The 144,179-nt window shown below is 45.8% G+C and overlaps 1 protein-coding gene across 1 annotated transcript; it reads right to left on the bottom strand.

Annotated features, from left to right (window-relative positions):
- Window positions 1-23,539: 23,539 nt before the first annotated feature.
- On the bottom strand, window positions 23,540-88,361 carry IGFBP3 (insulin like growth factor binding protein 3). Its single transcript, XM_075316566.1, has 5 exons — window positions 88,120-88,361; window positions 87,628-88,042; window positions 49,454-49,671; window positions 38,967-39,086; window positions 23,540-23,900 (listed from the first exon to the last, which is right to left on the bottom strand). The coding sequence occupies exons 2-5, from the start codon at window positions 87,971-87,973 to the stop codon at window positions 23,775-23,777; spliced, it is 810 nt and encodes a 269-aa protein (XP_075172681.1). The 5' UTR covers window positions 87,974-88,042; window positions 88,120-88,361; the 3' UTR covers window positions 23,540-23,774.
- Between the last annotated feature and the right edge of the window lie 55,818 nt (window positions 88,362-144,179).

Consider the following 144,179-nt stretch of genomic DNA (forward strand, 5'->3'; position numbering starts at 1 on the left):
AGCCGTAATTTCCTGAAGTATGCGCAGGCGGTAGAGCAGTTACTTGCAGCACTCACCATTTCCCAAAGGGCAGCCATAGTCAAAGTATCGGCACATGCACGGGAACAAACTCCCCTTGCAGTAGGGAATGCACTGGCCGATAAGCTGGCTAAAGAAGCAGCAAGACTACCTCTGACAGGAATACTGGCCATAACAGACATAGCCCTCTAAGGGAGCTTAGTGACCGAGAGTGCGGGGCGCCACCTTTCAGCAAAGGAGGCTGGCACCGTACCGGCCCCAGTGGCCGTTGATCGTGAACTGTTTCAGGTCTTCCAGACCCAGGCCCCCTCAAACGAACAGAATGCAATGCGCTGTACGGTCAGAGTCAGTGGTATGGCAGGTAAACACCCGGATTTGCCTCCCTCGCTGCCTGTTCCCCATGATGGCTGCCCTGGCACATTCCCCGGTGCAAAGGTGTGACGTGTGCGGTAGTGCTGCAAAACTGATGTGCCCCAGGGGTCCCGAATATGGCTGCAAAGTATGTCTTGTTTGTGCAAAACACAGCCCTGGTAGGCCTATTTGAGTTCTGCAGAAATTCAGCACCAAAACCAGATTACTCATTTCAGAGACTGCAGGTGGACTACATACTGCTGCCTAAGGTGGGTACTTATGAATATGTCCTGGTATGTCTGAAGCTTAGACCGTGATGAAAGATAATACAAAGACCACAATTACCATCAAGAAAGTAATAAGTAAGGTGGTTTGCAGATATGGGTTTCCCAAAACTACAGAAAGTAACAGAGGTGCTTACTTCAATGGAGAATTAAATGAAACAGATCATGGCTACTTTGGGATTAGAACATGCTTTCCACGTTCCCTTTGACCCACAAAGTAGTGGGAAGGTGGAACGCTTTAACGGTACTCTTAAATTAAAGTGCATGGAGGAAACACACTTGTCCTGGGTAGATTGCTTGCCCATCGCATTGCTTTCAGTGAGAACTGCCCGAAGAGGTATAAAGAAGCTGTCCCCATATGAATTAATGTTTGGTAGTATTCCTGAGACAGAATTATATTTCCCACAGCAATTGCAGGCCTCGTATGCTTTTCTCACTGAATATGTCGCTGAGTTGCACAAACATCTGACTGTTACTCATAACTGTGTTCTTTCCTCCATCCCAGACCCCATGTTTATAAGCGGCACACACACACCGGCACCAGGCGACTGGGTCGTGGTCAAGAGACACATAAGGAGACCATTGGAGCCTAGATCCAGGGAGCCATTCTAAGTGATGCTAACCACTGCCACTTCTGTCAAGATCCAAGGCAAAGATACAAAGATAACCACTCTGCCTTTTGGATTATGCTGATGGCAACTGTACCTCTTGTCCTATCAATGAGGCACTAAAAGAGGACTGTGATAACAAACTGATAAAGCATCACCAAGTTCTGTTCCAAGATATGGACTCTGTATAGAACTGTGGAAAAAGAAGCGCAAATAGGGTATTACCCCAATAATATGGGGTGAAGGAGGGGGAGTGAATACTCACCAGATGGAGTTGTGCAAGTCACAACCCCTTTGACAGCATGTGAATCATTAATCCAGGCAGCAGCCACCCGACGGCAGATAACAGAGAATAGTAGAGATAGGTGATAATGCCGCGCCACAGATCACTTCTGGAACAGTAAGATTAACGTATCTTTATTGGCATAGGTCTACGCGTTTCAGGAGCACCGCTCCCTTCCTCAGGACCATGAAGAACCAAGAGACATCAAATCACAATACATTTACAATACATTACACAATAATCACATGATTTGATGTCTCTTGGTTCTTCACGGTCCTGAGGAAGGGAGCGGTGCTCCTGAAACGCGTAGACCTATGCCAATAAAGATACGTTAATCTTACTGTTCCAGAAGTGATCTGTGGCGCGGCATTATCACCTATCTCTACTATTCTCTGTTAAGATATGGACTCTAAAGCACTAAGAACTGTTGGATATGCACTCCGAGCCCAATATCTTCTAATTCTATGCCATATCTTGCAGATCCCCTGACCCTATATGAGGACTATAAGTTACGCCTGTGATGCTCACACTCATAGGACTGGAAAAACTGTGAGAGTACTTCAATTACTCGTGATTATTTGTAATGATAGTTGTTTCCAGAAAAGTGACCATGGATGTTTTGAGCAATAGTGAACTGTGGTTTACACATTCTGTGTAGACTTGTGAACAACTTTACCAATTTAACTAACATTTTGAGTCTAAGACATTCTGAAGGAATGAGGTCTGTCTCAAAAACTGCTGAAATTGGTGTACCAAACCTTCAAAGCAAAGGACGTTTGACTGATATGTGTTGTGTTGGGAGAACCACTGACATAATACACTGCATAATTTCTAAGGATTTATATCTAGTATGTGGTCACCAGGCCTATAAATGACTTTCCTGGGGCGCAGAGGGGATCGACACCTCTGCACGCCTTATGCCGCTACCTTTATATTTCCTCATGGTGTTCTAGATATAAGTGCTTTACCCAAACATTCCCTATATAACCGAGCTGCAGACAAATGTCATCGACAATTTGGTTCTCAGGTATCACTGGGTGGCTAGTGGGCATTCTACAGATGGGAATGTTGGTACTATTAGTGTATGTAGCTGCTAGAATTGGTATATTTGTAATGACAACACTATGAAAAGAGACATGTAAGATCAAGTATCACAGGCCGTCAGTTACCACATGTGAAAAATACCTCAGTGCTCCCTTAGTAAATATATATGATGAAATTTACAAACAAGATATCTATCGGTGAACGGGGTTGGCCCCTTCATGCTGTCACAGCATGGGGATATAGCTGGTGGATAAATTGTCTGTAAATAATAAAAAGGGAGGAATTGTTATGGTTAATATTTTATATTAACCCCTTCAGCCCCGGGGCACTTTCCGTTTTTGCGTTTTTGTTTTTTGCTCCCCTTCTTCCGAGAGCCGTAACTTTTTTATTTTTCCGTCAATCTTGCCATATGAGGGCTTGTTTTTTGCGGGACAAGTTGTACTTTTAAATGAAACCATAAGTTTTACCATATGGTGTACTGGAAAGCAGCAAAAAAATTCCAAGTGTGGAAAAATTGCAAAAAAAGTGTGATGGCACAATAGTTTTTGGGATGTTTTATTCACGGTGTTCACTATATGGTAAAACTGATGTGTGGGTATGATACCTGAGGTCGGTGCGAGTTTGTAGACACCAAACATGTATAGGTTTACTTGTATCTAAGGGGTTAAAAAAAATTCACAAGTTTGTCCAATAAAAGTGGCGCACGTTTTGCGCCATTTTCCAAAACACGTAGCGTTCTTATTTTTTGGGATCTATGGCTCAGTGACGGCTTATTTTTTGCGTCTTGAGCTGATGTTTCTAATGGTAGCATTTTTGCGCAGATGCTACGTTTTGATCGCCTGTTATTGCATTTTGCGTAAAACTTGCGGCGACCAAAAAACGTAATTTTGGCGTTTGGAATTTTTTTGCCACTACGCCGTTTACCAATCAGATTAATTGATTTTATATTTTGATAGATCGGGCATTTCTGAACGCGGCGATACCAAATATGTGTATATTTATTTATTTTTTAACCCTTTAATTTTCAATGGGGGGAAAGGGGGGTGATTTGAACTTTTAGGTTTTTTGTTTTTTTTTTAATTTTTTAAAACTTTTTTTTTACTTTTTTTATTTTATTTTACTAGTCCCCCTAGGGGGCTATAGCGATCAGCAATCCGATTGCTGATCGCTATCTGCTGATCACAGCTATACCGCTGTAATCAGCAGATTCAGTCACTTTCTTTCTTCCTCTGCTCCGTGCCGAGGAAGAATGAAAGTGAAACTTCTTAGCACCAGGCGTCATCACATGACCCTGTGCTACGATGGCAACCCCCGAACGTCACGTGATCACTCACGTGACGTCCGGAGGGGGCGGCGGTAAGAAAAAAAGATGGCCGCGCGCATATAGATCTCGCTGCCAGACTTTGGCAGCGAGATCTAAGGGGTTAATGTTCCGGGTGGAATGCGATTCCACTCGGAACATGTAGGCACACATGTCAGCTGTTGAAAACAGCTGATATGTGTGCCGATCCACGCCGCCTGCCCGCGGCAGGGGGCGGGGATTACCGGGACACGATCCATGACGGAAAGATCCGTCCATGGTCGTGAAGGGGTTAAGTTTGATTATCATTTAAGCAATTTATATATCTATATATCTTTGATAATTTTGTACTTTTATATTAGCTTCATAAGTGTTATTCATAAAAGCAATAACACAGGGTGTACTCTTTGTTATAAAGATGCTTTTGTCTCAAATGTCTTTGTTAATGAAGGTCCAGAAAACTGGACAGAACTAGATTTTTAGGAATGCAGCAGGATCCATAATTTACGATTTTGTTATTTCCAACTTTCATTCCATTTTTGGTCATGTACTAAGCCGTCCCCTTTTCTTTTGTGGTTGTAATAAACTACTGTTTGGGCATCTGAGATTCAGACAAAGCCTGGTACACGGATTGACTGTGTGTTCTTGTGTTTGTCTCCGATGCATCGCTATTAATTGGACCAACATTGGCAGATCTGGAGATCCCTTGCATCTCACCCTAAATTAGCTCTCCCAAGAAAGGGGTTTCCACGACAAGACAAAGACAGGGAAAGAGACAAAGACAGGGAAAGAGACAAAGACAGGGAAAGAGACAAAGACAGGGAAAGAGACAAAGACAGGGAATGAGACAAAGACAGGGAAAGAGACAAAGACAGGGAAAGAGACAAACACAGGGAAAGAGACAAAGACAGGGAAAGAGACAAAGACAGGGAAAGAGACAAAGACAGGGAAAGAGACAAAGACAGGGAAAGAGACAAAGACAGTGAATGAGACAAAGACAGTGAATGAGACAAAGACCGGGAATGAGACAAAGACCGGGAATGAGACAAAGACAGGGAAAGAGACAAAGACCGGGAATGAGACAAAGACCGGGAATGAGACAAAGACAGGGAATGAGACAAAGACAGGGAAAGAGACAAAGACAGGGAAAGAGACAAAGACAGGGAAAGAGACAAAGACAGGGAAAGAGACAAAGACAGGGAAAGAGACAAAGACCGGGAAAGAGACAAAGACAGGGAAAGAGACAAAGACAGGGAAAGAGACAAAGACAGGGAAAGAGACAAAGACAGGGAAAGAGACAAAGACAGGGAAAGAGACAAAGACAGGGAAAGAGACAAAGACAGGGAAAGAGACAAAGACAGGGAAAGAGACAAAGACAGGGAAAGAGACAAAGACAGGGAAAGAGACAAAGACAGGGAAAGAGACAAAGACAGGGAAAGAGACAAAGACAGTGAATGAGACAAAGACAGTGAATGAGACAAAGACAGGGAAAGAGACAAAGACAGGGAAAGAGACAAAGACAGGGAAAGAGACAAAGACAGGGAAAGAGACAAAGACAGGGAAAGAGACAAAGACAGGGAAAGAGACAAAGACAGGGAAAGAGACAAAGACCGGGAAAGAAACAGAGACAAAGAAAGAGGGAAAGAGACAGACAAGTAAAGAGACAGGGAAAGAGACAGAGACAAGGAAAGAGAAAAGGAAAGACAGTGAAAGAGACAGGGAAAGAGACAGACAGGGAAAGAGAGACATACGGGGAAAGAGACAGACAGAAAGAGACATAGTTACATAGTTACATAGGTTGAAAAAAGACCTATGTCCATCTAGTTCAACCTTCCTCCACCAATTATATATTTTGTCCCTAAAGGGGGCTTTACACGCTACGACATCGCTAATGCGAAGTCGTTGGGGTCACGGAATTGGTGACGCACATCCGGCCGCATTAGCGATGCCGTTGCGTGTGACACCTATGAGCGATTTTGCATCGTCGCAAAAACGTGCAAAATCGCTCATCAGTGACATGGGGTCCACTCTCAAATATCGTTACTGCAGCAGTAACAAAGTTGTTCCTCGTTCCTGCGGCAGCACACATCGGTACGTGTGACACTGCAGGAACGAGGAAGCTCTCCTTACCTGCCTCCCGGCTGCTATGCGGAAGGAAGGAGGTGGGTGGGATGTTATGTCCCGCTCATCTCCGCCCCTCCGCTTCTATTGGGCGGCGGTTCCGTGACGCAGCTGTGACGTCGCTGTGACGCTGAACGAACCGCCCCCTTAGAAAGGAGGCTGTTCGCCGGTCACAGCTACGTCGCCGGGCAGCTAAGTACGTGTGACGGGTCTGGGCGATGTTGTGCGGCACAGGCAGCGATTTACCCGTGTCGCAAAACAGATGGGGGCAGGTACCCATGCTAGCGATATCGGTACCGATATCGCAGCGTGTAAAGCCCGCTTTAGTCACTTATAACCAACAATGTTGTGTGTACTGAGGAAATCATCCAGCCCTTTTTTAAAAGCTGTTATAGTGTCTGCCATTACTACATCTTGTGGTAGGGCATTCCACAGTCTGACTGCTCTAAAGGGGGCTTTACACACTACAATACCATTAATGTTTTATCGTCGGGGTCACGTCGTTAGTGATGCACATCCGGCGTCATTCACGATATCGCAGCGTGTGACACTTATGTGCGACCTAAAACAATCGCAAAAGCGGCCAAAACCGTTTGCAGCGGAGAGGTCGTCCTAAAACAAAAAATCGTTTACCTCTCATTAGCGATGTTGTTCCTCGTTCCTGCGGCAGCACACATCGTTGTGTGTGACACCGCAGGAGCGACGAACATCTCCTTACCTGCCTCCACCGCCAATGCGGAAGGAAGGAGGTGGGCGGGATGACAAACTGGGAAAGAGACAGAGACAGACGGGGAAAGAGACAGAGACAGACGGGGAAAGAGAGACGGGGAAAGAGACAGAGACAGACGAGGAAAGAGACTGACTGACAGACGGGGAAAGAGAAAGAGACATCTGGTTCATAATATGCCCCCATCCGGCTCATAATATGCCCCCATCCGGCTCATAATATGCCCCCATCTGGCTCATAATATTTCCCTCATCCTGCTATATACCATAATCCTGCCATATGGCCGCATCCTGCTATATACTGGCATGTGGCCGCATCCTGCTATATAACCCATCATGGCATATGGCCCCATCTGGCTCATAATATGCCCCCATCTGGTTCATAATATGCCCCCATCTGGTTCATAATATGCCCCCATCTGGTTCATAATATGCCCCCATCTGGCTCATAATATGCCCCCATCTGTATCATAATATGCCCCCATCCGGCTCATATGCCCCCATCCTGGTGTATGGCCGCATCCTGTGGCATAAAAAAAAATTAACGTTCATACTCACCTCACTTTACCTCACTCCCTGCAGAATCGCTCGTCCTCCCGTCTGTGTCAGTGGCAGCGCCGCTGATTGGAGCCGTCCCCATTACCCTGCTGGATCGTGATCATCTCCTGTGTCTGTGCCAGTGTCCCGGCGGCTGCGTGTGGACACGTGCGCACAGCGATGACGTCATCGCTGTGCGCGCCGCTAGTCTCCACTCAGCCGCCGGCACAAACACAGGAGATGATCGCGATCCAGCAGGGTAATGGGGTGGCACCAATCAGCGGCACTGCCGCTGACACAGACGGGAGGACGAGCGATGCTGCAGGGGAACCGTGAGTACTGTACACTGATTCACTGCTCCCCGCGCTGATGATGATGCACGGGGGGCAGTGAAAACAGGCGCACATGATCACTCCAGGCCGTAGTTGCCAGGAGTGATCTCATGCGAGCCGGCTGTTTATCCCCCGCCCATCATCCCGCCCACCTGTCAGCGCCGGCTTCAGCGCTGAGGGATGATGGGCGGGGGATGGGCGTGCATATTAAATGAGCGGGTCCACGTGGTCACGGCAGGCTGCTACAGCCTGCTCGTGGCCCCGATAACCCGCTCCACCACAGCACCTACATTCCCCACAGCCACATTCAGACCATAAGACGCACCCCCCACTTTCCCCCAACATTTGGGGGAAAAAAAGTGCGTCTTATGGTCCGAAAAATACGGTATACACTCCCTGACAGAAGTTCTGTCGCTTATGCATTTAATGTAAATAAAAGCTTATAACCTGTCTTTAAATTCATCCATTGGTTTTATAAATTTCTCTTTTGAAAGCTGAAATCCTCCCAAATTTGCTTTAGGTTATGAAAATAGTTGCTGCAAAACTGAAATATGGATCATTTAATGAACACAGAAAGGTCAGATTTTGGCAAGACAAAAGTTTTGTCGCCCACAGAAAGTAATGTGAAATTCAAACAAATAATTAACTTCTAATACAAAGATATGTTGCATAACATTGGTGAATGAAGTTGTGGTGCTATTAGAGCCATATTTAATATTTTGTGTGACTTCCATGAGCTTGATGGACTGCATCCATGGGGTTTAACAATGATTCATACAATTTATTGATGAAGTCATCAGGAATAGCAAAGAATGCAGTCTTACATGCCTCCCAGAGTTCATCTAGATTCTTTGGTTTTGTCTTCCAAGCTTCCTCTTTCATCCTACCCCAAACATGCTCAATCATGTTCATGTCTGGTGACTGGGCTGGCCAGTCCTTGAGCACCTTGATCTTCTCTGCCAGGAGGAATTTTGTTGTAGAGATGGATGTATGAGATGGGGAACCATCCTGCTGCAGAATTTGACCCCTTTTATGACTGGGAATGTAAGCGGCAGCTAATACTTCTTGATATTTTAGGCTATTTATATTGCCTTCCAACTTGGAAATGTTTCGAACACTCCCATACTGAATGTAACCCCAGACCACGATCTTTCCAAACTTAACTGTTTTCTGGGTGTATTTTGGATCCATATGGGCTCCAGTACGTATCCTGCATTATTTGCGGCAGCTGTGGTGTAATTCAACTGAAGATTCATCAGAGAAATCCACCTTCTGCCACTTTTACAGCGTCCATCTGTTTGGCAGGCTTTGGGGCTTGGCAAATGCCACACTTTTTTAATTGCCTTTTGTATAGTGCTGGCTTCTGGGTACTGATTCGGCTATGGAGGCCATTTCGAGACAGAATCCTACAAACTGTTCTAGTTGAGAGAGGGACTTGAGGTGACCAGGTCTTTTGGAGCTCTGCTGCAGGGGAAGAGGGTCTGCCTTTGGATTTTCTAACCAACAAACGTTTTTCCTGAGCAGTTGTCTTGCGGGGTCTGCCGGACCTGGGCTTGTCAAAAACATCTCCAGTCTCGTCAAATCTTTTTTTTTTTAATTCTTTGTACTTGACGATGAGACACATTAAAGGTGCCAGCCACCTCTGCAGTAGATCTGGTCTTCAGCCTCTTGATAATCAAGGCTTTGGTCGCAGGGTGGATTTTTGGCATGTTGTCAGTGGTCAAGTTGCAGTTCAAGTAAAGGTCTGGGGTGTTGTGTTTTTTTTTTTTTTTTAATACACACCCACTAATTAACTGATCATTTAGTGAGCACAGGTGAGGATGTAAACTAGGATTGGGTGCTTTATATGACAAGGTGACAAAACTTTTGTCTTGCCAAAATCTGACCTGTGTTCATTAAATGATCAATATTTCAGCTCTGCAGCAACTTTATTTTCATAACCTAAATCAAATTTGGGAGGGTTTCAGCTTTCAAAAGAGTAATTTTAAAACCAATGACTGAATTTAAAGTCAGGTTATAAGCTTTTATTTACATCACATGGATAAGCGACAGAACTTCTGTCAGGGAGTGTATTTTTCAATAATTCCATTTACACTAATTGTAAATATTTATGAGGGAAGAAATTTCACAGACTTGTTGCAATGTTTCCATTCTTTCACAAATGTAAGGAAAGGCAGACTCCATGGTTAGGGGCTGGATTGTATACATCTGTGGAATGGGACTGAATGAAAGCCATGAATTCAATGAGCAACCCCTTTACAACAGCCTTACAGAAAAAAATGGCGGCAAGAAAGGGTACTTATTCAGCAACAATAGAGTGAATAGCATCCTTCAGCGTCTGAAAATCTCTGGGGTTTACAGTAAATGGCGGTGCCGGTAAAAGATTTTGTGTCCCACCTAGCATGACCAAATATGTCAGATGGGAGATAAATCTCCTCCCACGGTCCCCTCCCTCTCTCGATCATCTAAAATGGCATCCGTAAGAGTGGCGTGTGCGCACACTGCATCCATCCTCCTCCTCTGATTTCTGTTGCATGTGACAGGTCAGATGCGACAGATAAGTCCTCCCCAGGTTCAGTCAGGTCACCCCTTGGTACCTCCTGCAGCGCCGATCCCCCGCGATTCCTACTCCTACTTCTCAAAAGATGTCAGCCACATGCGCAGAGCGGCTGTCAGCTAGCATCTTGCACGCAGAGATACTGAGCTTAGTGTGGGCTGCATTGCTAACCGTTGGGCTTGATGCCAGGTGACATGACAGCTGGTATCAACCTCATATATTACCCCGTTAACCACTGCACAGGACAATAGATGAGCCAGGGCGAAACGCCAGGGTTAGCGCACTTAATGGATGTAACACCTCTGGGGTGGCTGCAGTCTGCTATTTTTAGGCTGGGAATGGCCAAATAACCATGGCTTTTCCCACCCTGAGAATACCAGACCACAGCTGTCCAAATTACCTTGACTGGTATTCCAATTTGGGGGGACTCCACGTAATTTTTTTAAATTATTTATTTTTTTTGGCTAAATACAAGGCTAAGCATCCTTTAGTGCCACGTGAAAGTCACTAAAGGATGCCAGCTTAGAATATGCAGGGGGGTGGGGGGGCATTATATATGTGTTTGACATATATCCATCCTAGCTTTTTTGGCTATATGCCCACAATCTGGGTTTGCAGCATTTAGGATGCAGACTGTTTTCACTGCGTCCATAACGCTGCGTTGTGCAGTGGAAGGTTTTTTTAGAACTCTCTTGCCAACTGTGCGTCTTTTCTCTGCAGCATAAACTGACCTGCGGCGTGGCTTCCAGAGCCTCAGCATGTCAATTTATGCTGCATAGTCAAGAGTATTCTCTGCAGGAAGAATAGAGCTAAAGTCCGCAGCAGCCTGAACCTGGATTGTGAGCACAGGCAGCTACGTTCTCCCATGGCGAACACTCGCATTTCCGCAGCAGGGCTGACACTGTGTACTAGACGCAGTGTCACCGGATTGTGGACGCACAGCCCAAAAGTGACAAATTTGGTGCTACAGTAACATTTTTGTGAAGTACCTGTGGATTCAAAATGCTCACTATACCCCTGAATAAAATCCTTGAGTCTAGTTTACAAAATGGGGTCATTTGTGGGGAGTTTCTGCTGTATAGGTACCCTGCAAAGATGACATGGTGCCCGCAATTTATTTCAACTTTTCCCAAATTCAAAATGGTACTCCTTGCTTTCTGATCCTTCCTGTTTATCCAAACAGAGGTTTTTGGACACGTGGGGTATCCCTGCGCTCATAAGAAATTGGATAACAAACTGTGGGTCCACTTCTTGGTGTTTCCTCTTGAAAAAGTGAGAAATTGGGTGCTAAAGCAACATTTTTGTGAAAAAATAAAAAATGAAACTTTTCAATAGGATGACGAATTTATCAAATTCTATGAAGTACCTTTGTGTTCAAAATGCTCACTATACCCCTGTATAAAATCCTTGAGGGCTCTAGTTTCCAGAATGGGGTCACTTGTGGGGGAGCTCCCCTGTTTAGGCACCTCAGGAGCTCTCCAAACGCAACATGACATTCGCTAATGATTCCAGCCAATATTGCAGTCAAATGGCGCTCCTTCCCTTCCAAGCCCTGCCGTGCGCCCCAACAGTTAATTTCCAGCACATATTAGGTATTGGCAAACTCAGAAGAAATTGCACAATAAATTTTATGGTGCATTTTTTCCTGTTACCCTTGTGAAAACATAAAAAAAAATACCTCGTTAAAGTAACAATTTTGTGGTAAAAATGTATTTTTTTTTTTTGTTTTCACAGCTCAACTTAACATTCTGTGAAGCCCCCGGGGGTTCAAAGTTCTCACCAAACATCTATATAAATTCCTTTAAAGGTATAGTTTCCAAAATACATGTTGGGGAGCTCCATTGATCAGGCACCTTAGGGGCTCTCCAAGCACAACATGGCGTTTGATAATTATTCTAGACAATTTTACAGTCAAATGGCACTCCTTCCCTTTCAAGCCTTGATAAGCATGCAAACACTTAATTTCCACCATATTTGGGGTATCAGCATATTCAGGAGAAATTGCAAAATAAATTTTATGGTGCATTTTTTTCTTGTGGAAGAAAAAAAAAAACTCTGGTTGAAGAAAAATTGTGCTAAAAATTAGGGATGATCGAATACTTCGATTATTCGGCTTCGCGAATATTTTCCGAATAGCACGCCACTATTCCATTTTCGATGCGCAACGTAAGTCTATGGGAAACCCGAACAACAACTATTTGGTACTATTGTGGCTTCCCATAGACTTACATAGCGCATCGAATAGCCGAATAAAGGCGAGGTATTCGAATAATATTCTCGAAGCCGAATATTTGAGGTATTCGATCATCCCTAGTAAAAATGTATTTTTTTTTATTTTCACAGCTCAACATTATAAACTTCTGTGAAGCTTCCAGGGGTTCAAGATACTCACCAAACATCTATATAAATTCCTTGATGGGTCTAGTTATCAAAAAACGGGATCACACGTGGGAGTTCCTACTGTTTAGGTACCTTAGGGGCCCGGTGAATGCAAGATGGTGTCTGCAATCTAATTTCAGCAAAATTTGCTTTCGAAAATTCAAATATTGCTCCTTTTGTTCCAGGCCCTCCTATTTGTCCAAAAAGAGGTATCTGACCACATGTGGGGTATCAGCGCACTCAGAGGAAATTGGGTAACAAATGTTGGGTTCAATTTTTTTGTGTTGTTATTTCTTCTAAAGCGAGTGAGTTAGCCCTCCTTCTAACCTTTCCACTCTTACACATGTGTTATCATGTGTCATGGGCTTACATCTGGGTGGGATTCCGTAATGCCAGACATGTTTGCACATATGTATACTTTTATATGTGTATGACATGTTGTTTTTACACACAGGTGTCACTTCATGGTCAACCCACTTTGTGATAGTGAATAGCCTGTGTGTACTTAATTGTACATATGTGATATATTCTAAACTACGTGCTTGGTTAGGGTTGGACAATTCACATTTGCACTATATGCTGTCCTGCTTTTTGTGGTCCTGTTGATTTAAGAATGAAACATGATATATTTAACATCATACATAATAATAATTTTGTGCTTGTATCTATGTCAGGCTGATGATGATTTTTTTCACCACCAGGTTCCCCTGTCCCCCTACACCCCCCCCTTCCCTCCCTCCCCTCCCTCATCTCCCTACTCTCCGTTCCTCACATATATATATGTGGTCGCTCTATATTGTAGCCGGAGCCTTTTGATTTTTTGGCTCCGATCACTGTTACTATTTACAGAACTATACTGCCGTCCGCGCATGCTCATTCCGAGCTCTAACACTGTCTTTGCAAATGCCTTACTATTTTGAGCCCCTTGTTCCTCCGTACTGGCTTCGGCGCATGCGCATATGTCTAGGGATATATTACTATTCCTAAGCTCGGCTTGTACGCTCTGCGCTTGCGTGCACGCCTGCGCCTTTTCAACTATGGTCCGGACCGCGCGCCAGCGACAACTCAGCTGATTGTGAGTAACCCTCACTTGTTTCCCTATATAGGAGCCTGTGCCGCAGTGCATTGTACCTTCCCTGACGAAGCCGCAGCGGCGGCGATACGCGTGGGGTGATCCTTGTAACCCGGGTATGTGCCCTTGCCACATTGAGGATTTTCTCTTTATTGGACCCTGCAGTGTTGTCCCTTTTACATCTCCTTGCCGCCCTATAGGGCACTCACTGCCTCTTTACAACCGTTTCCCCTCACCTTATTTTAGGTGTGCTGTCCTCCCTCACTCAGAATCGATCATACTCCTGGACTGCCAGGCATTCAGTGGAGGTTGTATCCCTTGTTGTCCAGCAGGGTTATGATGTCCCTAGGAGTATATAGTGACTTACATTGCGTGTTTGTTATGTGTTACATAGTACATTACTATGATTTTTCTGGTCCTTTTATAGAGCTCCTTTAATTGCTCAGTGCCTGGTTACTGCCCTCCAGTTGTTTATCATTGCCATTGGTTATGCACTTTTCATATGTGACATCTTTTTGTGCTTTGCATAGGGTATACTGGGCTGCAATATATTCTCCCCTTGTGGCGAGGCTATATGACTGTATTACTGCAATGAAGGGAATTTTGTTACTTACCGTAAATTCCTTTTCTTCTAGCTCCTATTGGGAGACCCAGCCGATTGGGTGTATAGTACTGCCTCCGGAGGCCACACAAAGCATTACACTAAAAAGGGTAAGGCCCCTCCCCTTCTGGCTATACACCCCCAGTGGGATCACTGGCTCACCAGTTTTAGTGCAAAAGCAAGAAGGAGGAAAGCCAATAACTGGTTTAAACAAATTCACTCCGAAGTAACAGCGGAGAACTGAAAACCATTCAACATGAACAACATGTGTACCCGAAAAACAACCAAAAATCCCGAAGGACAACAGGGCGGGTGCTGGGTCTCCCAATAGGAGCTAGAAGAAAAGGAATTTACGGTAAGTAACAAAATTCCCTTCTTCTTCGGCGCTCCATTGGGAGACCCAGACGATTGGGACGTCCAAAAGCTGTCCCTGGGCGGGTAAAGAAATACCTCATGTTAGAGCTGCAAAGACAGCCCTCCCCTACGGGGAGGCAACTGCCGCCTGCAGGACTCTTCTACCTAGGCTGGCGTCCGCCGAAGCATAGGTATGCACCTGATAATGTTTGGTGAAAGTGTGCAGACTCGACCAGGTAGCTGCCTGGCACACCTGTTGAGCCGTAGCCTGGTGTCGTAATGCCCAGGACGCACCCACGGCTCTGGTAGAATGGGCCTTCAGCCCTGATGGAACCGGAAGCCCAGCAGAACGGTAGGCTTCAAGAATTGGTTCTTTGATCCATCGAGCCAGGGTGGCTTTGGAAGCCTGCGACCCTTTGCGCTTACCAGCGACAAGGACAAAGAGTGCATCCGAGCGGCGCAGGGGCGCCGTGCGGGAAATGTAGATTCTGAGTGCTCTCACCAGATCCAACAAATGTAAATCCTTTTCATACCGATGAACTGCATGCGGATAAAAGGAAGGCAAGGAGATATCCTGATTAAGATGAAAAGAGGATACCACCTTAAGGAGAAACTCCTGAATGGGGCGCAGCACTACCTTGTCCTGGTGGAACACCAGGAAAGGAGCTTTGGATGACAACGCTGCTAGTTCAGACACTCGCCGAAGAGACGTGACCGCTACCAGAAAGGCCACTTTCTGTGAGAGTCGAGAAAGTGACACATCCCTCAGAGGCTCGAAGGGCGGCTTCTGGAGAGCAACAAGGACCTTGTTTAGATCCCACGGATCTAACGGCCGCCTGTACGGAGGTACGATATGACAAACCCCCTGCAGGAACGTGCGCACCTGAGAAAGTCGTGCTAGACGCTTCTGAAAAAACACGGATAGTGCCGAGACTTGCCCTTTAAGGGAGCCGAGCGACAAGCCCTTTTCCAACCCAGATTGCAGGAAGGAAAGAACGACAGGTAACGCGAATGGCCAGGGAGATACTCCTTGTGCAGAGCACCAGGATAAGAAAATCTTCCACGTTCTGTGGTAGATCTTAGCAGAAGTGGACTTCCTAGCCTGTCTCATGGTGGCCACGACCCCTTGGGGTAATCCTGAAGACGCTAGGATCCAGGACTCAATGGCCACACAGTCAGGTTCAGGGCCGCAGAATTCCGATGGAAAAACAGCCCTTGGGACAGTAAGTCTGGACGGTCTGGTAGTGCCCACGGTTGGCCGACCGTGAGATGCCACAGATCCGGGTACCACGACCTCCTCGGCCAGTCTGGGGCGACGAGTATGACGCGGCCGCAATCTGATCTGATCTTGCGTAACACTCTGGGCAAGAGTGCCAGAGGTGGAAACACATAAGGGAGCCGGAACTGCGACCAATCTTGCACTAAGGCGTCTGCCGCCAGAGCTCTTTGATCGCGAGACCGCGCTATGAAGGTCGGGACCTTGTTGTTGTGCCGAGACGCCATTAGGTCGACGTCCGGCACCCCCCAGCGGCGGCAGATTTCCTGAAACACGTCCGGGTGAAGGGACCATTCCCCTGCGTCCATGCCCTGGCGACTGAGGAAGTCTGCTTCCCAGTTTTCTACGCCCGGGATGTGAACTGCTGATATGGTGGATGCTCTTTCCTCCACCCACATCAGAATCCGCCTGACTTCCTGGAAGGCTTGCCGACTGCGTGTCCCTCCTTGGTGGTTGATGTATGCCACCGCTGTGGAGTTGTCCGACTGAATTCGGATCTGCTTTCCTTCCAGCCACTGCTGGAAGGCTAATAGGGCAAGATACACTGCCCTGATTTCCAGAACATTGATCTGAAGGGTGGACTCCTGCTGAGTCCACGTCCCTTGAGCCCTGTGGTGGAGAAAAACTGCTCCCCACCCTGACAGACTCGCGTCTGTCGTGACCACTGCCCAGGATGGGGGCAGGAATGATCTTCCCTGTGATAATGAGGTGGGAAGAAGCCACCATTGCAGAGAGTCCTTGGCCGTCTGAGAAAGGGAGACTTTCCTGTCTAGGGAAGTAGTCTTCCCGTCCCATTGGCGGAGAATGTCCCATTGAAGTGGGCGCAGATGAAACTGCGCGAACGGGACTGCCTCCATTGCTGCCACCATCTTCCCTAGGAAGTGCATGAGGCGCCTTAAGGGGTGCGACCGACCCTGAAGTAGAGACTGCACCCCTGTCTGTAGTGACCGCTGCTTGTCCAGCGGAAGCTTCACTATCGCTGAGAGAGTATGAAACTCCATGCCAAGATACGTTAGTGATCGAGTCGGTGCCAGGTTTGACTTTGAAAAGTTGATGATCCACCCGAAAGTCTGGAGAGTCTCCAGCGCAACATTCAGGCTGCGTTGGCATGCCTCTTGAGAGGGTGCTTTGACAAGTAGATCGTCTAAGTAAGGGATCACCGAATGTCCCTGAGAATGCAAGACTGCTACCACTGCCGCCATGACCTTGGTGAAAACCCGTGGGGCTGTCGCCAGACCAAATGGCAGAGCTACGAACTGGAGATGGTCGTCTCCTATCACGAAACGTAGAAAACGTTGGTGCTCTGTAGCAATCGGCACGTGGAGATAAGCATCTTTGATGTCTATTGATGCAAGGAAATCTCCTTGAGACATTGAGGCAATGACGGAGCGGAGGGATTCCATCCGGAACCGCCTGGCGTTCACATGCTTGTTGAGCAGCTTTAGGTCCAGAACAGGACGAAACGAGCCGTCCTTTTTTGGAACCACAAGGAGATTGGAGTAAAAACCTTGCCCTTGTTCCTGCTGAGGAACAGGGATCACCACTCCTTCTGCTTTTAGTGAGCACACCGCCTGCAGAAGGGCATCTGCTCGGTCGGGATGTGGGGAGGTTCTGAAGAACCGAGGCGGAGGACGAGAACTGAACTCTATCCTGTACCCGTGAGACAAAATGTCTGTTACCCACCGGTCTTTGACCTGTGGCAGCCAAATGTCGCAAAAGCGGGAGAGCCTGCCACCGACCGAGGATGCGGAGGGATGAGGCCGAAAGTCATGAGGCAGCCGCCTTGGAAGCGGTTCCTCCGGTTGCTTTCTTGGGGCGTGAGTGAGCCCGCCAGGAATCTGAGCTCCTTTGCTCCTTCTGAGTCCCTTTGGACGAGGAGAATTGGGTCTTGCCGGAGCCTCGAAAGGACCGAAACCTCGACTGCCACTTCCTCTGTTGAGGTTTGCTTGATCTGGGCTGGGGTAAGGAGGAGTCTTTACCCTTGGATTGTTTAATGATTTCAGCCAATTGTTCACCAAACAGTCTATCTACAGATAGTGGCAAGCTGGTTAAACATTTTTTGGAAGCAGAATCCGCTTTCCATTCCTTTAACCACAAGGCTCTGCGCAAAACCACAGAGTTGGCAGACGCCATTGAGGTACGGCTTGTAGAGTCCAGGACAGCGTTGATAGCGTAAGTCGCAAACGCAGACATTTGCGAGGTTAGAGACGCTACTCGCGGCACTGCTGGACGTATGATAGAGTCCACCTGTGCCAGACCAGCTGAAATAGCTTGGAGTGCCCACACGGCCGCGAATGCTGGAGCAAACGACGCGCCGATAGCTTCATAGACAGACTTTAACCAAAGGTCCATCTGTCTGTCATTGGCATCTTTAAGTGAAGCCCCATCCTCCACTGCAACTATGGATCTAGCCGCAAGCCTGGAGATTGGGGGGTCCACCTTTGGACACTGGGTCCAGCGTTTGACCACGTCAGGGGGAAAGGGATAACGTGTATCCTTAAGACGTTTGGAGAAACGCTTGTCTGGGTAAGCATGGTGTTTCTGGACTGATTCTCTGAAGTCAGCGTGGTCCAGAAAAGTACTCAGTTTACGCTTGGGATACCTGAAATGGAACTTCTCCTGCTGTGCAGCTGCCTCCTCTGCAGAAGGGGCAGGGGGAGAAATTTCCAATAGACTATTGATGGCCGCTATAAGGTCATTTACCATGGCGTCACCATCAGGAGTATCCAGATTGAGAGCGGTTTCAGGATTAGACTCCTGATCACCCTCCTCTGTCTCATCATGTAGAGACTCTTCTCGCTGAGACCCTGATCCACGTGATGACGTGGAGGGTTTCTCCCAGCGAGCACGCTTAGGCTGCCTGGGACTGTCATCTGAATCAGAGCCGTCAGGCTGAGATGCCTGGGACCCCCTTGAATCACGGATTAACTCCAACTGAGGGGGACCGGGGAACGTTGCCGCAGCAGTGTCCATGGTCTGAGTAACTGGCCTGGCCTGCAAGGTCTCTAGTATCTTTGTCATAGTGACAGACATCTTGTCAGCAAAAACTGCAAACTCTGTCCCCGTCACCGGGACAGGGTTCACCGGCGACTCTGCCTGGGCCACTACCACCATAGACTCCGGCTGACGAAGTGGCACAGGGACCGAACATTGCACACAATGGGGGTCATTGTAACCTGCCGGTAGATCAGCCCCACAAGCAGCGCTTACAGCCTGTGTCTTGGCACCCTTGCGTTTTGCGGATGACATGTTGTCGTCTCCTCAGAGCAAGATAGGGTATACAGCCAAGAAGCGACCTTACAGTGCAATATATATATACCTATATATATGGTATAGAGAAAAAAGGTACACCAAAATAACACTGTGGCACTAGTGGGGCCAGCACTAAAGTGCTGCTTACCGCCCGCTTAACGCGGGTGTGTGGTCGCCAGAAATCCCTTGTCTGGGTCTCCCAGAGTCTGTGTCCGTTCTCCAGCCAGACTGCATGTAGGAATGGCTGCCGGCGTCCTATGGAGAGGGGCGGGCCCTGGGCGTGTGCAGACAAAGAGCGGGAAACCTGCGTCCCCCTGTGCTCAGTGAGAGGGCTGGAGCATGTAAATAAGACTCCAGCCCTCGGCGCTGAGTAATCGTACAGCGTCTCTCCCTTGCCCTGATTGACAGGGTGGGGGCGGGAACGAAGCGGAGCTAGGCCGCAGAAGCCGGGGACTAAATTTATAAGCGACGCCGTCGTAAAAGCACGGTCGGCGCTAAGTCCTCGGCGCACTACAAGTCGCAGCCGCGCCGCCGCTCCAGGGGCGGCCGGCGCGGCAGTCCCCAACACATAAAGTCACTCAGAAAAACTGTAGTGACTGTAACCCCAGCGCGCAGCGCTACTGTCCCCGGCGCACTAGCACACCCAGCAAGTCTGGAATGTGCGCGGCCTGTTTGGGACACAGAGTACCTGAATGTCGCAGGGCCTTGTCCCTGAACGGTACCCAGCTCCGTATCCAGCAGGTTCCATGGGTCTGTGGATGGAGCCCGGCCTCAGGGCTTGGGGGCCGGTAAGATCCCACTTCCTCAGAGCCCCTCAGGGGGATGGGGAAGGAAAACAGCATGTGGGCTCCAGCCTCCGTACCCACAATGGGTACCTCAACCTTAACAAACACCGCCGACATAAAGTGGGGTGAGAAGGGAGCATGCTGGGGGCCCTAGTATGGGCCCTCTTTTCTTCCATCCGACATAGTCAGCAGCTGCTGCTGACTAAACAGTGGAGCTATGCGTGGATGTCTGACCTCCTTCGCACAAAGCAGAAAACTGGTGAGCCAGTGATCCCACTGGGAGTGTATAGCCGGAAGGGGAGGGGCCTTACACTTTTTAGTGTAATGCTTTGTGTGGCCTCCGGAGGCAGTACTATACACCCAATCGGCTGGGTCTCCCAATGGAGCGCCGAAGAAATTGTATTATTATCAATTATTATTACTTGTGGGTACAGGATCTTGTCCATATCACATGTTTTAACTGGTTTTAAATTCTATTTGTGCACTGTTAATAAAGGTTCGTTTTTCATATTATACTATGGGTTGTGCGATATATGCAGTGTCTTTTCTCCTTTCTTAACTCCTTACGTGCTCCATTGCATTTCAGCACCCCTTTGTTTGGTATAATTGGCTATTGTGGTGCATTCTCTCTCTCCCCTTGCTATTTCTTCTAAATGTGAAATTGGGACTAGAGCAAAATTTTTAGTAAAATGATCATTTTTGCTTTTTTCATTTCACATCGCTTTAGTTACTGTGGAGCACCTAAAGGGTTAATAAACTTCTTAGATGTGATTTTGAGTACTTTGAGGGGTGCAGCGTTTAGAATGGTGTCAGTTTTGGTTATTTTCTGTCACCTAGGCCTCTCAAAGTCACTTCAAATGTGATGTGGTCCCTACCTGTAAAAATGGTTTTGTAAATTTTGTTGAAAAAAAAAAAAAATGGGAAATTGCTGATTAACTTTGAACCCTTCTAACTTCCTAACGAAAAAGACAGAAAAAAAAAATTGTTTCAAAAATTGCCTGATGTAAAGTAGACATGTGGGAAATGTTATTTATTAACTATTTTGTGTGACAGAACTCTAATGTAGTGTAAGGGCATAAAAATTAAATGTTTGAATATTGCAAACTTTCGGCTCTTTTTTTTTATCACAAATAAAAGCAAAAAAAAATCATCCTAAATTTATAAACTATCCTGAACTACAATAAGTCATGAAAAAAACAGTGTCAGAATCACTGGGATCCGTTGAAGTGTTTTGGAGTTAACATCTGTGAAAGTGACACCACAGGTCGGAATTGCAAAAAATGGCCCGGTCATTAAGTACAAAATTGGCTTCGTCCTTAAGGGGTTACGAGATGTGCCACAATATTTGTCTATACAGTGTAAACAGGCACTATTACCTAGTACACACATTACATAGCCATGTATGAAAGTGACAGAAAATAAAAAGTTGCGGCAAACCTTCAAATCTTTGATCATTTTGTCCACTTTGTAAAATCCTACAATGAAGTTACACATTTGAATGCATATTAAGCTTTACTCAGTTTTTATAGTCAAATATTATATTTATATTATATAATTTTTATATAGCGCTGAATCAGATTAATGCGGTTATCCACTACGTTTACATTGGCACATCCTTGGAATAGGTAATCGATGTCTGATCTGCCAGGGTCTGACACCAGACACCCCTGCCGATCAGCTGTTCTCAGTGTCGGCGGTAGCAGGTAGCCAGAAATGCTCAGTTCTGGAGCTACTCTGTCTTCTGATAGTGGCTGCAGCAAGGCACTACACATCTACCTCCCATTCAAATCAAAAAGGGAGGTAGATGTGCAGTCCCTGGCCGCTATCAAAAGTTGGAGCAGCTCTGGAATTGAGCATTTCCAGCTGCCACAGAGAACAGCTGATCGGCGGGGAAGTGTCGGATCCCGGCTGATCAGACATCGATGACCTATCCTAATTATAGGCCGTCAATGTTAAAGTAGTGGATAACCTCTAAGTTCCACTAGGACAGGGGTGGGGAACATGCAGCCCGCGATGACATTTTCGGCGGGCCCCGGGCACATTCCAGGCAACCCCTGTGCTCGAGCGGCACTAGCGCTTTTGCCGGCCGCCGGCCCTTTAAATCCCAGTGCGTTCTGAGTAGATGCTAGAATGTATGGGCTTTTTGCAGATCCTGATTGCAGCAAGTATTAGAATGTACAGGCTCTTTCCGGGACCTGACTACAGCCCGTACATTCTAAACTGAACCCAGGACTGTGCCGACATTCTCAGGGTTTACCTTGTGGGCGAGGTAAGCAGCGCCCTGGCTCCAGTCACAGAAGAAGAGGTGCAGCAGATGCTTCCCTGTTGTACATGCCTCCCGTACCCGTGCTGTGTGACTCCTCCTCCCCAAGAACTGTGAGTATGCAACCCATCGCTGCCCCCCCATACAGGTGCTGTGTACCCCCTAGTACTGTGTGTAGCCCCTCAGTGCTGTGTAGCCCCTAGTACTGTGTGTACCCCCTCAGTGCTGTGTGTAGCCCCAAGTGCTGTGGGTACCCCAAGTACTGTGTGTACCCCCTCAGTGCTGTGTACCCCCTAGTACTGTGTGTAACCCCTCAGTGCTGTGTAATCCGTGCAGCCTCCTAGTGCTGTCAGTGCTGCCACATAGTGCTTTCCCTGCTGCCTCCTAGTGCTGTCACCTAATGCTCTCCGTGCTGCCTCCTAGTGCTGTCAGTTCTTTGTGCTGCCACCCGACGCTCTTTGTGCTGCCACCCGGCGCTCTCTGTGCTGCCAACTGGCGCGCTCTGTGCTGCCGCCTAGTGTTGTCCGTTGTGCCTAGTGCTGTTCGTGCTGCCACCTAGTGCTGTCTGTTCCCACCAGCAGTGCTGTCCATTCTCAGCATCTCCTGTGTTGTATACGCCCCTCTTGTAATATATACGCCCCAGTCCCTCCTGTGATGTATACGCTCCTCCTGGGATGTATATGCCCCAGCCTCTCCTGGGATGTATATGCCCCAGCCTCTCCTGGGATGTATATGCCCCAGCCTCTCCTGGGATGTATATGCCCCAGCCTCTCCTGGGATGTATATGCCCCAGCCTCTCCTGGGATATATATGCCCCCAGCCTTTCCAGACCAAGACAAACCTGGAAAAGCAGGTGTGAGAAACAAAATGATCAATATCACCGAACATCACAGCCACCACATTAGGGGGGAGTTAATTAATTGTTTAACCAAATATAGCCTGGTCGTTTTCAAGTTCATAATTTGGTGTGGCCCCCGAAGGTTGGTAGAAAATTCCAAATGGCTCCCGGCAGTAAAAAGGTTCCCCACCCCTGCACTAGGACTATAAATAAAGAGGCTGAGAGGGTCAATAAAGTATAATTTATGTTTAAATAAAAGGTTTATATAAAAATATATTAAATACAGACTAACAATATTCTTAATATATTTAAAAAGAAAATAGTAAGTCCTCAAAAAGAAAAAAAAAATACCCGTGCAGATAAATGTCACAAAAGATCTGCTGAAAGAACGAAAAAAAAAAAAATTATAAAATAAAAAAAACAAACAAAAAAAACAAAAACAAAACAACAATTTAATCCAGGAGAAGTAATGATTGCTTGATCTCTTGCAAAACTCAATAGGTCACAGCAGTCTATTCCCTTAATCCATTGTGAAGTTCTCCCACCCACCCATCCCCCAAGGTCACTTTTTTGAGTCAATAGTGCAGAATACATAAAAATTCAGAGCTAAAGCTGCAAGATTATCAGTGGCAGGTTTCAGCTGTGATGTCCACAATATAGTAAAATATTCAACCTTGATGTTAAGTGTACTTTGCAGCCTCAGTTCAAGTAATGTTTTGCAATTCTCTTATTTTCCTTCCAATAGCTTTTTTAAATCAATCCTTGTCACCAACAATGGACCAATCGGTTAAACTCATTTGCTTTCCAAGTTATAGCAGTTGGCATCTCCCTTGTTATTCACATCGTATCCTGGAAGAGGTTGTCCATATTTATCCACACACCAGCAATTTCCTCTTTTTCTGCCTTTTGATGGACGACACTGAAAAGGTACAAGAATCCACGTTATAACTTCTTTGTGTTCATAATTCTAACTTTTGAAAAGAAAAACAAAATAACAAAAAACAGCTATCATAGTAGCTTCAATCGAATGCTCTTTTCACAATTTGTTCCCCACAGTCTTTTCTTGTTATTTTAGACAGGAACATGTTTTTGTATATAGTAATTCTAAAATACATTTTCTACCGACAAACCATAATTTCAAGCATCTTAAAATATTTCTGGCAGTTTGATATAGAAAGAGGTGCTAGAACTTACCAACCTAAGCAGACCTTAGAGGGAATTTATCAGCATGTTATTCCAGTGTAATCTGAGGACAGCATGAGGTATGGGCTGAGACACGGATTTCAGGGATGTGGCACTTATTAGGCTGTGTGCTGGTTCAACCCAATGAATATTTTATCAGCAGGAAGTGATCACAGCTGGACTAGGTGCTATTGTCCATTCTGGTGCAACTCACACCCCCAGCACTGATTAGCAGCTCACTGTCAATATACAATGTACAATGTGGTGTGGGTGGGGTTAGCTTTCTGAGCTCTACTACAAGTTACATCTAAAAAAAAAAAAAAAAAAAAACTCTGTAGCACAACTGCTGCACCCAGAAAACTAAGTTAAATGTCACAGGAATGAGGGTCTTTTATCCTGCATTATGTTGCTCTCAGATGACTTAGCTTTAGAATACCCCTGTCACCATATTTTTGCTATTAAATTGCTTTAGTTAAAGGGACAACATGCATATAAGTTAGAAAAAGCAAGTAAATTGTAATCTGCTATCATTCTTTTGCAATGAGAGCTTTTATCTTTCCTAGTTTACAGCTCATTTTCCTGGAACTCAGCCACAAGTGCCTCCCCAAACCCTGGTCAAGAGTGTGCAGTAGTTACATTTCAGGAGTGGAGTTAAGAAAAACAAACAGCAGGATTTTCATATATAAAGTAAAGTCAGTAGGATGCTGAATTTTAAGCATAGCTTTTGTTCTGAGATTGGAGGTTTTATTTCAGAAATACGTGCAAGTTACAGAAATGCACTGATATTTGATTGATAGCAGCTACAGTATATCTGATATGTGGGTGGGGTTTTGCTATCTATTCCTGCTCCTGTCTGCTGCCTGGCCTTGGTAGACGTTAGAATATATGGGCTCCTTCCAAGTATGAGTAATTTCTGTCACATGATAGGGGCATTTTTGAAATGCAGCCCATACAATCTAGGTGGATCGGGTTTTGCTATCTATTCCTGCCACTCTGTCTGCAGGGCCTTGGTAGAAGTTAGATTGTATGGGATGCATTTAGAACATGCCCCTATCACGTGACAGAAGTTACATCATACCTGGAAGGAGCCCATATATTCTAAAATCTACCAAGGCCAGGCAGCGAACAAGAGTGGGAATAGATTGCAAAACCCCACCCACATATTAGATATTCTGTAGCTGATAATCAAATAGCCATACATTTCTGTAACTTTACTTGCACATATTTCTGAAATAAAACCTCCAATTTCAGAACAAAAGGTATGTTTAGATTCAGCTCCTAGCGCCAGTATAGCACTGGCTTTACTTTATATATGAAAATCCTGATGGTTAGTTCTCTTTAACTCAAACCGTAGAAGTCAGCTCTCTACAGCACATTGATTTCTATAGAGTGCTTAGCTCCTGACAAGATGCTGCAAAATCACCAGCCCGCAGCATCAGCTGCTTTTCAAGCAGGTCTCCCATTCACAGCTTTGCTATGTAATCTGAAGTTCAATGATATCTGTTATCAAGGTCCATTGTGTTTACTTGAAATGTTTGTTTTAGCATCTGGAGAGTCATTGCTGGGACTAGCTGGCTCATGGGGACTTGTCTGACTCCACCCCCTTCTGTGATAAGCAGATTACTGTTTCTATAGAAAATGTCAATAGAGCCAGGTGTAGCTCTTGCTAAATTTAAAAACTCAGTTTACTGGGGGCAGCAGTAGTAAAACAAAGTGATAAATCATTTGATTCAGAGTCTCTTTGCCTTAATCATTATGCTCTCAGATAAGGTAGCAAAAAAAAAAAAAAAAAAGCTGACAAATTCCCTTTAAGTCAGGAGGTTTTCTGGATTTCCAAATTACCTAATGCATCATTATTAAGGAACTTGAACCATTACTAGATAGCTATTTATTGTTTGTTTATGTACAGATTTTTAGAATGTATTTTTCCTGTAATAAGCAGTTATTTTTAGTAAAAAGGCTTACATGGCAACCAGATAAGCAATTGTGGTTCAGTATTGTTTCCTAGACAGCTATGAATAAGGAAATGTCATTTCCAAAACGCATCAGTATCTGCACGTTTGTTTTTATCATTCATGAAAAATCTGAGTGTTTTTAGAATTAAGATGGAGTGCGAGTCTCAGTAGATTTACTGTCTCTGCCTGGCACAGAGCACCAGTGGATGAAGGCTTGCGGGAGTGGTGAGCTGTAATTTATTTTTTCCACGCCCTTTAAAGTTACCATGTTTTAGCACAGGTATACCACTGTAACTGTAAAATACTACTGACATTAGTGGAAGCATACCAGATATTTAAAATAGCAATGATTTCATGGTTACATTTATTGCCAACAATTTTTGTCAAGAGGAAAATAGCACATATTGTCCATGCTAAGTAAACTTATACCCAAGTTAGATGCCAAGCATGCAGCCAAAAAGGTCAGTATGTCTCTAGGATTTAAAATGCAATGTCTGTTTTAGTGAGGAAAAAAAAGGTTTATACAAGTCAATAAATGTTAAAATATATAGTCTGTCACAAATTACCTCAGGTATGCACAGCTCAATGGACCTCACAAAGTAAATGCTGCAGAATCTGCAACATTTCCACAACAAACAAGGCATGCTGCAGAAGTGTAAATCCACAGTATGCCTAGAATGCTTTGCTGTCATTTCATTGGGTTTGCCAAAACTGTATTCACTTACATTGTGCTGTAACAAACACGCAACGCATGAACTCAGACTAACACGCTTGAAAGACCAGGGATGCCCACCTATAGTCATTTTTCAGTAATCTGGAAGATAACCATTTTGTAGTTTATACAAAGTTTCTCATTGTAATTTGGATACACCAATGATCAATATAAGATCATTGGTGAACAATTTCTTTCTCTTCTGTTGATACTTAGCCAAGACAAAGTCAGGTTCATCAACCTTTTCACTTTATTTTGTACTGTATATCATGGAAGGGGATTTTCCACAACAGATCTGATAACTCTGCTCACGAGGGCTCCTACAGCATGGCCTCCCACAGATCATTAGAAGGGGGATCTTAAGACCACCGATTCCTCCTCACTGTGACCACAACGGTGAGAACTTGGATTACAGTGGCATTGCTTATGCTCTGCTGCAGCTCCATTGAAAGACTATAGGATTAACAGACAATCATGTGCCTGCTACATGAGGTGAGTCTCCAGAAACAGTTGAGTGTGGATGCCCTATGCTGTGTCTGCAGCGCCTATAGAAATTAAAGTGAATTATATATGCAGGGTAGACAGCTCAGATGTTCTCATAACCACTCAAATATCCAGCACTTGGTCACTGTTGTTCCTGAATAATGGCTCAGATGATAGTGGGAAAATAGAGTTATAGGTTTCAGAATGAGGCAATGCAAAAAACATTTTTTTTTGTAAAACTGAACTTCGTGTCTAAATGCAGAAAAAAACCTCATATATTCCATCACTGGTGGTACTGACTCAAAGAACAAAAACTGTCATTAGATTTTAGTACATAGGGGATGGCTTGTAGTTAAAAAAAAAAAAAAAAAAAAAATATATATTGTAGTTTTTTGGACAAGAAGATGCACCATATTTATAGTCTGGATGTACATGGCTCACTGGTGGAGGGGGAATTATGGGGGTGGGGAGGAGTGAATTTTCATTTATTTTTATTTTTTAATAGCAAGCTCACGTGTTCACCGCAGCTGCTGGCTTCCAGAAGAGGCTGAGGCAGTGATGTGTCCGCTATTAAAGAAAAACTAAGATTCACTGCTCCCATAGTCCGGCATAACGGGAGAAATATATAATCAGAATGGGCCCATGATGGGGGAACACACACACACAGATGGGGGACATACAGTGGGAAAAATAAATATTTGATATTCTGACAATTTTGCAAGTTTTCCCAACTACAAAGAATGGAGAGATCTGTAATTTATCATAGGTACACTTCTACTGTGACAGACAAAAAAAAAAACACACCACACCACAGAAAAATTGCATTATATGATTTTTAAAAAATTCATTTGCATTTTTTTTTGCATAAAATAATTGTCATGATGGAAGACCCAGCCATGACCCATCTTCAATGCTCCTACTGTGGGAAGGAGGCTATTGGTCGAAATATCACGTTACCTAACCCCATCCATCCTCCCTTCAATACAGTGCATTTGTCAGCTTCCCTTTGCAGAAAAGCATGTGCAAAGTATGATATTTCCACCCCGATGCTTCATGGTTGGGACAGTATTTTGGGGATTGTACTAATACTGCTTTCTCCAAACACAGAGTTGATACCAAAACGTTCTGTTTTGATCTTATCTGACCACATGACCTTCTCCTATGCCTCCTCTGAATCATCCAGATGGTCGTTGGTAAAATCACACAGGCCTGGATATCTTCTGGCATGAGCAGAGGAACCTGCAGAATTTTAATCCATGATGGCATAGTGTGTTACTAACAAGAATCTTTAAGACTATAGTCCCAGCTTTCTTCAGGTGATTGATGAGGTTCTCTAGTGTAAATTTGGGCTGATTCATGACCTCTCGCAGAATCATCCTAACCCCATGAGGCGAGATCTTGCATGGAGCCCCAAACAGAGTAAGGGCGGCTTTGCACACTACGACATCGCCGGTGCGATGTCGGTGGGGTCAAATTGAAAGTGACGCACATCCGGCATCGCATGTGACATCGTACTGTGTAAAGCCTAGATGATACGATTAACGAGCGCAAAATCGTCGTAATCGTATCATCGGTGCAGCGTCGGCGTAATCCATAATTACGCTGATGCAACGGTCCGATTTTGTTCCTCGCTCCTGCGGCAGCACACATCGCTGTGTGTGAAGCCGCAGGAGCGAGGAACATGTCCTACTGAAGTCACTGCGGCTTCCGTAGGATATGCGGAAGGAAGGAGCTGGGCAGGATGTTTACATCCTGCTCATCTCCGCCCCTCCGTCGCTATTGGCCGGCTGCCGTGTGACGTCGCTATGACGCCGCACGACCCGCCCCCTTAGGAAGGAGGCGGGTCGCCGGCCAGAGTGACGGTCGCAGGGCGGGTGAGTGCGTGTGAAGCTGGCGTAGCGATAATGTTCGCTACGCCAGCTATCACACGATATCGTACCTGCGACGGGGGCGGGCACTATCGCGTGCAACATCGCAGCATCGGCTTGCGATGTCGCAACGTGCAAAGCCCGCCTAAGGCTGACAGTCTTGTGTTTCTTCCATTTTCTAATAATTGCACCAACAGTTGTTGCCTTCTCACCAAGCTGCTTGTCTTATTGTCCTGTAGTCAATCACATCTTTGTGCAGGTCTACAATTTTGTCTCTGGTGTCCTTAGACAGCTCTTTGGTCTTGGCAATGGTGGAGAGGTTGGAGTGTGATTAATTGTGTGTTATACAAGTAACGAGTTCAAGCAGGTACAATTAATACATGTAATGAGTGCAGAGTAGGAGGGCTTCTTACAGAAAAAGTAACAGGTCTGTGAGAGCCAGAATTCTTAAAGGTTGGTCGGTGATTAATTATAAAAAAAAAAAAAAAAAAAGTAAAATATACATTTTCTGGATTTTTTTTTTTCTGCAAATGGTTTTAAAATAAATTTTCCTTCTCTAAAACTTAGGTCTAGTCCACTGCATCTTATAGTATGAAAAAAATAGAATGGATAGACAAACAATTGATTTTTTGTTTTGTTCACTCTGCCGCACAAAAATCACTATCCAATTTTTATTGGTTTCTATGGACTCTAAAAATCGTACCAATAAAACCAAACTCATTCTGTAAAAAAAACAAGCCCTCACATGACTGTCAGCAGAAAAATCTTAATTACTTACCGGTAATGGGATTTTCAGAAGCCCATGACAGCATCAGAGAGATAGGTTCCGCCCACATCAGGACATGAAACCCACTGATAAAAAGGCGGTACCTGTCCTCCACATCAGTAGGTTTACAAAGCCAAAGAGGACCAGCAAAACACAAACAAAAATGTTAATCACACCACCACCAAAGGAATACACCATTAACTCTAACACTCCCCAAAGGGTGCCCATAACCAGTGAATAGGGGGGGGGAACTAAGGGTGCTGTCATGGGCTTCTGAAAATCCGATTACCGGTAAGTAATTAAGATTTTTCCCTTTCGCCCATGACAGCACCACCTGAGAGATTCTAGAGACCAATCACCTTAGGGAGGGACCACCGCCTGTAATACCCGTCTACCAAGAAGGGTCGGCCGTGGAGGACAAGTCAAGTCTATAGTGACAGAAAAAGGTAGAGGAAGAGGACCAAGTGGCGGCCCTGCATATATGATCAATAGACACCTCTGCCCGCTCAGCCCAAGTAGTAGAAAGTGACCCAGTGGAAAGGCCCTAATCTGAAGGAGAACTGGCACCCCCTTAGGTGAGTAGGTCAGCGGCATAGCATCCCGGGCCCACCTAGCCAAGGTGCTTGTAGATACGTTCTAGGGAAAGTCCGGGGGCTGTAAAATAACAAAAACAGGGCCTGAGATTCTCACAATTCCCTGGTCCTATCTAAGTAGGTTATAAGGGCAAGTCTTACATCCAAGCTATGGAGCCTGTTCACTTTGTCATTGGAAGGAGGGTCACAATGGAAGGCAGTATACATTTCTGGGACCTGTGAAGGGCTTGACCACTTTAGGCTATGAGGGATCTGTACGCAATACCACCTTATCGACCAAAATTTGGGTATATGGATGGACAATGGAGAGCGCCTGTAGGTCACCCACCCGTCTAGCAATGAGTAGTACCACCTTCAGGGTCTTGGAGGGAACATCTGAAAGGGGCTCAATGGGGTGTCTATAAGGGCATCAAGGACAAGATTTAATCCCAGGGAGGCATGCGAGGAGAAGGGACAGGAGTCACTAGCACAGGATTTAATGAACCTGCTAATCCATCTATTCTCTGAGGTTATGTTTATAGAGGGCTCCTAGGGCCAAAACTTGTACCTTCAAGGTGCTAGTGGATAAGTTCAATCCAACCCTTACTGAAGGATTTCCAGGATGGCCGGGAAGAGAGGGGGACCCTCGATCTGTGCTCAGGAAACTTGCTGGATTTTTCACCAGACCCATCCCTAAATACCAGTGGCGACCGGCTTCCTACTTTTAAGGAGAGTTTTACTAAATTCTCAGGAGAATCCCTGTGCTAGGAGCAGCCGCCTTTCAAATGCCACGCTGTCAAGTGGAGGGTAGGAGCCTTGGGTTGGCACATTGGTCCCTGGACTAGTAGGTCTGTCCTGTCCGGCAGTATCCAAGGGTCTGATATTGCCAGTCTTTGGAGCCAACAGAACCAGGCTCTTTTTGGCCAGAAGTGAGCTATGAGGATAATGAGGGCCTCTTCTTCCCGAACCTTCCTGAGCACCGCCGGAAGAAGAACCAGGGGTGGAAAGGCATATAGAAGACCCTGTGACCAGGGGATCGGCATTGCATTTATTGCCATGGGATGATCCCTGGCTGATTTTATTGCAGTTAGTTCACTGAAGTTTGAGGACCGAGTCCTCACATGATCGTCCCATAGTCCTTGTAACAGGTGAGTGCTCAGGTAAGCTCCCAAGTCTAAGTGACCTGCATCTGTTGGGATGATATCCGTGATGTTGGGACACCCGGACACCCCTGCGGACAATAGAGTTAAGTCCTGCCACCAGGACAGAGAAAGCAACACCTTTGGATCTAAGCGGAGTCTCATATCCAAGAAGCCTCCTGACTGTTGCTGTCAGACCAGGACCTCCATCTGAAGGGATCTCATATCTATCTGAGCCCAAGGAACCGTAGGGATGCAGGATGTGAGGGTCCCCACAAGAGACATAGCCTGTCTGAGGGTCATGACTGGTTTTTTCATTGCCAAGGTGACCAGGGATTGTGACTTCAGTATCTGCTCCTCCAGGAGAAAAGACTTCTGAGCGACTGAATCCAGGATCAGCCCCAAGAAAGACAGACACTGTTGAGGTTTGTGTTCTAGATTTTTCCTGATTTATGATCCACCCTAAGTGCTCTAGGATGGAGACCACTATGCTTTTCTCTCCCTGTCATATAGATGTTACAATAAAATACCCCCGAGGGGGCGACTCCAGTTGTAATGTCAGCCCTTTTGCAATGATCTGTAGAATCCACGGACTGGAGGAAACAGTCTCAAGGAAGAGGGAGAGCCTCCCCCCCACTGGGATGGTGGAGTCATTGAAGGCCTCGTGGCTTGGTAGAGGATGATGGATCAAACATAATCCTGAGGACCTCTTCTGTCTATCCTTCCAGGAGTTCTGGTCTCTGGGAGGCTCCTTATGGAAAATTGCTTCCTCCGAAACGGACGGCTACGAGGGAATGGAGTTCTTACAGCTGGAAATCCTTGTTTATTGTTTGCCGCTTTGGACAGAAGGTCATCCAGTTGTGATCCAAAAAAAAAAAAAAAAAGTCTCCTTCACAAGGTATCCTGCATAGTATGTTCCTGGACTGTACGTCTCCCTTCCAGCATTTCAACTATAGGGCCCTTCTGGCTGAATTGGAAAGAGCTGCTACCTTTGCAGATAATTTGAGCGAGTCGATGGAAGCATCCGCTAGAAGTCTGATGCCCCCTGTATACGTGGAAATGAGGAAAATAATGTCCTTACTAGACATGGTACCCTTAAGTTAGTCTTCTAATTGTTGGACCCAGACCATTATGGACCTTGTTACACATGTACCTGCCACCGCCGGGCAAAGATCTGCTGCTGCAGCCTTCCAGGTACCATGGACCTGCATTCCAGGCCTCCAACATGGGGTCTTGTGTGGATTCAGGATCTTTATCATCCACCAGCCCCATAGTGGAGTGGACAGCTTCCACTAGGGGTGTCACCTCAGAGGATGGGAAGCCTAGTCTGCCGTCCACGTCTGAGGAAGATGAGGAATCCAAGGCTGAGGAAGAGGCAGGTGAAAATTTTCTGGAACCCCGTTCAGAGCCGCCTGATTTATCTGAAGTTCCTCCATCTTTCCTAGTGGATTGTTTATGTGTTTCCCTGACTTCAGCACGGATAATATCTCTCAACTCAGCCTTGAGGCTTGGTGATTCCATACATAAGCCAAAACCAAAGAGTAAAGGCTACTTTACACACTGCGATATCGGTCCCGATATCGCTAGTGTGGGTACCCGCCCCCATCTGTTGCGCGACACGGGCAAATCGCTGCCCGTGCCGCACAACAGCCGTCACACTACTTACCTGTCCGTCGACGTCGCTGTGACGGGCGAACGGCCTCCTTTCTAAGGGGGCGGTCCGTGCGGCGTCACAGCGACGTCACTGAAGCGTCACTGAACCGCCGCCCAATAGCAGCGGAGGGGCGGAGATGAGCGGGACGTAACATCCCGCCCACCTCCTTCCTTCCTCATAGCGGCCGGGAGGCAGGTAAGGGGAGCTTCCTCGTTCCTGCGGCGTCACACGCAGCGATGTGTGCTGCCGCAGGAACGAGGAACAACTTCGTTACTGCTGCAGTAACGATTTTTAAGAATGGAACCCCATGTCGCAGATTAGCGATTTTGCATGTTTTTGCAACGATGCAAAATCGCTTATCGGTGTCACACGCAACGGCATCGCTAATGCGGCCGGATGTGCGTCACAAAATCCGTGACCCCAACGACTCCGCATTAGCGATGTCGCAGCGTGTAAAGCCCGCTTAAGAGATGCAGTTTCCTTCTACTAAAATTACCTCCTTTTTTTTTTTTCTGTTTCCCAGCTTGTATGGCTGAGAACAGAGAACAATAGATGTTAGTTTCCATATTACAATAGTTTCTTACCTAGCCTGTTAAGGTTGACAATAGAGAATAGTGGATGTGGTTCCCCCATATTATAACAGCCTTTTCTTGGTTAGCAATAGTTGACAACGGAGAATAAAAGCAGTAGTTCTCCCACATTATAACAGTTATTCTATGACTTGTAAGATTGACAACAAGGGATAATAGTTGCAGCCTCTCTAAACCAATAACAGTTGTGTATAAAGGCTGACAACAGAGAACAATAGAAGCAGTCTTTTCTGGTGCTGAGGGATTCGCTTATTTACACTTTACAACATCTGGAATGATATAATTATAAACTATGTATCTTTGATCACACCTAGAGTGTCAAAAATTTTATATTAGGCTTTTTGTGGTAACATTGTGTGTTTTGTTTTGTTTTTGTTTGTTTTTTTAACAGTGCTTTGATTTGCTTTGGGATTTTTTGGCCAGGCACAACCCTTCCTCAGTCATCAGAGGACAGTAACCACCTGATCCACATAGCACAATCTGGACCAGACCTGAGAATCACAAGTGATACAACAGTCCAAGCCTCCCAATATAGCTAGGGTTACAGGCGCACCACAACACTCAGCAGCCTCTTTTTTTTTGTTCATTTAAGACAAGACAGGGAGCAATCAGTCTACAACAGATGTTTTCACTTGGACACTGATTCACTGAGACAAGTTCATGTTTCCTCTTATAAATTCAGCATACATATTTGTCCATGTTACCTAAGAATAAGGACCCTGTTCTAGGGTCCGAAACAGGTCAGGATTTGGTCACGTTGTTTCATTTTGTATGTAATTTCAACATTATGATCTAAATAAAACAGAAGAACTCTCCGAGACAGGTGGGACAAGGCCCCCTTGGTAATCTCAGGATAGACTGTCCTTGTAAACCCCACAATTCCTATGATTCCTTTTAGAGGTACTTCCTGAAGAAAGAAGGGAACATAGGGGAGACTTTTAAACAATGAAATGCTGCAGCAGACACTCACCCTTCAAGATGGCGGATCTTATTTGGATTTCTCAGATCCCCTGGAATGTCGACTTGCCGGACTGGAGGTACTAGCCCTGCCGGAGGAGCGCTTCCCTTGCTGCCCTGGGAATCTGTATGCTGTTCCAGCACATCCTGCTCTGGAGGAGAGTTGTCTTCCATCCTGAATAGGGGAAAAGTCATACTCACCAGAATGCAGCGAAGGTGACTCCTCATACCTCCCTGGTTCAAATTTCCCACCCGAAATCCGTTCACTGGGCGCCGCCATCTTGGAACACCTTGCACATGCACAGGTGATGAACTTCCGGGTGCCGCATCACTTCCTCTTCACCCCGGCGTTCCGTCAGCAGGGCGCCCGTCTCGCGGGCTCCGTGTGAGGATCACAGCCTGGGGCGACACAGAGCCGAGCTCCCGCGCCCCACCACCGCAGACAGCCGAAGCCCTGTGGAGGTGCATCTAGGTCCGAATGCCGGCTTTTGGTAAGAAACCAAACTTCCACACCGGGTCAGACCTGGGAGAATCCGTGGGTTGTCCCATCAGGACAGGTAACCAAAACTGATGTGGAGGAGAGGTACCGCCTTTTTATCCGTGGGTTTCCTGTCCTGATGTGGGCGGAACCTATCTCAGGTGGTGCTGTCATGGGCGAAAGGGAAAACAGAAAAGTTTCTCAAAAACATGGCAAAGCATTTGTTTTTATTTAGTGTGTTCTCTGGTATCACTAAATCAGACAGATCTGTATAATAAAAGCTGTCTTATCACTTATACCGCACAGTAAACTATGGAAAAAAAAAAAAATTAATAAAGACAATTTTTCAACTGCTGTTGATTTGTTTATTCTGCCTCACAAAAATCACAATAATGCTTGGTTCAGATTTACCCTGAAAACACACAGATTCCAGTCCACAGGCATGAATTTTGAAGTTGGTAAAGTAAGAATTGTGGTGTGGCAGGGGGCCGTAGTTGTACACAGAGGTGAGCCCCTGCTTTTGGCTGCACTCCTGCCACCTCCACAGTGCACAAGGAACACCACAATTCCCAATTCCTAAGGATTAATTCAGAGAGAGTGCAGGATAACAGTAAACATAACTTTACTGAAGGATTCACACAGCTTCTCTGGAGCACATCCGCTGCGGGCACACAGCTTGAACACTACAGGCATATTACATCCGCTGCGGGCACACAGCTTGAACACTACAGGCATGTTACATCTGCTGCGGGCACACAGCTGAACATTACAGGCATGTTACATCCGCTGCGGGCACACAGCTGAACATTACAGGCATGTTCCATCCGCTGCGGGCACACAGCTTGAACATTACAGGCATGTTACATCCGCTGCGGGCACACAGCTTGAACATTACAGGCACATTATAGTTTGGTTTCTTTACACAGTTTCCTGCACACTGCTCCCTCCTGCACATCTCTCCACCTACTATAGGACGGTCTGTTTCCCCCAGCAACACCACAGTGGCAGCTAGTAAATACATGGAGTCCCAGATGGCTCTAGTCGTGTCCCCTCCCACAGGGATGTAATAACAAGGAATAATATATATATATATATATATATATATATATATATATATATATATATATATATATATATATATATATATTTTATTTCTTTTATTATATATAGTGACTCTTCTCTTCAGAGTCTTGTTTTGTGTCTAGTGGCTTCAGACCACAATGTACTAATGAGAGACACAACAACTAAGTCTCCATTTTCTCCTTTTACCTTGTGAAAATGAAAAATTTGGGGCGAAAGTAAGATTTTTAGTTAGGAAAATTAGAATTTTTTTCCACTTTGCATTAATTTCTGTGTCGCACCTGAAGGTTTGACAAATGTTCTTAATGTGGTTTTGAATACTTTGAGGGATTTACTTTTTAAAATGGGGATTGCCTGTGGATTTTATAACATATAAGCACCCCAAGTCTCTTAAAAAGCAAAGTGGTTCCTAAAAAGACAGCCACACACGTTGCTGCTAAGCTGCAATGCCTGGATTGACCGCAGGTTTCCATATCGGCTTATGATGCTGCAGAGTTTGGGTCAGGAGACGGATCCCAGATGATTGCAATGACGTAAATTTACAGAATTTTGCGGGAATCCCTTCCCAACCATGATGTAAACTTACTTCACATGTTGTGAAGGGGTTAACTAGTGTGTGGTATCTGTTTTTAGGGACATATAAATAAAAAAATGAAACTGAATTTCTCCAAATTTTAGGTATTTTGAGAAATGAACATAAGTCATATTGACCTAAATTTACCACTAACATTGTACAATATGTCCCCCACCAGACCAAAAAAAAACAAAACCACTCCAAACTGAAAATCACTGGGATATGTTAAAGCATTCAAGAGTTATTTCCACATTAACTGATAGGTGAAAACAGGCTTCAACAGTATTCGCATCCAAGATTTCTCCCATGCCTCCCCCATACTCTGGAATGCTCTGCCTCAACACATCAGACTCTCGCCTACCTTGACAAGCTTCAAAAGGAATCTGAAGACCCACCTCTTCCGACAAGCCTACAACCTCCAATAACCCTCAGTCTGATACAGCGCCGCACAATCATCTCTATCCTAACCTACTGTATCCTCACCTATCCCTTGTAGACTGTGAGCCTTCACGGGCAGGGACCTCTATCCTCCTGTACCTGTCTGTGTCTTGTATTTTTTATGAATATTGTACTTGTCCCTATTATGTATACCCCTTTCACATGTAAAGAGCCATGGAATTGATGGCGCTATAATAATAATAAATAATAAGGTTAAACTATTTAAAATACCGTATTTTTTGGACCATAAGACGCACGTTTTCCCCCCCAAATGTTGGGGGAAATTTGGGGGTGCGTCTTATGGTCTGTATGTGGCTGCGGGGAATGAGGGTGATGCGGTGGAGCGGGTCATCGGGGGCACGAGCAGGCTGTAGCTGCCTGCCGTGACCTCGTGGGCCCACGCATTACATATGCACAAATCCTCCCAGGTGGGCGGGAGGTGCGCGCATAATTAACAGCCAGCCTGCATGATCACCCCTGGCAACTAAAGCCTGGAGTGATCATGTGCGGCTATATTCACTGCCCCCAGCGCATAATCATCAGCGCGGGGTGCAGTGAATCAGTACACTCACCCGTCACAGTGTGTGGAGCCGTCCCCCTGCAGCATCGCAATGTCTTCCTGTCTGTGCCGGTCAGCTGATCTGTGTGGACACTAGCGGCGCGCACAGCGATGTCGTCATCACTGTGTGCGCCGCTAGTGTCCACACAGATCAGCTGACCGGCACAGACAGGAAGACATCGCGAAGCTGCAGGGGGACGGCTCCACACACGGTGACAGCTCCACCAGCGGCGCTGCAGCTGAGACAGAGAGGAAGATGATCGGTGCTGCAGGGAGTGTGGAAGGGTGAGTATAAACGTTTATTTTTTTTTCTGTGCCATAGGATACAGGCCATATACCAGGATGGGGGTATTTTATGAGCAGGATGGATGGGGGTATATGAGCAGGATGGATGGGGGTATATGAGCAGGATGGATAGTGGCATATGAACAGGATCATCTACAAGTCAGGAGGATCGTTACCAGAATCGGGTACCTTAGTAGAGAATTTGGGGACATTACCCCCATAACAGTCTCAGCAGCAGATCCTCGCCTCATAACAGTGTGTCATGACCACATTATTTGGTTAAAATTTTATTTTCCTATGTTCCTCTTCTAAAACCAGGGTGTGTCTTATGATCAGGTGCGTCTTATAGTCCGAAAAATACGGTGTGATTATATATATATATATTATATAAAATTAATGGCTTGCTCGTTTCTGTTGGTAGTAATACACTCCGGTCCTACGAGGGACTGGCAAACTGCTAGTTATAATTTTCAGAACTGTCACTGTCCTATGGTGAACACAACATTTAGCCTCCTGGTTCTTTATACATGCCTTTTTTGAATAAAGATTAGTTTTAACATTCGTGCCAGAAATGAATGATGAGGTGTTATCAGACTTTGCTTCATAAATGCTTTATTACATTTAGAATGACAAAATAAAAAAAAAAAAAAAAAAAAAGGATCAGACTCTCCTCATTCCTGTTCTGTAACTTACTTGTTTTTTCTTGTAAAATCCTTTCTTATCACAGTTTGGAATATGAAATCCTCTAGGACTCAAGACGTTCATTATCTTTAAATGATTTAATATGCTTTCCATTTCTCTTCTACATGGACCCTGTGAAGACAATATGGAGTATGGATTAATAAAATGGCTGGTACACGCAGCCCATGCAGGGCTTGATAAATCCCTGAGAATAAGTGTGCCTAGAAATGTGCTGTTGGAGCTTAAGATTTTTTTTCTTACACCTTATTACTGTTTTGTTTTGTTTTTTTTAAAACAAAACCATGGAGTTAGCTTTTAGCTTACAAAAAACAAAAACAAAAAAAAAAAAAAACTTTTATGAATGTTTCATGCTTACTTCACACGAAGATCCAGACCTTACAACGTGTCATCACTAGTGATGGGCGGACCCGGACTGATAGTCCGAATCCGCATGGGTTCAAAAGTACCCATGCATAAAACCCAAGCCTGGAGTTCTCAGGGAGCTCCAGGTAACTATCCAGAAACGGCAACTCGGGTAATTAAAAAAAAAAAATAAAATAAAGGCAAAATAAAAAGGAAAAGCAGGCATGTTATACTCACCAGTCTCCTGCACGGCTATAACATTATCCTTCATAAATACGCACCGCTTTCCCTGCCCACCGACAATCCCAGCGTCTGATTGGTTGCAGTCAGACACCAACTCCAACCTGTGTGACAGCGTTGTTTTAATGCCCGCTTGGATCCACAGACTCAGACGGGCTGTAATGGACAGGCTAGAGGGAAGCCACTCACCAAGCAGGACCCCTAGAAACCTGAAACCCTTTCACCCCTATACTGGGATTTGGAATTACACAGGGCCCTGGAAATCACCATCTGTGAAGGCTGCAGTTCGATGAGAGTAGTAATCAGGCAGGGTCAAACCAGGAAATGTAAAACAGGGACAGAATCGGCAGGGAAGGACGTAATCAGAAAACAAAGAGGTCAAATCCGGATCGGGCAGCGAGGTACATAAACAGCAGGCAGGAGGGTAGTCCGAAAACAAGCAGAAGTCAGAACACCAGAATCACTAAATAGAACAGGGCGGGACAGGAACCAGGAATACAGAACTCTCTCTGGCAGTGGTAAGCAGACAGGAGGGGGAATAAGAAGGGTGTGATGTCTTCCCATTGGTTGTAGCTGAATGATGGTAACTTCAGCTGGAAGACACGCCACCTACAGTTAGCCAGTGGTACTGCATATCCCAAGGAAACCCAGCCCAGTGGATGAGCGGAGCCTGCGCCCACCAGCGCAGCTGGCATAGACTCTTCTCCCATCACCATCACCAGCACCATCTACGGCAGGAATACGGCGTTGCCTAGTGATCGAAGTAGAAGCGGACTCCAGTGGGGACGTAACAGTTGTCTGACTGCTTGCAATAATACATGCTGTCTGTATATGTATGTTGGTGTAAAATAAATAAAAATTGGCATAGCGTCCCCTCATATTATGATAGTCAGCACAGATAAAAGCATACAGCTACAGGCTGCAACCCCCAACCGTGTACTTATCTTGGCTGTGTATCAAAATAAGAGGAACCCTATGCGGCTTTAAAAAAAAAAGAAAACAATCATTTTAAAAAACGGTGTGCAGTCCCTCCCAATTTTGATACCCAGCTGGGGGCTGGTATTCTCAGGCTGGAGAGGCCCATGGTTATTAATCCCCCCAGCCTAAAATAGCAGCTTACAGCTGGTGAGTGAGTGTGACAAATCGGGGTAATAAGGGGTTAATGACAGCTCACCGCTGCCACCAAGCCCTAGATTAATAATGGGAGGAGTCTGAGACCTCCCATTCCTAATCTGTAAGTGGAAAAAAAAAAAAAAAAAAAAATATAATATAACCAACCACCAAAAAAATCCTTTAGATAAAAAAAAAAACAAACCCCACACATCCCCTCTTTCTCCCCTTCATTAACCCCCAAAACACCCAGTTCCGGCGTACCATGAAGTACCAACCCTGCAACATATTTATATATATATATTTGCATCACTATCATAACAAAACTGCATCGTGTTTTGATACATTTTTTTGCCAGAATATACAGATTAGGTGCAGGAATATAGTGTATAAATTTCAGTATCAAATGTGAAGCTCCTGGCAAAAAGAGGCATCAAAACTGCATTGTGGCAACTGTGAGGCCCGGAATCCTTAAAGGAGCCTTTAGGTTTCTTGAAGTTACCAACTGTTGGGACATATGGTGTATGAATGTCAACATCAAATTTGCATCTCTTGGCAAAAAAAACAAAAAAATTAAAATGCAGTTTTCTGCCAGGAGATGCAGGTCTGAGGTCTCACCTGAGGTTGCTGAGCTTAATGAGGTCATCTGAGGTCAATTTACCTGTGGTCAAAGCTAAGGTATTGTGAGAACCACTAGCTGCCTGTGACTGCAAATGAACTAAATCGCTGCGGCTCATTCATTCTTTCCCTGAAGCCCACAGAGTGTGGACATGTTCTCTGCCCATGCACTGTGCCTTCAGTATATAGGAGAGCTGGAATCATCATGGGACCTTGTGTGGATTAAGTCAGAACTGGGTGTTTTGGGGGTTAATAAAGGAGTGAAAAAAGGGTTTTTGTTTGTATTTTCTTTCAAATAAAGGATTTTTTTTCGTGTGTGTTTGTGTTTACTTCTTTACACTAACAGATAACAATGGGGTGGGGTCTCCTAGATCTTCATTACTAAACTGGGGCTTAGTGGCAACTGTAAGCTGTTATTAACTCATTACCCTGACTCATAGACGCCTCATTACTAACATAGGGCTTAGTGGCAGCTGAGAGCTGTTATTAACCCCTTATTACTCAGATTGCCACTGCACCAGGGCAATCCGGATGAGCCAGGTAAAGTTCCGGGATTGTGACATCTCATGGATGCAACAATTCTGCGTGGCTGCAATCTGCTATTTTTAGACTGGGGGGGGGGGTGGCAATAACTAAGGGCCTCCCCAGCCTACAAATACCAGCCCTCAGTTGTCGGCTTTATCATGGCGGACTATCAGGGGCGGGGAAGTTGGCGCACGCCGGTTTTTCGAATTGAAAATGTAAATAATTAAAAAAAAAAAAATTAAGTCTCATAGGGTCTCTCTTTTGATACACAGGCAAGATAAGCACACGGCTTGGCGCTGCAGTCTATAGCCGTATGCTTTTTTTATCTGTGCTGGGTATCATAATATGGAGGGAACATATGCCAAATATTTTATTTATTTTTACACTTTGATATGTGCACACACAGTGTCTGTAATTGCAAGCAGTCAGACACGCTGTTACATAGGGTGGGGGTGCGGTCTGACTGCAACCAATCTACTGGTGGGTGAGGGAAGCAGTGCATATGCATGAGGTTAATAAGAGTCTCTGGAAGTAGCATAAGGCTATGTGCCCACGGGACTCTGTACCCGTGGATATATCCGCAGGTACGTCGGCAGGTTTCCCGCAGCAGCTCCCCGGAATTCCAGCGAAATATCTGTGGTAAGCCTGCGGACATTCATGTGACTTACCTGTGGAAGTCCCGGCCTCTATCTCCATAGTGGAGGGCCGGGAATTCCACAGGTATTTCCGCAGGAATAATTGACATGCAATTCTGTGCGGCTGCGGGACATCCGCAGCATATTCCACAGCCGCACATACCTTAGCATGGAAACAGACACTCCCCATGTCCCATAGGATAACATGGGGGGGGGTGTCTGTACTTGCTAAAACCTGTGGATTTATCTAGAAAATCCAGATAAATCCGCAGGTTTTCCGCAGCAAAATCCAAGGGTACAGAATCCTGTGGGCACATAGCCTTACAGCTGTGCGGGAGACTGGTAAGTATAATGCATTTGCTCTAATCCCCCTATCCATTTTTACCACCATTTTAAAGCGCCGGATTAGGGTAGATAAATATATATTGGGGTAGAAATAGACAAATATGGGGACAGTTTTTTTTTTAAACCTGGTTGATATCAGGTCTTTGCAGGTCCTTCCAATGCTAGTCTTCATCTAATAGGATGGTAGAGAAGTGCAAGGCTAAAGACAATGTACTACTAACTATAATAACTGTTTACGTCTTCATTATACAGAAAAAAAAAAAAAAAAAAGTAGTGTTTACCCTAATTGTTACAAGTAACTAGTCAAACATTTCCTATGAAATAAAGCTGACTAAAGGCCGCTTTACACGCTGAGATCTTGCTAGCGAGATCGCTAGCATGCGTACCCGGCCACATCGTTTGTGCATCACGGGCAAATCGCTGCCCGTGGCGCACAAAATCGCGCGGACCCGTCACACTACTTACCTGCCTAGTAACGTCGCTGTGACTGGCGAACCGCCTCCTTTCTAAGGCCGGCGTCACAGCAATCTCACTAAGCGGCCGCCCAATCAAAGCGGAGGGGCGGAGATGAGCGGGACGAACATCCCGCCCACCTCCTTCCTTCCTTATTGCCGGCGGCCGCAGGTAAGGTGAGGTTCCTCGTTCCTGTGGTGTCACACATAGCAATGTGTGCTGCCGCAGGAACGACGAACATCGTACCTGCAGCAGCAACGATAATTGGGAATAGAGGGGCATGTCACCAATTAGCGTATTTGCGACGATTCAAAAATCGCTCATAGGTGTCACACGCAACGACATCGCTAACTAGGCCGGATGTGCGCCACAAATTCCGTGACCCCAACGACATCGCTTTAGCGATGTCATAGCATGTAAAGCGGCTTTTAGACTGTTGACACGCACATTGGGGACTGGTGCCATCGCTAAGCTCAGGATATTGTGCATATGCTTGTGTTTTGCTAAGGCAATCCTCAATTATTTAGCATTTCTGCAGCTTTTAGTGTTTTCTAGTACTTCTCTTTTATACTATATTCCTATGAGATACATCATTTATTATAGTAGCTATATTACTTGTCGGTTTTGTATAGATTATATGTTGTAGTGCATCATATATTAGCAGTATCTAGGCAATTTTTCTCTGGCTATTTCCTTGTCTACATACATTATGAGAGGTCGGTGCTCCTATTACCTACACTGGCATTCTTTGCCGGCCGTTACTTCCACTACATTCTATTTTATGTCCTGCCCTCTGCTGATGACATTTTTTTGCTTATTTGGTAATTTTGTTTTAAATTTTAGTATAATGTATGGAACAAAAAAACCTTTTTTTTTTTTTACAATAACCTAGTGATTTAATGTTTAATTGTCCTTTATAGTTGTAATATAGAGCAGCATTTCCCAGACTCCAGTCCGCACGGCCCCTAACAGGTCAGGTCTTCAGGATTTCCTTAGTATTGATGATGATGGAATCATTATCAAGGCATCAGAAATTTCCACAGGTTCCATTACCTGTGTAATACTAAGGAAATCCTGAAGACAAGACCTGGTGGGTGTCAGGAGGACTGGAGTTCGGGAAACACTGAGGACATGCAGCTTATTCCGAACAGATATTGCTTTTGTTCACTGAATGTGGTTCAGGTATGAAAACCCCTTAATAACCTAGGACAGGGATGGCGAACCTATGGCACGCGTGCCACCAGGGGCACGCAGAGCCCATTCTGCTGGCACGCGTGCTATCGCCTGATCCTGCCGCATTGATCTGCTGGTGCAGTCGCGCCGGCAGATCAAAGCTGTATTGGAGCGGAGGAGACATTTCTCCTTGCTCTGACACTCCTCCTCTCCCAGGCTGCAGGTGTGTTGCCTAGGAGACGGAGGAGCGTCAGCGAGCGGCGCTGGCGTAATGAGGTCTTCTGGTCACATGGGAACTGAGGACCCAGCGGCGCGCAGCGGGGGAGCGAGTGCAGGAAAGTAAGTTGTGTGTTGCTTTTTTTTTTTTTTTTAATAACTTGTGTGCGGCTGTGCCAAGGTGGGGATGGGGGGGGGGGGGGGCAGTGCCAGCACCAGCATGGGGTGGGGGAGAACACATGCCAGCATGGGGTGGGGGTGGGAGAATTCACATGCCAGCATGGGGGGGGAACACACATGCCAGCATAGGGGGAGGGGGACATGCATGCCAGGATGGGGAACAATGCATGCCAGGATGGAGGAAACATGCATGCCAGAATAGCGGAAACATGCATGCCAGGATGGGGAAAACATGCATGCCAGGATGGGGAAAACATGCATGCCAGGATGGAGGAAACATGCCACGATAGGGTACATTTACCAGAAATGGGAACATGCTAGGAAGGGGGACATTTACCTGGATGGGGGTACATGCCGGGATGGGGGAACATTTACAAGGATGGGCAATATGTCAGGATGTGGTACATTTACCAGCATGGGGGAACATGCCAGAATGGGGTACATTTACCAGGATGGAGGACATTTACCAGGATGGGGCCATGATGGGGACAAATATACCAGAATGTAGTAAATATATATCAGGATGGGGGACATGATTACCAGGAAGTGGCCCAGGAAGGGTGACATAACTACAGAATGAAAGGGGAGGGGAGCAACTCGTACGTCTTTATGGGATTTCAAGATGTTCAAACTTTGAAATGTAGACTGGGATTACAGGGTGACATCTGATTGCATTCCATGCGAAAATCTCTGTCTAATATGCTGCAATTTTTTCCAGAAAGATCAACTGCTGTGTCTGGAAAGGGCAGGGGCTCAGCATCAATGTGTGGTAAGCATGCATGAGCGTGATGCCCCCTGCTGAAGAGAAGACTGCAAAGGTAAGGTTACAATCAATTATTTACATAATAGGATTGGTTGGCACTTCGGAAAAAAAATTGGGTTTAGGGCTACAGTTTGGGCACTCGGCCTGTAAAAGGTTCGCCATGACTGACCTAGGACATACATTTGTCACAGGGTTGCATGAGGGGTGTATAGAGCTGAGACAGGAGATAGCTATATACTGGGCTGAACAGAAAGGAATAACTCCGGCACACTGTATGTTTCCCAAAGAGAAAAAGATGGACACAAGAAAGTTGATTTCAAATCCTTTTTCTTTTATTCAATGTGAAAAAGTGAAAAAGTGCTGTACAAAACAAATGGTCCGCCAGGAACAACGTTTCGGCCAAGAGGCCTTCCTCAGGTCGGACAGACTGGATGTAGTGTTATATACAATAAAACAAAACAAAAAGGAAATCCATCAATATGAATATACGGATAATGTTGACATAATACTGAGGAGGGAACAGCAGAAAATCATAGGATCACAACATCAAGATTCTCTGCTGTTCCCTCCTCAGGATTCACTTATGCATTTTGTACTGTATTATGGTATTATGTAAACATTATCCGTATATTCATATTGATGGATTTCCTTTTGTTTTGTTTTATTTTATATAACACTACATCCAGTCTGTCCGACCTGAGTAAGGCCTCTTGGCCGAAACGTTGTTCCTGGCGGACCATTTGTTTTGTACAGCACTTTTTCACATCGAATAAAAGAAAAAGGATTTGAAATCAACTTTCTTGTGTCCATCTTTTTCTCTTTGGGAAACATACAGTGTGCCGGAGTTATTCCTTTCTGTATTGCTTTTTCTCCTGAGCACCTGTGCAAGGTGATGCGAGGTCTTACTCTCCTTTTTATATACTGGTGCCGCAGGCTGTAAAAGACAGGCATCTGCCTTTAACAACAGATGCTTGCTCAGATTGTTATTTAGTCATATAAAGCCTTCGGATTCTGATTTACCAATTTACCATGGTAGCAGTGAGCCGGCTGAAGACCCCGTAGCTGCCAAAGTTGCCCCCCTTTAAAGCACAGTCTCAGAGTATGTTTCAAAGGAGACTGTCAGTTACACTGAATGTGGCAATACTGTGGTACTGCAGTAAATAGTATGAGCAAACAATCGTAGGTTCAAGTCTTGGGGGTATTTAAAAAAAAAAATGAAGTAAAAATTACAAAATTTTGTAAAAAAAAAACAAAACAAAAAAAAAAAAAAAAAAAACACAGAAAATAAGTTCAAATCACCCATTGGTCAAAAATAATTTAAAAAATATGAATATTGCAACATCTATGAAACTGAGATCAAAACACAACAATTAAAACGTATATTAAATGCAAAATAGAAATTAACCCCTTAAAAGAGCCTGGCGATTTTTCCTCTTTGCTCTCTCATTTTTTTTCTCCCTTATTCTAAGAGCCATAACTTTTTTTTTTCTCTAAAAATACTGTATATATAGCCATGTGAGGGCTTGTTTTTTTCAGGATAAGTTTTTCTCTCCAATAACACCATTCATTTTATCATATGATATGGTAATCTAGAAAAAATTCCAAGTGTGGCAAAAAAGTAATTGCAGTAGGATTCTCCAAATTAGTATGAATATGTTGATAACAAACATGTACAGTTTTATTTGAGTTAAGCATAAAAAAAAAAAAACCACACAACTTGCGTCACGACTTTCCGAGAGCCGTGACGTTTTCAGTTTTGGGATACAGAGCAGTGTCTGGAGGCTTGGCTCCTGAGACAATATTTTTATTGATATAATATTGCGGTACATACAATATTTTGATTACCTGTCATTTTTTTCTTTTTGTTTTTTTTTTTTTTTTAAATTTGGAAAAGGGTGGTGATTTGAGCTTTGTATATTTAAAATATTCATTTTTAACTGTAGAAGTGCATCGCAATAAATTAGAAAATCATCAAAATTAAAATTTATTTCAGTAATTCAATACAAAAAGGGAAACACAAGTTATATAGAGTCATTACACACAGAGTGATCTATTTCACATGTTTATTTCTGTTAATGTTGATGATTATGGCTTACAGCCAATGAAAACCAAAAAGTCATGTCAGAAAATTAGATTATATAAGACCAACTGAAAAAATTATTTTACACTCAGAAATGTTGGCGCCTACTGAAAAGTCTGTACAGTACATGCACTCCTTTTGCAAAAATTACTGCATCAATGCAGCGTGGCATGGAGGGGATCAGCTTGTGGCACTGCTGAGGTGTTATTGATAGCAGCCTTCAGCTCATCTGCATTGTTGGGTCTGGTGTCTCATCTTCCTCTTGACAATACCCAATAGATTCTGTATGGGGTTTAGGTCAGGTGAGTTTGCTGGCCAATCAAGCACAGTGATACTGTGGTTATTAAACCAGGTATTGGTACTTTTGGCAGCGTGGACAGGTGCCAAGTCACGAGTGGCTTGACATAAGGAATGCAACACTTGTAACCCATGCTCTGGATACGTCTGTGTGTGGTGGCTCTTCAAGCACTGACTCCAGCAGCAGTCTACTCCTTGTGAATCTCCTCCAAATTTTGGAATGGCCTATTCTTAATCCTATCAAGGCTGCGGTTATCCCAGTTGCTTGTGCATCTTTTTCTACCACACTTTTTCTTCCACTCAACTTGACTTTCTATTAATATGCTTGGATACAGCCTTCTGAACAGCCAGCTTCTTTAGCAATGACCTTTTGTGGCTTACCCTCCTTGTGGAGTTTGTCAATCACTGCCTTCTGTACATCTGTCAAGTCAGCAGTCTTCCCCATGATTGTGTAGCCTACTAAACCAGAGTAGGGGACCATTTTAAACACTTGGGAAGCCTTTGCAGGATTTTTGTGTTGATTATTCTAATTTTCTGAGATAATGACTTTTGGGTTTTCATTGGCTGTAAGCCATAATCATCAACATTAACAGAAATAAACACTTGGAATACATCACTGTGTGTAGTGACAATATATGCATTTCTATTTTTGTATTGAATTACTGAAAAACGTTTTGATGATAGTCTAATTTATTAGGATGCACCTGTATATTTGTTAGTCCCCTTTGGGGCCTTGAACCTGCAATCATTCGATCGCTTTTACTATACAGAGCAATATTACAGTATTGCCATGAATGGAAATGTCATGGTCTTCCATGAACGCTAGCTACAGGTCAGCTTTCCCAAGAGTATCATCATGACAGGCATGGGTATCTTCAACAGACCCGCGGTGTCACAGGTGTGCCTAGATCGACTCGACCCCTACCAGGATACATTAATTGCTGCCACCACAGATTAACAGGCATTTAACAGGTTAACAGCTGCAAGTGGAGCTCTGCCCGCAGCTATTAGAGGCAGATGAATAGCCAAATATCACAGCCATCATCTGCCAGGAAAAGTGTGGGCTAGATTAAGATTCCAGCAATGTGCCACTTGCTTTACTGGCTGCTACAGTTATTATAAAAAATGGATTTATCTGCTGCACATCTAGCAGTTCTCCAAATGCTGAACTCTGTATAGCCCTGCCAATACCACTGATTGGCAGCTTTCTGTGAATAGGTGAAAAGGTGCAAATCAGTGCTGGCCACTTGGTTGGACTACCTGGCAGCACACCAAGTAACCCCTCTAGTGAGAATATCCTGCTGATAAAACAATGATTTTATTAAAACTAAACTAAGCATCCCAGTAAGTGACACATTGCTAGAATCAGGATCTGTCTCTAGATTATGGTGCTCTTGGACTAGCAAAAAACCTGGTCACAGATTCCCTTTAAATATTATAAAAGTTTAATTATTCAAATTTCCTCTACGAAGTCAAAAGAACACTTAAATCATATACTTACGTATTCCATATCCTGTTTGGATTCAGTAAAGTAATTTAAGGTGTCTGTGCTTTGTGGATCATAGTCTACTTTATATCGCTGAGTATTTTTGGCTTGTTCCTTCCTGATGATTTCTATTTTGGTCTGAGGATTACTATACAACATTCTCTGTGTGTTAGATGGTGCTAGAGTGTCAGTGCTGTCAGGAAGCATGTCCTCATCGGATCTGCTGAAATTGCCTATCAATACAAAAAAAAAATAGAAAAAACAAACAAACAACAAACATGCATGTAAATATATAAATACAACATAAACTTATCTGCCTGAGCTTTAAAAATGATCAATGTACAAAGCAAATCAATATCACAGCGCCACCTTGGACGCAGGCTTTTAACCAGTGCATAGGATATTAGTGACAAATGAAGCAACATAGGCATGCCAGTAGAGTATCAATCTTATTGACTTACACTACATTAAAAACACAAATTTATTACAGCTCATGTTGTTAAAGTAACCTACCTTTTCTGAATAATAGTTTATTTGAAAGTTACTCTAAAAGGACATTATACAGACCAGAGAAAATGGGGGTCCACTAGTGAGGCCAAATAATCACAAGGAGTGAAAACCTCTTATAATAACCACAAAAAGTCTTTATTCATGGAAATTTACAGCCATAAGAGGAAATAATTTAAATTACATATTAATAACAGTATAATGGGGATCAGGTAAGAAACCGGAAAAAACGATACCAGTCACACCAAGCAGTCAGAGAATGGGGTAGTAGAGCAAAATGAATTCTCACAATGCCCAAATAGGTATATGAAGGAGATGAGTAGTAAGCCTGACAAAACCCACACAAATGCTGTAAATAGGGGTGCTGACAGTAAAGAAAATATATGTAAATATAATAGGGTTGCACAAATTAGTCACAAAGCATCAAACGGTTAATGCTATGCTTATGCAAAGCAAGCAATAATCAGAAAGGCAAACCCACTCAATTGTCAGCAATCCGAGACACACCAAAGGGGGTTAAAACAGGTTCAGCAGGAGAAGTTATTTAATAGAAAGACAGGACCTAAGATAACAGGTACGAATGATGCAACAATGTTAGTGCTCCTCAGTCTCCAGCCCAACACAAAAGGGCAGTATGGAAGAAAAAGTGAGGAGCCCAAATCACTTACCCACTGCACCTGACTGCTCAGCATGGCGTGCTCCGACGCGCACGTTTCGTGACCTTCCTCGGGGAGCTGCGCTACAGCTGTGCAGTGCAGGGGGGTTTTTAAAACAGCCGCCATAACCTGTGATTGGCGCACGTGGGGCGGGACCACAATAAGCGGTCCACGTCATCGGGCACTCCCAGGGATGACGAGGGTGTGAGTCATGTCGTCACATGACACACCCACGTGACCTGTACGGAGGCCGTCTGAGATGCACATTAGTTGTGGGACCACCGCGCGTGCGCACAGTATAGCGGCCATCTTCTCTACTGGCAAAGAAGAGGGCAACCCTGAGCAGGTGAGATGAAAGAGAAATACAGCCTCAGCATAGATAGAAATTGAAGGCTGACAGAGTCCTATATGACACCGGGGTCCAAGGATACATAATCAATAGAATATTTTATATAAACACAGATATAAACCAGTGCACAGCATTAATGTATAGGAATTCATAAAAGTTCATAGAAAAAGACACCATCAGATGAATACATTAAAAAAATGACAAGATGACAAACGGTAAATAAAAAAATGCAGAAAATACAAAATATTCCACAGATTAGAAGGTACATCTATACTGGGACTTCCAGAATACTTGAAGAACATATTCTCCCATTTTAATGTAGGGGTAACATCATATAGGATATCCGATGTGTAAAATAGCCAGAAAAAGCCCGCTTCAAAGGGTGACCACTCATATATATATTATATATATATATATATATATATATATATATGTATATATGTAGAGAATTTAACATGTATTGCTGAATAAAAACAAGAGAAGAAAAAAATCAGATTTAAAACCAACACGAACACAAATTAAAATAACAGAGACAGCAGCATTACTATCTTATAGTCCAACCAGAGGACAAGGAAATAGTGGAAAAGGGGGTTTCTATATAACGTGTGCACACGTGCAAAAGCACATATAGACACGTATACCCACATTAAATGCAAACAATTATAAGAAAGGGGCGAACGACAATTTCTCATTTAAACCACTTGGCGACATTGTGCCCAAAGTGACAATCCACCTGCATTCCAGGCGTGCCAAGGCTTGTTTAAAATTACCGCCTCTGGAGCCCATGTGGAGTTTGGCAATACCTCTGACACGTAAAGAGGTTGCATTGCAGTTGTGAAATAAGGGCCAGGGCCACACCCAGAACTGATCTTCTTTCAGCAACCAGAAAAAAAACAGTACCACCAAACCTGCTATCAGGTTTATCTCTACATTCAATAACCAGTGGGAGGACATTAGGCGCATTCTAACTAAGCATTGGCCCATCTTGACCACTGAACCAACTCTTAGAAGAGCCCTGTCGGAACGCCCATTGATGACTGCGAGGAGGGGGGAGAACCTCAAAGACTTGTTGGTTCACAGCCACTACACTTGTAAAAGCACCCTTCCATTTTATACGGGTAGACCTAGATGGGGGTGTTTTCCATGCGGTTCTTGCCTCTCCTGCAGAAACATCGAGAGAGCGACATCCTTTATGTTTGCAGATGGTCTGAGGGAGTTTGAGATCAGGAAATACATCTCCTGCAGCACTGACTATGTGGTATATTTGGCTAAATGCGGATGTGGCTTAGCCTATGTCGGTTTAACATCTAGACAGTTGCGCATCCGTGTACGCGAACATGTCAGGGATATAGCTGCTGCAGTGGATGTGGATGACCTCGACTCCCTCAGGACCATCCCCCGACACTTTAAATTATTTCACAACTGCAATGCAACCTCTTTACGTGTCAGAGGTATTGACAAACTCCACATGGGCTCAAGAGGCGGTAATTTTAAACAAGCCTTGGCACGCCTGGAATGCAGGTGGATTGTCACTTTGGGCACAATGTCGCCAAGTGGTTTAAATGAGAAATTGTCGTTCGCCCCTTTCTTATAATTGTTTGCATTTAATGTGGGTATACGTGTCTATATGTGCTTTTGCACGTGTGCACACGTTATATAGAAACCCCCTTTTCCACTATTTCCTTGTCCTCTGGTTGGACTATCAGATAGTAATGCTGCTGTCTCTGTTATTTTAATTTGTGTTAGTGTTGGTTTTAAATCTGATTTTTTTCTTCTCTTGTTTTTATTCAGCAATACATGTTAAATTCTCTACATATATATATATATATATATATATATATATATATATATATATATATATATATATATATATATATATATATATTAATATTGAGTGATCACCCTTTGAAGCGGGCTTTTTCTGGCTATTTTACACATCGGATATCCTATATGATGTTACCCCTACATTAAGATGGGAGAATATGTTCTTCAAGTATTCTGGAAGTCCCAGTATAGATGTACCTTCTAATCTGTGGAATATTTTGTATTTTCTGCATTTTTTTATTTACCGTTTGTCATCTTGTCATTTTTTTAATGTATTCATCTGATGGTGTCTTTTTCTATGAACTTTTATGAATTCCTATACATTAATGCTGTGCACTGGTTTATATCTGTGTTTATATAAAATATTCTATTGATTATGTATCCTTGGACCCCGGTGTCATATAGGACTCTGTCAGCCTTCTATTTCTATCTATGCTGAGGCTGTATTTCTCTTTCATCTCACCTGCTCAAGGTTGCCCTCTTCTTTGCCAGTAGAGAAGATGGCCGCTATACTGTGCGCACGCGCGGTGGTCCCACAACTAATGTGCATCTCAGACGGCCTCCGTACAGGTCACGTGGGTGTGTCATGTGACGACATGACTCACACCCTCGTCATCCCTGGGAGTGCCCGATGACGTGGACCGCTTATTGTGGTCCCGCCCCACGTGCGCCAATCACAGGTTATGGCGGCTGTTTTAAAAACCCCCCTGCACTGCACAGCTGTAGCGCGGCTCCCCGAGGAAGGTCACGAAACGTGCGCGTCGGACCACGCCACGCTGAGCAGTCAGGTGCAATGGGTAAGTGATTTGGGCTCCTCACTTTTTCTTCCATACTGCCCTTTTGTGTTGGGCTGGAGACTGAGGAGCACTAACATTGTTGCATCATTCGTACCTGTTATCTTAGGTCCTGTCTTTCTATTATATAACTTCTCCTGCTGAACCTGTTTTAACCCCCTTTGGTGTGTCTCGGATTGCTGACAATTGAGTGGGTTTGCCTTTCTGATTATTGCTTGCTTTGCATAAGCATAGCATTAACCGTTTGATGCTTTGTGACTAATTTGTGCAACCCTATTATAGTTACATATATTATCTTTACTGTCAGCACCCCTATTTACAGCATTTGTGTGGGTTTTGTCAGGCTTACTACTCATCTCCTTCATATACCTATTTGGGCCTTGTGAGATAATTAATTTTGCTGTACTACCCCATTCTCTGACTGCTTGGTGTGACTGGTATCGTTTTTTTCCGGTTTCTTACCTGATCCCCATTATACTGTTATTAATATGTAATTTAAAATTATTTCCTCTTATGGCTGTAAATTTCCATTAATAAAGACTTTTTGTGGTTATTATAAGAGGTTTTCACTCCTTGTGATTATTTGCCCACATTTTGGCCTCACTAGTGGACCCCCATTTTCTCTGGTCTGTATATTGTGCATTATGGGGTCTAGTGATATTGGATAAATCAATTATGATAGGTTCTAGTGTTCCACCCTGTGTCTTAATTTTCTATAAGGACATTGTAGCCCTTCACTTGATTTGCTCTAAGAACAAGTTTGAAAGTGTCAACAATCTTCTAAAAAATATTGTGCCTTCGGTCAAGACATGAAGGCACCTGGATGTACACAATCTCAATACGTCCACTTAGATTTCCCTTATTGGCATTATTGGCAGGTTACACTAGAGCTGGAACCAGGTTGTTGCATTATATGCTAATAGTGCCGCAGAGTCCAGAAGGCCAGATGGGAACTAACAAGCCCCCTCACATTTTCCCCTTTATCGGGATCTCTTGCTCCTCTCTTATCAGCACGTTCTCAGATGGAGCAGCTATTTACTCTATTTTTGCCTTACATTATTTCTGACCTTTTATGAACTGTACATCCTCACGTTTCTATCTGAAAGTGGAGTTTATTCTGTGGCAACATTGTTGAGAACTCCTGCTAAGATGATGTGAGGAGCAGTAGCAGAATACTATGGTTGTTTAGCTGCATGATGTCCCTCTTTCCATCTGTTAAAAGTTGGGATATATATATGGAATGTAAAACACCAAGGTCACAATTTGTCCCTGCATGTCTGCTGGTCTGTTTTAGCATGGAAACCTCTCATTTCGTACCTTTTTGATTTGCGACAAATTTCCAGTTATCTTATGATTCAGTTTGGTTTCTGATCTGGAAAAGCCACATAAATGTAGTAAACAGATGTCACGGTCGTCTCTCTGCTATATGAGACTTTTGACAGAGCTTAAATTTGAGAGTCATTTCCATTCGACTCAATATTAAACGTCTTATTTTCTTTAGGCAGTCATAGGGTTAATCTCAGTTTGCTTTCCAGCAGCTTCTGACTCCTCAGGTGTTTCTGGTTTGGGACCACTCCCAGTCCCTTTATATACCCTCTGCTACCAGTAGAGGGTGCTGGTTATTCTCTTTGCCATTAGATACTAGCCGTGGAGGTGTAAGGAGCTGCTGAAAACCCTCTATTGAAATTGCTGTGGTGGCTGCAGTTTTGGTGCTCACTGCAGCAGTCTGTTTTACTTCCCTGGTGTGTTGTTTCAGTGTAGTGGTGGGGCTTGCGTCCTTCACCTGCCCACTCCCTAGCCAGGATCTACAGTAGGGATTTTTCAAGGCTTCAGGTTCCTGCTCAGCGACAGGTGAGGAACCTGTAAGGGGACTGGCTGGGAGTGCAGGGTACAGTGCCAGGTAAATGGAGGAGGTGTCCATCTTACTTCTCACTAGGGTTATGGCTCACCGTTTTTTAAAGTGTGCCCGGTATACCCCTTGTTTGTTGTGGTGGAACCTCTGTTGGTGTGCGCTTTGGCTCACGCCAGACCGTGCCTAGTCCATGCCATGCCAACAGATTTGTGAAATTTGTTGACTATTTTAAAAATGCAAAATTTGTCATACCTCTACTCAATCTCAATTTTTCACCTTGAATGTGAGACAGATATTTTGGTGCACTTTTGCGAAATGTGTGACTTTTAGCCTCAAAACAAGTAGAAAAAAAAAACACAAACAAAAGAAAACAAAAAACACAATTTTGAGCTTTGCACAAAAAAAACAACATATGTGCAATATTTTGATGAATTTGGCATAAGATGTCAGCGAAAACCACAAATCAAAAAAAAAAAAAAGTATTTAAAAAAATAAATAAAATGCAAATTATGAGATCAGGCCCCAAAATTATTATTCTGGTCTCTGGCAATATGACACAGAAGTGCATAGCAATGTACTGACCAGAGTATATTAGATACTGGGTAGTTGTTACCTAGCTCTCTAATCTGCCGACACCAATCACTGCAAGCTCAGAGTGGTAAGTCCGCGCCTGCCGATGATTCCCCCACTTCTGCTTGATGTCACGGTTAGGCCTAAGCCAAACAGCGAGAAAATCGGTGTGAGTGGAATGCAATGTTTTGTTGCATAAAACATCGCATTCCACTCGGACCAATTTTAGCCTGTGTGTCAGTGCACATGAGCAATTATTTTATCAGCCCTAATTGGACTGAGAAAACAATTGCAGCATGCTGCGATTGTAATGTAAGTCTCGTTTCTCTGGCACCCATACAAGGGAAGGGGAAAGGGGAAGGGGGAAGAGGGAAGAATTTATATATAATTAATTATTATTATTACTGCACTCACGGTACACCGGTGTACCACGAGTGTAGGGCAAGAATCGCAATAGCCGGCTATGGAGGAGAGAAATCCCTCCCTCTTCTCCACCGTGCTGGCCCTACCTTCCTAAGTGCCAGCCCGCCCCCCCACAGCTGAGGTCCACTCGCACAGTCGGACCTCAGTCACAGGGACACTAGCATGACACTCTGCTCCTGCTGTGCTGCCAGCGCGAGCCGAGTGTCATGCAAGCATCGCAGTAATCCCAGTGTGGCCCCGGCCTTAGAATAAAATATGCAGTTATCAACAAGTGTGGGCCTATAATTCAAAGAGGTTAGCCTTATAGGGACACAACTTTCACAGTCCAAGAACACAGCAGGGAATGACTGGACTATAGCAATATGTAAAAAAAAAATAAAAAAAGGTCAGTGTTGGGGATATGGACAACATCACGATGGCAGTGCATAATGTGGTGGGCTTGGGAGCGTGCCATATGACATCTTACATGCAATATAGAGTAATCAATAGAAGAATTGATACAACTTTTATAATATTTAGCTCTTGCTTCTACTCATGCATTACATAAAAGAGATTCTGCAGTTGTTGCCAGTGAAATAATGGGATGCATTCAGCCTAGATGTATAGGTTAAGAGAATGCCATGATCAGAGATAAGGTAAAATTGTTTGTGGCTATTACTGCACCACATCACTTACAATAGGGTGTTACTTTGCTGACAAGTTGGTTAGGGGATCTTCTGGGAATGTCATGCGATCTGATCACAATCTATCCTGGGATGACCTTGTTGGCAAACCATGTCCTTCTCATTTTCTTACCAAGATGCACATTAAATAGGACAATGGTAAAAACCACTAATAAACTGCAGTGTATATAGTATAGTAAAAAGCTGGTCCCCCAGATTGAAGAATAATGATTTTACAAAATAACGTGGATGACTACAATTTATATTACACACACACACACACACACACACACACACACACACACAACCTTTCAGCACTGTAGCCGTAATCCTACAATTATGGTAATCACTAATGCCTGGGCATTATGGTTAGTATGCAGAAGCTAGATTTACCCAGAGTCTGGCATTACCCATGACATATACAAGAGTTCCAAGTTAATATCCTATAAAACTGGGGATGACTTTACCTTAAAATACCTTTAGTAAAACTCTGACTCAAGAGTACTGAAGGCTTAATAACAGCATCTTATATGGGAGGCTCAAAGTAAATAGCAGTAACCTAATCTCAGCATAGCACATTGTCACATAAAATAGCGTTCCATAATATTGTAAAATGCAACTATTTAAACTTGAGGGAGCCCTTAGCATTTTTCTCCATTCATGCCGGTTAGTTTTTCCAGCTTTACGGACACAAACAGTATACATATTCTGCTGTGACTAGCAATGTGCCCTTTATACTTTCCTAACTTTGCCGCCTTCTCATTTATTGGGTTTGTTAAACAGAATTGGCACGCTTTATGAATTTGGGTTAGCCACTATTTGCTGACCTTAGCCGCCTTTCTGCTAAATACAAATATAAACAAACATTCATAAAACTAAGCCAGAGCAAAGTTACATTAAACATCTTCTATTGATCAGGTGTAACACATAATTAATGCCAGTATTTATTAAGTGCATAAGTGTAAAATAATGCATGTGCAAACAAACAGGTCTATTCTGTAACAGTTGTGTAAATGGTGATTAAGGAGCAGCTCATATTCTCTATCATGTGAACATCATGTCCAATGGGCAAGGACATTGTGGTAACTTCTGTGTTCTCCCATTAGCAGTTTTTCACAAGGGCGGACCCAGAATGTAAAAACTTCGGATCCGCACAGTTTCCAACATACCAGAGTGCCAAATGTGGGCCGGGAATAAATCGCTAATGAGCCGAAATCTCGGGAAATGGGGAAAAAAAAAAAAAAAAAAAAAAAATATATAGAAATGAAGCAAGCGCTTTACATTTACCAAGACTCCAGCACGGCTGTAACTGCTCCCTCAGCCGCTCATTCTTCTTCCGGGGCCGCTCATTATTGCTCATCCATATATATTGCTTTCTCCACCCACAAGCAGTCCCGGTATCTGATTGGTTGAAGTCGGACAGGCCCCCAGCCTGTGTGACAGCCTCTGACTGCAACCAATAACAGGCGCTGTCTTCGGGTTACTATCATAGTGTAAAATAAATCAAACAATTGGCATGGTGCCTCTAAAATTATGATACTTAGCACAGATAAAAGCATACAGCTACAGGCTGCAGCCCCGAGCCGTGCACTTATCTTAGCCATGTATCAAAAACAAGAGGAACCGCATGCAGCTTTTATTTTAATAAAAAATAAAAAAAAACGCATGCGGTTTCCCCGAGTTTTGATGCTCAACAGCTGGGGGCTGGTATTCTCAGGCTGGGGAGACCCATACTTATTGGCCCCTCGCAGCCTAAAAATAGCAGCCTGGGATTGTCACATCGATTAGATGTGACAAGCCAATCTCTTCTTGCTTGCCCTGGTGCAGTGGCACTCGGGGTAATAAGAGGTTAAAAACAGCCCACAGCTGCCACTAAGCCCTAGATTAGTAATTGGAGGCGTCTACGAGACACCCCCCCCCCATTACTAATCTATAAGTGAGAGTAAGGCTATGTGCGCACGTGTGCGCTCTGCACCGCACCGAAAAGGTGCGCTTCAGAGCGCAGCTGAAAAGCTCCGTTCTGAAGCGCATGGTGCCGGCGAGAACGTGCGCTCTGCCTGAAGCTTCTGCCATAGACAGAGCAGGGGCTGACGGCAAAGCGCACGGAAGAAGTGACATGTCACTTCTTAGAACGCAGCGATTCGGGCAGCAGCCGAAGTGCTGCGTTCTAATATGCCACGTGCACACGGACCCTGCACAATCTCCATAGATTGTGCAGGGGACGCAGGATGCATGCAGTTACGCTGCGCTACAAAGCGCAACGTAACTGCATGAATTACACACACGTGCGCACATAGCCTAAATAAAACAAAAATTACTAATGGTAGCTGGGGGCTGCCATTAACCCCTTATTACCCAGATTGCCGTGGTGCGGGAAGAGCTGGCTAAAGTTCCAGGATTGTCACATCTAGTGGATGAGGCAATCTGTGGTGGCTGCAGACAGTTATTTTTAGGTTGGGAGGGGCCCCAATAAGCATGGGCCTCCCCAGCCTGAGAATACCAGCCCCCAGCTGTCAGGCTATATAGACATTGGGGGTGGAGGTAGGAACTGCTTGCTGTTTTTTTTTAAATTTAAATTACATTTTAAAAAAGACGCATACGGTTCACCTATGCTGGGTATCAAATACGAGTATTTTATTTATTTTTATACCATGATAGATGCACATGATAGACGCCACCAATCACAGATGCCGGTGGGCGGGGGAAGCAGTGCATATGCGATGAAGGTAAATGCGCAGCCGTGAAAGCAGCTACAGCTGCGCTGGTAACTATAAAGTGCTTGCTCCTATTCCCCCCACCCCCCATCCCTTGTACCAGTATTTTTAATTGACGGATTTTGGTATGAATTTATATGGAGACTGGCATCAAGCTAAAAAAAAAAAAAAAAAAAAAAAAAAACACCGGGATCAATCCTAGGTCGGAAGAGTTTTTTTGTTTTTTTTTTAGCCGGTCACTGTTATTTGCAAAACCGCCCATCACTGCTTGTGACCATTTATAAAAAAAAAAAAAAAAAAAGTCTATATGAAGACTTGATAAATGTTGTTCAAAATCCGCAGAAACAAGCTCCCGTGGGCACATAGCCTAAAGCTGAATTTGGTTACAAAAGGATTTCTACAACTTTAAACATCCCAAAGAGCACTGTGCAATCGATCATCTTGAAATGGAAGGAGTATCATATCACTGCAAATCTACCAAGACCCGGCCGTCCATCCAAACGTTCATCTCAAACAAGGAGAAGACTGATCAGAGATGCAGCCAAGAGGCCCATGATCAGTCTGGATGAACTGCAGAGATCTACAGCTGAGGTGGGAGAGTCTGCCCATAGGACAACAATCAGTCGTACACTACACAAATCTGGCCTTTATAGAAGAGAGGCAAGGAGAAAGCCATTTCTCACAGATATCCATGAAACGTGTCATTTAAAGTTTGCCACAAGCCACCTGGGAGACACACCAAACATGTGGAAGAAGGTGCTCTAGTTAGATGAAACCAAAAATCGAGCTTTTTGGGCACAATGCAAAACGATATGTTTGGCATAAAAGCAACAGAGCTCATCACCCTAAACACACCATCCCCACTGTCAAAAGATAGCAGTGGCAGCATCATAGTTTGCTCCTGTTTTTCTTCAGCAGGGACAGGGAAGATGGTTAAAATTGATGGGAAGATGGATGGAGCCAAATACAGGACGATTCTTGAAGAAAACCTGTTGGAGTCTGCAAAAGACCGGAGACTAGGACGGAGATTTGTCTTCCAACAAGACAATGATCCCAAACATAAAAGCACAATCTACAATGGAATGGTTCACAAATAAACGTATCCAGGTGTTAGAATGGCCAAGTCAAAGTCCAGACCTGAATCCAATCGAGAATCTGTGGAAAGAGCTGAAAACTGCTGTTCACAAACGCTCTCCCTCCAACCTCACTCAGCTCGAGCTATTTGCAAAGGATGAATGGGCAAGAAATTCAGTTTCTCGATGTGCAAAACCGATAGAGACATACCCCAAGCGACTTGCAGCTGTAATCGCAGCAAAAGGTGGCGCTACAAAGTATTAAAAGGGACTAATAATATTGCACACCCCACTTTTCAGTTATTTTTTTTTTTATAAAAGTTTAAAATAAGCAATACATTTCATTCAACTTCACAATTGTGTCCCACTTGTTGATTCTTCACCATAACATTACCATTTTTATCTTTATGTTTGAAGCCGGAAATGTGGGAAAAGGTTGAAAAATTCAAAGGGACCGAATACTTTGGCAAGGCACTGATATATACAGTAATATTATATATACATACACTCCCTGACAGAAGTTCTGTCGCTTATCCGTGTTATGTAAATAAAAGCTTATAACCTGACTTTAAATTCATCCATTGATTTCATAAATTTCTCTTTTGAAAGCTGAAACCCTCCAAAATGTGATTTAGGTTATGAAAATAAAGTTTCTGCAAAGCTGAAATATTGATCATTTAATGAACAGAGAAAGGTCAGATTTTGTCAAGACAAAAATCTTAATTACTTACCGGTAATGGGATTTTCAGAAGCCCAAGACAACACCACCAGAGAGATAGGTTCCGCCCACATCGGGACAGGAAACCCACTGATAAAAAGGCGGTACCTCTCCTCCACATCAGTAGGTTTACAGAGCCAAAGAGGACCAGCAAAACACAAACAAAAATGTTAATCACACCACCAAAGGAATACACCATTAACTCTAACACTCCCCAAAGGGTGCCCATAACCAGTGAATAGGGGGGGGGGGGGGAACTAAGGGTGCTGTCATGGGCTTCTGAAAATCCCATTAACGGTAAGTAATTAAGATTTTTCCCTTTCGCCCATGACCGCACCACCTGAGAGATTCTAGAGACCAATCACCTTAGGGAGGGACCACCGCCTGTAATACCCGTCTACCAAGAAGGGTCGGCCATGGAGGACAAGTCAAGTCTATAGTGACAGAAAAAGGTAGAGGAAGAGGACCAAGTGGCAGCCCTGCATATATGATCAATAGACACCTCTGCCCGCTCAGCCCAAGTAGTAGAAAGTGACCCAGTGGAAAGGCCCTAATCTGCAGGGGAACTGGCACCCCCTTAGCTGAGTAGGTCAGCGACATAGCATCCCGGGCCCACCTAGCCAAGGTGCTTGTAGATACGTTCTAGGGAAAGTCCGGGGGCTGTAAAATAACAAAAACAGGGCCTGAGATTCTCACAATTCCCTGGTCCTATCTAAGTAGGTTATAAGGGCAAGTCTTACATCCAAGCTATGGAGCCTGTTCACGTGGTCATTGGAAGGAGGGTCACAATGGAAGGCAGTATACATTTCTGGGACCTGTGAAGGGCTTGACCTCTTTAGGCTATGAGGGATCTGTACGCAATACCACCTTATCGACCAAAATTTGGGTATATGGATAGACAATGGAGAGCGCCTGTAGGTCACCCACCCGTCTAGCAATGAGTAGTACCACCTTCAGGGTCTTGGAGGGAACATCTGAAAGGGGCTCAATGGGGTGTCTATAAAGGGCATCAAGGACAAGATTTATTCCCAGGGAGGCATGCGAGGAGAAGGGACAGGAGTCGCTCTAGCACAGGATTTAATGAACCTGCTAATCCATCTATTCTCTGAGGTTATGTTTATAGAGGGCTCCTAGGGCCAAAACTTGTACCTTCAAGGTGCTAGTGGATAAGTTCAATCCAACCCTTACTGAAGGATTTCCAGGATGGCCGGGAAGAGAGGGGGACCCTCGATCTGTGCTCAGGAAACTTGCTGGATTTTTCACCAGACCCTTCCCTAAATACCAGTGGCGACCGGCTTCCTACTTTTAAGGAGAGTTTTACTAAATTCTCAGGAGAATCCCTGTGCTAGGAGCAGCCGCCTTTCAAATGCCACGCTGTCAAGTGGAGGGTAGGAGCCTTGGGTTGGCACATTGGTCCCTGGACTAGTAGGTCTGTCCTGTCCGGCACTATCCAAGGGTCTGATATTGCCAGTCTTTGGAGCCAACAGAACCAGGCTCTTTTTGGCCAGAAGTGAACTATGAGGATAATGAGGGCCTCTTCTTCCCGAACCTTCCTGAGCACCGCCGGAAGAAGAACCAGGGGTGGAAAGGCATATAGAAGACCCTGTGACCAGGGGATCGGCATCTATTGTCATGGGATCATCACTGGCTGATTTTATTGCAGTTAGTTCACTGACGTTTGAGGACTGAGTCCTCACATGATCGTCCCATAGTCCTTGTAACAGGTGAGTTCTCAGGTAAGCTCCCCAGTCTAAGTGACCTGCATCTGTTGGGATGATATCCGTGATGTTGGGACACCCGGACACCCCTGCGGACAATAGAGTTAAGTCCTGCCACCAGGACAGAGAAAGCAACAACTTTGGATCCAAGCAGAGTCTCATATTTAAGAAGCCTCCTGACTGTTGCTGTCAGACCAGGACCTCCATCTGAAGGGATCTCATATCTATCTGAGCCATAGCCTGTCTGAGGGTCATGACTGGTTTTTCAATCGCCAAGGTGACCAGGGATTGTGACTTCAGTATCTGCTCCTCCAGGAGAAAAGACTTCTGAGCGACTGAATCCAGGATTAGCCCCAAGAAAGACCGACACTGTTGAGGTTTGTGTTCTAGATTTTTCCTGATTTATGATCCACCCTAAGTGCTCTAGGATGGAGATCACTATGCTTTTCTCTCCCTGTCATATAGATGTTACAATAAAATACCCCCGAGGGGGCGACTCCAGTTGTAATGTCAGCCCTTTTGCAATGATCTGTAGAATCCACGGACTGGAGGAAACAGTCTCAAGGAAGAGGGAGAGCCTCCCCCCCACTGGGATGGTGGAGTCATTGAAGGCCTCGTGGCTTGGTAGAGGATGATGGATCAAACATAATCCTGAGGACCTCTTCTGTCTATCCTTCCAGGAGTTCTGGTCTCTGGGAGGCTCCTTATGGAAAATTGCTTACTCAGAAACGGACGGCTACGAGGGAATGGAGTTCTTACAGCTGGAAATCCTTGTTTATTGTTTGCCGCTTTGGACAGAAGGTCATCCAGTTGTGATCCAAAAAAAAAAAAGTCTCCTTCACAAGGTATCCTGCATAGTATGTTCCTGGACTGTACGTCTCCCTTCCAGCATTTCAACTATAGGGCCCTTCTGGCTGAATTGGAAAGAGCTGCTACCTTTGCAGATAATTTGAGCGAGTCGATGGAAGCATCCGCTAGAAGTCTGCCGCCCCCTGTATACGTGGAAATGAGGAAATAATGTCCTTACTAGATACGGTACCCTTAAGTTAGTCTTCTAATTGCTGGACCCAGACCAATATGGACCTTGTTACACATGTACCTGCCACCGCCGGGCAAAGAGCTCCTGCTGCAGCCTTCCAGGTACCACGAACCTACAATCCAGGCCTCCAACATGGGGTCTTGTGTGGATTCAGGATCTTTATCATCCACCAGCCCCATAGTGGAGTGGACAGCTTCCACTAGGGGTGTCACCTCAGAGGATGGGAAGCATAGTCTGCCGTCTACGTCTGAGGAAGATGAGGAGTCCAAGGCTGAGGAAGAGGCAGGTGAAAAGTTTCTGGAACCCCGTTCAGAGCCGCCTGATTTATCTGAAGTTTCCCCATCTTTCCTAGTGGATTATGTGTTTCCCTGACTTCAGCACGGCTAATATCTCTCAACTCAGCCTCGAGGCGTGGTGCTTCCATACATAAGCCAAAACCAAAGAGTAAGAGATGCAGTTTCCTTCTACTAAAATTCCCCCTTTTTTTTCCCCAGCTTGTATGGCTGAGAACAGAGAACAATAGATGTTAGTTTCCATATTACAATAGTTTCTTACCTAGCCTGTTAAGGTTGACAATAGAGAATAGTGGATGTGGTTCCCCCATATTATAACAGCCTTTTCTTGGTTAGTAATAGCTGACAACGGAGAATAAAAGCAGTAGTTCTCCCACATTATAACAGTTATTCTATGACTTGTAAGATTGACAACAAGGGATAATAGTTGCAGCCTCTCTATACCAATAACAGTTGTGTATAAAGGCTGACAACAGAGAACAATAGAAGCAGTCTTTTCTGGTGCTGAGGGATTCGCTTATTTACACTTTACAACATCTGGAATGATATAATTATAAACTATGTATCTTTGATCACACCTAGAGTGTCAAAAATTTTATATTAAGCTTTTTGTGGTAACATTGTGTGTTTTGTTTTGTTTTGTTTTTTTTTTTTAAAAATGCTTTGATGTGCTTTGGGATTTTTTGGCCAGGCACAACCCTTCCTCAGTCATCAGAGGACAGTAACCACCTGATCCACATAGCACAATCTGGACCAGACCTGAGAATCACAAGTGATACAACAGTCCAAGCCTCCCAATATAGCTAGGGTTACAGGCGCACCACAACACTCAGCAGCCTCTTTTTTTTTGTTCATTTAAGACAAGACAGGGAGCAATCAGTCTACAACAGATGTTTTCACTTGGACACTGATTCACTGAGACAAGTTCATGTTTCCTCTTATAAATTCAGCATACATATTTGTCCATGTTACCTAAGAATAAGGACCCTGTTCTAGGGTCCGAAACAGGTCAGGATTTGGTCACGTTGTTTCATTTTGTATGTAATTTCAACATTATGATCTAAATAAAACAGAAGAACTCTCCGAGACAGGTGGGACAAGGCCCCCTTGGTAATCTCAGGATAGACTGTCCTTGTAAACCCCACAATTCCTATGATTCCTCTTAGAGGTACTTCCTGAAGAAAGAAGGGAACATAGGGGAGACTTTTAAACAATGAAATGCTGCAGCAGACACTCACCCTTCAAGATGGCGGATCTGGTACCGGTTTCGGAGGCAGTTTATGACTTCCAGATTTGGATTTCTCAGATCCCCTGGAATGTCGACTTGCCGGACTGGAGGTACTAGCCCTGCCGGAGGAGCGCTCCCCTTGCTGCCCTGGGAATCTGTATGCTGTTCCAGCACATCCTGCTCTGGAGGAGAGTTGTCTTCCATCCTGAATAGGGGAGAAGTCATACTCACCAGAATGCAGCGAAGGTGACTCCTCATACCTCCCTGGTTCAAATTTCCCACTCGAAATCTGTTCACTGGGCGCCGCCATCTTGGAACATCTTGCACATGCACAGGTGATGAACTTTCGGGTGCCGCGTCACTTCCTCTTCACCCTGGAGTTCCGTCAGCAGGGCGCCCGTCTCGCGGGCTCCGTGTGAGGATCACATAGCCTGGGGCGACGCAGAGCCGAGCTCCCGCTCCAGGCCCGCGCCCCACCACCGCAGACAGCCGAAGCCCTGGGGAGGTGCATCCAGGCCCGAATGCCAGCTTTTGGTAAGAAACCAAACCTCCACACCGGGTCAGACCTGGGAGAATCCGTGGGTTGTCCCATCAGGACAGGAAACCAAAACTGATGTGGAGGAGAGGTACCGCCTTTTTATCAGTGGGTTTCCTGTCCTGATGTGGGCGGAACCTCTCAGGTGGTGCTGTCATGGGCGAAAGGGAAAAGTTGTCGCCTTGTCATATTATGCATGCACCCAATCCTAGCTTACATCCTCACCTTTGCTCACTAAATGATCGGTTAATTACTGGGTGTGTATAAAAAGAAACCCAATACCCCAGACCTTCAGTTGAACTGCAACTTGACCTCTGAAAACATGCCAAAAATCCACCCTGCGACTAAAGCCTTGATTATCAAGAGGCTGAAGACCAGATACACTGCTGAGATGGCTGGCACCTTGAATGTGTCTCAGTGTCAAGTACAAAGAATTAAAAAAAAAGATTTGAAGAGACTGGAGATGTTTTTGACAAGCCCAGGTGTGGCAGACCCCGCTCAGGAGGAATGTTTGTTGGTTAGAAAATCCAAAGCCAGCCTCTCTTCCCCTGCAGCAGAGCTCCAACAGGCCTGGTCACCTCAAGTCCCTGTGTCAACTAAAACAGTTTGTAGGGTACTGTCTCGAAATGGCCTCCATGGTGGAATCAGTGCCCAGAAGCCAGCACTAAACAAAAGTGCAACACAAAAAAACAAAACACAAACATGTGGCATTTGCCAAGTCCCACAGCCTGCCAAACAGATGGACGCTGGAAAAGTGGCAGAAGGTGGATTTCTCTGATGAATCTTCAGATGAATTACACCACAGCCGCCAAAAATACTGCAGGAGACCTACTGGATCCCGTATGGATCCAGAAAACAGTTAAGTTTGGTGGTGGAAAGATCATGGTCTGGGGTTACATTCTGTATGGGGGGGGGGGGGGGGTGTGAAAAACATTTGAAGGTGGAAGGCAATATCAATAGCCTAATATCAAGTAGTATTAGCTACTGCTTACATTCCTAGTCATAAAAGGGGTCAAATTCTGCAGCAGGATGGTGCTCCATCTCATACATTCATCTCTACAACAAAGTTCCTCCTGGCAAAGAAGATCAAGGCGCTCAAGGACTGGCCAGCCCATTCACCGGACATGATCATTGAGCCTGTTTGGGGTAGGATGAAAGAGGAAGCTTGGAAGACAAAACCAAAAGAATCTAGATGAACTCTGGGAGGCATGTAAGACTGCATTCTTTGCTATTCCTGATGACTTCATCAATAAATTGTATGAATCATTGTTAAACCGCATGGATGCAGTCCTTCAAGCTCATGGAAGCCACACAATATTAAATATGGCTCTAATAGCACCACAACTTTATTCACCAATGTTATGCAACATATCTTTGTATTAGAAAATAATTAATTATTTGTTTGAATTTCACATTACTTTCTGTGGGTGACAAAACTTTTGTCTTGCCAAAATCTGACCTTTCTGTGTTCATTAAATGATCAATATTTCAGCAACTTTATTTTCATAACCTAAACCAAATTTGGGAGTGTTTCAGCTGGCAACAGAGAAAAATTTATAAAACCAATGCATGAATTTAACCCCATAGCGACGGCCTAACGTCTCAAGACGTCGGAAAAACAGGGTACTTATTCTGTTCCGACGTCTTGAGACGTCAGGCCGGAAAAAGCTTGCAGCGCCCCCCAGTGACGAAAAATCTCGGGGGTTTCAGCTACCGGAGGTAGCTGAGACCCCCAAGATTATGAATCGGGGTGTTTTTTTTGGACCCCGTTAATGCGATCGCCGGTATACACCGTATACCGGCGACAACATTAAAAAAAAAAAAAAATGGCCGGTAAAATTGATTTATTTCTCATCTGACGTGATCAAACATGTCAGATGAGAAATAAATATAATCCTCTAGTGCCCCCAAAGCCCCCGGTACCGGAGAGTCCCCCCACCACCCCTACCCCCCCTCCGGAAAATCCAAGATGGCGCCGACGCGCGCTGAAAACTCCCGCCGCCGCCGGCTCTGCATTCATTTCCCTCCGATCTGAAATGATCAAACATTTCAGATCGGAGGGAAATGTCCTCCCCCTGACCCCTCCTCCGGTACACTGGAGATCTCTGGTCCCCGGAGCCCCCTCCGGTTCTCCAGAGCCGCCTCCCCCCTCTGGAGCGTGGAAAATGGCGGCCGCATTCATCCTACTCTTTCTGCCGCATGTGACACGTCACATGCGGCAGAAAGTTGTCCCCAGGTCCCCCCGTCACCCCCCGTCACCCCCCCCAGCCCCCGGTCATACGTTACCTGGCTGCTGGTGCTCCGGCCCCGCGATCACGCCGCCTCCTTCTCTTGAATGCTGGCGGCGCATGCGCAGACAGCGGCTGTCAGCTGGATCCCTGCAAGCAGGGACGCTGACGTCGCTGCTGCAGTAGGCTGCTCCACTGTGGACCGGGGGAGGGTGAGTGCAGTAATCTGCAGACACTCCTCACATGGAGAGCCTGCTGTTCTAGAAAATGGGGGGTACGTTCTGTGAGCGTGCCCCTCATATTCTAGAATGAGGTTACTGCAGGTCACTCTGCCCTAGGTTGGACCGGGGCAGTGTGAGTGCAGTATTCTCAGATTACTGCACCCACACTGCTCATGGAGAGCTTGCTCTTCCAGAAAATGGGGGATACGTTCCCTGAACGTGCCCCCCATATTCTAGAAGATCCAGAGACGGCGTGGGACCTCAAAAATGGATTACAGCGACCGAAATTTATTTATTTACAATAAATTGGTAAAAGAGGAATGTTTCGGGGAGTTTTTTTTCAAATAAATTTTTTTTTTGTCTTTATTTTTTTCTATTTCTTGACTGGGTTAGTGATGTCGGGTATCTGTTCAGATGCCGGGACATCACTAACCCCAGGGCTTGATGCCAGGTGACATTACAGCTGGTATCAACCCCATATATTACCCCGTCTGCCACCGCACCAGGGCGCGGGATGAGCTGGAGCGAAGCGCCAGGATTGGCGCATCTAATGGATGCGCCACTTCTGGGGTGGCTGCGGCCTGCTATTTTTAGGCTGGGAAGAGTCCAATAACCATGGCTCTTCCCACCCTGAGAATACCAGACCCCAGCTGTCTGCTTCACCTTGGCTGGTGATCTAATTTGGGGGGACCCCACGTTTTTTTTTTTTTAAAAACGCCTGGGGAGCCCTCCAAATTGATCACCAGCCAAGGTGAAGCTGTCAGCTGTGGTTTGCAGGCTACAGCTGTCTGCTTTACCCTAGCTGGCTATCAAAAATAGGGGGGACCCCACGTCGTTTATTTTAATTATTAATTTTTTTGGGGGCTAAATACAAGGCTAGGCACCCTTTAGTGCCACATGAAAGGCACTAAAGGGCGCCAGCTTAGAATATGCAGGGGGTGGGACGTTATATTTGTTTGACATCTATCCATTCATCCATTGTAGCATTTTAGGCTGTGCGCCCACAATCGGGATTTGCAGCGTTTTGGGCGCAGAGTGTTTTCCCTGCGTCCATAACGCTGCATTGTGCAGTAGAAGCACAGTGGAAGGATTTTTAGAAATCCCATGCCCAATGTGCTTGCCCAATGTACTTCTCTTCTCCGCAGCATAAACCGACCTGTGGCGGCAGCTTCCCGAGCCTCAGCATGTCAATTTATGCTGCGGAGATGAGTGTTCTCTGCAGGTAGCATAGAGCTCCACAGCGGCCTGAACCCAAATCGTGGGCATGGGCAGCTGCGTTCTCCCGTGGACAACACTCACATCTCTGCAGGAGGCTGACACTGTGTACTAGACGCCGTGTCGCTGGATCATGGCCACATAGCCTAAAAGTGAGACATTTGTTGCTACAGCAACATTTTTGTGAAGTACCTGTGGATTCAAAATGCTACTATACTCCTGAATAAAATCCAGTTTCCAAAATGGAGTCACTTGTGGGGGGTTTCTAATGTATAGGTACCCAAGGGGCCCTGCAAATGTGACATGGTGCCCGCAATTTCTCTCAACTTTTCCAGAATTCAAATGGTGCTCCTTCCATTCCAAGCCCTCCCATTTATCCAAACAGAGGTTTTTGGCCACATGTGGGGTATCCCTGTGCTCATAAGACATTGGATAACAACCTGTTGGGTCCACGGTTTGTTGTTGTCTCTTGAAAAAGTGAGAAATTTGATGCTGAAGCAACATTTTTGTGAAAAAAATGAAAATTTTCAATATGGCAACCTAAGCTTATCAAAATCTGTGAAGTATTTGTGGATTCAAACTGCTCACTATACACCTAGATAAAAGCCTTGAGGTGTCTTGTTTCCAGAATGGAGTCACTTGTGGGGGACAGCCACTGTTTAGGCACCTCAGGGGCTCTCCAAATGCAACCTGGCGTCCGCTATTGATTCCAGCCAATTTTGCAGTCAAATGGCACTCCTTCCCTTCCGAGCCCTGCTGTGCACCCAAACAGTTGATTTCCACCACATATAAGCTATCGCCAAACTCAGGAGAAATTGCACAATAAATGTTATGCTGAATATTTTCCTTTTACTCTTGTAAAAAAAAAAAAGCTACCTGGTTGAAATAACAATTTTGTGGTAAAATTTTATTTTTTTTTTTTCATGGCTCAACGTTATAAAATTCTGTGAAGCACCTGGGGGTTCAGGGTACTCACCAAACATCTAGATAAATTCCTTGAGGGGCCTAGTTTCCAAAATGGGGTCACTTGTGCGGGGTTTCTGCTGTTTAGGTACCTTAGGGGTCCTCCAAATGTGACATGGTGCTTGCAATCTTTTTCGGCCAAATTTCCTTTCCAAAATTCAAATATTGCCCCTTTCGTTCCAAGCCCTCCCATTTGTCCAAACAAAGGTTTCAGACCACATGTGAGGTATCACCGCGCTCATAAAAAAGTGGTTAACAAACCTTGAGGTCAAATTTTTGGAATTACCTCTTGAAAAAGTGAGAAAATTGATGCTAAAGCAACATTTTTGAGAAAATTATTAAAATTTTCAATATGACAACGTAACGTTAACAAAATCTGTGAAGTACCTGTGGATCTAAAATGCTCACTATACCCCTAGATAGAATCCTTGAGGGGTCTAGTTTCCAAAATGGTGTCACTTGTGAGGGATTTCTTCTGTTTAGGTACCTTAGCGGACCTGTAAATGCAACATGGTGCCCGCAATCTATTTCAGCCAAATTTGCTTTCCAAAATTCAAATATTGCTCCTTCTGTTCCGAGCCCTCCCATTTGTCCAAACAGAGGTTTCTGATCACATGTGGGGTATCGGCGTGCTCATAAGAAAGTGGGGAACAAGTTTTGGGGTCCATTTTGTTGTGTTATTTCTTCTAAAAGTGAATAAATTTGGGTTAGAGCAACATTTTTAGGTAAAATTTAATTTTTGCTTTTTTTCATTCCACATTGCTTTTGTTCATGTGAAGCACCTGAAGGGTTAATAAACTTCTTGAACGTGGTTTTGAGTACTTTGGGGGGTGCAGTTTTTAGAATGGTGTCACTTTTGGGTATTTTCTATCATCTAGGCCTCTCAAAGTCACTTCAAATGTGATGTGGTCCCTAAAAAAATGGTTTTGTAAATTTTGATGTAAAAATGAGAAATCGCTGATAAACTTTGAACCCCTCTAACTTCCTAACAAAAAAAAATGTTGTTTCCAAAATTGGTCTGATGTAAAGTAGATAAGTGGGAAATGTTATTTATTAACTATTTTGTGTCACAGAAATCTCTGGTTTAACGGTATAAAAATTCAAAAGTTGAAAATTGCAAAATTTTCAAAATTTTTGCCAATATTCAATTTTTTTCATAAATAAACGCAAAAAATATTGTCCTAAATTTGGTACTAACATGAAGTCCAATATGTGACGGAAAAACAATCTCAAAATTACCAGGATCCGTTGAAGCGTTCTAGAGTTATAACCTCATGAAGTGACACTGGTCAGAATTGCAAAATTTGGTCTGGTCATTAAGGTGAAAATTAGCTCCGTCACTAAGGGGTTAAAGTAAGGTTATAAGCTTTTATTTACATAACATGAAAAAGCAACAGCACTTCTGTGAGGAAGTGTAATATATCTATATATACACACACACACACACACACACACACACACACACACACACCTGTTGTCCAAATGGGGCAGACAGATAGAAATGTTATGCAATTAGGAAGACAGCCCCTATAAAGGAGCAGTTCTGCAGGTGGTGACCACAGACCATTTCTCGGTTCTCATCCTTTTTGTCATAGCTCTCACTCCTAGAGGTAGCATGAGGCGTTGTCTACAATCCACAGACGTTCAGGTACTGCAGCAAATCCAGTATGACACATCAATGCAGTCTGTGGCAAGAAGGTTAACAGTGTATCACCACAGTGTCTAGAGCATGGCGCAGATACCAGGAGATATGGAGGGGGCTGTAGGAGGGCAACAACCCAGCAGCAGAACTGCTACCTCCTCCTTTGTGCAAGGAGGAACAGTAGGAGCAGTGCCGGAGCCCTGCAAAATTACCTCCAGCAAGCCACTAATATTCATATGTCTGCTCAAACTGTCAGAAACAAACTCCATGAGGGTGGTATGAGGCCCCAACATCCACAAGTGAGTGTTGTGCTTACAGCCCAACACTATGCAGGGCGATTGAAATTTGCCAGAGAATACCAAGATTGGCAAATTCGACATTGGTGCCCGGCGCTCTTCATGGAAGAGAGCAGGTTCATACAGAGCACATGTGACACTATTGTGAAGCCATATGCAGGTGCAGTGGACCCTGGGTTCCTTCTGATGCATAACAATGATAGGACTCAAATGGCTCAAGTGTGTCAGCATGTTCGTTCATGATGAAGGCATTGATGTAATGGACTTTCCTGCCCGTTCCCCAGACCTAAATCCATTCGAGCACATCTGGGACATCATATCTCATTCCATCCACCAACGACACATTGCACAACAGACTGTCCAGGAGTTGATTGATGCTTTAATTCAGGTCTGGGAGGAGATCCCTCAGGAGAACATCTGCCACCTCATCAGGAGAAAGCACAGGCATCGTAGGATGGTCATTCAAGCATGTGGAGGCCACACAATACTGAGCCTCGTTTCCTTGTCTTGGGGCATTTTCACTAAAGTTAGATCAGCCCGTAATTTAATTTTCCACTTTGATTTTGAGTATCATTCCAAATTCAGACCTCCATGGGATATTAGTTTTGATTTACATTGATCATGTTTAGTTTCTATTGTTCTCAACGCATTCCACTGTGTAATGTATTAAGATTTGCAACTGGTAAATTTCATTAATTGAGATCTAGGATGCGGTATTTTAGTGTTCCCTTTATTTTTTGAGAGTAGATGATAGTGTGTGAGTTATGGGTGTCACGAAATGGCAACATACATTTATTCTGTGTCAAGGTTCTGAATTTTTTTTTAACAATAAAATATATAAAAACCTCAAGTTTTGTATCACCATAATCTTACTGACCTAAAGTCTGAAATCTTTTTACAAAAAAAAACAAAATAATGGAAGAATGGTGTTTTTGTTCTTGACCCTTTTACTCCAATTGGATCTTTTTTTCTGTTTTTTAGTACATTACATGATTAAATTCAAAAGTACAACTAGTCCCACGTAAAAATAATACCCCTTATGGCTATGTTGAGGGTAAAAATAAACATAATTCTTGCAGCAAAGGGCGGGATAAAAAAATAAACAAAAAAAGAAAAATTGCACAAACTATATGTCCTGGTCTTTTAAGGGGTTGCCCAAGCTTGAGACAAAAGTCTGCTTTCACTCTATATGACTGCAGAACTTCTGAATACTCACAGCGTGCACATGGCACACTGTTAGGATTCTATGATGTTGGTGGCAACAACAGATTGTCATGTGACCGCAAGTATATAATTTGCATATTCCTGGCCACATTTCAACTAAACATTCACTGTCTAGCATGTCTAGTCGGCAGATGACCCCATATATGAAATTTCATGCTTGTATTCACAAGACCACACATTCTCATTGCTGACAAGAGAATGCTGACAGGTGTAGTATGTGTGCCTTGAGGATTCAGAAGTGGGTAGTCTCAGAGTGACTGCAGCCTTTCATCCCATACTTGAATGCGATAGATAAAGATAGAGATCTGGCAAAAATTAAATACACCACTACCAAATTTTTAGTTTTTCTGATTTTTCTCTTTATAGGTATATAATGTAATGTAAGTATAATGCAAATTGTTCTTTTCTTCTATAAACTACTGGCAATGTCTCCGAATTTCCAAGCAATAAATTTTATATTTATTTTCTGAAAATGAGAAATGCTCAAAACAAAACAATGCATTGCGCTCAGACCTCAAATAATGCAAAGAAAACAAGTTCATAATCATTAAGAAACAATACTAGGCCCTCCCTCTAGGAGCCTGTTCCCCTATGCCATTCCTTTTGTAGGTCACTGTCATGACCAGCCCAATGTGCAGACCTGAACCCCATTGAAAACCTCTGGAATGTAATCAAGAAGAAGATGGATAGTCACAAGCCATCAAACAAAGAAGAACTGCTTACATTTTTGCACCAGGAGTGGAATAAGGTCACCCAAAAGTAGTGTGAATTGGCATGCTTTCCACCAGTCTGACGCATGAAAGCTGTGATTAAATGGGCGGCACGGTGGCTCAGTGGTTAGCAATGCAGCCTTGCAACGCTGGGGTCCTGGGTTCTAGTCCCACTCAGGACAACATCTGCAAGGAGTTTGTATGTTCTCCCAGTGTTTGCGTGGTTTTTCTCCGGGGTCTCCGGTTTCCTCCCACACTCCAAAAACATACTGATAGGGAATTTAGATTGGCAACACTGTCCCCATTGGGGCTCACAATGTAAGTAAAAGCGCTGTGGAATTAATAGCACTATATAAAAGGTGATTATTATTAAATCTCATGGTTATTCCACAAATTATTGATTTCTGAACTCTTCCCTGAGGTAAAACATTATTAGTATTGTTGTTGCTAAATGATTATGAACTGGTTTTCTTTGCATTATTTGAGGTGTGAAAGCAATGCATTTTTTGTCACTTTGAACATTTCTCATTTTCAGAAAATAATTACAATTTTTTTTGTTGGAAATTCTGAGACGTTTTCAGTAGTTTATAGAATGAAAGGCTTTACAGGTTACTTTAAAATATACCTACAAAGAGAAAAATCTGAAAAACTGAAAATTTTGCAGTGGTCACTTAATTTTTATCAGAGCTAGCTATAAAAATATATACATATATACACACACATACCGCATTTTTCGCTCGCTTTATAAGACGCACTTTTCCTCCCAAAAATGTGGGCTGCCACTGTGCGTGCGGGGCGGGCGGCTGTGCAGCAAGTTACCCAGTTTGTCCGCGGTCCCACTTTCAAATGATGGCGCCGGGAAGCGGGCGCAGATGGAGCCCTGGGATGAGAGCTCCATGTGCGCATGCGCCACTCCGGGCGCCATCACTTGAATCGGGACCGCGGACACACTGGGAAAACACCGCATCGGTTTGCTCCACCACTGAGCCGTCGCCACCACTGAGCAGTCACCGCCGCTGCCACCACTGAGCCGTCACCGCCGCTGCCACCATTTGAACCAGGACCGCAGACACTCACTGCACCGGCCTGCTGCACGATTCAACCGCCGCCGCTGCTGCCGCCACCACGGATACCATGGCACTGCCACCACTAACCCGCCGCGTCTGCCAGCACGGACGCCACCACGCCTGCCACGGCACCTGCCACCATTGACCCGCCGCGCCTGCCAACACAACCTGTGCCTCCTGTGACCCGCTTCACCACCACTGCTGCCCCCCTCCGGTAAGAGAACACCGGAGTATAAGACGGACCCCATTTTTCTTTTTTTTACCTTTTTTATGTCTAAATTTGGGGTGCGTCTTAGAATCCGGTGCGTCTTATAAAGCGAAAAATACGGTACATACATATAATAATATAGAGTGGAACCTCGGTTTACGAGTAACTTGGTGTGAGTGTATTTCGCTTTACGAGCAAAGCTGGCTGTAAATTTGTAACTCAGTTTACGAGCAATCTTTGCTGTACGAGCAAATACTCACCGCACACACTTCCGGTTCCGTACTTTCACCGTGCTCTGACCCACTCTTGCAGTCCACACAGACAGACACAATGGTCACCTTACCTTCCCTCGCCGGCCTCCTGGTTCTTTTAGTCCGCAGGTACATTATGTGTATCCGGTAACCATCGCAACGATGGAGGAACTTCTGCGGTCAGCTACTTCTCAAAGGCAGCGTGATGACTAACCAGAAGCAAGCGGATCATTCCTTTGACGTCAGCGCGCTGGCCAATCAGAAGCAAGCGGCTCCTGCGTATGACGTCTGCTGCTGAAGCGTTGAAAGCGGAAGCTCCAGCATCGGTCGCGATGGTTACCCGATACACATCCTGTACCTGCGGACTACAAGAACTAGGAGGCCGCCGAGGGAACGGAGGGTAAGGTGAGCATAATATGTGTGCGTGTGCACTTGTGTGTGTGTTTGTGTGTGTGCGCGCGCGAGTTTGTTTGTGTGTTTGTGCATGTGTGGAATGGCATAATAGGGGACTAGGATGGGATATTGAACAAGTTGTGGAACGAATTGTCTGAGCTTGCATTATTTCCTATGGGAAATTTTGCTTTGCTAGACAAGTAACTTGATTTACAAGCACACTCCCAGAACGGAATGTTCTCGTAAACCAAAGTTCCACTGTATATTATAACACAAAAAACACAAAGGGAACCTGTCAGCAGAAATTTTGCTTTAAACCTAAAAGTTTCCCCTTCTGCAGCACCTGGGCTGCATTCTAGCAAGGTTCCTATAGTTTTTGTGCCCCCTATTAGACCAAATTAAATACTTTATAAAGTTGTACCTTTTGGTATGCAAATAGTCTAAATTATCCATGGGGGCGGGCTTTCTGGTGTCAGTTACTGTCCCTCATGCCGGTTTACGCCGTCCCCCAACGCTCCATTTCATACCTCAGGACGCCGCCCAGTGCGCCCGTGGTCCCGCGCCGTGCGACTGTACCGGGACTGTGCAGTGTGACGTGTTGCGCAGGCACGAGATTATGGGCGGTGCTGTGATTGTTATCAGCAAGTGCCCGGCCATAATCTCGTGCCCGCCCTTTCCCCTCTGCCTCCAGCGTTCTGCGCAAGCGCTGGCCAGATGACCCAACGTCACCTCTTTCCCATCTTGCCCTGGAGCAGGAAATAGATGGGAGGAGCGGAGCAGAACACCACCGGTTACGAGAGGTGACGTCGGGTCATCTGGCCAGCGCTTGCGCAGAACGCTGGAGGCAGAGGGGAAAGGGCGGGCACGAGATTATGGGCGGGCACTTGCTGATAACAATCACAGCGCCGCCCATAATCTCGTGCCTGCTCAACACGTCACCAGCGGTCACACTGCACAGTCCCGGTACAGTCGCACGGCGCATGCGCGGGACCACTGGGCGGCGTCCTGAGGTATGAAATGGAGCGTTGGGGGACGGCATAAATTGACAGGAGGGACAGTAACAGACACCAGACAGCCCGCCCCCATGGATAAATTTAAAAGATTTGCATACCAAAAGGTACAACTTTATAAAGTATTTAATTTGGTCTAAAAGGGGGCACAAAAACTATAAGAACCTTGCTAGAATGCAGCCCAGGAGCTGCAGAAGGGGAAACTTAGGTTTAAAGCAAAATTTCTGCTGACAGGTTCCCTTTAACACCCCCAGCTACTGTATGGGCACAAAAAGTTTCAAAATCCAGGTTAACCTGTTGATGAAAAACTGGCTATTGCTTTGGAATTTGGCATCTAATCTAAAGTAAATAAATAAAAATAAATAAATGTCACCTATGTTTTAACTGCTGACCATAATAGTTTTATCTAACAATGTAATTTTTGGTAACTTTACAAGCTTTAGAATGAATAAGTGCGGCTCGTTGTCAATGAAATCTGACCTGTCTGCATGGATAGTGTGTCTTCTGCACACTCATTACTCACCGCTAGCCATAACAGTCACAGTGTTTACAGTTGGGGGTCTTGTGAACCGTATCTTCTATTTTAGGAATGACTGAACTTAAATGGTTTAGTATTTTGACAACCCGGTCTGAAGTGATGCATCTCACTGGTCTAATTACTCAAGTCATCAACAGGAAGCCTCCAAGAGCTGCACCGTCTGCACTAGGACACCAGCTATTGGTAGTAAAGGTACATTTGGTAATAGTTAATGACTAGTGTTGAGCGGACCCGGATCTGAAAAATCCGGATCCGTACGTTTCGAGGTTCCGATCTGAGTCCGACCAGTACCCGGATATCTCTCTCTCTCGTCCCGGATCCGACTCCCCATTCATTTACATAGCCGCGGATTCCGGATCGGATCCGGACTTCGGCGGCAACCCGATCCGGATCCATCGGACCCGGATTATAGCCGATCCACTCAAGTCTATTAATGACTTTTTTTTTTTTTGGAGATACATGTTTCCCCATGTCTCTAAATTGAAAAGCTATTCCACTAAACAAAGCTGTAGAGCCAAGTAGTGTGAATGCCACCAGTTTGGTTACAGAATGGGATAGGACAGAAATGGTGGGACTTTTTCCAAACAACATCTGATAAATTAGAACAGCTAGGAATAATTTATAGACCATCTGTTAGAAAACTAAACTACAGTATAAACCCACTTGAGGTATTTTTGCTCCCAAGTAGTCATGGTAGAGCTTTCTTTATGGGCATGTTCACCCATTCACTTCAGTAGTAACCAATTATGCCCATCCTCTGCAGAAGACGCTCTGCACTTTCTCCAATCATTCCAGTATCATGCAGTTCTATCACAGTGGCTGCCCACCCTCACCCCCACTAGTGAAAAGGGGGTGGATTTTCTGTGGTTATACTGGGTTCAACATCCTCTAGTACAGGGGTCTCAAACACGCGGCCCGCGGGCCACATGCAGCCCCTCAGGGTAGTTCGTGCGGCCCCAGGCCCGTGCCCCTGTTCAATATCGCGGCAGGGGCCACAGCCACTGTCTGCGCTTTATGTCAGATGAATGTGTTGCCGGCACTGCGCTCTCGTGCCGCCAATACAGTCATCTCACATAAATCACTGACAGTGACACTGCCGCGATAGTGAACAGTGGCACAGGCCTGGGGGCCGCACGAAGCAGAGATGAGGCAGCGGAGGGAGCGCGGGACAAATGAGAAGAGAGTGTGTGTGTGTGTGTGTTGGACGTTAACCCCTTAGCGACCTATGACGTACTGGGTACATTATGGCTCCCTGGTACTTAAGGACCCATGATGTACCCAGTACGTCATGGCGAGATTGTGGCCCCGGTGGCTGTGATCGCTGCAAATACCTTAGATTCGGGGGAGGAGGGGACCTCAGGAGGGGTGGTGTCTCCTCCCCGGACCTACGGAGGGTGTATTTGGCTGACGAACGCCGCTCAGCCAATCACAGCCACTAATGTTTCAGCCATTGGGGGGAAAAAAAAAACCTAAAAAAAACAAAACCCTGAAACATTGAAATCCAGCCAAGATCAGTGCAGCTGTAGCACCGATCATTGGCTGGAGCTGGGTGACCTGTGTTTCACCTGCCCCCAGCTCTGATTGGAGAGACCGGCCTTGTGACCGATCTCTCCAATCACTGTGGATCTGGGGCCGCAGACCACTCCCCTCAGCTTCACTCTGGCGTCTGTGGAAGGTGGGGGAGTTGCTGACCCATTACTATAGGAATGGGACAAAGTGCGCACATTACTGTGAGATGGGGGATAAGGCTGGGGACATTACTATAGATTGGGACATTACAAGGATGGGCACAATACTATTGGATGGGGACATTACTACTATAGTATGGGACATTACTATAGGATAGGGACAAGGCTGGGGACATTACTGTAGGATAGGGACATTACTACAAGGGGACAAGGATGGGAAACATTACTATAGAATAGGGATAATGCTGGGGACATTACTATAGGGTGGGGACAAGGTTGGCACATTACTAAAGGATGGGCACATTACTCTAGAATGGGGACAGTACTATAGGATGGGGACAGTACTACAAGGGGACAAGAATGGGGAACATTACTATAAGATGGAGGACAAGGATGGACACATTACTGTGGGATGGGGACTAGGATGGGGTACAATACAACAAGGGGACAAGGATGGGCACGTTACAACAATATGGGGAACATTACTAAAAGATGTTGGTCAAAATTTCTATATAGTGCTAATTGTAAGACTATTAGTTACAAGAAAGGAATAAAATGTAAAAAAAAAAGTTTATATCTAAACAAAGAATGTGCACGTTTGCTATAATGAACAAGTGAATGTTCAAAATCAATGATCCCAAGGTGTGTAAAAAAAAAAAAAAAAAAAAATATAATAATGAAATATATATATATATATATATATATATATATATATATATATATATATATATATATATATATATATATATATGGTACCAATAAAAATGTCACTTTGTCCTGCAAAGAGTGCGGCCCCCCCAAATATTTTTTTTTCCCTCTGTGCGGCCCATACACCCAGCAGAGTTTGAGACCCCTGCTCTAGTAGTTGCAGAATAGACTTCGCTTCACACAAGCAGTTTGGCAATCACTGCACTTTCTATACTTCTCTGGTTTCTAATGTCAAAGCCAAGTATTGAAGGAGGATAGCTCTGACATGAGAATTTAGCTTTTTGCAGACCATAAAAGTTGTCAACAGAAAGAACTCAGACATGAGCTATTCTTCCTGACCTTCCCATTAACAGTACCTTACCACCCATGGGAAATTCAACATACTTTCCCAAAGATTAATAGCAGATTACATGAAAATTGGTTAGCTCAGTTGACTTTAAAAGGCAACCTATTATTTCCTGTGCAACGAGACCAGAATATGAAATAATTTCTCAAATATTTATTGGGAAAGGGAAGACATTTGCTGCCTAATTTGGTAATTAAGCTCTGGTATAAAGAGGAGCCTAATCTGGCTCTTCACTGTCTCACTATTTGCACAGCAGTGTGAGGCTGCCCACAACTGAGCTGGGACTTGTGTGTTGTAGTGCTATACCCAGCATTGCAAGATAAAGCTGCATATTTAGCATCAAGAGAAGGAGCTTGCACATGGAAAAACGGGAAGCAATGGAATGAAACTGAAAGGGAGAAGATGTAGATTAGATATTAGAAAAATAATTTGACTGTATGATCAATGAGTGGAACAGGCTGCCACAAGAGATGGCAGGTTCTCCTTCAATAACGTCTTCAGACAGACATCTGAGATGATTAATGAATTCTGCATTGAGCAGGTGATTGGACACTACGGCTATGTGCGCACTGAGCGTTTTTTGCGCCGTTTTTGCAGGTGTGTTTTTCTGCTTAAATATCACATGACTTAGCTTCCCCAGTAAAGTCTATGACTTTTCATTTTTGCTGTCCGCACACTTTTTTTTAGCTTTGTTTGAGCTAAGAAAAAAAAAAAAAAAAAAAGTCAATTCTTTCCTGTGTTTTACTGTTTTTCACCCATGCAATGCATTGGAAAAACGCAACCAAAACGCGGTAAAAACGAGTGAGTTTTTACCGCTGTGCTTTTGCCGCGGGTGCGTTTTTATTAGAAGTGCGAACACGTCAGTGCACACATAATCTAAAGGCTGCTTTACACGCAGCGACATCGCTAGTGATCGCACCCGCCCCCGTCGTTTGTGCGTCACGGGCAAATCGCTGCCCGTGGTGATTAATATCGCCGGTACGTGTCACACCAACTTAGCTTCCTAACGACGTCGCTGTGGCCGCCAAACAAACTCTTTTTTTAAGGGGGAGGTTCGTGCAGAGTCACAGCGACGTCACACAGCGGGCCACCAATAGAAGCGTAGGGGCAGAGAGCAGCCGCATGAACGCCACTTCCACCTCGTTGCCAGAGGACGCAGTAACGCTGTTAGTCGTTCCCGGGGTGTCACACGTAGCGATCTGAGCTGCTTCAGGAACGACGAACAACCTGTGTCCAGCACGAGCAACGATTTTTTGAAAACGAACGACGTGTCAACAATCAAGGATTTGGTGAGTATTTCGGATCGTAAGCAGTCACTGGTACGTGTCACACGCAATTACGTTGCGAACGAGGCCGGATGTGCGTCACAAATTCCTTACGACTTACCAGAGATCCTGACAACGATACGACCTGATAAGGATCGCTGGTAAGTGATCGGGAGGTCGCTGGTGAGATGTCACACAGTCAGACCATACCAATGACGCAATAACGATGAGCGACCTGTATAATGATCTCGGCGGTCATTGGGACCCTGTCACACAGCAGCTAGTGACGATTCAGACCTCGAATAGGGACGTAGTGTTCGCAGTCGTCAACGAGGTAGTTAGGAGGTAGTTGGTAGGTCTCAAACACAGCAATGCGTCCTGCACAGCAGGACATCACCTTTGAAGAAAATGGTCCGGACCATTCGGCAACGACTACCGATCTCACAGCAGGGGCCTGATCGCTGGTAGGTGTCACACATAACGAGATCGCTAACGGGATCATTGCTACATCACAGAAACTGTGAGTGACTCCGCAACGATCTTGTTAGCGATCTCGTTGTGTGTGACAGGGCCTTTACCTTTACACACTCAGACTTTCAGCGATCCCAACCGGATAGGGATCGCTGGTAAGTTGCTAGGAGGTTGCTGGTGAGAGGTCACACAGTCAGACGCTCCAGGGATCCCACCAGCAACCTGACCTGGCAGGGATCGCTGGAGCATCGCTACACGGGTTGCTGGTGAGCTGTCACCAGCAACCAGTGACCAGCCCCCAGCGACGCACTGAAGCGATGCTGCGCTTGGTAACTAAGGTAAATATCGAGTAACCAACCCGATATTTACCTTGGTTACCAGCGCACACAGCTACATGTGCAGAGAGCAGGGAGCAGCGCACACTGCTTAGCGCTGGCTCCCTGCTCTCCTAGCTACAGTACACATCGGGTTAATTACCCGATGTGTACTCTGCTACACGTGCAAGGAGCAGGAGCCGGCACTGACAGTGAGAGCGGCGGAGGCTGGTAACGAAGGTAAATATCGGGTAACCAAGGACAGGGCTTCTTGGTTACCCGATGTTTACCGTGGTTACCAGTGTCCACAGAAGCCGGCTCCTGCTGCCTGCACATTTAAGTCCCCTTTACACACAGACTTTCTAGCGATCATGCTGCACAGCGGGAAACAAAGGACCAAAGAATGGTCCTGAACGATTTGTAGCGATCAGGAACTTCACAGCAGGGGCCAGGTCGCTAATGTGTTTCACACACTGCAATGTCGCTGGGGAGGTCGCTATTACGTCACAGCGATGTCGTTTGCGATGTTGCAGTGTGTAAACCCACCTTATGATTGAACAGGAGGCTAGAAGACAGGAGAGTCTGATTTATCTTCTGTTCATTGTGGCTGCTGAAGATAGTGTCTGTAGTAAGAGACTTTGATTAACGTTTTGCAATTAGCTGTCTTCCGCTAGTATTTAACTCCTTCAGATGCAGCTGTACTCTTACTGGGCTGTATAGTCTACAGCAACATCCTAATACATGGCTAATTAAAAAAAGTAGAGCTTTAGTACAGATCAGTCTCCTGGCAAGAATTATAAAGAAAAGAAAAAAATAAAATAATGTATGATTTGTTGAAATACAATAATAAATTCAACACATCTGTACTTCAATTTTAGGGCATATGGGTGTGCTCTATGATATGGAGCAGCGACTTGATGACCACAAGTCCTGCCTGATTCTAGCCAGTCCCTGGCATTCAGATGTAACCTGCTCCCCTCACAGCCGGTATCTCCCCGGGAAAAGGATCTCTTCACATTCGGACTCCCGCTTGTAAAATCAAAATAAAAAGTAGCATTGCTGTAATATGGAGGATAATCAGATTTACTGACAAAAAAAAAAAAAGACCAAATAAATATTGCACTTCATGTTTTTCTCAGAGGTGGAAATAACCCTTTAAAGAAGTTGTCCCCTTTTAGAAAATCTTGGTTTCAGGGTGCAGTGTGTACCCCCTCCCCAGTGCGGGGTCTCTGCCGCTGCTCCCAGTGTTCAGGATTGGCTGCACAGCAGCCAATTATTGAGCTCCGTGGCACAGAGGCCAGACGCTCTGACTACATGAGCTGCCGCACTGTCAATGAAGCCAGACAGCGCTGGACCTGGGGATGGGGAGTCAAACATAATTTAATAACAAACCATGCCTGGGGAGCGAGACTTTGAGACAGAAACCCTTGTAGAGCAAGGCGCAATGGTCATATATTACAAGATTATATCAGACTCGATGGCATCTACCATGGCAGTAAGTGGGGTAGGTACTCTGCAGAAAAAGGGGAAGAAAAATAAAAAAAAAGGGGAGGGAGGACTGCTGGAGCCGAACCCCCAGCCCTACAGACACTGGACCTAGCTAAAATGCACAGGTGCCCATGTATGTCAGGACAGAGCACGTGATAGGCAGAAAAAACGACAAGGGAAGCAGTAATACCCAGTCACCGGGGGAGCCACAGTGACACCACTAATACACAGTCACCGGGGAGCCACAGTGACACCACTAATACCCAGTCACCGGGGGAGCCACAGTGACACCACTAATACCCAGTCACCGGGGGAGCCACAGTGACACCACTAATACCCAGTCACCGGGGGAGCCACAGTGACACCACTAATACACAGTCACCGGGGGAGCCACAGTGACACCACTAATACACAGTCACCGGGGGAGCCACAGTGACACCACTAATACACAGTCACCGGGGAGCCACAGTGACACCACTAATACCCAGTCACCGGGGGAGCCACAGTGACACCACTAATACCCAGTCACCGGGGAGCCACAGTGACACCACTAATACCCAGTCACCGGGGAGCCACAGTGACACCACTAATACCCAGTCACCGGGGGAGCCACAGTGACACCACTAATACCCAGTCACCGGGGGAGCCACAGTGACACCACTAATACACAGTCACCGGGGGAGCCACAGTGACACCACTAATACACAGTCACCGGGGGAGCCACAGTGACACCACTAATACACAGTCACCGGGGGAGCCACAGTGACACCACTAATACACAGTCACCGGGGAGCCACAGTGACACCACTAATACCCAGTCACCGGGGGAGCCACAGTGACACCACTAATACCCAGTCACCGGGGAGCCACAGTGACACCACTAATACCCAGTCACCGGGGGAGCCACAGTGACACCACTAATACCCAGTCACCGGGGGAGCCACAGTGACACCACTAATACCCAGTCACCGGGGGAGCCACAGTGACACCACTAATACACAGTCACCGGGGAGCCACAGTGACACCACTAATACCCAGTCACCGGGGAGCCACAGTGACACCACTAATACCCAGTCACCGGGGGAGCCACAGTGACACCACTAATACCCAGTCACCGGGGGAGCCACAGTGACACCACTAATACACAGTGACACCACTAATACCCAGTCACCGGGGGAGCCACAGTGACACCACTAATACCCAGTCACCGGGGAGCCACAGTGACACCACTAATACCCAGTCACCGGGGAGCCACAGTGACACCACTAATACACAGTCACCGGGGAGCCACAGTGACACCACTAATACACAGTCACCGGGGAGCCACAGTGACACCACTAATACCCAGTCACCGGGGAGCCACAGTGACACCACTAATACCCAGTCACCGGGGGAGCCACAGTGACACCACTAATACCCAGTCACCGGGGGAGCCACAGTGACACCACTAATACACAGTGACACCACTAATACCCAGTCACCGGGGGAGCCACAGTGACACCACTAATACCCAGTCACCGGGGAGCCACAGTGACACCACTAATACCCAGTCACCGGGGAGCCACAGTGACACCACTAATACACAGTCACCGGGGAGCCACAGTGACACCACTAATACACAGTCACCGGGGAGCCACAGTGACACCACTAATACACAGTCACCGGGGAGCCACAGTGACACCACTAATACCCAGTCACCGGGGAGCCACAGTGACACCACTAATACCCAGTCACCGGGGGAGCCACAGTGACACCACTAATACCCAGTCACCGGGGGAGCCACAGTGACACCACTAATACCCAGTCACCGGGGGAGCCACAGTGACACCACTAATACCCAGTCACCGGGGGAGCCACAGTGACACCACTAATACACAGTGACACCACTAATACCCAGTCACCGGGGGAGCCACAGTGACACCACTAATACCCAGTCACCGGGGAGCCACAGTGACACCACTAATACCCAGTCACCGGGGAGCCACAGTGACACCACTAATACACAGTCACCGGGGAGCCACAGTGACACCACTAATACACAGTCACCGGGGAGCCACAGTCACACCACTAATACACAGTCACACCACTAATACACAGTCACACCACTAATACACAGTCACCGGGGAGCCACAGTCACACCACTAATACACAGTGACACCACTAATACACAGTCACACCACTAATACACAGTCACCGGGGAGCCACAGTCACACCACTAATACACAGTCACACCACTAATACACAGTCACCGGGGAGCCACAGTCACACCACTAATACACAGTCACACCACTAATACACAGTCACCGGGGAGCCACAGTCACACCACTAATACACAGTCACACCACTAATACACAGTCACCGGGGAGCCACAGTCACACCACTAATACACAGTCACACCACTAATACACAGTCACACCACTAATACACAGTCACCGGGGAGCCACAGTCACACCACTAATACACAGTGACACCACTAATACACAGTCACACCACTAATACACAGTCACCGGGGAGCCACAGTCACACCACTAATACACAGTGACACCACTAATACACAGTCACCGGGGAGCCACAGTCACACCACTAATACACAGTGACACCACTAATACACAGTCACCGGGGAGCCACAGTCACACCACTAATACACAGTGACACCACTAATACACAGTTACTGGGGAGCCACAGTGACACCACTAATACACAGTCACCGGGGAGCCACAGTCACACCACTAATACACAGTGACACCACTAATACACAGTCACCGGGGAGCCACAGTCACACCACTAATACACAGTGACACCACTAATACACAGTTACCGGGGAGCCACAGTGACACCACTAATACACAGTGACACCACTAATACACAGTCACCGGGGAGCCACAGTGACACCACTAATACACAGTTACTGGGGAGCCGGTGACACCACCAATACAGGCTGAGGCTGGAGCGGTCACATATAGCGCTGCTGCTGGCCGGCACACTTACCTCCTGGCAGAGTCCGGTCTCTGGCCGTATCGCTGACATTGGTGCAGACCCCCCGGCCCAGCAGCAGGGCGTGCAGCGGTCTGGGCTCCTCCGGTCCCGGTGTGCACTGGAGCCCGGAGCCGCACTTGTGGCTGTACACCCCGCACTGGCTGCCCTCCGTCAGGGCACAGCTCCAGCAGCAGCCGCACAGGGGCTCCTGGACGAATTCTGCACAGTCGGGGCTCAGGGGCTTGCACTGCTCCAGGGCTTTCGAGTCACAGGGCTCGCACTGGACCATCGGCCCCACTGCCCCGGTTAGCCGGCACAGCCACAGCACCAGCGCCGCCACACATAGCACGGGCAGCATAGCGGGCAAAGTGGCGGCCAAGTGCAGGGGTGAAGTCAACTAGTGTAGCGGGATGTTCGGATGCAGGAGCTGCAGGGACAGAGAAAACGGGGGTTACCGCAGCACATGACGGCTCCACAGGTCCGGTACCGGCGGCAGGTACTCACCTGGCTGCAGCACCCTCACAGGCACATGGTGCGGGTCCCGGGAGTCACGTGATCAGAGCCCCTCAGCGCTAGGAGTCCCCAGTGTGTGCTTGTCGGTGTCAGGAGTCCCCGGTCTGTGCTCTGCCGTTACCCCTAGGCCGCCTGCTGCTGCTACTTGCCCCTCACCAGGTTCTAGTCCCCATCAGTTCTCTCATTCAAGTTCTGGCTATATAGAGGGAGCTCCGGACACGCCCCGGCACATGCATAGTCAATAAGGTCTGGCCGTGAGCGCAGGCGGCCGGTCGCTATCCAGGCTTCGGTGTGCTGGAGAGGAGGAGGAGAACGGCAGGCTCGGAATCTGATTTGTGTTCCTGTGCACCTCAGAGAACTCCCATTAATGCGGAGCAGGAGAGGGCACTGGCTCCTTTTGTCTCACACATATGTGCTTGGAAATTGCAGGCAGTCAGTGAATGCTTCGCATTGGAGCCCGCAGTGTGCCACACATGCCCATAGTGCCTGCGTCCTATGCCAGCTTTAATACTTCACCTCACACAGCTAGTACTGGGGCCCTGCTCATATAATGCCAGTGAGCCACACATGCCCATAGTGCCTGCGTCCTATGCCAGCTTTAATACTTCACCTCACACAGCTAGTACTGGGGCCCTGCTCATATAATGCCAGTGGGCCACACATGCCCATAGTGCCTGCGTCCTATGCCAGCTTTAATACTTCACCTCACACAACTAGTACTGGGGCCCTGCCCATATAATGCCAGTGTGCCACACATGCCCATAGTGCCTGCATATTATGCCAGCTTTAATACTTCACCTCACACAGCTAGTACTGAGGCCCTGCTCATATAATGCCAGTGTGCCACACATGCCCATAGTGCCTGCATCCTATGCCAGCTTTAATACTTCACCTCACACAGCTAGTACTGGGGCCCTGCTCATATAATGCCAGTGGGCCACACATGCCCATAGTGCCTGCGTCCTATGCCAGCTTTAATACTTCACCTCACACAGCTAGTACTGGGGCCCTGCTCATATAATGCCAGTGTGCCACACATGCCCATAGTGCCTGCGTCCTATGTCAGCTTTAATACTTCACCCCACACAGCTAGTACTTGGTTCATCCTGCCCATATGCCAGTGTGCCACACATGCCCATAGTGCCTGCGTCCTATGCCAGCTTCAATACTTTACTCCACACAGCTAGTACTGGGGCCCTGCCCATATAGTGTCTGTGTGCCACACATGTCCATAGTGCCTGTGTCCTATGTCAGCTTTAATACTTCACCCCACACAGCTAGTACTGGGTTCATCCTGCCCATATAATGCCAGTGAGCCACACATGCCCATATTGCCTGCGTCCTATGCCAGCTTAAATACTTCACTCCACACAGCTAGTACTGGGACCCTGCCCATATAATGCCAGTGGGCCACACATGCCCATAGTGCCTGCGTCCTATGCCAGCTTTAATACTTCACCCCACTGGGGCCCTGCCCATATAATGCCAGTGTGCCACACATGCCCATAGTGCCTACGTCCTATGCCAGCTTTAATATTTCACTCCACACAGCTAGTACTGGGGCCCTGCCTATATAATGCCAGTGGGCCACACATGCCCATATTGCCTGCGTACTATGCCAGCTTTAATACTTCACTCCTCACAGCTAGTACTGGGGCCCTGCCCATATAGTGCCTGTGTGCCACACATGTCCATAGTGCCTGTGTCCTATGTCAGCTTTAATACTTCACCCCACACAGCTAGTACTGGGTTCATCCTGCCCATATAATGCCAGTGAGTCACACATGCCCATAGTGCCTGCGTCCTATGCCAGCTTTAATACTTCACTCCTCACAGCTAGTACTGGGGCCCTGCCCATATAATGCCAGTGTACTGGTGCATTCCTCGGCACCATGGCAGCTCACTGGAAGGCACTTCCACAATTCAGTTTAGGTTTACATTTTTTGAATGGCAGAGTCTTGATTGGCAAAAACACCCTGAAGGGTTTTTTTTAACAAGAAACTCTGTTTGTTAGGGATCACAGTCAGCAGACTCCATCAGTCATTCACGGATTGCCTACCACAGGGATAAGTATGAATGGTATTTCGAAAACTGTTGAATTACTTTTGAAAATTGTATTGAGAAAATTTATGTGACCGAGCAATTCAGAGGTGTTTCATGTAATGCTATTCAGGGACTATGCTGTAACTCTTCCCAGCGCTGGTCATTAATATGGGGTTTCTGGGGTCCAGACCCTCATCAGTTAGAGCCTCACTCATAATACAATCAGTGTGCTGTACATGTGCTATTCATCCTGACACAAAATTGGAATATTAATATTGGAATCTATACATTATATTTGTATAACTACATCATTACCAGTGATGGCCCCATGCACATTGGCCAGCCTTCCCCATGTCATATATTAGAAACCCATGGCATCACTGGCAGACACAGACAGAAAAGGGCCCCTGTGCAAGAAAAGTACATGAGCCCTCTGCAGCCCAAGAGCTCATCAAACTGCAAAATTCTACCTGCTCTGTAGGTATTAGTGGGCCCCCAGACCTCTCGGCCCCTGTGCAAGAAGAGTACATGGGCCATCTGCAGTCCAAGAGCTCATCAAACTGCAGAATTTTACCTGCTCTGTAGGAATTAGTGGGCCCCCAGAACTCTCAGCCCCTTAGCAAGAAGAATACTTGGGCCCTCTGCAGCCCAAGAGCTTATCAAACTGCACAATTCCACCTGCTCTGTAGGAATTAATGGGCCCCCAGAACTCTCAGCCCCTTTGCAAGAAGAGTACATGGGCCCTCTGCAGCCCAAGAGCTGATCAAACTGCACAATTCTACCTGCTCTGTAGGAATTATTGGCACCCCAGGACTCTCAACCCCTTTGCAAGAAGAGTACATAAGCCCTCTGCAGCCCAAGAGCTCATCCAGCTGCACAATTATACCTGCTCTGTAGTTATTAGTGGGCCCCCAGAAGTCTCAGCCCCTTTGCAAGAAGAGTACATGGGCCCTCTTCAGCTGAAGAGCTCATCCAGCTGCACAATTCCACCTGCTCTGTAGGAATTAGTGGGCCCCCAGACCTCTCGGACCTTGAGCAAGAAGAGTACATGGGCCCTCTGCAGCCCAAGAGCTCATCCAGCTGCACAATTATACCTGCTCTAGTGGGCCCCCAGAACTCTCAGGCCCCTGTGCAAGAAGAGTACATGGGCATTCTGCAACCCAAGAGCTCATCAAACTGCACAATTCCACCTGCTCTAGTGGGCCCCCTGACTTCTCAGGCCCCTGTGCGGCCACCCAGGTACCACCAATGATATGTCCGCCCCTTCACACCCTGCCCCTCACCTGCACTCTGGAGTGGATTATTTGGTTTTGTAAGATTTGTTCCTGATCTCCGGCTGTTGCAGATGGAATAATTTTTTTTTGCTTGTAAACCATTTATAAAAGCTGCTTTTATGTTAGCTGAACAGTTCTTCTCCATAGAGATGTCTGCACATTGCTTTTCCTCATTTTCACTTATTTGTGACGCAGGACGCATGCATTTACGCTGCAGCGCAATACACAGCATAAATGTATGCTATTATGCAACGTGCGCATAAGCCCTTAGGGCAGGGTCACATGAGCACAGACAGCACTCAGACCAATGTCAAGTCTATGATTGCCTAAAAAAAAATCATCCACTTTATCTTCGATTCTGTAACATAGGAAACAGTAAATGGGTTTGTAAATTTTTGCAACTGCTTTATTGTATACAGATTGTACACAAACGACAAGAGAGAAAAAAATTGTCCACATTTTCTGCATGAAACAGACCTTTTTTACATGATTGTATACTTAGCCTTACATAATATTATTTTTTTAGACTGAATGATTGGGGTAGCATGGCACCTTCTGTGAGTGACACCCAGGGTTTGGCTTTAGGTGATCTGTGAACATGACCCTAATATAACAGTAACCCGATGATTCCTGTGCGGTTCATGTGCAATGATTCATAGCTTCGTAATCTGCCACCTATGGCTCTGCTCACGGTGATCAGTGACGCTCAGAGTCATTATTACAACAGATTCCAGATACCACTGACCCAATCTGTCCATGCAGACTGCAAAAGGAGAGCAAAAATCTTTTCCAAAATAAACTAAATCCCTTCTATGAACAATATTCACTTTCCCTTGCTGGGCCATATAAAAGAGTCAGCTGTGAAGACCGCACCACACGGCTGCTTTACATGTAAGAGCAATATTTCGTTTTCACTCATTTTTGATGACACATTGTGACTATGTTCATATTTAGGTATGAAATCTTTTTCACATTGTGTATCTACAGCTTCCAGCACGGATTTCAGCGCTCTGCAGGACAGATATTGCCAATAGGGGTCGCCTTTTCACTACATTTCATCTTGATAATGCTGCACTCAATCTACAAAGAAGGTATTGATTAACTTCTTCAGACTGAGTGTATTTTGTTTAGCTCATTACAGTAAAATTCTGCAAAGAAGGGGATCATTCAGGTACACTGTGGAGCTCAGTACTTTAAGTGTCTAGCGAAACCACCTACAATATTGCTTAGAAATTCTTGTATTACAAAAGACTTGCAGTTAGATGACAATGGATTTCATTATATTCATAGTAAAGTTGTGTTGACTACAGGTACACTATAGTCACACCACATTCATACATACACAGACATGAATAAAGACCATCTGCTGATCGGATTTCTATGTATCATCTCTCACATGCATTTATCATGTATGTGCATTACTACGTTGACTATACTACCCTTTATTTAATACTAATGAAGTTGTCGGCACAAAAAACTTCAAAAGGCTAACTTCAAAAAGCTTGTTTGTGGAGTGTTCCATTTTTTTCTTTTGTTTTGCTGTCTCTTTATTTTTCTGTTTCCTTTCAAGTATTGGAAATATAGTGGAATATATGTTAATAAGCAAAATCGGTTTGACAATTAAAAGCAGATTGGTACACAACCAACACCAGTTACAGTATAATATAGTGGGAAGGACAGTGCATCCTGCAACAAATTTTGCTTTGTTTCAGGACCCCTTCCTCCTCTCACCATCCCCCTATATAAAAAATATACCATCAACACAAAAAGGAACGTAAAAGTGGACCATAGGAAGGCCTTACCACGTAGTGAAAACACGTGCAGTTCACAGACTATCACACAACAAACTGTATGAGACAAATAACATACTGATCAGCCTCAGACATAAGCAGAATACATACAACATAACAAGGATCTGGCAATATGGAGTCCTGAACAATCTGTAGAGTGACAGCTGCACAAAATCTATTAGTTGCAGGCCCTGCAGTGGATCACACACACACATCAGATCGCACCCCTGCACACATCTGATTGCACACCCACACACATCAGATTACACACACAATCAGATTGCGCACCCACACACATCAGATCGCACACACACAAACATCAGATCATACACACAATCACACACACAATCACACATCAGATCGCACACACACACTCAACACATCCCGCGATACCAATTTCCTCTGGCTGTCATAGAATCCTGAGACACAGTGCGGTGGAACGCATAGGACCTGCGGTGGAACACATCGATGCGTTCCACCACCGGGTCCTCCATGCATTTCTTTGCATTACGTCCCATCTTTTCTTTCCCTGCTGGTTGGAAGCAATCAGTATTGCTGGATGTGGCCAGTGTGTGTGATCTGATGTGTGATTGTGTGTGCAATCTGATGTATGTGAGTGTTGCCCAGAAGCAGGGGAATGCAGCATGGAGCTTACATGTTGGGAGCCCCCGCCAAAGATCACAGGAGGACCTGGGAGCCACGCAAACATCTGGGTTCTGCAAAGTATGAGTCTCCAGGGAAGGGTGGGGTCTGCTTTTTTGTAGGGGTACCCCCAACTATGTTTCTCCCAGAATAAGACCTACCCCAAAAATAAGCTCTAGTGCTTCTCTTTTTTTGGGGGGGGGGGGAGTATAATACAGTGTCTTATTTTTGGCAAAACGCGGGTATGTGCAAATAAGTCATTCCTAATTTATACGTTTCAAGGAGGAATAAGAGAGGAATGTCACAACACAGAGTTCTCAGTATTGTCTAGAACTGTTAGCTCACATGGACTGTCACAAGTGTGTCACAGCCTTATGTGATCTCAGGGGGGATCTGAGATCAAATTTCACAGCGTGTTGTTGAATTCAGATCTGCTTTAGTGCCAGCTTATTTACCCTGAGTTGGAGCATATTTAATTCCTTCCGGTATTGAAGGGGTTAAGGTCCATTTCTTTCTACCTGCAGTGATCTAACAGGTAGTTGAAACCCAGCTGTAGCCACTCCCTTCTGCTATAAGTATCCACTCTTCACTGCTTCCTGTGCTGGCTAAAGCTTATACCTATGCTGTGCACTTGGACAGAGCCAGTCTCTGGAGGAAACTTTAGCGGCTCTCTGGCCTTTACTACTCAGGATGAGTTTAGGACCAGCGAGGGCCTAGGCATGTGATCGGCTTGCGGGGGGGAAGGACTCGTTTAGGAACATTAGGGAGTGAAGTGAGCAGCCTCAAGTGAGTCATAGGGGGTGACTCTGTTCCCCTCTGCCTAGAGCCAGGGCCTTCCATTGTATTATTACTCTGGTTTTCCCACTGTATTACGCCGGGTGTCTTATCGGACCTGGCGCAACAGGTGCAGTCACATTGTGACATTATAGTTGGCAGACAAGTTTTTTTCCTGGATTCTAATATGAATCCAATCATGGCTTTTGTACAACTGATGCATAGGTTGTCTCTGGAAGTCACGGATCTGTAGTCACAGTGTAGTGCCAGCATCTCTGCACTACACTGCATCTCCCCAGCAGGGACACTGACTCAATCACAGCCTCGGCCATTCTGTGTCCTTGCCTGTACCCCCACGTTTGTCCCCATGTGCTCCTATTCCTGTTCTCTTCTCCTCCTAGGGCCTATGACTGCAGCACAGATAGGCCAGGGCGTCACACACATTCCCGGGGTATCAGGTCGTCACAGGGTATTGTGCAATCTGCCCTTCTGCACAGTATCCGCATCCTCCTTGGTTACGGATTCCTGTTCTTCGGTGTTGCTAAGATCAGAGCCAGTCAAAACCCTAGGAACACTTTGCACTACACCCACCAGACACACCATTGGGGGGCCTGAAGGGAATAGGGCCACTCACTTGGGGGATTGGTAGGGGAAAGTGAAAAAGTGACAATAGAAGCAAAACAGGAGTGAAAGGAGTAGGAGTGTGGAGTGGTGACTCGCTGAGTGAGAGATCACCGTGTTGGAGCAGAGCTCCTCTAGACTACTACTTCTACTACTCGGTGGCAGACGTTGGTCTGGGCCTGGTAGGAGCTCTAACCCCGGTCGCAGGGGATCGTGTCAAGTGCACAGACTTGCCGAGGAGGGCAGCCGGCGGCCTTGAGCCATCTCCGGGCAGGGGCCGGGGCACGACGGGGTACGTGGACCATAGGCTGGGAAGTAGCTTGAAGCGTCCTGGTAATTTACCCGACGGGGGTGAAGTCTTCAAGATTCATCCCTCACCTGCTCCAAAATCAGGGTACTAGCGCAACGAGGGGATAGGACTTTTCCCAAAACACAATCCATCAAATCCCAAGCGTGAACCCTGAGAGCAAGCTCACTCCGTTAGCCATACGGGTGAGCAGGACCCGATTAGTTCCACACTATAGGGTCCAAACAGTAAAGAAGGTGCCACGGAAAAGGTCACAGGCTAACAAGCAACACCAAGGGCACGGATCCAAGCGTGCTCCCTCCTTGGTCAGAATTCTGGTTTACAAGCTGTCGGTGTCAGTATTCTTGGACTGAGTGCGTACGCAGAAATCTTTCCTTTCCCAATGGCACCCCTTCGCTACCATCAGCGGGCCCCGGGGCACAACCCCCTACCTATGGAGGGGTTAGACACCTTGCTGCCATACCACCACCACTGGGCTCCCCAAAAGCAGCGGTGGTACTCCATCTTACCACGCACCGTGGGTGGCGTCATGAACTTCCAAATCCCCTGTACATATCCCCCTCTTCACTTCGAGTGTCCGCGCGACCTCCCTCCCAGGTCTAGAGACCCCTCGAGCCACCACGGTTCTGGATCCGAGCTGCTCGACCGCTGACACGGGGGCAGTACATGTGCTTTGGGCGCACATGCGCACATCTTCTCTGCTCTTAAAGGGCCATTTCCCGAGAAGTGCCACTCAGCCATAGGTTCTTAATCCATCCTCCCACTAAGGGAGCTGCCTGCTCAGCATCCTTAGTTAGTCATCTGCCTGCTAGCTAGTTATCAGGTTTTGTGCTCCTGTCCCGTTAGCTATTCATGAGTCCGTCTTCTTATACCTATCTGTCTCTGCCATGTCCACCATACCTGTCCGTAGCCGCCTTCCTGTCTGCTTCAGCCATCCAGCTTGTACCTACCTGCACCTGTGTCCATACTAAAGCCCATCTATCCCCGGCAGGACAGCTGCCACAGTCCCGTTCACTGCCTTGGGAGTGGTACCAGGCGTCTGCCTTGCGGCAGGCACTTAGTTAAGCCCCTCCTCCTAAAAGGCGAGCACGAGTACCCCATGTGGTCCAGTGGCTCCCCTTCTACTTTTATTCGCTGCACCAAACACTAGCGGTAAGAGTTACACACAAGTTGTGCAGCTGCTATAGCAGATTGCGGGTCTCCTGGTCTCAGCTAGCAGCCAGACTGAACCAGAACCAAGATAGCCCTCTCGGACAGGTTTTCTGTGGGAGGGATACATTTTTTGTGATTTTCAAGGAAGCTTGAAAACTGTATTTCAAACTTCCCCCTCGCTCTTCAGTAAGTGAGGAACAGCAGGTGGGAATTGTTGTCTCACTCTGGCAAGTGAGTCCCCAGTCCTGGGCCCTATGCTTTCCAACTGATTCTCAATCTTTTAAGTTAGTAGGCGAGATTTTCGTGGCTCTCACTTGCTGAGTCCAAGTTACTTATGCTTTGGCAAGGGGGTCGGTCAGTGAAGGACTTTTGTTCGGAGTTCCGCAGATGAACCACTGACACCAGGTGGAATGATCCCGCCCTCAGAGGCAGTTTTTGTCAGAAATTTTACATAAAACAATTCAGGTCCACTAAAAAGGTATTGAGTTGATCATAGAAAATGTATTGAGTGTCACACAAAAACACATAAATATAGTAAAAATACTTTATATATAGGCAGCAACTGTAAGGAATGGGGGAAGAGTCGCACTACTCAGAGTAGCCGTCTGACAATCAGTGCGATCCACAGCCACATATATTAAGGCTGATCTAGCTATATGAAAGGTACACGGGCATCTTGTACGTAAAGCATATGGACTAATAACGCTAAGAGGGTCAAATGCTGCTAGAGCGCATTTTTTTTGTTAGAGCTTGTCTCAAAGGCTAAAAAATGCCCTGCTTATGTACAAAGCACCTGAGTCCTTAGAGGCTACTATGGCTTTAGGCATCAGGATTGATAGACGCCTAAAGCCCGCTTTACACGTTGCAATTGCGCATACGATATCGTATGCGATTTGCAACGCCCCCATCGTATGTGTGGCACGTTCAATTTGTTGAACGTGCCACACAAACAATTAACCCCCGTCACACGTACTTACCCGTCCATTTGACCTCGCTGTGGGCGGCGAACGTCCACTTCCTGGAGTGGGGGGGACGTTCGGCGTCAAATCGACGTCACGCGGCAGCCGGCCAATAGAAGCGGAGGGGCGGAGATGAGCGGGACGTAAACATCCCGCCCACCTCCTTCCTTACGCATTGTCGGCGGGAGACGCGGACGGAGGTAAGCTGTCGTACAGTGTTCCCGGGGTGTCACACACTGCGATGTGTGCTGCCTCGGGAACATTGCACAACCTCACGTTCAATCTTTGAGGAATGAACGACATGCATGCGATGAACGGATTTTTGTTCATTCGCAATAGCCCGGAGGTTTTACACGCTACAATCATATTTACGATGCCGGATTACTTACGACGTGACCCCGCCGACACATCGTAAGATTTATTGTAGCATGTAAACCGGCCTTAAGGGATAGACCTGTGCTGACCCCTTTTTCTATAGATCTCTCTGGGGGTAAAAGCTCTCCCATTGTTCTGGATGAACCCATGCAGTTAGGAACAGTTAGTCATTAGTCTGAGTCACCTGTGGTTCACCGCAAGATGGGAGTTTGTTTCTTTTGCGGTCAAAAGAGTAATTTTGTTGATGCCTGTTCATCGGTACTTAAGATAAAATATTTTTTATCTAACAAGCTTTTAACCCCAGGCTGTGTGGAGAATTACAGCTTTGGAGTATACAGTGCCTACAAGTAATATTCAACCCCCTGCAGATTTAGCAGGTTTACACATTCGGAATTAACTTGGCATTGTGACATTTGGACTGTAGATCAGCCTGGAAGTGTGAAATGCACTGCAGCAAAAAAGAATGTTATTTCTTTTCTTTTTTTTCTTTTTTAAATTGTGAAAAGTTTATTCAGAGGGTCATTTATTATTCAACCCCTCAATCCACCAGAATTCTGTTTGGTTCCCCTAAAGTATTAAGAAGTATTTCAGGCACAAAGAACAATGAGCTTCACATGTTTGGATTAATTATCTCTTTTTCCAGCCTTTTCTGACTAATTAAGACCCTCCCCAAACTTGTGAACAGCACTCATACTTGGTCAACATGGGAAAGACAAAGGAGCATTCCAAGGCCATCAGAGACAAGATCGTGGAGGGTCACAAGGCTGGCAAGGGGTACAAAACCCTTTCCAAGGAGTTGGGCCTACCTGTCTCCACTGTTGGGAGCATCATCCGGAAGTGGAAGGCTTATGGAACTACTGTTAGCCTTCCACGGCCTGGACAGCCTTTGAAAGTTTCCACCCGTGCCGAGGCCAGGCTTGTCCGAAGAGTCAAGGCTAACCCAAGGACAACAAGGAAGGAGCTCTGGGAAGATCTCATGGTAGTGGGGACATTGGTTTCAGTCAATACCATAAGTAACGTACTCCACCGCAATGGTCTCCGTTCCAGACGAGCCCGTAAGGTACCTTTACTTTCAAAGCGTCATGTCAAGGCTCGTCTACAGTTTGCTCATGATCACTTGGAGGACTCTGAGACAGACTGGTTCAAGGTTCTCTGGTCTGATGAGACCAAGATCGAGATCTTTGGTGCCAACCACACACGTGACGTTTGGAGACTGGATGGCACTGCATACGACCCCAAGAATACCATCCCTACAGTCAAGCATGGTGGTGGCAGCATCATGCTGTGGGGCTGTTTCTCAGCCAAGGGGCCTGGCCATCTGGTCCGCCTCCATGGGAAGATGGATAGCACGGCCTACCTGGAGATTTTGGCCAAGAATCTCCGCTCCTCCGTCAAGGATCTTAAGATGGGTCGTCATTTCATCTTCCAACAAGACAACAACCCAAAGCACACAGCCAAGAAAACCAAGGCCTGGTTCAAGAGGGAAAAAATCAAGGTGTTGCAGTGGCCTAGTCAGTCTCCTGACCTTAACCCAATTGAAAACTTGTGGAAGGAGCTCAAGATTAAAGTCCACATGAGACACCCAAAGAACCTAGATAACTTGGAGAAGATCTGCATGTAGGAGTGGGCCAAGATAACTCCAGAGACCTGTGCCGGCCTGATCAGGTCTTATAAAAGACGATTATTAGCTGTAATTGCAAACAAGGGTTATTCCACAAAATATTAAACCTAGGGGTTGAATAATAATTGACCCACACTTTTATGTTGAAAATGTATTAAAATTTAACTGAGCAACATAACTTGTTGGTTTGTAATATTTATGCATCTGTTAATAAATCCTGCTCTTGTTTGAAGTTTGCAGGCTCTAACTTATTTGCATCTTATCAAACCTGCTAAATCTGCAGGGGGTTGAATACTATGTGTAGGCACTGTATATCTTCTCCACATGTGCATCTTATTTTGTCCTACCTGTACAGTTTGTTATAGTTATTTAAACTGAAATTAGTTCTATTCTTTTGGATAGTGGGACAGGGGCCAATATGGTGGATGCTCAGTTTGTTCAGACTCATAGTCTCTCTTGTAGTATTCTGGTGAAACGTATCCCCATATTTAATATCAACTTTGCGCCTCTCGGTCAAGGGTGTGTAACGCAAGTTGTACATACCTTGAACCTCCGCATAGAGGTCCTTCACAATGAACTGACCTTGTCTCATTTTCTTGAAGGCATTCCTGCCACTATAGTACTGGGCCTCTCCTGGCTAATTAAGCACAAACCAGGGGTTGATTGGCAGTCCAAGGAGATTATTGGGTGGAGTGATTTCTGTAAGGGCGGCTTTGCACACTACGACATCGCAGGTGCGATGTCGGTGGGGTCAAATCGAAAGTGACGCACATCCGGCGTCACTTGCGATGTCGTAGTGTGTAAATTTTAGATGATACGATGAACGAGCGCAAAAGCGTCGTTATCGTATCATCGCTGCAGCCTCCGACATTTCCATAATGCCGGTGCAGCGACAGGTGCGATGTTGTTCCTCGCTCCTGCGGCAGCACATATCGCTGTGTATGAAGCCGCAGGAGCGAGGAACTTCACCTTACCTGCCGCCGGCTGCAGTGAGAAGGACGGAGGTGGGCGGGATGTTTACATCCTGCTCATCTCCGCCCTTCCACTTCAATTGGCCGCCTGCCGTGTGACATCGCTGTGACGCCGCACGACCCGCCCACTTAGGAAGGAGGCGGGTCGCCGGCCAGAGGGACGTCGCACGGCAGGTATGTGCGTGTGAAACTGCCGTAGCGATAATAATCGCTACGGCAGCTTTCACTAGATATTGCACGTGCGACGGGGGCGGGACTATCGCTGCAGCATCGGTAACACATTGTTACCGATGTCGCAGCGTGCAAAGCCCGCCTAAGGATAACTGTCTGAACACTCTTCTCTCTTCCAACAAAATAAACGGTTCTGAACCATTAAGTAAGGCAAACCTGATGAAATGGTAAAATAGAGGTGTAGGAAAAATATCTCTATATAATTGTGCACAATCCTCTATTGTAAAGTTCATAACAGTCCATGAATCAAAAAGAAAAAATAATATGGATGGCATTGACCATGACAAAAAAACTTGTCTTTATTGTATTATAGCAATAAAACACAGTAGTTGGGGATCGGATGCCGGCCACAGAAAGGACAATGGCCATTTCGCACCTTAGTGCACTTACCTAGGTCCTGATTGAGACTGATGTGACACTTCCTCATTAAGCGGAACTACGTTATCGTAACATTAAAATAGTATATATTACATACAATACAAAATTATACTGAAAGATCATTTCTGGCGCTCATACCCAGATACCCTTGCGCTCCATACTGGATAATTAGTCTTACTTCAGTTCTTAAATATTTATGTAAATCACCACCTTGCGGAGGAAGGTTAACTCTTACAATCCCGGGCAAGGATAAAACCTTGATATTGGCTCCTCCTGCTTCTCAGATGCGATCGCTCAAATGAGGCAATCCCTTGCCTGAGGTAATGGAATTGTAATACTCCCTGAAGCATACATAAAAGGGTCTAGTTGTTTTCCCAATATAGAATCTACCACAGGGAGAAAAGATGATATAAATAATAAACATACTTTTACAAAAAATTAATTGATTGACCTGGTGTGTGTGGTCAAATTTTTAAAGGGTTCTTAGTGATGTGCAGTTTACAGAATGGACAGTTGCCCCATTGAAAAATCCTTACAGGGCACGCCTTATGTAGCCAATTAAATTTGTCTTCAACATTTTTATTTATTTTTATTTGTCAAACTTGTATGCCGCCCCTCTCCAAAGACTCAGAACGGCTCACAACATGTAAATGCAAAATACAAAGTTTTAAACAAATAGAAACATTATATATAAAATCAATTAACCTTAAAAAACATTAAAAATCCCTCACAAAACATAACCTATTTATACCAATTATTTATAAATTATTAGTCGTAATCAACACTAACGATCCCAGGCCTGCCAACATAGGTAAGTGTAAAGGCGGGTCTACACACTGCGATCTCGCTAGTGAGCCTACCTGCCCCCATCGTTTGTGCGTCACGGGCATATCGCTGCCCGTGGCGCACAAAATCGCGCGGACCCGTCACACATACTTACCTGCATAGTGACGTCGCTGTGACCGGCGTACTGCCTCCTTTCTAATGGGGCGGTTCGTTCGGCGTCACAGCAATGTCACTAAGTAGCCACCCAATCAAAGCGAAGGGGCGGAGATGAGCGGGACAAACATCCCGCGCACCTCCTTCCTTCCTCATTGCTGGCGGAACGAAGGTAAAGTGAGGTTCCTCGTTCCGGCGGTGTCACACATAGCAATGTGTGCTGCCGCAGCAACGACGTGCAACATCGTACCTGCAGCAGCAACGATAATTGAGATTAGGGGGGCATGTCACCGATTAGCGATTTTGAACGTTTTTACAACGATTCAAAATCGCTAATAGGTGTCACACGCAACGACATCGCTAACGCGGCCGGATGTGCGTCACAAAATCCGTGACCCCAACAACATCGCTTTAGCGATGTAACGTGTAAAGCGGCCTTTAAGCTACTTTCACACTTGCGTCGTTTGGCATCCGTCACAATGCGTTGTGTGACACATGTGACGGATGTGTTGTAAATAGTGTGATAATTAAGGCAATGGATTCCTGTGAAATAACGCGTTGCGTTAGTTTTCTTTAGCCGAAATAGAGAGAGCCCCCATCATCACAGCACACACCCCGGCATTACCGCCCCCATCATCACCGCACACACCCCGGTATTACCGCCCCCATCATCACGACACACACCCCGGCACTACCGCCCCCATCATCATCACACACACCCCAGCACTACCGCCCCCATCATCACCGCACACACCACGGCACAACCGCTCCCATCATCACCGCACACACCACGGCACTACCGCCCCCATCATCACCGCACACACCCCGGCATTACCGCCCCCATCATCACCGCACACACCCCGGCACTACTGCCCCCATAATCACCGCACACACCCCAGCACTGCTGCCCCCATCATCACCGCACACACCCGGCACTACCGCTCCCATCATCACCGCACACACCCCGGCACTACCGCCCCCATCATCACCACACACACCCCGGCACTACCGCCCCCATCATCACCGCACACACCCCGGCACTACCGCCCCCACCATCACCGCACACACCCCGGCATTACCGCCCCCATCATCATCGCGCACACCCCGACACTACCGCCCCCATCTTCACTGCACAAACAGGCACTACCGCCCCGATCATCACCGCACACACCCTGGCACTACCGCCCCCATCATCACCGCACACACTGGCACTACCGCCCCCATCATCACTGCACACACCTCGGCACCACTGCCCCTATCATCACTGCACACACAGGCACTACCGCCCCGATCATCACCGCACACACCCCGGCACTACCGCCCCCATCATCACTGCACACACTGGCACTACCGCCCCCATCATCACCGCACACACCTCGGCACTACCGCCCCTATCATCACCACACACACCTTGGCACTACCGCCCTCATCATCACTGCACACCCCCCGGCACTACTGCCCCCATCATCACGGGACACACCCCAGCACTACTGCCCCCATCATTACCGCACACACCCCGGCACTACCGCCCCCATCATCACCGCACACACCCCGGCACTACCGCCCCCATCATCAACGCACACACTCTGGCACTAACGCCCCCATCATCACCGCACACACCCTGGCACTACCGCCCCCATCATCACTACACACACAGGCACTACCGCCCCCATCATCACTGCACACACCCCGGCACTACCGCCCCCATCATCACCGCACACACTGGCACTACCGCCCCCATCATCACCGCACACACCTCGGCATTACCACCCCTATCATCACCGCACACACCTTGGCACTACCGCCGTCATCACCACGGCACACACCCCGGCACTACCACCCCTATCATCACCGCACACACCCTGGCACTATCATCCTCATCATCACTGCACACACCCTGCCACTACCGCACCTATCATCACCGCACACACGCAGGCACTACTGCACCCATCATCACCGCACACACCCCGGCACTTCTTCCCCCATCATCACCGCACACACCCCATCACTACCTCACCCATCATCACCGCACACACCAGCCACTACCGTACCCATCATCACCGCACACACAGGCCTTACCTCAGTGATATCCCCGCTGACAGTGCGATTCACTTCAGTTGCTCTGTGGAGCTGACAGAGAGCGGCGGTGTTCTACGGCCACGCCTGTCAGCTTCATGTAGTAGTGCTGGATTCATCGCGGGACCTCATGTAGATTACGTCGGACCTGGAGGGGTATTTGGGGATTAATAAAGTGGTGAAAGAGGTTGGTTTTTTGTCTTTTATTCCAAATAAAGTATTTTTCGGGTGTATGTGTTTATTTACTTTCACTTACAGGTTAATCATTAGGGATGTCTCATAGACGCCTGCCATGATTAACCTAGGACTTAGTGGCAGCTATGGGCTGCAATTAATTCCTTATTACCCAATTGCCAACGCTTCAGGACAATTCAGGATGAGCAGGGTAGAGTCCCAGGACTGCCGCATCTAACGGTTGCGGCAATTCCGGGTGGCTGCTGTGATATTTTTAGAGTGGGGGCTCCCCATAACGTGGGGCTCCCCATCCTTAGAATACCAGCCTTCAGCCATGTTGCTTTACTTTGGCTGATATCAAAATTGGGGGGGACTGCACGCCATTTTTTTAAAGTTATTTATTTATTTATTGTTCTCCATGATATAGACCCGCCCACCGGCGGTTGTGATTGGTTGCAGTGAGACAGCTGTCACTCAGTGTGGGGGCATGATTGACTGCAACCAATAATAGGCGCCGGTGGGCGTGGGAAGCAGGGACTACGATATGGAATAATGAGCATCCGGCATTTTCAAAAGCAGGAGAAGCCGCCAGAGCAGTGTGACAGCTGTGCAGCGCCGCGCCGGTGATTGGTCAGTGATCGATGAGTATGATAGAGGGGGGGGGGAGGGAGAAACCAACAGAGAGTGATAGAGACCGAGAGAGGGAGAGACCGACCAACAGACCGCCCGACAGAGAGAGAGAGAGAGACACCGACAGACAGAGAGAGACCGACTGACTGATAGAGAGAGAGAGAGAGAGAGACCAGGAGTGATTTTAAACGATTTAGAATGTTCTGCCGGATATGCTGGTCATGCTCAGTAGAATGTGATGGAATCCTGCACTGGAATCCGTCGCCAAATGCATGGCGACGGAATCCAGAACCATAGAGATTCATTATGCCTCTTAACGGATCCCGACGGAATCCTGCGGAGTGCGTTTTTTTACAGCAACTGATGGTCACCGACAAAACAACTGATGCGCTGCGGGGCGGATGCAACGCAAGACCATCCGTTGCAATCCGCCCTAATAGAAGCCTATGAGGAATAAACGGCTTCCTGCAATGGTTACCGTAATTCCTCACGGCGGCGGATTGCAACGGATGCCACACAACGTAAGTGTGAAAGTACCCTTAAGGTCTTTACGGAATGCCAGTAGAGTAGGGAAAATACGGAGCTCTGGGGGGAGATTGTTGTAGAGGCTTGGGACTGCTATGGAGAAGGCTCTAACCCTGTGAGTCACCAGTCGACAGTGGCTTATCAACGGGACTCGGAGAAGCCTTCCCTATGGGCCAAACCAAAATATCTGTGGGTTACTGCACCTACGATATCTGACAAGTGGCTTTTCTAAAGTCATATTTTTTAGGGCCTTATCACTTGCAAGGAGGTACCAATTCATATCCAGGCATTCTTTTATTTTTCTATCTAGCGGACTAACCTTTAACGTAACTGTACGTCATGGAAGGAAAGTCTTTCTCAGCCAGTGACGTACAGTTATGTCATGGCAATTGCGGGGACTCATGCGCTGTACCCCCATGATAACCGCGGGGTCTCCGGCTCACAGATTAATCCCCTAGATGCTGTGATCAATGTAGCATTCAGGAGGCAGGGCTAGTGATCGCTTACTTCTCCCAGATGATCGGGTCCACGTAAAGCAATCACCAATCGCTGCTATAGTAACTCGGGGTCGTCATGACGACCCAGGTTTATTGGGCTACGGAAAGCCTCACACACAATGCATGGTGTGAAAGGTGAAGTGTCAGGGTTGAGAGTGCAGCACTGACAGATATAATCCACTGTACTATTCAAGCACTGCAGTGGATTATATCAGTGATCAGATCACTGAAAGTTAGTGTCCCATAAAGGGACTAAATAAAAAAATTAAAAAAGTTTTAAAAATTGGTAAAAATATTTTGAAAAAATCTGAAAATAATGAACAAAAAAATAAATATTCCAATAAATATGTAAACCTATGTAAAAAAAAAATACACATATTTGTTATATTTGGTATTGCCGCGTTCGTAAAACAAACCGATCTATAAAATTGTCACACTAGTTAACCCCACGGTAAAAAGAATAAATGAAAAAAGTAGCAAAATCTATGTCTTTTCATCATGCAGCTGACAAATAGTGGAATAAAGTCATACAGTCATATGAAAAAGTTTGGGCACCTCTATTAATGTTAAGCTTTTTTTCTTTATAACAATCTGGGTTTTTGCAACAGCTATTTCAGTTTCGTATATCTAATAACTGATAGAATATTTCTGGATTGAAATGAGGTTTATTGTACTAACAGAAAATGTGTAATCCGCATTTAAACAAAATTTGACCGATGCAAAAGTATGGGCACCCTTATCAATTTCTTGATTTGAACACTCCTAACTAATTTTTACTGACTTCCTAAAGCACTAAATTGGTTTTGTAACCTCATTGAGCTTTGAACTTCATAGGCAGGTGTATCCAATCATGAGAAAAGGTATTTAAGGTGGCCACTTGCAAGTTCTCCTATTTGAATCTCCTATGAAGAGTGGCATCATGGGCTCCTCAAAACAACTCTCACATGATCTGAAAACAAAGATTATTCAACATAGTTGTTCAGAGGAAGGATACAAAAAGTTGTCTCAGAGATTTAAACTGTCAGTTTTCACTGTGAGGAACATAGTAACGAAATAGAAGAAAGGCAGAGAAGAAAAATGGTGAGATCAGTCAAGGACAATCCACAGACCACCTCCAAAGACGTGCAGCATCATCTTGCTGCAGATGGTGTCAATGTGCATCGGTCAACAATACAGCGCACTTTGCACAAGGAGAAGCTGTATGGGAGAGTGATGCAAAAGAAGCCGTTTCTGCAAGCACGCCACAAACAGAGTCGCCTGAGGTATGCAAAAGCATATTTGGACAAGCCAGTTACATTTTGGAAGAAGGTCCTGTGGACTGATGAAACAAAGATTGAGTTGTTGGTCATACAGAAAGGCGTTATGCATGTAGGCAAAAAAACCACGGCATTCCAAGAAAAGCACTTGCTACCCACAGTAAAATTTGGTGGAGGTTCCATCATTCTTTGGGGCTGTGTGGCCAATGCCGGCACCGGGAATCTTGTTAAAGTTGAGGGTCGCATGGATTCAACTCAGTATCAGCAGATTCTTGACAATAATGTGCAAGAATCAGTGACGAAGTTGAAGTTACGCAGGGGATGGATATTTCAGCAAGACAATGATCCAAAACACCTCTCCGAATCTACTCAGGCATTCATGCAGAGGAACAATTACAATGTTCTGGAATGGCCATCCCAGTCCCCAGACCTCAATATCATTGAACATCTGTGGGATGATTTGAAGCGTGCTGTCCATGCTCGGCGACCATCAAACTTAACTGAACTGGAATTGTTTTGTAAACAGGAATGGTCAAATATACCTTCATCCAGGATCAAGGAACTCATTAAAAGCTACAGGAAGCGACTAGAGGCTGTTATTTTTGCAAAAGGAGGATCTACAAAATATTAATTTCACTTTTATGTTGAGGTGCCCATGTCGCGGGCGGAGGAGGGGACGCCGCGCTCTCCCACCGCTGCTCGGGTCCGGCTGCCGCGGCTGCTGCGGCCTGCTGCTGCTCGGTGGCTCGAGCGATGAGCCGGATCCCGGGGACTCTAGCGGCGCTCCTCGCCCGTGAGTGAAAGGGGGTTGTTGGGTGTGGGGATTGTTTATTGTCCGTGACCCCACCCATGGTTGTGGTGATTTGTTGACACCACCGCTGCTCTGTATGGGGATCCCGGGAAGGATGGTATGGAGCAGCCAGTTGTTGTGTTGCCCCTCCGTGGGTAGGGGTTGGTGATCCCAGGGCCCAGTGATGAGGTGGGAGATGCAGGGCTTGGTGGGGTGCAGGGACGCGGGGGCAGCACTGTGCCTTGCGGCACTGTGGTACTCACTCAGCCTGAGACGTTGACACAGTTTTACGGTAGACCACACGGCTGGAAAGACGGTTCCCACGGACGGCTGCACTTGCTCTCCCAGTAGGTAACGGTGATGTCCCTTTGACCTGCACCTAGTGTTTCTATGTTGGTAGCGATGGGTTCCCACCTGTAACCCGCTCCCCGGCTTGGATATGGGCCGGAGGAGCCCTACTTTGCCCGCAGACACTGGCCCTGAGGAACTGGTGCCCTGGCGGTGGCGGTGTTCCTCCTTAATGGTTGGACTTTTGCCTTCAGTCGGGACTTGGTTGTTGGGGGATCGACGTCCCCTTCACTGACGGATTCGGCAAATTATGGCGACTCCTAGCCTTGCCGGGGTCCGAGAGGCCCCTGCCCTGGTGCTGACTGTCCTTCGTATACTGCTCCAGACCGCCGGGCCACTACCCGTCCGCGGTCCTTCCAGCAACCTCCGAGCAGTCCCCCTCCAGACGATCACCGCTGTTGCTGACCTTGCTGATACTGTCCTGCACTTAGCTGGACTAACTTCAGGTCTTTCTACGCTCACTTTTACTCCTTTTCTTCTTTGCTCCACTACCACTTTACTTTCACTTAGCTCCTCTACCACTTCCTTCTACTTTCACTTCCCTCACTTGACTCTAGCTCTCCCCTGAGCTGACTGCTTGGTTTCTCCCGCCTCCAGGGCTGTGTACTCCTCGGTGGGCGGAGCCAACCGCCTGGCCCACCCCCTGGTGTGAACATCAGCCCCTGGAGGAAGGCAACGAGGATTTCAGTAGCTTTGGTGTTCCTGACTGGGATGTAGGGTGTGGTGGTGTGATGACCTGTGACCCCTGGCTTGCCCAGGGCGTCACACCCATACTTTTGCACCTGTCAAATTTTGTTTAAATGCGGATTGCACATTTTCTGTTAGTACAATAAACCTCATATGAATCCAGAAATATTACTCAGTCCACCAGTTATTAGATATATGAAACTGAAATAGCTGTTGCAAAAACCAAAATTGTTATAAAGAAAAAAGGTTAACATTAATAGGGGTGCCCAAACTTTTTCATATGACTGTATATAGATAAAAAATAGTACAGCTGAAAATGATATCTTGCCCTGCAGAAAGAAGACGCCCTACAGCTCCATCAGTGAGAAAATAAAAAACATATAGCTCTCAGTGTACAGCAGTTAATAAATTGTTTTTTTCTATTGTTTTTTTTTATAGTGGAAATGTGCTAAAACATAAAAAAAACCTACTGTATATAGTGTGTCCACCCATATCATGTCCACTGCCATTAACTTGAGAACGGCGGCAGCTATAGGCAGAGAAGTGGTGTCTAGGTATAGTAAAGTAGCCATGCGCTACGCAATGAAGCCACCTACAGCGCCACCTGGTGGAAAACAACGGAGTTAGCATTTTTATTTCGAAAACTGAACAAGATTGAGAAAAAAGTGAACCACAAAGTTGTAGGACATCATCAATTAAATACAAATCAACACCTGGCATACAGAAATGCTATGATTAGAACGTGTAAAACTCACAAGGCTGCGGACGTGAAGTGATACCTCATGGATACCTTCATACAAGTCATTGGGTATGGTGGCTGCGTGGAGTGGCCCCCACTCTCAGCTGACCTGACACCATTGGACTTCTTTCTGTGAGGTCACATCAAACAGCAGGTGTATGCAACCCCTCCACCAACATTGCAGGACCTACGATGACTTATCACAGATGCTTGTAAAAACGTGTCACCTACCATATTGCACAACATGCAGCAAGATACAGTATGCTGTCCAGAGTCCAGATGTGCATTGCAGCTGACGGTGGCCACTTTGAGCATCAAACTTAAATGAGCACCATATGCGTGACCAGCATTCAATGTTTTGGGGGGGTCATGGGTTTCATATCATAGTATTTCTGTATGCAAGGTGTCGTTTTTTATTGAATTGATGATGCCCTACAACTTTGTAATTCACTTTTTCCTCTATCTCGTTCCGTTTTCTAAATTAAAATGCTAACTCCGTTGTTTTCCACCAGATGGCGCTATAGGTGGTTTCATTGCGTAGCGCATGGCTACTTTACTATACCTAGACACCACTTCAATGCCTATAGCTGCCGCCGTTCTCAAGTTAATGGCGGTGGACAGGATATGGGTGGACACACTGTATAAATTATATAAATGTGGTATTGCATGAATTGTACTAACCCAAAGAATGAAATGAAATCACTTTTATGGCACGATGAACGGTGTAAAAAAAACATAAACTATTCCTGAATTGCTGTTTCTTCATGATTCTGCCTTACAAAAGGTGGAATAGAAAGCGATCAAAACATATTATGGGCCCAAAATGTCTGTTATCAAAATTGGGGGGTACCGCACGTCGGTTTTTTTTAATGATGTATTTATTTATTTTACTGCACGATATAGACCCGCCCACCGGCGGCTGTGATTAGTTGCAGTGAGACAGCTGTCACTCAGCGTGGGGGTGGGTCTGACTGCAACCAATCATAGGCACCGGTGGCCGAGGGAAGCAGGGAATATGAGATTGAATAATGAGAGGCCGGAATTTTCAAAAGAGGAAAAACCGCCGGAGCTTTGTGATAGCCGTGCAGCGGCGCCCGTGATCGGTGAGTACGAGAGAGGGGGAGAGAGACCAGGAGTGATTTTAAATGATTTAGATCGTTCTGCTCGACATGCTGAGCATGCTCAGTAGATTGTGATGGAATTTGTCAGCGGATTCCGCCGCTTAGCGCATAGGGGCGGAATCCGCCACCATAGACAATCATTAGACACCTCGGCGAATTCCAACGGAATCTGTCAATGTGCGTTATTTTAACGACCCAAAAACGCTACATATAGCACTCCTTCCATCAAAATAACGACTCAGCATCGTCCAGCGGATGCAACGCAGACACTTGCGTTACAGTATGTCGTCAATACAAATCTATGGAGAATAGCGCAGTGCGTTAACGCACTGCGCTGGTCTCCATAGTGGTGGATTGCACTGAACGCATGTGCGAAAGCGCTCTTACAGCGCAGGATGGGGGCACATGTCAGGATGGTGGCTGCACCATGATGGGGGCACATGCCAGCATTGGGCCACATCATAGCATCAGCATATTTTTACTTAACTTTACACTGTTCATGGCCTTCTTTCATTACAAGCCATGGACATCATTAAACATTAGACTCATCTATTAAAACTTTTCCTTCTGTTGTTTGTCATTTTAAAACTAATAAACAATTATAAGAATACTAAATTAAACATAACCCATCCAGTCCATTCATTACCTTATTATTCAATATGCTAACCTACATACACATTCTAGACTACCCGATACGTTAGAATCGGGCCACCTTCTAGTATATATATATATATATATATATATATATAATGCATATTATATATATAAATAAGGGGGGCCTTGTAATATTGCACGCTCCACTTTTCAGTTATTTATTTTTTGCAAACATTTAAAATACGCAATAAATATTGTTCACCTTCACAATTGTGTCTCACTTGTTGATTCTTCACCATAACATAAAAATTTTACCTTTATGTTTGAAGCCTGAAATGTGGGAAAAGGTTGAAAAATTCAAGGGGGCTGAATATGTTCGCAAGGCACTGTATGTTTAGCGTAAAAGCAACACAGCTCATCACCCTGAACACACCATCCCCACTGTCAAACATGGTGGTGGCAGCATCATGGTTTGGACCTGCTTTGCTTCCACAAGGACAGGGAAGTTGGGTAAAATTGATATGAAGATGGATGGAGCCAAATACAGGACCATTCTTGAAAGCCTGTTGGAGTCTGCAAAAGACCTGAGACTGGGATGGAGATTTGTCTTCCAACAAGACAATGATCCCAAACATTAAGCAAAATCTACAATGGAATGGTTCACAAATAAACGTATCCAGGTGTTAGAATGGCCAAGTCAAAGGCCAGACCTGAATCCAATTGAGAATCTGTGGAAAGAGCTGAAAACTGCTGTTCACAAACACTCTCCATCCAACCCCACTCAGCTCGAGCTGTTTGCAAAGGAAGAATGGGCAAGAATTTCAGTCTCTCGATGTGCAAAATGAATACTTTTGCCAGGCACTGTATATATGCTCATATATACATATATATATATATATACATATATATATATATATATATATATATATATATATATATATATGCACAGTTCAGACCAAAAGTTAGTACATACCTTCTCATTGAAACAGTTTTCTTTATTTTCATGACTCTGAAAATTGTAGATTCACATTGAAGGCATCAAAACTATGAATTAACACATGTGGAATGAAATACTTAACAAAAAAGTGTGAAACAACTGAAAGTAAGTCTAAAGGCTACTTTACACACTGCGATATCGGTCCAGATATCGCTAGCGTGGGTACCCGCCCCCATCTGTTGCGCGACACGGGCAAATCGCTGCCCGTGCCGCACAACATCGCCAAGGCACGTCACACATACTTACCTGCCCGGCGACGTCGCTGTGATCGGCGAACCGCCTCCTTTCTAAGGGGGCGGTCCGTGCGGCGTAACAGCGACGTCACTGAGCGGCCGCCCAATAGCAGCGGAGGGGCGGAGAAGAGCGGGACGTAACATCCCGCCCACCTCCTTCCTTCCGCATAGCGGCCGGGAGGCAGGTAAGGAGAGCTTCCTCGTTCCTGCGGCGTCACACGGAGCGATGTGTGCTGCCGCAGGAACGAGGAACAACCTGCTGTAGTAACGATTTTTGAGAATGAACCCCCATGTCACCGATGAGCGATTTTGCATGTTTTTGCAATGATGCAAAATCGCTCATCGGTGTCACACGCAACGGCATCGCTAATGCGGCCGGATGTGCGTCACCAATTCTGTGACCCCAACGAGTTCGCATTAGCGATGTCGTAGCGTGTAAAGCCCCCTTTACATTCTAGGTTCTTCAAAGTAGCCACCTTTTGCTTTGATTACTGCTTTGCACACTCTTGGCATTCTCTTGATGAGCTTCAAGAGGTAGTCACCAGAAATGGTCTTCCAACAGTCTTGAAGGAGTACCCAGAGATGCTTAGCACTTGTTGGCCCTTTAGCCTTCACTCTGCGGTCCAGCTCACCCCAAACCATCTCGATTGGGTTCAGGTCTGGTGACTGTAGAGGCCAGGTCATCTGGCGTAGCACCCCATCACTCTCCTTCTTAGTCAAATAGTCCTTAAACAGCCTGGAGATGTGTTTGGGGTCATTGTCCTGTTGAAAAATAAATGATGGTCCAACTAAACGCACACCGGATGGAATAGCATGCTGCTGCAAGATGCTGTGGTAGCCATGCTGGTTCAGTATGCTTTCAAATTTGAATAAATTCCCAACAGTGTCACCAGCAAAGCAACCCCACACCATCAAACCTCCTCCTCCATGCTTCACGGTGGGAACCAGGCATATAGAGTCCATCCGTTCACCTTTTCTGCGTCGCGCAAAGACACGGTTGTTGGATTCAAAGATCTTAAATTTGGACATATCAGACCACTAGTCTAATGTCCATTCCTTGTGTTCTTTAGCCCAAACAAGTCTCTTCTGCTTGTTGCTTGTCCTTAGCAGTGGTTTCTAGAGATGTGCGAGCCTCTGAAGGCTCGAGTTCGATTTGGTTCGTCGAACGGAGGCCCCATTCGAGTTCGGTTCAACGAACCGTTCGACGAACCTCTCGAACCCCATTGAAAACAATGGGAGGCAAACACAAACATAAAAACACATAGAAAACAACTTCAATGGTGTCCAAAAGGTGACAAACAACTCCCAAGACACGATAAACACATGGGAAAGTGACAAGGACATATACTCATGCGAAAACAAAACAGCTGGATGAGGAAAAAGAGGGGGAGACACAGATATAGACATATCATGCCCTTCTAAAATCATGTAAAACACATCAAGGGTACTCCAATCTGAGTCTCCCTTTTTTCCAAAAATTGGGCCCCACAGACACCACTTCAGTGGCATCACTTGTGCCCCAGTTGCAAACTTGACAGGTAGATTTGCATCAAGCACATTGAAAAATACGCCAGCCTTAACTGTCCCCAGGATGACACTGGGGTAGGTAGCAAAGTCTTTGCCATGACTTGAACCATGACTTGTTCATCTTGGCTCATTTTTAAAAACACCGCAAGGGGACTCTAAGCAGAGTCTCCCTTTTTCCAAAAATTGGGCCACACACACCACTTCAGTGGCATCACTTGTGCCCCAGTTGCAAACTGGATGTGTTGGTTAGCATCAAGCACATTCAAAAATATTCCAGCCTTTACTCTCCCCAGGATGACACAGGGGTAGTAAAGTCCTTGCGGATCCATGACTTGTTCATCTTGATGAACGTTAGTCTGTCCACATTGTCACTGGACAGACGCGTGCGCTTATCTGAAAGCACACACCCAGCAGCACTGAAGAGACGTTCAGAGACAACGCTGGCTGCGGGACACGTCAAGATCTACAAGGCGTAAGTGGCGAGCTCAGGCCATTTTACAAGATTTGAAGCCCAAAATAAGCAAGGCTCCAGTTGCAAATTCATGGCATCGATGTTCATTTGGAGATACTATGTGTAAGACTTCTTGTCTCTTGTGGCCTTGCATTGGATGGTCAAAAAAATTATGAAACGATTCAATAAAATTGCTGTTACCAGCACCAGATACGGTGTTGCTGGTATGGTTAGACTGATAATGACAAGACAGTCCCATGCTTGGCAAGTTACAACTGGGAGATTCACTCTGTGCACCACTGGTGTTTGGTGGAAAAGCCGAGCTAAGATTGAGTAACTGCTTCTGCTGATACTCTTGCATACGTGCGTCCCTTTCTATGGCTGGAATTATTTTGCCAAATTTGGACTTGTACCGGGGATCTAATAGTATGGCAATCCAGTAGTCATCATCACTTCTAATTCGGACAATCCGAGGGTCATGTTGTAGGTAATGCAGCAAGAAGGCGCTCATGTGTCTTGCGCATCCATGCAGACCAAGTCCTCGCTGTGTTTGTGGCGGCGAGGTGATAACCATGCTTTCTTCCTCTGACATCTCCCCCCAACATCGTTCAACCGAAATTTGACCAAGGTCTCCCTCATCTGCTGAGTCTTCCATGTCCATCGAGAGTTCGTCCTCCATTTCTTCCTGGTCTCCTGCGCCTTCCTCAACATTTTGGTTGCTACCGTGCGCCCTTATTAATCCTTCTCCCCCACCGTCCCATGCCTGCCGCCTTGGTGATGCTGAACGTCTGTCCCTTGTAGATGTTGGTATCCCTTGTGCATATGAATCCTCCTGTACTTCCTCCCCTTCCTCTTGTCCCACCCCCTGACTCCGAATAGTGTTTAGCGTATGCTCCAGCATGTAAATGACTGAATTGTCATGCTGATAATGCCATTGTCAGCGTTAAACATATTCGTCGCCATGTTGAAACTGAGCAGAAGGGTGCATAGGTCCTTGATCTGAGACCACTCCAGCAGCGTGATCTTCCCCACCTCTGCATCTCATTGGCCCAGGCTATACGTCATAACGTATTGCACCAGGGCTCGGCGGTGCTGCCACAGTTGCTGCAACATGTGGAGAGTCGAATTCCAGCGTGTCGGCAAATCGCATTTTAGGCGATGAACCGGCAGGCCAAAAGACTTCTGGAGCAATGCAAGTCGGTCAGCTGCGATGGTTGAACGGCGGAAGTGAGCAGAGAGTGACCGTGCCCTGTGCAGAAGCCCATCTAGGCCGGGATAGTGGGTTAAAAATTGCTGGACAACAAGGTTCAACACGTGAGCCATACAAGGCACGTGTGTCACCTTGCCTCGGCGTAGGGCCGCACCCAGGTTTGCAGCATTGTCGCACATGGCCTTCCTTGGCTGCATGTTGAGTGGAGACAACCATTTAGTAAACTCGCTCACAAGAGCTGACCACAACTCCTCAGCTGTGTGACTCTTATTTCCAAGACATTTCAAGCTAAAGACCGCCTGATGCCATTGAGCTCTGCTGCCAGCATAGTTAGGAGGTGTGCGGGATTCCTTGTGCGCAGTTACAACGCAGGTGGCCTGACCAGGCAGGCTTGGGGCGGAGGTGGAGGACCCAGACGAGGTTGAGGAGGGTAAAGCAGTGGAGGAACTTCAACATACAGATTATTGACGCACAAGTCGTGGGGACGGCAAGACTTTTACAGCAGACCCTTCTCCATCTCACCATAGTTACCCAGTGCCCAGTCAGCGACATGTAACTCCCCTGTCCATGCTTACTGGTCCAAGTATCGGTGGTGAAATACCCTGTCACACACAGAGTTTCTCAAGGAAGCGGTGATGTTGTGTGCGACATGCTGGTGTAGCACAGGCACACCTTTTTTGGAGAAGTAGTGGCGACTGGGCATCTGGTACTGGAGCACTGCGACTGACATAAGGTCTCGAAAATCCTCTGGGTCCACCAGGCGGAAAGGCAGCATTTCAGTTGCCAAGAGCTTACAAAGGGATAAAGTCAACCTCTTAGCTTTGTCATGGTTCGGAGGAAATGGCCTTTTATTTGTCCACATCTGAGGGACCGAGATCTGGCTGCTGCGTGGAGACGGTGTTGAGTAGGGTGTCCCTGGAAAACTGCAGGTCTGTGAGTAAAGTGCAGGCGGAGAGATGATGTTGCCTACATCCAAACTTGGTGCTCTTGATGTTTGAGAGTGCTCTACACCAGCACTTGATTCCCCTTCCAAAACAACTGACGACCTGCCAAACAAATTGCCTGTTGCGGTTAAAGAGGTGGAAGGTCTGCGTGGAAAAACATGTGAGACAGCTGTGCCCACAGTCATAGAGGATGAAGAGCGCGCGGATGCACTTGAAGGGGCAGACGGTGGTTGGCCCGCTCCACTAGGTTGCATTGTAGCATGGTGAGCTTCCCACTGGGACTTATGATTGTTATTCATGTGATGATTCATGGAAGAAGTTGTCAAACTAGTGAGGTTTAGGCCTCTACTTATAGATTGGTGACAAATCTTACAGATCACATGATTTGGGAGATCCTTTGCGATGTCAAAAAAGGACCAGGCTAGGCAAGGCTTAGAGCCCATACGACCTGCAGAGCCACACTTCGACTTGTGCTCAGAGGCAGAGTTGTGGCCGAGGATGCAGTTGTTGACGTGCTTCCAGTACTCCGACTCTGTCCAGGAACGCGCAAGGTAACTTCGTCGTCAGTCACATCCTCCACCATCTCTGGGGACCTCCTATAGGGCCTAACTGTGGGTTGACAGTAAGTGGGATCTAGAACTTCATCATCAAGCGTTGTGTTTGCACTCCCCTCGCCCTCAGACCTAACCTCTTCCTGCGCTGACTGAATAGTTGTCATCCCAATAAGGTATCTGCGTCTCATCATCATCAGTATGTTCCTCATTGTCTCCACCAACATGTGTTACAGTTTGGGATTGAGGGTCTACATTATGCTCAGAAACTTGGTCATCAGGGCCTGAATATGATTCACAAAACTTCTGGGCATCACTGCAGATCATTTCCTGGTCTGTACTCACTGTAGTGTTGTGAATGTTAGTTATGTTTTGGCTGCTGGGAGGCTCCCTCTGGTGGCCAGGAATGGTTTGAACTTGGACCAGGTGTGTTGTGCAATGGGCGTTTCCTTTGCTAACTCTCTGCTTATTTAAATCCTGGTCTGATAGCAGGCCTTGCCGGATGTCAGTTGTTCTTTGTATCACCAGCCTGCTTCATTCTGCTCCACACCACATCTACCCCAGATAAGTGCTTTGCTCTTTATTTATTGTTTGGTTCTTTTGCTCTTATCTGGGTTTGTCATTTGCTGTGGTTGTCTTCAGTTTATTTGCATGCAGGGATTTTCCCCCTCAGTTGCTTGGCTTGGGAACTCCCTGCAGTTCTGTTTGGAGTATAGCTCCTTTGGGTCCATGTGTTTGTGGCTTGTTGAATTTGTTATGATTCTCGTTTTCTGTTCATTGGTATGACAAGAGCACCTGGTATAGGACGGAGTTCAGATCGTGCGATCTGAGGGCCTTTTTGTACTATCAGGAATTTGGGATTTTGCAGGGTTTTTCTCTGACCACCATCAGTTCCTTTCCTGTCCTTTCCTATTTTAGTCAGTGGGGGCTTCACCTTTTGCTAATCCTGTCATCTATCTGTGTATTGTGTTGTTCCTATATCACCGCAGTCTTTGAATGTGGGGGGCTTGCTATTCTTGTCTATTTTCTGAGGCAGAGAGTTATTCATCTTTCCTTCCTTTAGGATAGCTAGTTCTCCGGCTGGGTTTGCGGTGCACAGGATGTTAGTTCACCCCTCGGCTACTTCTAGTGTTGATGGTTAGTGAGGGCATGGCGGCCAGATTAGTTGCCAATGCTCTTGTCACCTTTTACCAATGATTTGTGGTGGTCTTCCATGGTTCCGGATCATAACAGTACATCCGGCCAACAAATTTAAAGTGTACTCTTAAGAAGGGAAAAGAAAAAAAAAAAAAGTCTGCTGAGAAAAAGTTGTTTTTTTTTGTTTTTTTTGGTGTTTTGCCTCTTCTTCTTTGGGTTCAGTGGAAGATTTCTTTTTTCTAGCATGGATGACTTGGGTGAGCGTGTTGCTCATCTTGATGCTAAGGTTCGTCGTATAGAGTCTTATCTTGCACAGACTCCCCTTGCAGAGCCTAAGATTCCCGTTCCTGAATTTTTTTCGAGAGATAGGTCGAGATTTTTGAGCTTCAAAAATAATTGTAAATTATTTTTTGACCTGCGCCCTAAGTCCTCAGGGAATCCCGTACAGCAGGTTAAGATTGTCGTCTCCTTACTGCGTGGTGACCCTCAGGACTGGGCCTTCTCTTTAGCGTCTGATGATCCGATTCTCAGTGATGTGGACTCCTTTTTTCAGGCCTTGGGTTTATTATATGACGAACCCAATATTGAGGACCAAGCAGAAAAATTCTTGTTGCCAATAACTCAGGGTTTGGATTCTGCAGAAACGTTTTGTCAGAAATTTCGAAAGTGGGCGGTCCTTACCAAATGGAATGATGATGCGCTTGCGGCTCTTTTTCGGAAGGGTGTTGCTGATTCTGTGAAGGATGTAGTGGTAGGATTTCCCGTCCCTTTTGGTCTTGATGCCTCTATGACCTTGGCCATTCAGATTGATAGACGGTTACGTGAGCACAGGGAGATACCTGCTAGTTTTGTGCCTGTGGAACAGCCTTTGGAGCCTATGGAGTGTGATAGGGTCCTTTCTAATACTAGTCGGCAGGGGTTCAGACGGAAGAATAGACTGTGGTTCTATTGTGGAGACGCTTCTCATAACATCTCTGTCTGCCCTAAACGTGAAAAGAGATTGGCTACATCTGTTACTGTGGGTTCTTTGCAACCAAAGTTTCTTTTGTCTGTCACATTGATTTGCTCATTGTCTTCCTTTTCTGCATTTGCCTTTGTGGACTCAGGGGCAGCGCTCAATTTGATGGATTTTGGTTTTGCTAGGGATTGTGGCTTCTCTATGGTTCCTTGAAAACTCCCATTCCTTTAAGGGGCATTGATGCTACCCCTTTGGCAGAACATAAACCCCAATTTTGGACCCAGGTGCCTATGAGAGTTGCACCAGCGCATCAGGAAACTTGTACATTTTTAGTATTGCATAATATACAGGATACCTTGGTACTGGGATTTCCGTGGTTGCAGACCCATAATCCAGTTCTTGACTGGAGATCCTTGTCAGTAGCTAGTTGGGGTTGTCAAGGTTTGCATCAGGACCTTTCCGTGTCGTCCACGTCTGCTCAGGCAGTTGATGTTCCGGCCTCCTTGTCTGATTTCCGTGATGTATTTCATGACCAGGAATATGATTCTCTGCCCCCACACCGGGACTGTGACTGTGCCATTGAGTTGATGCCCGGTTTTAAATTTCCCAAGAGGCGGATTTTCAACTTGTCTGTGCCCGAACATGATGCCATGCGGTCATACATCAGGGAATCATTGGAGAAGGGGCACATTCGGCCCTCATCTTCTCCTTTGGATGCCGGCTTCTTCTTTGTTGCTAAGAAAGATGGGTCGTTGAGGCCTTGTATTGATTACCGTCTTCTTAATAAAATTACGGTCAAATATCAGTACCCTTTGCCTCTGATGTCTGATCTGTTCTCTAGAGTGAAGAGTGCCAAATGGTTTACGAAACTGGATCTCAAGGGTGCGTATAATCTCATCCGTATTAAGGATGGTGATGAATGGAAGACGGCTTTTAATACTCCTGAGGGGCATTTTGAGTACCTAGTGATGCCTTTTGGGCTCACTAATGCACCCTCCGTCTTCCAGGCCTTCATGAATGATATTTTTCGGGACCTTATTGGTAAATTTTTGATTGTGTATTTGGATGACATCCTGATTTTTTCTGATGATTGGGACTCTCATGTTGGACAAGTACGGGCTGTTTTTCAGATACTTAAGGATCATGCACTGTACGTTAAGGGGTCAAAGTGCCTCTTTGGGGTGCAAAGGATTTCCTTTTTGGGCTTCATCTTGTCTCCCTCCGCTACTGAAATGGACCCGGTTAAGGTTCAGGCTATTTACGACTGGGTGCAACCGACTTCTCTAAAATCCCTGCAGCGGTTTTTGGGGTTTGCTAATTTTTACCGTAAATTTATAGCCAATTTTTCTGCCATTGTCAAACCTCTGACAGATTTGACAAAGAAGGGAGCTGATGCTGAGCATTGGACCCCAGAGGCAATTGTGGCCTTCCAGGAGCTTAAAAGGCGATTCACTTCTGCCCCAATCCTGCAGCAACCTGATGTGTCTCGCCCATTTCAAGTTGAGATCGATGCCTCAGAGATCGGAGCAGGTGCTGTTCTGTCTCAACGAGACGCTACTTTGGATAAACTTAAGCTCTGTGCCTTTTTCTCTCGGAAGTTTGCTCCTTCTGAATGGAATTATGATGTGGGGAACCGGGAATTATTGGCTATAAAGTGGGCATTTGAAGAGTGGAGGCATTGGTTGGAGGGGACTAGGCATCAAGTTGTGGTGCTTACGGACCACAAGAATGTCATCTATCTGGAATCGGCCAAGAGGTTGAATCCTCGGCAGGCCAGGTGAGCTTTGTTTTTTACCCGGTTTAATTTTGTGGTCTCTTTTTTGCCGGGCACCAAGAATGTTAAGGCCGATGCCCTTTCCAGGAGTTTCTCGCTGACTCTTTGGAGGTTGTCGAACCGTCTACTATCCTGAATGATGGTGTAGTTTTCTCGGCTATTTCGCCTGATCTGCGGTTGGCACTGGCGGAATTTCAGGGGGATAAACCTGAGAGATGTCCTACAGGGAAACTGTTTGTCCCGGACCAATGGAGAGACCGAGTTGTCTCTGAGGTTCATTGCTCTGTTTTGGCGGGTCATCCTGGCATTTTTGGTACTCGGGATCTTGTGAGACGCTCTTTTTGGTGGCCTTCCCTGTCCCGGGATGTTCGGCATTTTGTGCAGTCGTGTGGAGTTTGTTCTAGGTCCAAGCCCTGTTGTTCACGTTCTAGTGTGCTATTATTGCCTTTGCCGGTACCTAGGAAACCATGGACGCACATCTCTATGGATTTAATTTCAGAGCTTCCCATCTCTCAGAAAATGACTGTGATTTGGGTGATCTGTGACAGATTCTCCAAGATGGTCCACTTGGTTCCTCTATCTAAGTTGCCGTCTTCATCAGAGTTGGTGCCTTTGTTCTTCCAACATGTTGTTCGTTTGCATGGTATTCCCGAAAACATTGTTTATGACAGAGGGGTGCAGTTTGTATCCAGGTTTTGGAGGATTTTTTGCTCCAAATTGGGTGTTCAGCTGTCTTCCTCCTCGGCGTTTCATCCTCAGACCAACGGTCAGACTGAAAGGGCTAACCAGACCCTGGAGACCTATTTACGGTGTTTTGTTTCTGCGGATCAGGATGACTGGGTTTCGTTTTTGCCTTTTTGCTGAATTTGCCCTTAACAATACACACATTGGTGTCCCCCTTTTTCTGCAATTTTGGGTATTACCCTAGGTTCCTCTCAGGGCAGCTTGAGGCGCCTGACTGTCCAGGGGTGGATTCGGTGGTCAACAGAATGCAGCAGATTTGGGGGCAGGTAGTGGATAAATTGTTTTAGTCCCAAGAAACTGCCCAAAAGTTTACCAACCGGCGTCGGACTGTTGGTCCCCGGTTTAAAGTAGGGGACATTGTGTGGTTGTCCTCTAAAAATATTCCTATGAGAGTTCCATCCCCTAAATTTAAGCCCAGATTTATTGGACCTTATAAGATTTCGCAGATTATCAACCCTGTATCTTTCCGTTTGACTCTGCCTGCGTCATTTAAGATTCACAATGTCTTCCATAAGTCCTTGTTGCAGAAACATGTGGAGCCAACAGTTCCTGCAGCAGCGCCTCCTGACCCTGTTTTGGTACAAGGGGATCTGAAGTATGAGGTTGAAAAAATTCTGAATTCCCGTCGCAGTAGGCGTCAGCTTCAGTACCTTGTGAAATGGAAGGGTTATGGGCAGGAGGATAACTCTTGGGTTGTGGCTTCTGACATTCATGTAGACAGGATGGTTCGCGCCTTCCATCATGCTCATCCCGAGCGACCCGGTGGCGTTGGTGAGGTTCGGTGACCCCTCCTCAAGGGGGGGGTACTGTTGTGAATGTTATTTATGTTTTGGCTGCTGGGAGGCTCCCTCTGGTGGCCAGGAATGGTTTGGACTTGGACCAGGTGTGTTGTGCAATGGGCGTTTCCTTTGCTAACTCTCTGCTTATTTAAATCCTGGTCTGATAGCAGGCCTTGCCGGATGTCAGTTGTTCTTTGTATCACCAGCCTGCTTCATTCTGCTCCACACCACATCTACCCCAGATAAGTGCTTTGCTCTTTATTTATTGTTTGGTTCTTTTGCTCTTATCTGGGTTTGTCATTTGCTGTGGTTGTCTTCAGTTTATTTGCATGCAGGGATTTTCCCCCTCAATTGCTTTGCTGGGGAACTCCCTGCAGTTCTGTTTGGATATAGCTCCTTTGGGTCCATGTGTTTGTGGCTTGTTGAATTTGTTATGATTCTCGTTTTCTGTTCATTGGTATGACAAGAGCACCTGGTATAGGACGGAGTTCAGATCGTGCGATCTGAGGGCCTTTTTGTACTATCAGGAACTTGGGATTTTGCAGGGTTTTTCTCTGGCCACCATCAGTCCCTTTCCTGTCCTCTCCTATTTTAGTCAGTGGGGGCCTCACCTTTTGCTAATCCTGTCATCTATCTGTGTATTGTGTTGTTCCTATATCACCGCAGTCTTTGAATGTGGGGGGCTTACTATTCTTGTCTATTTTCTGAGGCAGAGAGTTATTCATCTTTCCTTCCTTTAGGATAGCTAGTTCTCCGGCTGGGTTCGCGGTGCACAGGATGTTAGTTCACCCCTCGGATACTTCTAGTGTTGATGGTTAGTGAGGGCATGGCAGCCAGATTAGTTGCCAATGCTCTTGTCACCTTTTACCAATGATTTGTGGTGGTCTTCCATGGTTCCAGATCATAACACTGTAGCTTGGGAGGAGACCTCTGATTCCCAGCCTATAGTGTGACTGAACTGGACTGCAGATTCAGCCATCTCTGTTACACCATACTCTGCAGGGCGGGTGGATACTTGAGAGCTGGGAGAAAGCAAGTGCGATTGGGGTGACAACTCAGAGTGTTAAGGCAGGCCATAAATTTACAGTGATGCAATCTAATTGTGCATCTACCTTAACCCTGTCTGCATCCAAATCATGAGTCATTTGATAGCAGCATGCACACTATTCTTCCATACAGGCCAGAGAAATGACACTGATCTGCATAGAAGATACATGACTGGTTTAATATGGAAGTTGACAAACATTTAAAAGGAATTATTGGCTAGGGGCAAGAATACGTAACACGTCTCCTATTGGATAAAGTAAAATAGCTTATTCTGTAATATACAGTAAACTGTAATGTATAATGCATTTCCTCATTTATATTAAGCTATGTCAGCATGTTTCACTTGTCACATGAAAGCCCAGACTGTCAGAGTCTTGTGATGTCTGAATGCCGTTCAAACACCATCTTAAATCCTGGTTTTGGATATCTTCATATACTTTAACTCATAATAGTTCATAATCTTGTCCATAACATTCCCTCCTTTGGAGATAGCCAAAAGTCTTTCCTTACTTTTCCCGAGTCTATTGATCTGTCTTAATGCCGATTGTTCTGCCTTCTTTCACGTAATGCTGTGAATCTCCAGCATACAGCTAAACCCTCGTTCACATTTCAAATAAAGAGACTGAATTCAGTAGCCTTGATTCATTGGCTGGTAACATAAACTTGATTCCAGTATACGTGGAATATATAGTGAATATAGGAATATCCAAGATACAGTTGAATACGGTATATCCAAGATGCAGTTGAATACGGTATATCCAAGATACAGTTGAATACGGTATACAATATATGGAATATGGGTAAAAACTATAACAAGAAAATGATTACAGTCAGTACAATGTTAATACAGAGTTAATATAGCATAACAGTACATGAGATACAGTTCTTATGAGAATGTAGGTGAAAGGTCACTGCATCTGCAATACATAGAAAATCTTATCTATACAAACGAGGCAGGGTCTAAGATGTAGGATTACAATGTACAATGCATTTACTACAGTCTTCCATCTAAGATTCTATCACTAACATATGTAATTTGCTTTGCTCACCGGATTACACTAGGCAGGGGTGAATTTACAGAGAGGTAAGTGAGCAGGTCCTTTCCTAACAAATCCAAGGAGAAAATGGCTGCAGGTTTCTTCTCAGCTCAGGGAGGAGTTCCTTACCCAGAATACATTTAGCTTATAGGGAAACTCAGCAATTCAAAAGAATAACAACGACCTTTAGGGGTTGTAACAGAAATTGCAATGAATGACTATTAGCAGGCTGCCATATATGGCAGGACACTCCCCGCTTGGCGTCAACGGATGTCATTATTTGGTTCTTTTGGGGAAATTAGTAACACGAGTTCGGTTACAGGCCTGAGGAACAGTTTGTTCTCCCCAAGTTTGCACACTCTGACCTCTACCTTACGTACTTTCCCATCCTTGCTGGGAAAAGGTTTAGTGACTAGGCCGAGTGGCCACTCATTCTGATGTGCTTGACTGTCTTTCACAAGTACAACATCGCCAGTTTTGAGGTTTGGGTGGCCTTTCTGCCACTTCGTCCTGGTTTGCAGAGTGGAGAGCTACTGTCTTTTCCATCTGTCTTAAAAGACATTGGCTACATTTTGTATAACGCGGAGTATTGCGATCTTAGCTCTTTCCAGATTAGAAGCGGTGAATGCATGCTTGCAGTGATGCCATCCTCTACAAGGTCTCTGACTTGTAGGTAGTGTTATCTTGTAGGACTGAACTACATGAAGTAGAAAAGCGATGGCTCGAACGAGTGACTTCATAGTCGAGAACCTGCTGAATCGATGGCATTTGAGGTGATTACTTGAGGTCACTGTATGTAGAACAGACCCTTGAGGATGAAGCTCTTCATCGTCATCTGGGTCCACTAGTTCGAATGTATCAGAGTCTCTGATGTCAGGTATCGAACGGTGCAAGAAGGCAGGACCTGTGAACCATGTAGTGTCTCTCAGATGACTTGGTGCAATGGATCTAGTGGTCTGCAGGATTGTGATGGGTAGACATGTAGTGCCATTGACTAGAGCAAGTGGATCTTCTTATCCTTAGTACCCGATTGCTGACGTAGACATAGAAGCGTCGCGTTTCATTGCAGATATACCCAAGTACCACTTTGCCGTCTGTATAAAATTTGACGTCTTTGATCTCCAGACTCATCCCATCTGAGATAAGTTCGGCCAATTCAACCGCGAGAACGACAGCGCAGAACTCAAGTCTGGGTATCTTGTGTTCACAGAGTGGCGCCAGTTTTGTCCGGCTCATAACAAACCCGATGTGGCTCTGTTCATTCGCATCCATGGTTTTGAGGTACGCTACTGCTGCGATCGCTTTGACTGATACGCCACAGAAGACACAAAGTTTTTGTGTTTTGACTTCCGTGGATGGCACAGGAGCATACAGTCGTTTTACACGAAGGTCGGTCAAGGCTTCGAGAGACTTCCTCCACTCAGTCCACAGATCTGCTTTTTCTGCTGGAAGTGGGTCATCCCAATCAGATGTCTCTTGGGTGAAGTCCCTTAGCATTATCTTGCCTTGGATGGTTACTGGAGCCACGAACCCCAATGGGTCGTACAAGCTATTCACAAAAAAAGAACTCCTCTGTGCGTGAACGGTTTCTCATCTTTGTTGATCTGAAACGTGAAGGCATCCGTCTTCAAATCCCAAAGCAATCCTAGGCTCCGCTGCATGGGAAGGGAGTTAGTGCTTAGGTCTAAGTCCTTTAGATCGTTGGAATAGTCTTGAGAGGGAAAGTCTTCCATCAATTCTCGGCTGTTGGAGGCAATTTTATGCAACCTCAGGTTAGACAGAGCAAGCATTTCTTGAGCCCTTTTTAGGAGACTGATTGCAGCCTCAGTTGTTGATGTGGACTTCAGACAGTCGTCTACATAGAAGTCTTTTTCTACGAGGGATCTGACATCTGACCCATACTTTTCTTCACCCTCTTTGGTGGAATTTCTGAGGCCGTAGATAGCGACTACTGGGGAAGGACTGTTCCCGAAGATGTGTACCCTCATCCGGTACTCTGCAATGTCTTTATCGGGGTCGTTGTCTCGATACCAGAAGAACCTCAAATAGTTTCTGTTTTCCTCTTTGACGAGAAAACAGTGGAACATCTGTTGTATGTCAGCCATGAATGCCACTGAATCCTTGCGGAAACAGATTTGTACTTCTAGGAGTCTGTTGTTGAGGTCAGAGCCAGACAATAGGACATCATGCAACGAGACGTCTTCATATTTGGCGCTCGAGTCGAATACCACTCTTATCTGGCCTGGCTTTTTGGGATGGTACACACCGAAGATAGGTAAGTACCAACACTCCTCGGGGTCTTAAAGTGCGGGTGCGACCTCCGCGTGGTTGTTCTGTAAGATCTTCTCCATGAAGGTAAAGAAGTGTTCTTTTGTCTCAGGTGACCTCTGAAGTTTGTGCTTGAGGGAGATGAAGCGTTTGTAGACCATATGCTGTTGTTTGGTAGGCGTCGTCTCCGAGGTTGAAATGGTAGTGGTGCGACCCAACTGTCTGATTTGTCTTTGACTATTTCCCGATCCATGGTGTCCAAGAACATCCTGTCTTCTATAGACATCGCTGTCTTGTTGTTTTCTTTTGTCCTGTGGAAGACTGCATACCCTATGTGGTTTTGTTCACCTTCTCAAGCGTGGTCTTCATTGGAAGGAACTGAGAAAGGGCAAGGCAGAGGGGTGATGCACGGTAGCTCCTTTACCAGCAGACTATTCTGAGATGGCTGGAAGAGAGACGGGCGTCCATTTTCTAAAGTATTGGTAAGCATACTGTTGACTGAGGTCGGCTTGTGTGCTCCTCCTAGACAGACGTCTCCTATAATGACCCATCCAAGATCAAGCTTCTATACGTATGGAGCGTTTTGGAGGCCGTTGATGTATTCTCTAGTCTTGTAAACTCGTTGTATATCTCTTCCCAAGAGTAAAGCTATTGGGGCTTCTGGGTCCAACTCAGGTATTAGGTGAGCTATACGCTTCAGATGGGGGTGATGAGCAGCTACCTCCGGTGAAGGTATCTCAGACCTGTTGTCGGGAATCTGATTGCACTCCAGTATGGTCGGTAATGATAGACAGATCTGGCCATCTACAGACTCCACTTTGTATCCGGTTGCTTTTCTCCCCGCCGTCTTGACAGTACCTGCGCATGTCTTCAAGGGGTAGGGAGAACCGGGGCCTACAATGCTGAAGTTGTTGAAGAAGACGGATGTGCCTAGAGACCTGTTACTCTGGTCATCCAGGATTGCATATATCTTGATCGCTTTGTCCCTATGGCCTGCTGGGTAGACTCGGACAAGGCAGATTTTTGAACAGGATCTTCCTCCTACGGGTCCTCCGCAGATCTCGGTACATTGAGAAGTGACCTCAGGGGAGTCCACGTCAGTATCCTTCTGCTTGGCATTATGTTCCTCTGCTTGTGACAACACTCGTGGGGGTGGTCCAGGGTGTAAGGTTGTATTGTGATCTGTACTGCTGCATTCTGCACATTTCACGCTAGCTTTACAATTCCTGGCGAGGTGTGATGTTGTAGCACAGCATTTGAAGCAGATGTTGTTTTCCTTGAGGAAACCTTTGCGATCCTCTAAAGACTTCTCCCTGAAGGCTCTTCATTTTAGTAGAGGATGTGGTTTCTTGTGTAGGGCACACTGCTTACTGACGTCTTGAGGTCTGTTCTCTTCTGGAGGTGGCTTACTAGCATATTGAGAAGGTCCTGTGGAAACAATGTTAGTTTTATGCACTGCCACGGGTGTCCTACTGAGTTTGACACCGGGGGTAGTGGGACACAACAGGGTGAAGTAAAAACTGGGGTCATTTCTGACTTTAGCTTGTTGAACAACAAAATTTACAAATACAGTAAAAGGAGGAAAAGGCATATTATGAATTTGCTTTTACCGTGAACCACATGTGACCCACTTTTCTTGTAGGTTGTAAGGAAGTTTCTGCACTATCGGATTGACTTCCCTGGCAGTGTCCAGGAAAGCCAATCCGGGCAAATTTCCTTCCTCCTGGGCAACCTGTAACTCTATCAACAAATCACTCAGTTCTCTAAGTTTTTGATAACCTTTAGGCCCTATCTTAGGAAAACCATCAATTCTTTGATATAAAGCTTTTTCAATGGCTTCTATGGACCCATAGCATTCATCAAGTCTTTCCCAAACCTTATGTAGGCCTGTGGCTGGATGCTTTATATTAATGTCTCTTAGTCGTTTCGCGTGCTCAGCCGACTCATTCCCAAGCCACTTTACTAGGAGATCTAACTCCTCGCTACAAGAAAGGTCCAGACCCTGAATGGTGTTCTGGAACGAGGCTCGCCATGACCTATAGTTCTTAGCTTTGTCAGTGAACTTTACAAGTCCCTTGGCAACCAGTTCTCGGCGAGCAAAGAACTTTGCAAAGTCCATGGTACCTTGGTCGGCGCTAGTGCGAGCTGGTGTGTTATAGTCATGTCTAATGGGTGGTGTATCACCATACCTTTTATGAGCTTCAGTCTCAAGGTAGTCTGTATAATACCGTTCTGAAGCAAAGGGTGTCCATCTAATTCGGGATAGAGGTGATACCTTCTGTTCTGTAGAACTGTAGTTGTAGTCGACGTTGACCTGCTGCATACTTTCTTGCTTACAGTACTGCAGTTCGGGATGGAGTCTCTGGTAGTCGATATAGACTGATCGATGTCGTGGATCAGGGTTGTCGTTTGTTCCAGGATGCTGGTGGACATACTGTGAGACGCGTTGGGTTGGATCCTGTTGCTCTACGTCTGGTCCAAGTACAGTGCCTACAAGTAGTATTCAACCCCTTGCAGATTTAGCAGGTTTGATAAGATGCAAATAAGTTAGAGCCTGCAAACTTCAAACAAGAGCAGGATTTATTAACAGATGCATAAATCTTACAAACCAACAAGTTATGTTGCTCAGTTAAATTTTAATAGATTTTCAACATAAAAGTGTGGGTCAATTATTATTCAACCCCTAGGTTTAATATTTTGTGGAATAACCCTTGTTTGCAATTACAGCTAATAATCGTCTTTTATAAGACCTGATCAGGCCGGCACAGGTCTCTGGAGTTATCTTGGCCCACTCCTCCATGCAGATCTTCTCCAAGTTATTGGGTGTCTCATGTGGACTTTAATCTTGAGCTCCTTCCACAAGTTTTCAATTGGGTTAAGGTCAGGAGACTGACTAGGTCACTGCAACACCTTGATTTTTTCCCTCTTGAACCAGGCCTTGGTTTTCTTGGCTGTGTGCTTTGGGTCGTTGTCTTGTTGGAAGATGAAATGACGACCCATCTTAAGATCCTTGATGGAGGAGCGGAGGTTCTTGGCCAAAATCTCCAGGTAGGCCGTGCTATCCATCTTCTCATGGATGCGAACCAGATGGCCAGGCCCCTTGGCTGAGAAACAGCCCCACAGCATGATGCTGCCACCACCATGCTTGACTGTAGGGATGGTATTCTTGGGGTCGTATGCAGTGCCATCCAGTCTCCAAACGTCACGTGTGTGGTTGGCACCAAAGATCTCGATCTTGGTCTCATCAGACCAGAGAACCTTGAATCAGTCTGTCTCGGAGTCCTCCAAGTGATCATGAGCAAACTGTAGACGAGCCTTGACATGACGCTTTGAAAGTAAAGGTACCTTACGGGCTCGTCTGGAACAGAGACCATTGCGGTGGAGTACGTTACTTATGGTATTGACTGAAACCAATGTCCCCACTGCCATGAGATCTTCCCGGAGCTCCTTCCTTGTTGTCCTTGGGTTAGCCTTGACTCTTCGGACAAGCCTGGCCTCGGCACGGGTGGAAACTTTCAAAGGCTGTCCAGGCCGTGGAAGGCTAACAGTAGTTCCATAAGCCTTCCACTTCCGGATGATGCTCCCAACAGTGGAGACAGGTAGGCCCAACTCCTTGGAAAGGGTTTTGTACCCCTTGCCAGCCTTGTGACCCTCCACGATCTTGTCTCTGATGGCCTTGGAATGCTCCTTTTTCTTTCCCACGTTGACCAAGTATGAGTGCTGTTCACAAGTTTGGGGAGGGTCTTAATTAGTCAGAAAAGGCTGGAAAAAGAGATAATTAATCCAAACATGTGAAGCTCATTGTTATTTGTGCCTGAAATACTTCTTAATACTTTAGGGTAACCAAACAGAATTCTTGTGGTTTGAGGGGTTGAATAATAAATGACCCTCTGAATAAACTTTTCACAATTTAAAAAAAAAATAAAAAAAGAAATAACATTCTTTTTTGCTGCAGTGCATTTCACACATCCAGGCTGATCTACAGTCCAAATGTCACAATGCCAAGTTAATTCCGAATGTGTAAACCTGGTAAAACTGCAGGGGGTTGAATACTACTTGTAGGCACTGTACGTTGCTGCGTTCCTCGGATTGAGAATACTCCACGGCCTCCAGGAACTCTGCTTTGGCTATTGCCGCTGCTGCCTCCTTTTCTGCAATAAGTTTGTCCAGAGAGGCCTGCAGGCGTGCTTTTTTAGCTTCTTGTTCAGCTAGCAAGCATGTTCTTTCTGCTTCCAGGTGTGCACTTTCTGCTTGCAGGCGTGCACTTTCTGTATCTCGGTCTGCATGTCTTAGATTTAGTTGCATCTCTTGTGCAGCAAAGGTGGATTTTACTTTTGCAGCCTCAGCTTCTGCACGAGCGAGAGCAGCGCACTCTTTCACTGAAGACTTGTTAGAGCAGCTTGCTCGAGACCTTATCCTGACTGAGGGTGCTCGGGACGCAGACATTGTGCACTCAGCTGTGGATTGATGATAACTTGGGCCGGAGAGCTGAGTCTATACGTGAATGGGTTTCTGCGTGGCGGGAAAGGTGTTGTGTTTGCTGGGGAGGGCTGCAGTCTCGATCCCTGCGGCTGTATGGTGGCTGCTGTAGTACCCGTATGCGGTGCAGTGTGGCTGATAGCGGTCCCATGCAGTCTATTCAACTACCGCCTGTGGTCAGTGTCCGTTTTTACTGTTCTGCCTTCTTTCACATAACGCTGTGAATCTCCGGCATACAGCTAAACCCTCGTTCACATTTCAAATAAACAGACTGAATTCAGTAGCCTTGATTCATTGGCTGGTAACGTGAACTTGATTGCAGTATACGTGGAATATATAGTGAATATAGGAATATCCAAGATACAGTTGAATACGGTATATCCAAGATGCAGTTGAATACGGTATACGGAAAATGGAATATGGGTAACAACTATAACAAGAAAATGATTATAGTCAGTACAATGTTAATACAGAGTTAATATAGCATAACAGTACATGAGATACAGTTCTTATGAGAATGTAGGTGAAAGGTCATTGCATCTGCAATACATAGAAAATCTTATCTATACAAACGAGGCAGGGATTAAGATGTAGGATTACAATGTACAATGCATTTACTACAGTCTTCGATCTAAGATTCTATCACTAACACATGTAATTTGCTTTGCTCACTGGATTACACTAGGCAGGGGTGAATTTACAGAGAGGTAAGCGAGCAGGTCTTTTCCTAACAAATCCAAGGAGAAAATGCTGCAGGCTTCTTCTCAGCTCAGGGAGGAGTTCCTTACCCAGAATACATTTAGCTTATAGGGAAACTCAGCAATTCAAAAGAATAACAACGACCTTTAGGGGTTGTAACAGAAATTGCAATGAATGACTATTAGCAGGCTGCCATATATGGCAGGACACTCCCCGCTTGGCGTCAACGGATGTCATTATTTGGTTCTTTTGGGGAAATTAGTAACACGAGTTCGGTTACAGGCCTGAGGAACAGTTTGTTCTCCCCAAGCTTGCACACTCTGACCTCTACCTTACGTACTTTCCCATCCTTGCTGGGAAAAGGTTTAGTGACTAGGCCGAGTGGCCACTCATTCCGATGTGCTTGACTGTCTTTCACAAGTACAACATCGCCAGTTTTGAGGTTTGGGTGGCCTTCCTGCCACTTCGTCCTGGTTTGCAAAGTGGAGAGCTACTGCCTTTTCCATCTGTCTTAAAAGACATTGGCTACATTTTGTATAACGCGGAGTATTGCGATCTTAGCTCTTTCCAGATTAGAAGCGGTGAATGCATGCTTGCAGTGATGCCATCCTCTACAAGGTCTCTGACTTGTAGGTAGTGTTATCTTGTAGGACTGAACTACATGAAGTAGAAAAGCGATGGCTCGAACAAGTGACTTCATAGTCGAGAACCTGCTGAATCGATGGCATTTGAGGTGATTACTTGAGGTCACTGTATGTAGAACAGACCCTTGAGGATGAAGCTCTTCATCGTCATCTGGGTCCACTAGTTCGAATGTATCAGAGTCTCTGATGTCAGGTATCGAACGGTGCAAGAAGGCAGGACCTGTGAACCATGTAGTGTCTCTCAGATGACTTGGTGCAATGGATCTAGTGGTCTGCAGGATTGTGATGGGTAGACATGTAGTGCCATTGACTAGAGCAAGTGGATCTTCTTATCCTTAGTACCCGATTGCTGACGTAGACATAGAAGCGTCGCGTTTCATTGCAGATATACCCAAGTACCACTTTGCCGTCTGTATAAAATTTGACGTCTTTGATCTCCAGACTCATCCCATCTGAGATAAGTTCGGCCAATTCAACCGCGAGAACGGCAGCGCAGAGCTCAAGTCTGGGTATCTTGTGTTCACAGAGTGGCGCCAGTTTTGTCCGGCTCATAACAAACCCGATGTGGCTCTGTTCATTCGCATCCATGGTTTTGAGGTACGCTACTGCTGCGATCGCTTTGACTGATACGCCACAGAAGACACAAAGTTTTTGTGTTTTGACTTCCGTGGAGGGCACAGGAGCATACAGTCGTTTTACACGAAGGTTGGTCAAGGCTTCGAGAGACTTCCTCCACTCAGTCCACAGATCTGCTTTTTCTGCTGGAAGTGGGTCATCCCAATCAGATGTCTCTTGGGTGAAGTCCCTTAGCATTATCTTGCCTTGGATGGTTACTGGAGCCACGAACCCCAATGGGTCGTACAAGCTATTCACAAAAAAAGAACTCCTCTGCGCGTGAACGGTTTCTCGTCTTTGTTGATCTGAAACGTGAAGGCATCCGTCTTCAAATCCCAAAGCAATCCTAGGCTCCGCTGCATGGGAAGGGAGTCAGTGCTTAGGTCTAAGTCCTTTAGATCGTTGGAATAGTCTTGAGAGGGAAAGTCTTCCATCAATTCTCGGCTGTTGGAGGCAATTTTATGCAACCTCAGGTTAGACAGAGCAAGCATTTCTTGAGCCCTTTTTAGGAGACTGATTGCAGCCTCAGTTGTTGATGTGGACTTCAGATAGTCGTCTACATAGAAGTCTTTTTCTACGAGGGATCTGACATCTGACCCATACTTTTCTTCACCCTCTTTGGTGGAATTTCTGAGGCCGTAGATAGCGACTACTGGGGAAGGACTGTTCCCGAAGATGTGTACCCTCATCCGGTACTCTGCAATGTCTTTATCGGGGTCGTTGTCTCGATGCCAGAAGAACCTCAAATAGTTTCTGTTTTCCTCTTTGACGAGAAAACAGTGGAACATCTGTTGTATGTCAGCCATGAATGCCACTGAATCCTTGCGGAAACAGATTTGTACTTTTAGGAGTCTGTTGTTGAGGTCTGGGCCAGACAATAGGACACATGCAACGAGACGTCTTCACATTTGGCGCTCGAGTCGAATACCACTCTTATCTGGCCTGGCTTTTTGGGATGGTACACACCGAAGATAGGTAAGTACCAACACTCCTCGGGGTCTTAAAGTGCGGGTGCGACCTCAGCGTGGTTGTTCTGTAAGATCTTCTCCATGAAGGTAAAGAAGTGTTCTTTTGTCTCAGGTGACCTCTGAAGTTTGTGCTTGAGGGAGATGAAGCGTTTGTAGACCATATGCTGTTGTTTGGTAGGCGTCGTCTCCGAGGTCGAAATGGTAGTGGTGCGACCCAACTGTCTGATTTGTCTTTGACTATTTCCCGATCCATGGTGTCCAAGAACATCCTGTCTTCTATGGACATCGCTGTCTTGTTGTTTTTTTTTGTCCTGTGGAAGACTGCACACCCTATGTGGTTTTGTTCACCTTCTCAAGCGTGGTCTTCATTGGAAGGAACTGAGAAAGGGCAAGGCAGAGGGGTGATGCACGGTAGCTCCTTTACCAGCAGACTATTCTGAGATGGCTGGAAGAGAGACGGGCGTCCATTTTCTAAAGTATTGGTAAGCATACTGTTGACTGAGGTCGGCTTGTGTGCTCCTCCTAGACAGACGTCTCCTATAATGACCCATCCAAGATCAAGCTTCTGTGCGTATGGAGCGTTTTGGAGGTCGTTGATGTATTCTCTAGTCTTGTAAACTCGTAGTATATCTCTTCCCAAGAGTAGCTATTGGGGCTTCTGGGTCCAACTCAGGTATTAGGTGAGCTATACGCTTCAGATGGGGGTGATGAGCAGCTACCTCCGGTGAAGGTATCTCAGACCTGTTGTCGGGAATCTGATTGCACTCCAGTATGGTCGGTAATGATAGACAGATCTGGCCATCTACAGACTCCACTTTGTATCCGGTTGCTTTTCTCCCCGCCGTCTCGACAGTACCTGCGCATGTCTTCAAGGGGTAGGGAGAACCGGGGCCTACAATGCTGAAGTTGTTGAAGAATACGGATGTGCCTAGAGACCTGTTACTCTGGTCATCCAGGATTGCATATATCTTGATCGCTTTGTCCCTATGGCCTGCTGGGTAGACTCGGACAAGGCAGATTTTTGAACAGGATCTTCCTCCTACGGGTCCTCCGCAGATCTCGGTACATTGAGAAGTGACCTCAGGGGAGTCCACGTCAGTATCCTTCTGCTTGGCATTATGTTCCTCTGCTTGTGACAACACTCGTTGGGGTGGTCCAGGGTGTAAGGTTGTATTGTGATCTGTACTGCTGCATTCTGCACATTTCACGCTAGCTTTACAATTCCTGGCGAGGTGTGATGTTGTAGCACAGCATTTGAAGCAGATGTTGTTTTCCTTGAGGAAACCTTTGCGATCCTCTAAAGACTTCTCCCTGAAGGCTCTTCATTTTAGTAGAGGATGTGGTTTCTTGTGTAGGGGACACTGCTTACTGACGTCTTGAGGTCTGTTCTCTTCTGGAGGTGGCTTACTAGCATATTGAGAAGGTCCTGTGGAAACAATGTTAGTTTTATGCACTGCCACGGGTGTCCTACTGAGTTTGACACCAGGGGTAGTGGGACACGACAGGGTGAAGTAAAAACTGGGGTCATTTCTGACTTTAGCTTGTTGAACAACAAAATTTAGAAATACAGTAAAAGGAGGAAAAGGCATATTATGAATTTGCTTTTACCGTGAACCACATGTGACCCACTTTTCTTGTAGGTTGTAAGGAAGTTTCTGCACTATCGGATTGACTTCCCTGGCAGTGTCCAGGAAAGCCAATCCGGGCAAATTTCCTTCCTCCTGGGCAACCTGTAACTCTATCAACAAATCACTCAGTTCTCTAAGTTTTTGATAACCTTTAGGCCCTATCTTAGGAAAACCATCAATTCTTTGATATAAAGCATTTTCAATGGCTTCTATGGACCCATAGCATTCATCAAGTCTTTCCCAAACCTTATGTATGCCTGTGACTGGATGCTTTATATTAATGTCTCTTAGTCGTTTCGCGTGCTCAGCCGACTCATTCCCAAGCCACTTTACTAGGAGATCTAACTCCTCGCTACAAGAAAGTTCCAGACCCTGAATGGTGTTCTGGAACGAGGCTCGCCATGACCTATAGTTCTTAGCTTTGTCAGTGAACTTTACAAGTCCCTTGGCAACCAGTTCTCGGCGAGCAAAGAACTTTGCAAAGTCCATGGTACCTTGGTCGGCGCTAGTGCGAGCTGGTGTGTTATAGTCATGTCTAATGGGTGGTGTATCACCATACCTTTTATGAGCTTCAGTCTCAAGGTAGTCTGTATAATACCGTTCTGAAGCAAAGGGTGTCCATCTAATTCGGGATAGAGGTGATACCTTCTGTTCTGTAGAACTGTAGTTGTAGTCGACGTTGACCTGCTGCATACTTTCTTGCTTACAGTACTGCAGTTCGGGATGGAGTCTCTGGTAGTCGATATAGACTGATCGATGTCGTGGATCAGGGTTGTCGTTTGTTCCAGGATGCTGGTGGACATACTCTGAGACGCGTTGGGTTGGATCCTGTTGCTCTACGTCTGGTCCAAGTACAGTGCCTACAAGTAGTATTCAACCCCTTGCAGATTTAGCAGGTTTGATAAGATGCAAATAAGTTAGAGCCTGCAAACTTCAAACAAGAGCAGGCTTTATTAACAGATGCATAAATCTTACAAACCAACAAGTTATGTTGCTCAGTTAAATTTTAATACATTTTCAACATAAAAGTGTGGGTCAATTATTATTCAACCCCTAGGTTTAATATTTTGTGGAATAACCCTTGTTTGCAATTACAGCTAATAATCGTCTTTTATAAGACCTGATCAGGCCGGCACAGGTCTCTGGAGTTATCTTGGCCCACTCCTCCATGCAGATCTTCTCCAAGTTATCTAGGTTCTTTGGGTGTCTCATGTGGACTTTAATCTTGAGCTCCTTCCACAAGTTTTCAATTGGGTTAAGGTCAGGAGACTGACTAGGTCACTGCAACACCTTGATTTTTTCCCTCTTGAACCAGGCCTTGGTTTTCTTGGCTGTGTGCTTTGGGTCGTTGTCTTGTTGGAAGATGAAATGACGACCCATCTTAAGATCCTTGATGGAGGAGCGGAGGTTCTTGGCCAAAATCTTCGGGTAGGCCGTGCTATCCATCTTCCCATGGATGCGGACCAGATGGCCAGGCCCCTTGGCTGAGAAACAGCCCCACAGCATGATGCTGCCACCACCATGCTTGACTGTAGGGATGGTATTCTTGGGGTCGTATGCAGTGCCATCCAGTCTCCAAACGTCACGTGTGTGGTTGGCACCAAAGATCTTGATCTTGGTCTCATCAGACCAGAGAACCTTGAACCAGTCTGTCTCGGAGTCCTCCAAGTGATCATGAGCAAACTGTAGACGAGCCTTGACATGACGCTTTGAAAGTAAAGGTACCTTACGGGCTCGTCTGGAACAGAGAACATTGCGGTGGAGTACGTTACTTATGGTATTGACTGAAACCAATGTCCCCACTGCCATGAGATCTTCCCGGAGCTCCTTCCTTGTTGTCCTTGGGTTAGCCTTGACTCTTCGGACAAGCCTGGCCTCGGCACGGGTGGAAACTTTCAAAGGCTGTCCAGGCCGTGGAAGGCTAACAGTAGTTCCATAAGCCTTCCACTTCCGGATGATGCTCCCAACAGTGGAGACAGGTAGGCCCAACTCCTTGCAAAGGGTTTTGTACCCCTTGCCAGCCTTGTGACCCTCCACGATCTTATCTCTGATGGCCTTGGAATGCTCCTTTGTCTTTCCCACGTTGACCAAGTATGAGTGCTGTTCACAAGTTTGGGGAGGGTCTTAATTAGTCAGAAAAGGCTGGAAAAAGAGATAATTAATCCAAACATGTGAAGCTCATTGTTATTTGTGCCTGAAATACTTCTTAATACTTTAGGGTAACCAAACAGAATTCTTGTGGTTTGAGGGGTTGAATAATAAATGACCCTCTGAATAAACTTTTCACAATTTAAAAAAAAAATAAAAAAAGAAATAACATTCTTTTTTGCTGCAGTGCATTTCACACATCCAGGCTGATCTACAGTCCAAATGTCACAATGCCAAGTTAATTCCGAATGTGTAAACCTGGTAAAACTGCAGGGGGTTGAATACTACTTGTAGGCACTGTACGTTGCTGCGTTCCTCGGATTGAGAATACTCCGCGGCCTCCAGGAACTCTGCTTTGGCTATTGCCGCTGCTGCCTCCTTTTCTGCAATAAGTTTGTCCAGAGAGGCCTGCAGGCGTGCTTTTTTAGCTTCTTGTTCAGCTAGCAATCGTGTTCTTTCTGCTTCCAGGTGTGCACTTTCTGCTTGCAGGCGTGCACTTTCTGTATCTCGGTCTGCATGTCTTAGATTTAGTTGCATCTCTTGTGCAGCAAAGGTGGATTTTACTTTTGCAGCCTCAGCTTCTGCACGAGCGAGAGCAGCGCACTCTTTCACTGAAGACTTGTTAGAGCAGCTTGCTCGAGACCTTATCCTGACTGAGGGTGCTCGGGACGCAGACATTGTGCACTCAGCTGTGGATTGATGATAACTTGGGCCGGAGAGCTGAGTCTATACGTGAATGGGTTTCTGCGTGGCGGGAAAGGTGTTGTGTTTGCTGGGGAGGGCTGCAGTCTCGATCCCTGCGGCTGTATGGTGGCTGCTGTAGTACCCGTATGCGGTGCAGTGTGGCTGATAGCGGTCCCATGCAGTCTATTCAACTACCGCCTGCGGTCAGTGTCCGTTTTTACTGTTCTGCCTTCTTTCACATAACGCTGTGAATCTCCGGCGTACAGCTAAACCCTCGTTCACATTTCAAATAAACAGACTGAATTCAGTAGCCTTGATTCATTGGCTGGTAACGTGAACTTGATTGCAGTATACGTGGAATATATAGTGAATATAGGAATATCCAAGATACAGTTGAATATGGTATATCCAAGATGCAGTTGAATACGGTATATCCAAGATACAGTTGAATACGGTATATGGAAAATGGAATATGGGTAACAACTATAACAAGAAAATGATTACAGTCAGTACAATGTTAATACAGAGTTAATATAGCATAACAGTACATGAGATACAGTTCTTATGAGAATGTAGGTGAAAGGTCACTGCATCTGCAATACATAGAAAATCTTATCTATACAAACGAGGCAGGGATTAAGATGTAGGATTACAATGTACAATGCATTTACCACAGTCTTCGATCTAAGATTCTATCACTAACACATGTAATTTGCTTTGTTCACCGGATTACACTAGGCAGGGGTGAATTTACAGAGAGGTAAGCGAGCAGGTCTTTTCCTAACAAATCCAAGGAGAAAATGCTGCAGGCTTCTTCTCAGCTCAGGGAGGAGTTCTTTACCCAGAATACATTTAGCTTAAAGGGAAACTCAGCAATTCAAAAGAATAACAACGACCTCTAGGGGTTGTAACAGAAATTGCAATGAATGACTATTAGCAGGCTGCCATATATGGCAGAACACTGATGGTTACCTCACTTGCATACAAGATAACCCATCCTTTGTGGATGAATTTCCCCACCCAACAAACTATGCATAGGAAGCCAGATCCTGACTGCATTCTCTTGACTGTCCTCATGGCTATGTTCCACGTTGGCACACGTTATTCAGAAAGGGGGAGCGTGGCGGTAGTCCTCTAGTCAGCTCATATTTATCAGGGTTGGTTTCACTCAGAGTCTCATGCTCCTCAGTCCTCAGGCGGTAATGGTGGGACATCATCAAAGGTGGGATGCACAGTCATCTTCTGGTCCACAGGCTTGGATATCTTCTTGGCACAAAGTATCAGGTAGAAGAGGGAAGACAGCCATCTCCTGGTTTCAGGTCCGACATCTTTTGTAGTGGAATTTATGGATCTTTGTCAGAAAGAAAGAGAGAGAGAGAGCAAGAGAGAGAGAGAGAAGAGAGGAAGAGAGAGAGAAAAAAAGAGAGGAAGAGAGAGAGAAAAAGATTGAGCAGAGAGAGTGAGAAGAGAGGAAGAGAGAGAAAGATTGAGAAGAGAGGATGAAAGAAGAAAAAAAGAAAGAGAGAGAGAGAAAGAGATCTAGATCTGGTTGGATCTGGTTGGAATCTGGAGGAGAAAACTCAAGAACGTATGTTAGGCAAATGTTTAGTTAAACAAACAACAAGTTTAGTTAAAGTATCTGGGGGTACTTCTAAACAGAATTTCATAGGGTCTCAACTTAGTGGTCCCTGCTGGGGTGTGTCTGACACTGAACAATGCAAGGGGAAGACTCTCATCCCTTGGTTTCTACACTGCCCCATCCTCCCAACCTTCCCTCTATTCTGTGGCTGGTATGGGGTGTGTAGGGTCAGTTCTGTGTCTAAGGCCTACCATATCTCTTTGGATGGCTGTAAAAGCAGGTCACTAGCCACTTTATATGGTCTCCGGGGCCCACAGCGGCGCCCTATATCAGTCCTCTTCTTCTTCTGAGACTAGCTCTTGTAGTATCAGGACAATGTTTTCTCAAGACTTTCCATCTTTCCCTTCTTGTTCACATCGGGGTCATTTAAAAAGGCACAGATTGACTGACTGCTTCTTTGGTAAGTGGTCTTGGGGCTTCTTTGAATGTTCGGTTAGTGAGGGCACTTTTTACTGCTTCCCTTGACTCCTCCAATGTAGGCCTCAACCCTGCTCACCGCGACTCTGTCTGGCAATAGCAAAGCTTCCATCAGTTCTTCTATGGTCTTATGGTGGCGTACAGTTCCATTGTCAGTGATCAAGTCTATTATCTTCCATACAAAGTAGATGTTGGCTGCCATCTTGCAGGCTTCAGTGAGAGCACATACCTCTGCCTCTTTTGCAGACAGGGATTTGGGTAGCGACTGCTCTATCAGTACAGCGTCTTCTGCTACCACCACCATACCCGTGTGGAACCGTTTATTTGATGCACATCTTGATCCATCCGCAAAGGGGTTAAGTCAGGGTCCAATTGTGTATCCGTCACTGTATCGAATCCAGAGTTTCCTGCCTCAGCTATGCCAGAGTCGACTACCTCTTCCACCAAGGTGTCAGAGGTGGGACACTCCCCCCTTGGAAGAGGGAGAAGTTTAGCAGGATTAAGGACTGCACACCGGGAGATGGTGACTTTGTCAGGGAGCAGTGATGTCATACGGGCATTAATCTTCAACTGGTGCTTTAGGTAAGTGTTCAATCTGGCTGAGTAGTATTCAAAAGACTGCTGTCTTCCTCCATGGCAAACAGGTAGAATGACTTCTGGGCTGGAGATGACGTGATGATACTCTTCAGGTGACTGGGAATGCAGCACATCTGTATGTGGGGTGATCTTGTAGGCTACTAGATTCATCTCCATACATCTTGCCACTTGAAGGAGGGTGTCTTGGTGCTTCACTCTGTAATCAGGAGTTACCAGCTGTAGTTGTTTGCATATGGGCTCTCAGAGACCTGATACAAAGTACTATACCTAGGTTTGTAAGAAAGAGCAATGGGTGTAAATTGGGGTCAGGAGAACACTGAAATTCTAAAAACTAAGATCCCCTAAAACCCCGAGGAAAAAGAGTGTTTGGAAACTAGCAAGCAGCACCCCCCTGACTACATATACACAACTAGAAATAGCAGTGGAGCGTACCTACTCTACCTCTCCTGTGCTGACCCTGTAACTGGGGACCCTGCACTCTCCCTCATCTCGACGGTAGACCTAATGGTGGTCAGGGCTGAGCCTCCAGCGTATCCCTATCTCCTGTCAGACCCTGCAAACTAAGACACAAAAGATTACTGGGTGCTGCCAACAAAAACCCTAATATATGCCAACTCCTGGTGATCAAAATCCCCTCAGGATTACACGATCCTCCACCCTCTATATCAGGGAACTCTTGTGCAAGATACCAGGTAGGAGACAGAATAACACACAAGTGAGAATATCTCAAAACTAGGCTAAGCATCAACTGCCATAGGCAGAAAAATACTCACTGTCAACCAGGACTAATAGTGAGCAGTCTATATGGTCTAATAAATAGTATACTAGGTACAGCAAAAACAAATATACAAAAGTGAAGGGTAAAGGTTTCCACAGGACTATCAGCAATGTCCTGTGTTAAGGTTCATTAGTGGGAACACAATGGGGCACAACTGTATATATGACCAAAAACGTAGTGTGTATTTCAGGTCCCCATGTCCCTCCTCTGCAGCCTCTGCTTCATCAGCAATAAACAGAGCAGTGGCTTTGGGCCCTAAGATGGCGGCTGGAAAAGGGAACTGGGTGTCAGCTAGACTAAAATGGTGTCAAAAGAGGAATATGTAGTGACTAGGAAGAAATGGCCGCTAAAAGAGGAAGTAGGTGTTGGCCAAAAAATGGCATCTGAAGAGGCCTGGGAGGGAGGGACATGGTTTGTGCCATCTACATTCAGGAGGTATTCAATTTGTCACTGGGAATATGGATTATATAGGGACCCCTGTGCTGACCCTGTAAGTAGGGACCCTGTGCTCGCCTCATCTCGATGATAGACCTAATGGTGGTCAGGGTCGAGCCTCCAGCGTATCCCTATATCATACCCCACCCAAAACACAGAGTGACAGAAAGAAATCTACATTCAGGACAGGAAATAATGGGGTGGGCTTACGTGGACACAGTGCTCCACGGACAGTACACAAGTCCAACTTATGGGATATCTTATAGGGTGGAGGGCGTTGCTTCTAATAATGGGCCTGGAGAAGCCATTTTCACAAACAGGTAAAATACACATAGTGTAGTTACTAGATTCAGAATTACATTTCTTCAAATCATCTCAATACTTTCACTTCCCTTGACATTTCATATCACATCCTGTACCTTCAATCAATTCTCATCTAATCTCCCTCCTTGGAAGAATTCTCTTTTTCAACATTCCTACGGTGTTCCACACCAGAAACTGTGTAGATTATACATACAAACGTCTTCCAGGAAGAACGAGAGCACCAGTGTCACGTGGGTGATAAGAAATTACACTCACCTTCTGTATACGCCAGCTGTTTTTGATATCTCAAGTACTAGCAAAATCTGTTCACACTACATACACCTCATGAGGACGGTCCATCCAAGACTCAATAACTGATTAAGGCCAAAGTTAAGAATTTTCCCCAATGTATTCAATCCTAGGTAATCGAATACATTGACATCTACTAAAACAAGACCAATGAGTACGCATACACCGTTCAACTCACTGCTTAGCAGGAAAACCGTACCAGGTAACAGTCAGGGCTTCCTCACCTTCCTTTCATTACACTGCACCTGTACATAGAAAACCCCCCTTTCAAATCTTCTATCTCCGAAGACCAAGTCTAAGGCGGGCTTTGCACACTACGACATCGCAGGTGCGATGTCGGTGGGGTCAAATCGAAAGTGACGCACATCCGGCGTCGCAGTCGATATCGTAGTGTGCAAATCCTTTTTGATACGATTAACGCAAAAGCGTCGTTATCGTATCATCGGTGTAGGTCCATAATGCCGGTGCAGCGACAGGTACGATGTAGTTCCTCGTTCCTGCGGCAGCACACATCACTGTGTATGAAGCTGCAGGAGC

Source organism: Anomaloglossus baeobatrachus, chromosome 6 (assembly GCF_048569485.1).
Source record: "Anomaloglossus baeobatrachus isolate aAnoBae1 chromosome 6, aAnoBae1.hap1, whole genome shotgun sequence".
Taxonomy (NCBI): Eukaryota; Metazoa; Chordata; class Amphibia; order Anura; family Aromobatidae; genus Anomaloglossus; species Anomaloglossus baeobatrachus.

Coding starts and splice junctions, on each gene's coding strand:
- IGFBP3 (XM_075316566.1), bottom strand. CDS start 87,973: ATGCTGCCCGTGCTATGTGTGGCGGCGCTGGTGCTGTGGCTGTGCCGG. Junction 49,672..87,627: donor AGACCGGACTCTGCCAGGAG/GTAAGTGTGCCG, acceptor TTGTATTGATAG/GCAATTTCAGCAGATCCGAT. Junction 23,901..38,966: donor GATTTTACAAGAAAAAACAA/GTAAGTTACAGA, acceptor GTACCTTTTCAG/TGTCGTCCATCAAAAGGCAG.